Source organism: Brachyhypopomus gauderio, chromosome 16 (assembly GCF_052324685.1).
Source record: "Brachyhypopomus gauderio isolate BG-103 chromosome 16, BGAUD_0.2, whole genome shotgun sequence".
Taxonomy (NCBI): domain Eukaryota; kingdom Metazoa; phylum Chordata; class Actinopteri; order Gymnotiformes; family Hypopomidae; genus Brachyhypopomus; species Brachyhypopomus gauderio.
In genome coordinates, this window is record NC_135226.1 from 13,426,224 (window position 1) to 13,570,402 (window position 144,179).

Here is a 144,179-nt window from a genome sequence, read left to right on the forward strand (position 1 = left end):
TTTTAGCAAAATGTGATTAATTGATTTTGCTGTTTATTATGTATAACTACAAAATTTTATCAGTAGTAGTCTCAGTTTCATCTACTAAAGATCGCCATGAAACAATCAAGTCTTAAAGAACTAAATAATAATGTTAACCTAAAAGGAAACATTAATGCAAAAATGTAATAAACTACTTAGTGCATGACACCAAATGATCCGCATAGTTATCCACACAGCTAAATATCAATGCAGCTTTTGATGAGTTGAGGAGAAGGAAATATATTGATATAACTGGGAAAGGGAGAGGGGGAGGGAGGGATAGAGAGACTGAAGATAGAGAGATAGAGGGGAGGGAGAATGAGAGAGGGGCAAGGAAGGAGGGGAAGAGAGGGAGTGATAGGGAGATGGAGAGAGATATAGCAGGAGAGATAGGGAGATAGAGGAACAGAAAGAGGCAAAGAGAGAAAATGGATAATGTAATGGAGGTGATGAAACAGGTGGGGAGGTAAAGATAATGAATGAGAAGGATAAATCCTTCCAGGAGAGGGAGCATCAGAGAGAAAGGACAGAGCAATAAGAATGTGTTAGGAGGAGAAGTATTTCTACAGTGGTTCGTGTCTGATATTCCAGCAATGCCTCTGGGACAAAAACTCGTGCGATGTGCTTTCTTCGGTTTTCTCTCTCTTTCATCAACACCCCTGCCCTCCATCGCCAAAGGAGGGTGGATGCTGAGACACAAAACCTCTCCACTGCAGGGTGCTCAGGGGAATTAAAGCAGCTACAATATCATACAAAGACACATACTACACCCATTTATACACACATCCACATCTACTCATAAATCTGCATCAACCTCTTTTAAGTCACATGTTTTTCTTCTCAGTCATTCAAAACCATTCATACACACACACGCGCACACACACACACACACACACACACACACACACACACACATAGACACAAAACCACTTTTATTAAATCTTATCACAGTGTTAGGAATATTTGCGTGTACACACACACACCCTCACTGCCTAACCTTAATGTCAGGAAAAAAGGCCCTTTCTTAGTGCAAGCTTCATTTCTGGCATGTAAGTAAATAAACAGATAAGTAAATAAATCAGTTTAGTCCAGAGGCGCAGCAAGCTGTCCCCACATTGTCAGACTATTTATTTATTTGTTTGTTTATTTATTTATTTGCTTATTTTTGTCTTATGTTCTTGACAAAAAAGAGATTAAGTGAGTGCATAGACAAAAACACATGCATATAAAGTTGCACACATGCACACATACACACACACACACACACACACACACACACACACACACACACACCAGAAGCATCTCTGTTTAAGCTACACACACCACAGCTTTTGTTCTTGTTTTTTTTAGTATTGACATACACAGAGCAAGACAGATAGATAGAGTATCCGTCCCTGACACAGCCATGTCTCACCCTTACCCTCCATTCATCTGCTGTCCTGCAGGAACACTCGGATCAAGACACAACAACAAACAGCATTTAACTAATTAAACTGGAGACACAGTTTACAGATAATAATAGGTAAAGACCACTGCCTAAACCCATCCATGGATAAGTGATTGAATAATTATCGCCTCAGAATTACTGACATTAAAATTAATCCCCAACTAAAAAAAGTATATGCTTATTTTAATTATACGAAAGTCAAATTACCAAGGAGTGAATCACTCTGAGTGTGGCGCTGAAGATGAGCTGTTCACTGATTTATTTATGCTCCCTGAGCTCTGATGTGATTTCATGCCATTAAGAGGTCGGACTGTGCAGGCCTGGAGAGTGCTGGTGTCTCGTTCTGTATGGGCAGAGAGGAAGGTAGAAGGGGAGATTAATGTCTGCGTAGACACGGCCTGCTACAGCCGAGCGTGGCTGGACTGCGCAGGAGTGGGTCACATGAATCCTCCTCCCGATTTGCACGCTGGCTGCATGAGGCATCTTGGGCTGCTCGTCCACAACTCCCCCCCTCCACGCCGCACAGATCGGCACAGGGTGCAGGTGTTATAGTGCCGCGCTTGGAAAGGAAAACATGTTAATGTGCTGGCACACTAAGGCAGAGAGCGTTCCTCACAGGCGTGTGCTCAGCGATCGCTCAACAAGCATGAAAAATACGGATGATGTTGATTTTGGAAGGATGATGATTTTTGAGGTAAAGCTCCAGGTGGACTATGGTTAAATAATACGCTATGTCACAGTATTGTTCTAGGTATGATCAGTATTGTTCTAGGTACGCCCAGTGCTGTTCTAGATATGTTCTGTCTACTTGGCATTCTTTGCTTTAGAATGCCCTCCAGAACTACTGGCATTTTTAACGAAACTCTCTAAAAGAATAGAACTTTCAACTTTTACCTTAAACACAAACTAAAAAAAAAAACAACATATATATTCAAGACATGCAACATACAAGAACATTCAGGTGTTTCATGTTTAGTATGGTGCATATACAGTATAGCCTGTGTTTTATCTATTGTGTTGCTGATCATTGTTTAACTTACAGCCCATGTACTTTCACATTTGCGTATCTGTGTTGTATTACGGATTGTGCTTGTTTGTTCTTTGTGTTCTAGTATATCGTTGTGCATTTTGTTTTGTTAATATTAGGGACTCGCTAATGGATTTGACCCAAGCCTGTCTTTACCACCCTTCCTGTGGTATATGCCCTTTAATAAATCTCACTCCTCTCACCGTTTGTGTCTGCCTCTTTGCTCCACAACACCCCAGACATTACAGTTTCTATGTTGGACCAATACTGTGCAAATGGGCAAGCTAGTTCCAGTAACACAAAGAGGAATATACAACACAAGCATGATGCTCAGATATGTAAGGTCAAAGAAAGGTCAAAAAACATCTGAATTAAATGTCTGAATTAAAGCCAGAAAAACATTCCACAAAGTGAGCAAATCAAAGACGAAAATGTACAGATCCAGAAGCATAACACACGTTGCAAATGTGCAAAATGGAAACACTTTGCATGCTCATGTTAACAGAGACAGTACTGCTCAGAACATACATGAAGATCTTAGAAGTGAGGAACATGAGGAGCTGGTGGACCTGATCAGACTGGGGTTTCCATAAACCTGGAGAGGAGGCATAACAACATGGAAGAACAACAACAAGATGATAATCATCATCATCATCATCATCATCATCATCATCATCATCATGAATATTATGGAAAATAGATGGAGGAATAGTGGGAAATTAGAAGTGGAAGACCTGTGGGTGTAAGTTGATTCATAGAGGAAGAGGAGGCAGGAAAGATCAGATGGTACAAGGTCACTGAGTGCTTTGCAAGGGAGCAGGAAAAAAAAATTGAAATTGATGTGTTGCTTTATAGGTAGCCAGGGAAGGTCATGAACATCCTGGAGTTTATGGAGATACTTGCCACGTATACCACTAAGAAGGAAGTTGCAGAGTCCAGACAGGAAAAAAAAGACAGTATCCGTGTTTTGTGATGTGTCAAACGTGAAAAATTGGGTTTTCATTATGAGACCACCATGGGAATAAAAGTGTGTGTAGAGTCAAAGATGACTCAGACGTTACGAACACTAATATTAACATGGGAGTCAAAAGAGTCTCATGATTATATAGTGGCAAACAGCGTTTTGGCTAGCTGACATTTTGGGTAGTTGTATGCCCTCCGGACCACTGCACTTTCTCACAAACACAGTTTGATTTATGTTGTACCTAGAAGCTTTCTGCCATGTTGCTTCCCCGTGCGCCATGCTAACCGGTACGTCTGGGATGTGAAAATCCCCTCCCTTAGCAAAGGTCGACTAATGGTTCTGGTGTGGCTGTTTGGCCTGTGGGATTGGTGATACTGCCAAGTGTTTCCTGTTGGAATTCTTGCTTGTAATCTTTCAATCATGGAACTTCGATATACACCAACAAACGTGTATGTACACCACCATGTACTCCACCCTAGCAGGATCAACTGGACTACACTGCAGCCTCAGAATTAGCCATTGCTAAGGTCATTTACCCCACACCCTCTAGCCTGGACCAATGTAGGTGCCACAGTTGCGATCCTACACTTCTGTGTCCACTGTGCAAAGTTGATCACAGTCAAGAAACAGAAACATGTCGCAAGGTTACAAGGTTCTACTGAACTGCTGCTTGCTATCAGGCAGATCCCTACGGAATAAGCCGGATATCTTTTTTCACCCAAACGTGGCAGACACCAAATAACGTTTTGCACCTGAATTCACTTGCCTCCTCATCTTTAACTATTTATCCATACCTCGATTTATGAGTTGCATTGGGGACTTTTATGGCTGACTCCGCTACTTATCCTCTATCATCTCCATCATCCTTCTCCTGTGCAGACTACCTGTCTATCAGATCTGGATGAAGAACGCCCCTTGTCATCTGCTTCTACAATATGTTGTTGATATATACTGTCAATATATTCTTCCATTTTGATCCAAGATGGTGCCACAAATGGTTGCCACAGTGGTTTGGTGTGCATTGCTTTTAATTGTTTTGCTTGTTAATTGAATATGCTGTTATTGTAGCAGGAAGTCTTACACCAGAGAACTCACAAATACAACCTTTTCAGCCCAGCTGTGGAATTTCTGGACCTTTTGGTCATAGGACAGGAAAATGAGGTAGCATCATGCATCTCTGCAGACATGGTCTACGCATTGTAACCAGGAATATTTCTCTCGGACGTAGAACAAGAATAAATAAGAAGTTTAGTTGCTAGTGTGCAGGAACGTTTCTTTATATTTGTTTCATGCTTCACCGATACGTGGCTGTGATGGTTCATACCGGGTTCTCTTCTACATGTGTCAGCCTTTCAGCTGTTTGGATTGGATCATGACTCAGAGCTATACAGCAAAACAAAGGGCAGAGGTGTCTGGTTTACACAAACAGCAGCTGGTGTGATGGTGTGGCAGCGATTCTGCAACACTGTTCTCCAATCACAGAAACATTAATCATCCAACGTCAACCCTTCTATTCTCTCTTCTGCTTCCTCATTCTGATTGGATTCCTCTGCATGCCGAAATGCAACACAGCAGAAGCTCAGTGGCCACTCACCGAGCAGATAATAGGGGTCGAATTGGTAAACCCAGACTTCTTTGTCAGTATTATTGGTGATTTTAACAAAGGTAAAATGAGTCACGATCTCCCCAAATACAGCCAGCAGAATAAGTGACTGATCAGAGAGAGAAACACTCTAGACCACTGTTAAACAATGCATGCTCCATATCCAAGGCCGGACTACGTTACTCTGCCCTCATCATGGTCCACCTTATCCCTGCATACAAGCAGAAATTAAGCCTCTCTAAACCTTGAAGACACCTAAGTGGAACAGTGGAGCTACAGACCATCTTGAGACTGTATGGATTTAAATAGTTTAAGACTGGATGAATAAGAAGCTCTGTCATAGATCAGCTTCTATGAGGACAGCTATGCAGCATCACACTTTAGGGAGAGTTACAACAATGACAAACCCTGTTTTATAGCTAATCTCAGGCAGTTAAAGATGGAACAGGAAGAGGTGTTTAAGAGTATGGACAGGAACCAGTTTAAGTAGGCTAAACACAGGTTTAGCAAGGAGGTGAGACATGCTAAATGACTGTAGTCTGAGAAACTTAAACAGCGATTCTCAGGAAATGACTCAGCATTTATCTGGAAGGGTTTCAGACAGATTGCTAGCTCCCCACACAACAAATGATTCATGCCTGGCTAATGAATAGAATGAGTTTTACTGTAAATTTGAAAGACTAAAGGACAGTCCTGACATATCCCCCTGAGCCCAGCTCCCATCTCTAACTCTACCACCTCAGTAGAGTGTGGGGTTTCCACTAGCCACCTCAAACCCCCTCCTCCCCACAAACCACAACTCTCTCCATTTTGCAGTGGGATGTTAACAGACTATTCAAAAGATAGCAGCCACACAAGGCAGCAGAACTTGGTTCTGTTTCTCCCTCTACCCAGAAGCATTGTGCTGACCAACTGCCTTCAGTGTTTAAAGACATTTTTAACACTTCCCTAGAGATATGTCATGATCTACCTCAAAAACACCCCATTTCCAGACCTCCTGCAGTTCACCACAGGAGTCCTTTCTCCCCGTACACAAACACCTGTGTCTCCACCCACGAGTGAGTCAAACCACCGAGATTCACTGATGACACCACCCTCATTGCGCTTTTCTCTGAATGGGGTAGATTCCTCCTAGAGGTAGGAAATTGATCGACTAATCAACAGCCTGGTGTGGGCAAAAAAACAACGTGGAGCTCCAAGGGATGTAGTTGTTGACTTCAGAAAGCATGCAGCTCCACCCACCCCCATCACTCTGGGTGACCCCATACCCCCCCCCCCCCCCATCAACACTCTGGAATCTTTCTATTTCCCTGGTAACATCATCATCATGACCTAAATCCAGAACGTCAAACAACACCAGAATGTCAGCTCCGTCACTAAGAAGGCACAGCAAAGGATATAGTTTGTGAGGCATGTACTGATATTCCTTACTTTTTTCAACATAAAATTGATTCGATCTGCAATCCCCTTACTTCTACATTCCTTTCCTCATCTTTTTTTTTTCTCTGATATTATCTGGCCACACTGAAGTTTCCATCTTATCTCCTCTGATTCTGTGATAGAGATCATTGAAAAATCACAATCCTGCTTTAACCTTCCTTATTCATGGATGTGTGTCAGACTTAGCAAATCCTATCACACACCTTATTAACAGATGTGTTAGCTGTGTTTGTACATTTAAAATCTGCTACTGGTACCTCATCACTGAAAAAGTCAGGTGTGGACTCCACTGACTTTATTATTAGCCCAAATGTTTAACCTTCCATTTACAGCTTACCTACTGGAAAGGTACCTGTTATAAAAGTGCAGTCCCACCTTGATGGTAACAATTTAGAACAGCCATTTTAATCCCGTTTTCACCACTTGCATGGTGTGAAAACCTTGTTACAGTTCCCAGTGATCTTTTCTGTGCAGATATATATATATATATATATATATATATATATTCTAGATATATCAATGCTTCTTCATGTTGACTCAAAATCTCTTTGATACCAGATCTCATTATTGCCGTTTTTTGCAGACGCTAAGACCCAATTTCTGAAAGTATGTCTCTTTATGTCAAAAACGTAATACAAAGCAGCCAATGCCACACACACAACAGGCAAAGCACTTTTGGAAAAAGCAATCAAAACTCTTGCAACTCTTGCCAAAATCATATTATGGCCTCTAAACTCTACACACAAATATCAGATGATTAGCCTTTGACAATTACACACTGAAGTGACAAATGGAAAACACTACTACCGTGTGTTTGAGTGTTCAGTTTGTAGTCTGCTGTAAAGGTCTGCCGTACAACAAATTGTAGCTATTCTGTGAACCAGTTTGAACTGGGTGAGTATGTTGTGATCTGTATTGAGGAAAGTGTTGTAGGGGCCAAGAGTGGCATGATGATGAACACCACCATTCTGGCAAATGACTACACACATTGTGCCATGCTGCCAGGGACTGACAATGGCACAGTGTCCTATGATGTTCATTACAGTATTGTACAACAGTATGAAATGCGCATAATGTTGTCAATGCTGTGGCACGGGACACTGGACTACAGTATCAGTGAGTGGATAGCAGAGCTTGCGTAAATTCATAGCGCAGTTGTTTCACACTCTCACTGGCCCAGTCTGGACAGACTCACTGAATGGATGTTGCTGATGGTGAAGTTGTCAGTAATGATGTGCTGTTGTAGTTGTAGGAAACATGTGCTCTTGGTTGCTCTGACCATATTGATGATGGTCTTTTTCTGTTCTGAGGTGGATAGCCATCTTCGTTCCCCAGCAAGGAGTAGTCAAAGTAGTAAAAAAACATGACGTAGTATGTAACATGTAACATGACGTAGTTCTCATTTTGAAATGACTGGATGATGCTACAGTGTGTGGTTCTGTAATAATCTGTAGCAGCACAGATTAGGTTGGATCCTTTGTCTCCAGAAAACCCAACACATGGTCAACCAGAGTGGCTCTGATCTCACCCATTATGGTTGCTCTTCCTCTTCCTCATTTTCGTCCTCTTCATCTTTATCTCTATGCAGTATTTGACTCCACTGACTCCATCTGTATTTGTATAGCACCTTTCATACATACAGTACATGCAACTCAAAATGCTTTACAGAATAAATTAAAAAGCAAAGATAAAAACATTAAAAGAAATTAAAGATAAAAAGGAAACAGACATAGTAAAATAATGTCGTAAAATGACAAATTATTAAAATAATAGACAAAATAATGTAATAAATTAAATAAGATGGCAAAACCATTAAAATAATTTGAACAGACATAACGTAACTAAATAAAATAATGTAATAAAGTAAATAAGATGGAAAAGTATTTAAAATAATACAGAACAAAACAGAAATCCACTACTGTGTCTGTTACTAGGAGGGATCCATGGGGGATCTGAGTTAGATCCATTGCTATTTACATGCGGATACTTGGCCATATACTACACAGTCATGTCTTATATTTGTACTGTTACACAGGTGATTATTTTTATGTCAGCATTAGCCATGATTAGACAACACCTGTCTTATGTAACTGTACTCATGATATAAAGTCATGGATGAGTAGGAACGTTTTGAAACCGAATACCATAAAATCCGAATTGCTTATAACTGGTTACAAAGTTCTGAAATTTCACTAATCTAGTCTAGGCATTGGTATTTATGGGATATGTATAAAAGCTTCTCCATATATCTATAATCCTATGTTTGACCTCACACTCCCTTTTGACATTCATATTCATTCTGTGTTAAAATTTAAATGTCTGCGTTGTTTCCATCTTCGGAACATAGTTCGTCTTCAACAATCTCTACACACACACACACACACACACACACATATATATATATATATATATATATATATATATATATATATAATGGAATTATGACATATTTTTTCCAAAGTCTATTCATGCCACTTGTCTTCCTACATTTAAATCTCTGTTAAAAACATTTGTTTTTGTTATACTGTCAGTGCTCCTCATGTCTGTGTTATGCATGTTATGTACTTGTTATGTACTCTTTCTGTTTATGTTTGATTGCAAAGCATCAGTAAATGAGAGCCGTATAATTAAAGTGACGATACTGAAGATGATTGTGTAGTGTAAACATGCCGTATTAATAAAGTGGTAATACCGATGATGGTTGTAAAATGTAAATGTGCCATATTTTGTCAATTGTGATTTTTACACCCCAATCGAAATTTGTCTTCCACTTTTAACCCATCTGTGCAGTCAGAACACACACACACACTAGTGATTACTAGGGGGCTGTGGATCACACGTGCCCAGAGCGGTGGGCAGCCCTAGCCCTGGCGCCCGGGGAGCAGTTGGGGTTAGGTGCCTTGCTCAAGGGCACCTCAGTCATGGCCTCAGGTCTGGGAATCGAACCCACGACCCTCCGGTCACAAGACCAGTTCCCTACCACCAGGCCATGACTGCCCCATGTAGTGTAGTGTAAAAGTATGGTAAAATGATGGTACCAATGATGATTGTGTAGTGTAAAACCCTCTACATATAACACAAGCTTTACAAAATGGTTAGCAAATAGTTAAGTAGAAATATAATTAAATGCAATAAAATAAGAGAAAAAGAATACCCAAAAAATACATTATAAAATGTCGGTGTAATACATTAAAAGATTCCACACATTAAAAGATTCCACAACCAAAAGGCTATATTCTCCCTTTTCAAGCTAGCTGTTATTGTAGATATATTATTGTTATTAAAGATAGGGCTTACAGATGTAAAAACATCCCACGAGGGTGGCCAGAGTACAAACTGTCAGTTCATTGGAACGTTTCATTGATGCAAATGCTGTGAACATTACTGTCCAGAAGAGAACATGTGTTTAAGAGAGCAGCAGATGTGAAACTGCAAGCTAGATTGAGTTGGCAAAGATTTCACAGAGTTCCCATCATGTGCATGGTGGGCACAGAAGGGTGGTAGCTGAACCAAAGTGCATAGGTGTTGATGTCCTTGAGGCAGCATTTAGTCCAGATATGCCATGATCCGCAATGGATATAGTGATGTTGACATAAAATAGCATCTCTTCAAGCAGCTGTTAGGATTCCAGGACATATGACACAATTTAAACACAATAAGATGCAGTTTGACAGCGGTGTAGGTGCAGCGGTGGGGACGAAACTGAGATGGGGCGTCTAACAAGAAATGAAGGAGCTGAAATGTGCAGTAATTTAGTAAATTAGCAAACAGAAGCGCAGCCTGATTGGGTGTTGCACTGTAAATTAAAATGTGTAGCATATAAACTCAGAGGCAGCCCAGATCAAGACGTTACACTAACTACCCCACAAGAAGAAAATATAGCTGCCAGAGAGAGAACCCCGCTGACAGACAAGGTAACAGCAAGTAGAAAGAAGCGTTTTCTCCGCTGACTGAGGGAGAGCGATCCAGCCTGGTGACAGAATAAAAGTTAGTTCACAAGACAAGGATCCGATGAGGTGCAGGCTGTGACAGTGGGCAACTTTGACAAGGGAGGCACAGGATTGGTGTTACTTAAAACAAGGTGTTCACTCCAGCCTAAGTGACCCTGAATTTCAGTGATGGAGTGGAGCCTTCTTAGCCACTTGGAATGTTTAAAAGAACACCACAAAGGAGTCTGTAAACCCTGATTTAAAAACCCTACTGCACAAAGTATTGCATATAAAACTGAGCTTTGCATTGTCAGAGGTTCTTAATATCTCTTGTGTAAATGATAAATAATTTGTAGACAAGTGAGTTCCCAGGCTGTAGGGATAGATGCTGTGTCCCACAAGGTCGATGCAGGAATGATTTATAGACTATAAACTTTGTAGTGCTTTCATGGTAATTACTGGGAGTAAGGGCTGTGTGTGTGTATGTGTGTGTGTGTGTGTGTGTGTGTGTGTGTGTGTGTGTGTGTGTGTGTGTGTGTGTGTGTGTGTGTGTGTGTGTGTGTGTGTGCACGTGCAATATTACAGCACTTGAGGGCCTTTGGTGTTTTAGCACTCAATAAATAGACTAAGAGTGGATTTAAATAAAGTGCATACTTATTTTCATATAAAAAAATCATGCTTCCCTTGGTTTGACACCAGAAATATGTCTGCTGACAGCAGTCAGAGAATAAATGCGACGTAATTATTATGATTATTTATTTCAACAGGGGAAATCCCACTGATATTCTGTGTATGAGTTTGTGTGTTGTGACAGAGTGAATGTCTGCCTGCCAGTCTATCTGATGTCCTCTCATTAAGAATATAAGCTATAAAGTGAATAATCTAATAAGACTGAGCAGGGTAGTTGGGCAAGAGTCTGTCAGCAAGGTTCATCTCAGGCGTCCCGTCTCTCTCTGTCACACCTGCAGAACGTGTACGGGATGGGCGGAAGTAAAGAGTACTCTCCATCTGAACAAAACAAACAAAACAAACGAAAAATGAGGAAATTAAAACAGAGACCATGTGCAACAAAAAACAAAAACATCAAAAAGCCACATGCAATGACACCACCTAACAGAGGTTACGGCCGGAGGCGGACACCATCTCTAGAATGATTTATCCTCAAACGGCTTCACCAAGCGTATTCGGAATTGTTACAAGAAGATGAACTGAAGCAGAAGCAACATAGGGAGCAAAATTTATCCATCACAACGGGAACATGGGACATTACAACAGGGACATGGGGCAGTTATAATGAGACATGTAACTGGGACATTTTAAGGTAATATACATTAGGCTACAATTAAACCAAAAAAAACTTTCATGTTAGGGTTTGAATTAAAGAGCACATAAATTTTAAAGAAATTAACCAAATTGTGTGAAACGGGATAATCAGTTTTACCTCAACTGAATACAATTTTGTGTTAGTTTTGTATAAATTATGACATCAAAACATTTTGGGGGACAAGCTGGTAACATTTACGGTTAACTTATAGTGAATTAAACTGCACTGCACTCAATAAGTACTTCGCCATCCGAGCTCAACTCTGAGGTAATATTCTCAACTTCAGCTCCACTACACTCTGGTTCTCTCTCTCCGCACAATTTTTTAGATATGTGCCAGAAAGAAAAGTACTTGTTTGATACCCCTGTGGAAGACTCCATTATGTACTGTGTTGCAGCAGATATAATATGACAATCCACGCCACAGTCCTTAGGTATAACAGAGATGTATCTCGTCCTATGCGTGTGTGACATCCTTTTGAGTGAGTTTGAGTCACCTGAAATAGAAGCCACAGTATTTGTACACTTGCTTTGGAGGAAGTACGTATGGACCCGAGTCTGTTGCCGGTAGGGGGAAGTGGGTTTGAGCAGAAGTGTACCGTTTATATTTTGCATCAGATAACTACAGAGGAACAACCTAAAACACACAAGGTCGGAGAACTGAGGGTCTCACAGGGGTTTTGAGGAGACTAATCCAATTTTAGTTTATCGCTTTCCATGATGATAAAGTTGATTCCCCAATGAAAAATTCCAGTTTCCCAGAGCCACTCCTGACAAACCACGAATGTTTGGACAGTTCCATAATCTGCCTATTCAACCTATCATTAAGCATCTCATGAGCTGTGCCAGGTCTGTCACTGCAAATATAAATGTGCACTGGGTATACAGCCACACTGTCCCATACTCACACTGTCCCATACTCACACTGTCCCATACCCACACTGTCCCATACCCACACTGTCCCATACTCACACTGTCCCATACTCACACTGTCCCATACTCCCTCTGTCCCATACCCACACTGTCCTATTCCCACACTGTCCCATACTCACTCTGTCCCATACCCACACTGGTCCAGACCCACACTGTCCCATACCCACACTGTCCCATACTCATTCTGTCCCATACTCACACTGTCCCATACTCACTCTGTCCCATACCCACACTGGTCCAGACCCACACTGTCCCATACCCACACTGTCCCATACTCATTCTGTCCCATACTCACACTGTCCCATACCCACACTGTCCTATTTGCACACTGTCCCATACTCATACTGTCCCATAATCACACTGTCCCATACACACACTGTCCCATACCCACACAGTCCCATACTCACACTGTCCCAAGCTCACACTGTCCCATAATCACACTGTCCCATACCCACACTGGTCCAGACCCACACTGTCCCATACCCACACTGTCCCATACTCATTCTGTCCCATACTCACACTGTCCCATACCCACACTGTCCTATTTGCACACTGTCCCATACTCATACTGTCCCATAATCACACTGTCCCATACACACACTGTCCCATACCCACACAGTCCCATACTCACACTGTCCCAAGCTCACACTGTCCCATAATCACACTGTCCCATACCCACACTGTCCTATCTCCACACTGTCCCATACTCACTCTGTCCCATACCCACACTGTCCCGTACTCACTCTGTCCCATACTCACACTGTCCCATACTCACTCTGTCCCATACTCACTCTGTCCCATACCCACACTGTCCCATACTCACACTGCCCCATACTGACACTGGCCCATACTGTACAATGTCAATATTGTCCCAAATTTCAAATGGCCAAAATGCTTTTCAGTTTGCTGTGCAATATGTGTAATTATTTTTTAGAGGCTGTTTTGTCTTTGATTTGGAAGACCCTTCGATGGTCACAGAACTAGGGCCATTCGTGTGTTTATGTAAGACATTTGATTTCCCATTTGAGGAACTACAGTGTTCAACTGAATGAGAAACAGAATGTTAATTTCATGCAGCAGGTCTGCACAGTATAATATTATTTCTTATTGCAGTATTGACCAGAGCAAAATGCTATGTAAAATTATATTCTAGTGGAAGGACAATTAGGTGTATGATCTGTAATTTATGTTCATTAAAGACTCATTAATAACATTAATGAAGATTACTGATAATAGACTGAAAGTATTTTTCATCTTTAATGTATATGTAGGTAAACAAAAGGGAAAATGTGCTAGTCACAGAGGTGCCTTGTAGTCATATTAATGTTAATATATGCAAGTAGAAAATGGATTTTAAGAACATGCCGCAACAGAAGGGGAGAATGTAGGAGGAGAGCACACAGTATCAAATGTACAACACACCTGAAGTATACACAGGCACACAACACTCATCCTCCTCCACCTACCATGAGTAATTATGAGGTCTCTGTGTGTGTGTGTGTGTGTGTGTGTGTGTGTGTGTGTGTGTGTGTGTGTGTGTGTGTGTGTGTGTGTGTGTGTGTGTGTGTGTGTGTGTGTGTGTGTGCATGTGTGTGGGTGTGCATGTGTGTGTGTGTGTGTGTGTGTGTGTGTGTGTGTGTGTGTGTGTGTGTGTGTGTGTGCCTGAGTGCATCCACAAGTGAGGGAGAAGGGAGAAGGAGACCTCACTCAATTAAAACTGCCTTCTGCTCTAAGGACTGATTTATTCCTCAGCTATAAGGGAGTGAGGAAGCATGTGTGTGTGTGTGTGTGTGTGTGTGTGTGTGTGTGTGTGTGTGTGTGTGTGTGTGTGTGTGTGTGTGTGTGTGTGTGTGTGTGTGTGTGTGTGCATACGTGAGAGAGAAGCACTGTCACAACTAAACAAATTCACAAATTCAGGCATGGTTTCTCTCTTAAACCTCAGTTACCGACTCCATTAATTGCAACGTATACATGATGTGAAGTTAATATAAGAGTGCCTCTTATAAATGGGTGAAAACACGAATTTTTATTTATCAGATAAATGTGGGGAATTATCAACCTTGAATTTAAGTTGTTTTTCCTGTGTACACTCAAAGATCTTTTAATTAATGCTATGCATGAATATGAATTAGATGGCCCTGAACAACCATCTTAAAATGGAATCAAATAAAATTGTTTTGAATATGAAACACCATGTATGGAGCCATTCATTGATGTATGAAATGTACATGCTAGTTCCATATCTCTGATAGGATTTACAGGATTCTTATAGGGTTTTTCAGACCTTTTCCATATGAGCAGTTCAAATCTTGCCAAGTGAAGACAATTATTCAACTAATCTCAGACAAACTTCAAGGAAGGGACACAGAGATGGATTTAAAGAGGTAAATCAGCCAATGCAACATACACCCACTTCATTTAGCTGAGACTCCGATTCCACCATCTAGTGCAGGAGAGAGCATGTGCAAGAAAGAGAGAGAGAGAGAGAGAGAGAGAGAGAGAGAATGCAGGGAAGAGAGAGAGAATGCAGGGAAGAGAGAGAGAGAGATACAGACAGAGAGAGAGGGAGAGATAGAGAGTGCAGGGAAGAGAGAGAGAGAGAGAGAGAGTAAGTGAGTGGGTGCAGGGGGAGAGAGCACAGAAGAGAGACAGAAAGAGAGATGTGTAGCTGTGATTAACCTTGCTGAGAACCTCCCTCTTTTACCAATACCCTCACAAAAAAAAGGATTCTAATTAGTGAAACCAAGTGCTTTTCTCTGCAAGGCTGGTCCATAAAACTCAGTAGACACCAGCCCCTCAGATGAACCTCTCCAGTTCTGTGTCTGAGTTTGCTGTAGTAGCCTGGCTTTGGGCCAGACCTCAGATTTTCACAGCTCTGTTTCCTAATCCTAGTGGCCCTTCACTGCAGGGTTAGTCTTCTGCCTGGTCCCAGCACACCTGCCTTAACTCAGCTAATTAAAAAGCCTTTCATGAGGTTAGAGTGGATGTGTAAGAACCCTAAAAACCCTCTCCAGGCCCAGGACTAATGGACACTGACGGAGAGCACAGATGTATAGTGTTGTATGGGGCTATATGGGGCTGTATCAGGGTATGGAGCTGAATGGTGCTGTATGGGGCTGTATAGTGTTGTATGGGGCAGTATAGTGTTGGATAGTGTTGTATTGTGCTGTATGGGGCTGCATTGTGTTGTATAGTGTTGTAATGTATTGCATGGGGCTGTATGGGGCTGTATAGTGTTGTATGGGGCTGTATGGTGTTGTATAGCGTTGTATTGTATTGCATGGGGCTGTATGGTGTTGTATAGTGTTGTATTGTGTTGTATAGGGCTGCATGGTGTTGTGTGTGGCTGTATGGTGTTCATACCCTCCAGAAAGTCGCGATGTTGCGATTTGCAACTTCAACGCAACTTCAAGCAAACCCCGCAAATTCAGGGCGGTGTTGCAACTTCAGCCAATCACTGCAACTTTCCCACAAATTTGACCAATCACTGATGTCGTCTTAATGTGATGTCGACAAACTCCCGCCTGACTTCTGTATATACGTTCAAGAGGAGCGGACTGAAAGCAGCATGAGCGAAAATAACGGCAAAAAGATCGGGAAAAGCAGTATCCCAGTACATCACATGAAAGCGGGGATAAACTGTTTTTTTTTGTTTTCAGTGTTTTATTGTTTCACAACGATGGGTTCATACATGTATTTCCAACAAGTTTAACATTTCTAGCACCAGCCCATCCACTCCAAGTGATTTTTCATTGTCTTTAAGGGAAAGTCCATTTCTGCCACCGAGCTGTTGCACTTCGAGGGATCATTTCAAGAAAGTGAGAGGGATCATTGTGCATTCTCTGTCCCAACACCTGTGTTTCAGGGGACGGGGCATACAAAATCTTGAGAGGGATCATTCCTGCCCAAAGTTTTGCACGCACAAACACTACATTCCCCACAATGCAACGGTAGCCCGCGAAGTCACTGCAGCGCACGCAAGAGATAATTTATCTCTGATCCATATCTATGAGTTAGTAGTTCGCTCTGGCGCCAACCACTGGCGATCGATCTCGATATAATACTTAATTTGTGTCCATTTTACAGGCCGCCCGGTAACAACTTACGTTCGCCACCCCCTCCAGGTTCAAATCTCACTCCAAGCGATCTTGAAAAGTTGGCAACCCTGAATAAATAGGTAAATAGATAATTAAAATGGACTACTAAATAGAGGAATCCATACAACATTTACTGCCTATTGAAATGTACTCACAAAAAAGCAAAAACACACCGCTTCCATCGCAATTTTTTTTAAAAACACCCGCAACATCAAACATTTCAGCCTGCAACAATCACATAAAAGGCCCGCAAAATCTTGGTGGGACTGGGTGTTGTATAGTGTTGTATTATGTTGTATAGGGCCATATGGTGTTGTATGGTGTTGTATAGTATATAGTATACTGTTTGTATAATAAGTTTAGATTATACAACAAGTTCTTGAATGCTATGGAATACTATGTGTGTGTGTGTGTATTGCTGGATATTGTGTAAGATACTGTGGGGTCTTCTGGAGAGTGGTATGGATCTGCTGTAAAGTACTTTGGAGGTATGGGGTGTAGGACTTTAGCAGTTCCGTTGAGTATATTGTTTAGACATTTCACAGATTATTGTGTCACTGATTATTGATTGTGGTTTATGTTATTGGAGTTTAGCAAAATAATATGGGATGTGTTATGAGTTACAGAACTATAATTATAGTGAAATAAATGTAATATTAATATTTAAATATAAATTTCACAAAGTAATATGGGTTATGTTATATGGCATAGAAACAGAACATTTCTTTATTTCTTTATTTCTTGTGTGAAGTGTGTGAAGACGGTTACAGTCCAACTCCTAATCACATGCACACATGCATATCCACTGCTCTGCTCAGGTTTCACATACACCTTTGTCCCCAGAGCTAGGGCAACTTCTATGGCAGTTACCAGCCTGTAACACACACACACACACACACACACACACACACACACACACACACACACACACACACTTTGGTCTGATGGTATTTGAAGCTCTCTGGAGCCATCTGCTGTACAGAAATACGCTGCCCCATGTGTTAATGTCCATCCTCTATGTAACTGTGGTTTTCTGCTTCTCGCTCTGTCCAAACCAGAACTCAAGACTCATGATGCTGAAGCTAATAGGAACCTTCTGCCATGTTCTATGCGTTTTCGTTTGATGTTTTCTTTGGCGCTGGACGTCTGTTGTGTCTCCTGGATTCCTCGCTTCTTTTCTGCTTGCTGGATCTCAGGTGTTAACCAGAGAAGGATGGAGGATAGAGGATGGCTTCACGCATTCACTCTTCCTCCTTTCAAGGTTACTTTCTTGAGCACACAGGGAGTTTTTCCTTTGCTACCTTTGCTGTGCTCAGCTGGGCTTTAAGCCAGATGTCTATAAAGGTGATTTGTGACAACACCTCTCATTAAAAGTGCAATATAAATACAGTTTGATTGATTGATAAAATGATAACTAGCTTCTCACTTGACAAAAACAACTATATTACAGCAATACAATATAACATCAATAGAATGAAACATCAACAGAACAGGCTAATTAAACACAATAAACACAAATGTCATGAAAGACAAATGCGTGTCGCTGTGGTATTAGGGATGCTTCAGGGACTTGAATGAGACTCTGGTGGAGCTATATGAGATCAGATTCAGACAGACATGCCTCCTGGGTACACAGTACCTATTTGTCTGTTTATTCAGACACGGAAAAGAAATCAGACCTGTAAGAAAAGACATCTGAGCAGATGAAAATCCACACCAGCTGGTTCAGATTTCCACATGATTGTGTGAGGTTCACCAAGCTGACAAAATATGTGGGCTATGATTATCTTAATTTTAGTAATAAATAAACAATGATCACCATACACCTTAGAAATGTCTTCATTACATGTATATAACCAGTTAACATGACAAATAAATGTATTTTCAGATTTTGTCAGTTTGAAAATTAATAGGTAAGCAAATTTCAATTGGGGTAACTCCTATGGACATTCTAGTGGAGGTCTGGGAATTCTTGTGTTTATATGATGACTAAAATGTTTTTCGATTGGAATAAAAAGTAAAACTTTCAAATTTCATTCTGATGTGAAACACCATGCTGATAACATCATGTGTTCTGCGGCACTGCGGATGGTCCCAGCAGGACACCCACCTGCACTGCTTCTCTGCAGGTGTCAGAGCTTCAAATGTTCAACAATGGGTTTGTCAGTCAAGAGGCAACCAGCCAGATGTGAATTGAAATATATCCGTTTGAATGATTTCATCTGATTGATTTCACTGATTTCATGTCCTAATATGCCTAACTACCATGCCAAACGTCCTCTGTAGAAGGTACAGAATATGTTTCACATGACCAACAAATCTGTTGTCAGCCATGTGAGAAGAAGCTATTTTATAATGCTGATAGAAAATGTTCCTTGTTTTTAGAATAAAAACTTTCAGTGACGTTTAAAATGTTCATTTAGACATGATTCTGTAACCTCCATCAAATCCTGTTTTTATTCGTTACAGCATTATGGTTGAATGCAAAGCCAAATATAAGCTAAGCCCTCTATATCAGTAATAAAGTGTGTTTTAAATCACCAACAGAACATTTACCAGAAAAAGCAATAAACAGCTAAATAAAATACAAACTAAACAGAAATTTAGAGCTAGAGATTTGATTTCATCTATGTCCAGCTACCAAATATAGGCCGACCAATTTGCAGAAAGTATAACACGCATAATGGAGGCTTCGAACGATCAACAATAATTTTGTCAGCCAAGTGATAACCTGCAATTTTAAAATGTGGAGAGAAATATTTCCTGATTTTGAGTATAATAGATATGTCAAGGAGCTCCTTAAAATGTTCATTCTGACATAACCCTCTGGGCTCTTTCAATGCCTGTTTTCATCTACTCTCAGTTAGGGTTGGGTTTAGAGATACAACTGAACCAATTCTATTTCAAAGGAATGCATCAGATTTCAAACATGTTCTTATTTGCCTGTCTGGTAACAACCATATCCAGCGATAGGCCCACCACTGAGTAGAGGACATAGAGTAAACTTCACAAGATCAACAACAGCCAAGCAAAAAACCTGATTCAGTTCTAGGTTTAGGATTAGGGTAGAGTTTAGACTTAAATCCTTAAAAAGTTGTCAAGTTCACATATACCCAGAACCATTTCAAATGTATGTGTGCTGAAATACATGTACAGCTGCCATAATCAAAGGCAAGTCCACCTATCGGTAAAGCTCAGAGAGAAAGTGTTAGAGAGTAAGTGTGAAACAGAAGTGCCAGAAGTGCCAGTGACAATCAGCAAGTTAAAAATATGCTCGGAAATATTTTCCATTTAGAATGCTTCTACTTAATAGTCACTCCACCTGTTTTCACCTATTGTAGGGTTAGGATTAGGTGTGTACTTTGAGCTGGAGTTCGGATATATTTAGGTCACTTTGTTATGGAAGGTTGTATAGAACTCTCAAGAACTATGAATTTATATATATATATATATATTATATATATATATATTCTGATTGGGAGAATTCCTGATTGGGAGAAGTCTTTAATTCTCTCCTGACATACTGTAATGGTGACTCCTCCCCCTTATGTGTCAACTGTTCCATGTGTCTTTATGTATGTGTGTAGGGATGTGCGTGTCTGCCACACCCCCCTCATTGTATATGTGAGCGTGTCTCCCACACCCCCTCGATGCGTGTGGTTAGTGTTCAGTGTTCATAGTTGGTGTCTCTGTGTGTGTGTCACACCCCTCCTGTTACATGTTGTACTTGTGTCTTTTCTCCCTCGTTAACATGTACCTTTAAATCATAGTGTTGGTCTGGTCCCTTGTCAGTTGTTGACCTACCCTCAGTGTGATGCTCTCACTGTGTGGGTTTTGTCGTTAATAAATGGCATATTTGTGATGGACATCGTCTGTGCGACCTGCTTCCTCCCCAACGTGACACTACTTTACACCAAAGCCTCTTTTCATCTGTCAGGGTTATGGCGGCGTTCAGAGATACATCCACACTGCTGGCAAACAGCAAGCTTCAAATTAACACAGACAACGTTTTTTCGTTTTAAGCAGCAAATTGCTTTAATAGCTTTGACAAAATTAACCACCATTGTCTACTGATCTGTGATGTATTATATTGGTACCTATGTTAGTCTGATATTGTTATCAAATTATTACTGTTATTATAATTGTTATAACAGTAATTATTATTATTAGTAGTAGTAGTAGTAGTAGTAGTAGTAGTATTAAAAATTGTTTTGTTATTGTTATTATTATGTTTTGCACCTTTTTACCTCAAATGTTCACAACAGTAATTTTGGCCATGTGCATTCTGAATAGTGTCTTGTCTCCCAGTTGTTTTCCTGCTATTGTAGCACATCTGTTATTACTTTAGCAAGGTGGCTGCTGTTTGACTCAAAAATCATCTGATGAAAAACTGACAGCTTCCGATTTACCAAATAAAATTATGTCAACGTTATCAGAACATACTAAACGAAAACTAATAGGATAAAACTGAAATATTATCACAAAAAAAGATAAATGACTACCGCTGAGGTGTTAGTAACGCTTCGGAGCCTTGTCATGGGTAAATGTGATAGAGGTGGAGTGTGTTCAGATTTCTCCTGGGTTAACGCTAGCTCTTTGTCTGACTACCCCAAAAATAAGAATGATTCAGACATTTTGCCTCTATAAAGTAATTCATCAGAATGCATCAACTGCTACACCACCTGGTCCAGGTGTTCCTGACACCTGTGGTGGGTTGAGCCAGGTGGCCGAATAAGCAGGCTACATTTACCATAATTTTATCGATAAATAGTAATCGAAACATAAAACTACCATTTGTCTTTCTGACATTTTTATGATTCATTTAGTTTTTAATGTTTATTTTGTGTTATAAATAAGCATGCAAATTTATAAGGGTTCCTATGGTCATTTTTGTAATCATTGAGTCCTGGGCTATTCAGTGTGAAAAGCATTTGTGTTCTTGCATTGTGCAGAGAAGAGATTCATCCTAAGATCTGTTCAACCCCTCTCAGACATTCTGATCAATTCCCCTCACAGAACATGGTTAAGCCGTGCTGCTCAATCATTAAACACACACATGATGCTTCATAAACCAGCTTAGCAATCCGATCAATACATTCTGTTCTGACTTACAAATGCATAAACATTGTAATAAACAATAAAATGTGGTACCAAAGTGAAGGGCACTGAAGTGCAGAGATTGATATAAACCCCACTGACCTCTTAAAATAAAAGGGTTACCACTGTAAAACCAACAGTGCCTTTTTCTTACATCTAATAATGCAAGAAGGCCTCATCCCTCACCTCATCATCTCACCTCATCATCTCACCTCATCACCTCACCTCATCATCTCACCTCATCACCTCACCTCATCATCTCACCTCATCCCTCACCTCATCATCTCACCTCATCACCTCACCTCATCATCTCACCTCATCATCTCACCTCATCACCTCACCTCATCATCTCACCTCATCACCTCACTTCATCACCTCACCTCATCACCTCACCTCATCACTTCATCACCTCACCTCATCACCTCACCTCATCACTTCATCACCTCACCTCATCACCTCACCTCATCACTTCATCACTTCACCTCATCACCTCACCTCATCACCTCACCTCATCACCTCACCTCATCACTTCATCACCTCACCTCATCACCTCACCTCATCACCTCATCACTTCACCTCATCACCTCACCTCATCACTTCATCACCTCACCTCATCACCTCACCTCATCACCTTACCTCATCACTTCATCACCTCACCTCATCACCTCATCACTTCATCACCTCACCTCATCACCTCACTTCATCACCTCACCTCATCACTTCACCTCATCACCTCACCTCATCACTTCATCACCTCACCTCATCACCTCACCTCATCACCTCACCTCATCACTTCATCACCTCACCTCATCACCTCACCTCATCACTTCACCTCATCACCTCACCTCATCACCTCACCTCATCACTTCATCACCTCACCTCATCACCTCACCTCATCACCTTACCTCATCACTTCATCACCTCACCTCATCACCTCATCACCTCACCTCATCACCTCACTTCATCACCTCATCACTTCACCTCATCACCTCACCTCATCACTTCATCACCTCACCTCATCACCTCACCTCATCACTTCATCACCTCACCTCATCACCTCACCTCATCACTTCACCTCATCACCTCATCACCTCACCTCATCACTTCACCTCATCACCTCACCTCATCATCTCACCTCATCACCTCACCTCATCACTTCATCACCTCACCTCATCACCTCACTTCATCACCTCACCTCATCACCTCACCTCATCACTTCATCACCTCACCTCATCACCTCACCTCATCACTTCATCACCTCACCTCATCACCTCACTTCATCACCTCACCTCATCACTTCACCTCATCACCTCACCTCATCACTTCATCACCTCATCACATCACCTCATCACCTCACCTCATCACCTCACCTCATCACCTCACCTCATCACTTCATCACCTCACCTCATCACCTCACTTCATCACCTCACCTCATCACCTCATCACTTCACCTCATCACCTCACCTCATCACCTCACCTCATCACTTCATCACCTCACCTCATCACCTCACTTCATCACCTCACCTCATCACCTCATCACTTCACCTCATCACCTCACCTCATCACCTCACCTCATCACTTCATCACCTCACCTCATCACGTCACCTCATCACCTAACCTCATCACCTCACTTCATCACCTCACCTCATCCCCTCACTTTATCACCTCACCTCATCACCTCACCTCATCACCTCACCTCATCACATCATCACTTCACCTCATCACCTCACCTCATCACCTCACCTCACCTCATCACCTCACCACCTCACCTCATCACTTCACCTCATCACCTCACCTCATCACCTCACCTCATCACTTCATCACCTCACCTCATCACCTCACCTCATCACCTCACCTCATCACTTCATCACCTCACCTCATCACCTCACCTCATCACCTTACCTCATCACTTCATCACCTCACCTCATCACCTCACCTCATCACCTCACCTCATCACATCATCACCTCACCTCATCACCTCACCTCATCACCTCACCTCACCTCATCACCTCACCTCATCACCTCACCTCATCACTTCATCACCTCACCTCATCACCTCACCTCATCACTTCATCACCTCACCTCATCACTTCATCACCTCACCTCATCAATTCATCACCTCATCACCTCATCACCTCATCTCATCACCTCACCTCATCACTTCACCTCATCACCTCATCTCATCACCTCACCTCATCACCTCATCAGGGCCACCAATGAGGCCCAACGTCCATAACTAATGTTAGTTAATTATGATGTAATCATGTAGCAAAATAGTATAAGATCCATGGTCTTTGGGGGGGCAGGGGGAAGGGGGGGTCAGCTCTCTCCTACAGAGATGTAACAGATGTAACTGAGATCTCTAGATTGATCCATCTTTCTGTCTTTAATAAACTTCGTACAGTATTTTACATTGATACATTACCCAAATGCTTTTGACTGTTCTTACTCACCATTAAGGGTCAGATTTTCAATGACAACATGCATTTTGCTCCTGTTGTGTGGCAGTGTTTAGAGGCCATAAACTTCTCTTATTTTAGTAAGAACAAGAGACCATAGACCTCTCCTATATTAGTATGATTAGTTAATTAGTTAATACAAACAGTCTCCATTCAGGCTTGGATTACAAACAGACACACACACACACACACACACACACGCACAAACACACACACACACGTACACACACACACACGCGCAAACACACACACACGCACGCAGGCACGCACACACACACACGCACACACACACGTACGCAGACATCTGTGTTTTAAAATATATGAGCACTGTATTCAAAATATTATACATGAAGAACATTTCAGAACACCTCAAGGCAAGAGAGTCAAGGCTGTTTTAAAAAAATTACAAATCCTTAGAATTAATCCATCAATTTTTATTTATGAACTGTGGGACAGCTAGGCCTATTTTGCTTATAGCTACCACTATATATAGAGTGAGCTTCCCTAAATGTATGATGGGCTTACACACACACACACACACACACACACACACACACACACACACACACACACACACACACACACACACTATCAGGGAGTGATTTTATATATGCTTTTCACATGTAATGTGAATTCATGTTGTATGTCCAGGCGATTCAATTCCTCCTGAAGCTTGAGAGACACAGAAGGAGAGACAGAATGAAGACAGGATGAAAATCTATCACTTCACTCATTCTGGTTCTGGATATCAACAGCTCTAGATAATTTCATAAATACAAGATCATTTATAATCTAGATAGTAATCTAGATAATTTAATAATAAATACAGCTCTAGATAATTCAAACTTATTTGATTCAAACTTAAAGATATTCAAACTTAAAGATTCCAAATGGCAAGAATGAGGGTATAAATATGATATGGTTCAAACGGAGACCCTCCTCACCCTCTCCAGGACCACTTCCTCTATATAAGTTGTTGATAGATCTTTCTGAGCATTGACCTTGACATTCAGGATGACCACATGACCTGTAAGCAGTAAAAAAGGCTGTATGTTGGAAGCTTTATAATTAAATTTTCTATTTTCATTTATATTAATATATGTATATACAGTATATACTGTATTTAAAGTATACTAAGACACTAATTTCTTATACAGGTGTTAACAGCAATAAAACTGTTAATATCAGTGCATGTATCACCATTTTAAATGGTTTTACTCTATAGGGTGGGTGGGGTTTTGGCTTTCACCTTAAAAAGTCCATTAATGTATATTTATTGCAGTCTTTATCTATTATTAACTGAGTCATGAATATTTAATATGAGGCAATATGGTGAGCATTACTATACCCAGACATTTCTAATGTCACATATACTACTACCAAACTACAGACCATTAGTTGACCGTTAGTTGTTAGTTGATTATCTACATCTACAGTAAGAGAAAGCTGTATGAATTTGATTGTGGCATGTATTAGACTCTAAGTAAAAAAGCACCAATGAATGGCTGACTGAATGAATGAATGAATGAACACATGACATAACAGATGAATGAAAGAATGAATAAATGAAAGAATGAATGAACAAATGAATGAGTGAATAAATTAATGAGTGAATGAATGAATGAATAAATTAATGTTCACATTGCCTAAAAGAAAATGTTGTCCATAGTTTGTTGTCATCGTTCACACCAATGGTGGTAACTAAACTGTAGTAAGTAAATGTTTGTCTTATCCATCTTATATAATTATAGAAAATTACATAGTCAAATGAATATTAACATGAGTTTCCATTCAAATAGTAAATACCTGGTGGTTTGAGGTCACTGTATGTGGTGGAAGTCGGTGGGTCAGGATTAATCACTAATAAAGAAATGAATTAAGGAGTAATGAAATAAACATTTCAATCAATAAATGTAAAAAAATTATTAAAGGAATAAAAGCCCAATAAAGTACACCCAGATTTGTCAGTATTGATATATACCATAACCTGCCCAATCACACTTTGGCTGATGGCCTATGTCTATGGTAAAGGAAAGCTGTGTGAATTTGATTTCTCACCTTACTTTTGTTCAGAAAGCACGTACCTTCTGGACTGGTTTCAGTGTTTGGAGTAGCATGAGGTCTGGTGGTGTTAATCACTGTGCAAAAAAATAGATTCGTTGTTGAATTAAAAAATGGATGAATAAGCATTCATGTCATATATGTATTATGAATCCATTCACATCATCACACAGTTTGGACCAGATAATATGTACCTTCTCTTGTAAGTTCACTGGCTGAAGTGGGTAATGGTTTAACAGTGGCACCTGCTGTGTAGGAATCTTGGGTGATGAGTAAAGTAAATGAGGAAATGAATAAACAAAGAAATGATGCAGTTATTGTCATGTATATTGCCGCCTCAACCTGTCAATCATGGCTTTTGTTGTCTTCTCCCTCGTGTTTTCATGTCAGTTTGTTCCCTCCTGCTCAGTTGTAACCCCCACCTCTTGTGTTACCATCAGCTGTTCCCGGGTTGTTTACTCATTCACTGTGTTTACCTCAGTACATTACTGGTTATTGTTACTATGCCTGTTGCTATCACTGTGGAACTTATTGCTACTGTTGCTGTGTCTGTTCTTTACTACTCTAGCCTAGGCAAGTCATGTTTGTCTCTAGTTTACGTCTCGGCTATGTTTCGTACTGCTCAAATGTTATGGCTTGCCTGAACTACTCTGATATTTCATTTGTCCATAATAAATATTGCTCCCCTCAACGAATGCGTCCACCTTGTTCAGGCTCGCACGCAAAGCATCACAGTTATTGTTTCCATTTTATATAATTTACAATTATATCTAATATAATGTAATATAAGGGCAAAACTGTTTCATGTGATATAGTGATACAAATAGTTATAGTAAGAGAGTTTTTGCCAGTAGTTGAGTTGTAGCGAAAAATATACTATTACATATCATTATTCATCTCATATTTATATCAATTATAATAATACAACTTAATTAATCAAAAGCAACTTGAATGCTTTTGTGATGTTTAACGTTTTATAGGGTACATTATCCAACTAATATTAAAAAACTTCATCCTTTGCAGCCTGCAACCCCTCACTGACCACCAATAGCAAATAAACCAATATTCTCGATTTAGAACTCCTTGTACTTTTGGGGGTCATATTTTCATTATTTGATGATGGTCTAAGGAAACATCAAACTGACACTGAAGAACTAAGGGCAACATGAAGGTGACTGATTATCACCACCCATCAGTGCACTATTGTGTCCTATCACCTGTGTGTTGTGTGCACCGAAACACACTAGACAGCCAATAACCACTACAGATATACGTTCACAAAAGAGAACAGCTCAAAAGGAACCCGCTGCTTCCTGAAGGTATGAGCTTCATAATGAGTGTGTCACAGTGTCGTGAATGACTTCCACTTCTTCTTGAGCTCCTTCCACAGAGGTGCGTAATGTCAATACAGTAGCAAAAGCTTCACTTGTTCACTAAACACTTATAGCCAAACAAAACTACTCTAGCAAAACATAATTTTAGCCTAGCACACTGCCACGGCAAATCAAGCCACGATGTGACAAACATGTATGCAGTTTATGTCTATATTATCTTGTTTGAATTTAAATCAGTATGGATGCTGAATCGACCAATACAGCTCTAACAAGGACTGACTAGAGCCATCGGTGCAGAACACACTGCACTGAGAACAGTCAGTGGTCAGTTCCCAACACCTTCTGATGGTCTGACACCATCCAGCCAGTAGTTGAGTCCATATGTCCTTAGCTGTACATTTGTGGTTTGATACTGATCCACATATGCATATTCACATAACTGACATTCTCATAATGAATTCTGTATTGGTGATAATAATCTTTATTTGTAAGCACCTTTCATACATATATGTAACTCGAATTGCAATGACATGTGGTGTAAGCTCTGAACTCACAGCTGTAGCAGATGAAAGGAAGAGCCGTTAAGCAGTTCTCATCTGTCCATTCCCCAGATTTACCGAAGGAGACGGCTGTACAGTGCTGATCCAGGAAGTCTAACACAGAATCTTTTCCATTGTCTGGCTCTCCAGGTTTCCAGAAAGTGAAAGATGACTTGCTCTGGTCTGACCATGTAAGGTTTCTATATATTCCAATCCAAACTCCCCAAATGCCATGCCATAATTTTATCTGTATACTTTCCGATGTTCTTTGGAAGATCTCCTTGTTCTCCTCAGGGTTTCTCACACTGGCCAAGTCTAAATAATGTTCTCTGCAATAACTTTGAGCATCTGTCCAGTTTTTCGGCTCAGACACTGGAACGTATGTTGCAGTGGCATTTTTTCTACCTGTAATTAGAAAGTCAGACGACTTGGTGAAATCTCTTCAAAAGTGAAACTTATGAGGAACGTGGGACAAGATTTTCTTACCATCGTAGCAAACAAATGGCCGTTCTTCTGAACAAGGTCTATCCACCCATTTTTCATTGTACATTGACTGGCTTTCATACAACATTAGTCCACAATAGTCATTTCCTTCTTCGTTACGAGGGTACTCCAACCATTTCCTGAAGTCTCTCTCTCCCTCCTTGTAGAACTGCGGGTCTTCCAGGGACCATCTCCAGCTGTTCTTCACATCATCATGCAGTCCGATCCATGCGGATCCAGTATAATTGCTGTTGCTGGACTCCAGCAGTCTGTTCATGTCCTCCATGTTGTCCACTGTGGCCAGGTCAGTGTGAGTGTGTCTGCAGAAGCTCTGGGCCTCAGACCACGTCATAGACTCATTCACAAAGTGGTAGTGATGAAGGAAAGCCGTTGGCTTTACTGACGAGAGAGTAAGATGATTTGTGCTACTAACAATCTCAACTTATAATTATACAATTGGGCTGAAAATATTTTATTTTGTATTCATGGTCATGTGCTTTTCCAGCCCAGGAATTAAACCTAGACATGGCCTTAATTGCAGTAAGGGTGAAGCATATTATATACTGTATATCAGGGGTGGCCAACCCGCGGCTCGCGAGCCGCATGCGGCTCTTTGCCTGGTTTCATGCGGCCCCCCAGCCGGTCCGCGGGCTCACCTGCACAAACGGGGCGACACACTGCTACATTTTCGTGGTGCGCGTTTAGTTTACAAGCCTAGCGAGAGGCTAATACTTTTAAAACCGGCGTAGTGGAAAACACGCATTTGACTGTCTTCACAGCTAATAATTTACACTCGATTTATTTAGCTCTAATAAATAAGATGCGTTACCTGAGTAGCAGATGAACGGGAGAGTAATGTTACAGCTCTCATCAGTCCACATGCCATCATCTCCGAGGCTCACAGCAGTGCAGGACGGACCCAGATCCTCTAACTCTGAGTATACGTCTTCTGTTTTCCAGTACCTGAAAGATGAGTTGCTATGATCTGACCATGTTCTGGTCCTGTACAGCCCGATCCATACAAAACTCGCTCCCACTATGCTGGCGATTCTGGAGTTCTCGTCCTGGTTCCTGATGCTTGCCAGGTCGGTGTGATGTTCTCTGCAGTAATTCTGAGCTTCCGTCCAGTTTTTTTCATCAGATATAAGAATCAAACTCTCACTGGGCTTTTCGCTTCCTAACAAGAACAACAAACATACTTTTACATGCAGTACCATTTTAGGTCCATTTGAAAAAGATCTGTTGCATATTAGAATAAGTCGTATTTCTACATTTCCTTTTAAAGTGTATATTTTCTAAACATGGTTCCAAACAGAATCTACAGTTTGAGATGTCATATATATTTTTAAAAATGGAAAGTACATTGCAACAAGCTAGAAAGGGCCTGAAATACATAATGCCGTCAAAAACACGTTATAGATCGATTTTGTGAGGAATGTTCATTTAAACAAAGTGAGAATGAGGAGGAACTGCTCACCATCAAAGCAAACAAATGAGACGGTGTTATCACAGGGGAAAATGTACCATGTACTACTGTAAAACAGCACACAGAAAGGCTCTCTTCCAGAAAGACCCGACATCGCTGTGATCCATTTCCTGAAGTCTCTCTCTCCCTCCTTGTAGAACTGCGGGTCTTCCAGGGACCATCTCCAGCTGTTCTTCACATCATCATGCAGTCCGATCCATGCGGATCCAGTATAATTGCTGTTGCTGGACTCCAGCAGTCTGTTCATGTCCTCCGTGTTGTCCACTGTGGCCAGGTCAGTGTGAGTGTGTCTGCAGAAGCTCTGGGCCTCAGACCACGTCATAGACTGATTCACAAAGTGGTAGTGGCGAGGAAGGCAGGCAGAGAGAAGCCAGAGCCCTGCGGTCCAGGTCAAACACTAGATATGTTATATGTTCAAACTTTCCAAGTTAAAATTTCTAATTGAATACGAAAATGGTCACTATAAAAACTATAGGAATAAGGATAGGAAACATTATTTTGCAATGGCAAGCTGACCTGATAATAGTAGGATGGAAAACATGACTGTTAGGAAGAAAAATTCAAATGCATTTTACATATAAAAACATATAAACATTATATATGTAATATGCACAATACATATATGTATATTCATCACTCTTTCTCGCGCTCTCTATATTTTGTTTCGCATCAAACATTTGTTTGACCAAAAACAAAAAAATTTATAAAAATTAAAGAATTAAAGAAAATAAACTGTTTAAAAAAACAAAAAAAAAAAAAACAATAAAGGTCTTACCAGTATGATCCAGCCTTATCAGAAGGTAAATTTGATATAAAATCACCTCAGTTTAACAGTACAAGAAGGAACCTTTCTCTGTGTGTGGACTCCAGCATGAATAAGTCTTTGTAACTTCAGTGTGTGAGTTAAGTAATGAATAACCAAAGGGATGATGCACTGGTATCAGTCCATGCACAATACAGTAACATGAGCACAGACTGACCTATATACAACAACATGTCCTTTTAATACAGAGCAGCTCCCACCAAAACCTGAAAAACAAAAGATACAGTGACTGGAGCCTATGGCTAAAGTGTTAGGGGAGGGAACAAACACTACACTAAATAAACAGCACCCACAGTATGAAAATACAATAAGGTCAGTCAGCTTTGAAAATAGTGAAGTATATGTGAATACAGTAATTAAATATAAATATTAACTCTAATCACAATGCCTAATCACAATTCATACAGACACAATGCATACATACATCACAGATCCATAGAGAAACTATTAACAGTACAATGTTACTGATACATCAACAATATATATTGCAGGAGTTGGGAGCTGTAAAATTATGCATAATAATGTGCATGTAAATTGGTGCATCTGGTTACACTTTACTTTCTTCATTGGTATTCTTCACACCATTAGGTAGAAGCCATATACGTCAGTATTAATAAACTGTAGGTAATGTTAACAAAGTGACTGATCCACTTACATTTCCATGCTGCCACTGCGGTTAATGCTTAGATATTATTAGCAAGAAGAAAATGGGTATTATTATTATTCAAATGTTCCAGGTCATATTGTTACAAGAAGACAAAAACATGGGTGTCTCTTAATTTTGGGTATTGATGAGGATTTTAATTGCTGTTTACATTACTTTAGGTTTGATCATGCTTGAGTTAATAGTTTGTTAATGTTTACTAGGGCAGTAAAGCATATTACCAATTATTTTACACTTTTTAAGACAAACATTGAAGGTGATAAGTTTTTTACACCAATATACTGCACAACTCAAAGCAAACAGAAGGTTATGAAAGTTATGTATAAAAAAGAGATTAAATGTCGGCATCTAATGACCTACATTTTAGTCATTTAGTGGCTAAATTTATTTTTTATGGTTTTCATTTGAACACTGTGTCCATCAGTTCTGATGATCTGAATATGATAATGTTTCAAGGTGAAGCATTCATTGGAGCCTTACCTGGTGCTTTAGAACTGCTGTTCTTTAGAACTCTTGTTCTTTAGAACTGCTGTTCTTTAGACCCAGAGATGCCTTTCAGACCCTGTCCATTTTCACTAAACAGCCTGATTTAAACTGAAACATGTGTTTCCCCTTAACTGACACCCGAGATGCTGGTTCAAGCCTCCTGGGTTACTGTATTATTAGAAAAAAATGGGATAGAAAACATTGACAAGATAGCCAGTGTCACAAGTGTCCGGTAACTCACCCGTGGAAAAACATCAATCAGAAAAAAAATCAATGAATGTTCTCTCCAAAATCAGAAACATTTAATACACCTGAGAAAAACCTCTGACTTGAAGAATGTTGTTTTGTTTTGTTCATTGTATCGTTGACCCTGATGTTTTAAACAAGCCCGAGAACAAAGACTGTGATAATCTGGCAGTACAAAGGTAGAGTTACAGGCCCTTTGTAAAAGTGAAGATGGGCAAAACATCACAGTCCTTCAGGGGGGTGTGACCCTGTGATTCAGGTTCTGTTCCATACAGTATCACTGCCTAATGCTTCCAGATAAAACAAAATAAAAGACAACATTTGCGTTGGCATCTGTAAAATGCCAGCCTGCATTTTCAAAGTGAAACTTCTAAGCCAATTAGTCTGATTAGTAGTTTATATTTTTACAGCATTTTTGTGCTGATAAAATACAACTGTAATCTTGAAATAAAAATGTTCTGATTAACAGAACTATCAGAGATTGTAGTGTAATAATGCTGTGACATATCAGGTTAAACTGCTGGCCACAGAGCTCAAGAAACAATGTGTGGGCTATATTTGTAATTAATTTAAATGTGGTCAACTGGTCTTTTCAGTGAAGACAGTAAATGCTCCTCACACAGAACTAATGGATTATCATAATACAAGTTAATACAATAATGTAATTTCTTAAGGTTCATAAGATATTTTATAGCAACTTAGTCAAAAGAAAAAAAATATTCTTTATGTGTTTTATGTTTGCAGTCTGGCGAGCCTTGATTCAGCTCAAGGTTTCTTCCTCTCGCTCTCAGTGGTCTTTTCCTGCCTCGGCTAGCTCATTAGGAGACGGGACCCAGATTTTCTGCATATATGATTTCTGGATAGTTGTGTTGTATAAAATAATTATACAAATACATTTGAATTTCATTTCATTGATCTGTTTTGTTTTTCTACTCTTCACATCATGACAGCATGTTCCATGTTTAATTAATCTAACTCACCAATTTAAACCCCCTGGCCACACTTCCTGGAAGTCAGTAAACAATGCCAAAACAAACATTGCACCTACCAGTACTTGTATGTACATAATATGCCATGTGTCATAATTGGTGAACTCATATCCTTCTGGGATTGGCCAATAGTCCTCAGAGTGTCAGTGAGAGATTTTTAACACTTAATTTAAGCTCTTGTTAGTCATGGCTACTGGCTAATTCACAGCTAATCATCCCATAGGAAAATCTGACATTTTTGCAAGCTAAGGCACAAATTTACACACTAATGTGTTGAACCCATGCTAAAGAAACCACGTTCCAGGTCCACAGAAGAGCTCTTTATCAATGTTAGCAACTAATTTGTTTGTCTAATGATGCAATTTGCATACTCTGTGCTCGTTGTGAGCTGTCTCTCATACTTTTGAGCTGTCTCGCATATTTTTGAGCTGTCTCTCTGGCAATCCTATCATCGTTTCATGCTGAAGTCAAAATTACACTACAGGTTCTCTTTCTCACCAGGACTACATAGTCAGTGTAGTCAATGTAGTTGATCTTGTAGTTGTAGTTGTAGTTGATCAATGTAGTTGATCTTGTAGTTGTAGTTGATCAATGTAGTTGCTCTTGTAGTTGTAGTTGATCAATGTAGATTATCTTGTAGTTGTAGTTGTAGTTGATCAATGTATTTGATCTTGTAGTTGTAGTTGTAGTTGATCAATGTAGTTGATCAGTGTAGTTGTTGTTGATCAATGTAGTTGATCTTGTAGTTGTAGTTGATCAATGTAGATTATCTTGTAGTTGTAGTTCTAGTTGATCAATGTAGTTGATCTTGTAGTTGTAGTTGTAGTTGATCTATGTAGTTGATCTTTTAGTTGTAGTAGTAGTTGATCAATGTAGTTGATCTTGTAGTTGTAGTTGTAGTTGATCAATGTAGTTAATCAATGTAGTTGATCTTGTAGTTGTAGTTGTAGTTGATCGATGTAGTTGATCAACATAGTTGATCTTGTAGTTGTAGTTGATCAATGTAGTTGATCTTGTGGTTGTAGTTGAACGGTGTAGTTGATCTTGTAGTTGTAGTTGGTCAATGTAGTTGATCTTGTAGTTGTAGTTGATCAATGTAGTTGATCTTGTAGTTGTAGTTGTAGCTGATCAATTTAGTTGTAGTTGATCAATGTAGTTGATCTTGTAGTTGTAGTTGTAGTTGATCAATGTAGTTGATCTTGTAGTTGTAGTTGATCCTGTAGTTGTGGTTGTAGTTGATCAATGTAGTTGATCTTGTTGTAGTTGTAGTTGATCAATGTAATTGATCAATGTAGTTGTAATTCTAGTTGATCAATGTATCTGATCTTGTAGTTGTAGTTGTAGTTGATCAATGTAGTTGATTTTGTAGTTGTAGTTGATCAATGTAGATTATCTTGTAGTTGTAGTTGTAGTTGATCAATGTAGTTGATATTGTAGTTGTAGTTGATCAATGTAGTTGATCTTGTAGTTGTAGTAGAAGTTGATCAATGTAGTTGATCTTGTAGTTGTAGCTGATCAATTTAGTTGTAGTTGATCAATGTAGTCGATCTTGTAGTTGTAGTTGATCCTGTAGTTGTGGTTGTAGTTGATCAATGTAGTTGATCTTGTTGTAGTTGTAGTTGATCAATGTAGTTGTAGTTGTAGTTGATCAATGTAGTTGATCTTGTAGTTGTAGTTGATCAATGTAGTTGATCTTGTAGTTGTAGTTGATCAATGTAGTTGATCTTGTAGTTGTAGTTGTAGTTTATCAATGTAGTTGATCAATGTAGTTGTAGTTGTAGTTGATCAATGTAGTTGATCTTGTAGTTGTAGTTGATCGATGTAGTTGATCAATGTAGTTGATCTTGTAGTTGTAGTTGATCAATGTAGTTGATCTTGTAGTTGTAGTTGATCAATGTAGTTGATCTTGTAGTTGATCAATGTAGTGCAGTGCAGATCTATGCCGATGCTTATGAGGAATACACAATCCAAAATGGCGTACTTAAGCAGTAGGCACTAGATTTCAGTGCAGTATGTTCTGCTCAACTGTACGTTCTTTCAGCAGGCAGCTGGGCAGTATGCATACAACCTCATACATACTATGTATGATGTCAACAAATCATGGGATAGGTTGAATCATGGGATAGGACAGTGTGCTGCAATCACATACTTCAAAATGTCTCCTTCAGTAAGCCATCCGAGTACTTTTCGCTTGCTGTTTAATGCTTACTATGAATTCAGACATACTACCTTTTATCGTGTACTGCTTTGGCATACTATATATGTGGGAAGTACAGCATTTTGGACGGAGCCAAAGAGAATGTTTAGCCTGTCTGAATAGGAATCTGAATCCTTTATAAATTTTTGACAAATTATAGAATAGAATGGAGTGTACATTTTAACTGCACTGTTCAAATGTGAAATACCATCTCAGCCCGTGGGCCAGGCATCCCACTCGCTCTAATGTCACGCTTCAGCACACACAGGGATTGCCAAGAACCCGAGCACTGGGGAACTATTTCAATTAAACTCAGAGAAGACAAAGGCAGCGTGCAGGAATCAAAAGATAACGATATAAGAAATTAGTAAGGTGTGCAGTTCCCTTCTTACTACATAGTCTCAGACGTCAGGGTTCACAAGGTCAGAATGTGAAAAGTTTTTTATCTTCTGCAGGATTTTGATAGTGTATCAGTATGTTTCTCATCTGATTGTCAGTTTCATGATACCAGATAAAGTGTATAGGGTTTAATTTGGTCACATATACATAGTCTCAGACAGCAAGTTTACTGGGTCAGTAGGCTATTACATAACTGATCACCAGATTTTCTTCAAATTCTCTATCAAACAAACTTTCGTTAGAAACATTCTGAATTATATTCCAATGGAGCCTGTAAAACATGTATTTGGAAGCTTAACATTATGGATCAGGCATTTTGATAAGCTGAGAATAAACTATATTTATTGAACACTAAAGTTTACAACATTCAATAAAGATAATGTATTCTCAGCGTATCAAAATGGACCATCTACATGCACCTTAAAATAACTGATGGAGGGGTGGGGGGTATTATTTCAACTGACACGGAAAACTTGCGCATAAGACGACATCTAAAACGAGGTTTTTGCTCATTCATTCTTACTTAATTAGTTTTGTTCATTTTATGTTCATGAAATAATGTATTAAAATAACTGTATTTCTAAATAATTTGTAATTTCTAAATAATTCATTAGTGCCGAAGCTCAGAAGAATGTCTTTTTGGACTGGTGGGTGTGTGTGTGTGTCCCATCGCTCCATCACCACACCTGCTGCCACAGCCTCAGCAACACAAGCCCTTATGTTGCAGTCTTGCCATGCCGCCCTTGTGTGGTTTCAACATGAACTACCTTCACCTGTTGGCTCTTCCATTTTGTTCTATTTACTTTGAACTTGTTTCTTACTGAGTTGTTTCTTACTGAGGACTAGCGTCATTCCACTTCGTGCCATGAACGGGGCTCACTGAGCAACATTCATCAGTTTGTCTCTTATTAGCGAATGCTTGAAGCTTATATAAAATGTCTGAGCCTTGGCCCATTGACTGATTCACAAAGTTGTACTGAGGATGCAGGTATGCGGACAGCAGCCAACGCCCTGTAACAAAACCCAGAACGCAAGTACTCTGCATGCGCCACAAGCGGTGCTGTATCAAATATATACGGCGTGTCTCCGGTGTTTTATGCAAACGTTATAATTTTTATGCATCTCTTCAAATACGCTGAACCAGCAATTAAGAAAGTGAACTGTATAAACTAATTTATGTCAGTTCCCGCTCTGTTCAGACCTCGCAGACATACAAGACGCTCCTCCTTTCTAAAATATCCCAGCTCCTAATACAACTGGGCCGCCCCCCTTTTAAGTAAACAGTCCTGTTGAATGGTATCCTTATGTCCCAGACGTTTATTCTAAAGCGATGATGAAAGTTATTGAGAAACCTTTTTGCTGAGAAACTGAAAATGATTTATAATGTTTTACATGTCCACGAATGCTGAGGGTGTTATGAAATTAATGCTGAATTATATGTAATTGTCAGTAAGACTAAGGCAGTAGATCACTCTTAGGCAGAGATTGGTATGACACTGATATTGTTCATGTTAATTTAATTTTAAATACTGGCAAACTGGAACTGACTGCAGAGATTTATTTTGCCACTGGGTAATAAAGAAAATATGTTGTCACTGGCTGAGAGATCAAGTGACTCTGTCTGCCTGCACTGAGACACACTATCTCACCACACACACACTTTCATCACCACACACACGTTCTCAACACACACATGTTCTCAACACACACACACACACTTTCTCGCCACACAGCCATACTTTCAGTGGTCTCAGTTGCTTGGTTTAGATGTGTCTGGAGCTGCAATAGTGCAATGCTAAATTTAGCATGCATGTACTTGTAGGTTGCAGACGTCATGACATATTAGAGCAATCTGCCTCTCAGTAGAGGTGTGCTTTAACCCTGATCTTGCACAAGAATTAGTGAATTCTGCAAAAATTCTAAAGAGCTCAATCAGGTGTTGTAGATAATGCTTGGGTCAGTGGTCTTAAGGAAGTTAGGTCAGGGGCAGGGCTGATCACAATTTAGTTATGCTGTTCTACACGATTCTCTTTTGACTGTGAATTTAGATTTCTTTTTTTTAGCTTACGGCCACTAGATTAGCCATGGATACTGAAAAGCTTTAGCTTTAAAGTAAATAAAATATTATTACATCAAAAAAATTATATAAATCTAGAATTACAATTTTACAGTAATTTTATAAATCCCCATAACGCCACTACTCCATATCTCCACTACTTCTACAGAAATAAAACGCTACTTCTACAGAAAGCTATAGCCCGAAAGAACATATGTTGGAATGTGTTACTTGTTCTCACTCCAAAACTACATTTCAAGAACTGATTTCTTCTTTTGGCACGGTGGTGTGGTGGTTAGCACTGTCGCCTCACAGCGAGGCGATCTGGGTTCGATTCTCGGTCTGGGCTGCTCTGTGTGGAGTTTGCATGTTCTCCCTGTGCCTGCATGGGTTTCCTCCGGGTACTCCGGTTTCCTCCCACAGTCCAAAGACATGCGTGTTAGGTTGATTGATCATGCTAAATTGCCCGTAGGTGTGAGTGCGTGCGTGTGTGTTGGCCATGCGGTGGACTGGCGACCTGCCCATGGTGTACCCTGCCTTCGCCCGGAGGTGTTGGGATTGGCTCCAGCCCCCCCGTGACCCCGACTAGCAGGATTAAGCGGTTCAGATAATGGATGGATGGATGGATGGATTTCTTCTTTTCTTCTTTCTTATAAATAAATTAGAGTTTGATCAAATTAGAGTTGATTTAGAGGCAATAGAGTTGTTCTTGCTTTAATTAAACCTTTATTGAACCTGAACAGAGTCATGAAAAAAGGTCCCATATCCAGGAATTTAAGAACCAGGGTAGACTACACTTTTACTCCCAAGAACTACTGTGACCTGAGATGCTTTAGGTACGACTTGCTACCTGCAGAAACAGTGGTATGATCAAAACACACCCCTTTCCACTATAAACTTTTTCAAACCACATACACCAGTTACCCTTTGCGTTGTGTCATCTGTCTCCCCATCACCCGTTTGCTTAGAATCTCACTAGTCATTTACTCCTTGGCCCACTTCACACTCACTGATTCACAGTCTGGCCCAGTACTCAGTTCTAAATCTAGTCCTTCTAATCCTGCCAGTGCAATTCTGCTCTATTCTCTTCTATCAGGATCTGCTCATCCGCTAGCTCATGCCCCTTGAGATTTGTTCTGTTCCTCCCCTTCTTGAAATCGCTGTGGTTACACTAATTCTTAAGGAAGCTGGACCTGATTCTTCTGGTTTCTTTAATTATAGACCTTTCTGACCTTCTCTTTCTCTCAAACCTGCTGGAATGAGTGGTAGCCAGTGAACTATTAAACTGCCTTGGCATTAAACACCTGTTCAAGTCATACATGTCTAGTTCCTGTGCTGTGTGTGGTACTAAGACAGCTTGTGTAACGACCTAAGACAGCCCTAATGACCCCCTCCTGTCTGCTGACTCTGGTGCTCTCGGTATGCTTATTCCAGACATTTGCACGCCGTTTGACACTACAAACTAGACTTTTCTTCTTTCTCCAGTGTAGGTTGGTTTACTTATGTGCAAAGTTAGTCCCTCAGTTTGGGTTTCAGTCCACTCCTCTGAGGAAAAAAAGGCTAACAGGATTTTTGATTATACTAGCTTGTACTTCGTGATGCCTGTCACATTTACCTGTCAGCATTTAATCAAAACAAAAATTGATACAATTATATTATAGCCTATAAAATGTAAAATATGTTCATCGGATTGCATAATCATAAAGGTGTTTTCAGTTATTACCAGAATAAAGATAAAGAATGAAGGTTATATTAATACAACCTTCCTAGTCAAGTTACGAGTCTCGCAGTTAAGTAAATACTTATGTCGTGTCGTTACTTTTTTAATTTCGCTGCGCAATTATAGTGCCATCCCGGTAATGTATAATTATCTTTCCGGCATGTACTTTACATGTACTACTCAATGTGGCCGCTTGAGGGCGAGCGAGGCGTTAGTGTACGACAAATCCGCCAACATCTTTAGTAGAAGAACACGAAACAACCGGCTGCTCAGTTTTGTGGATTGACATAGAGACGAACCGTTCGTGCAACGATGGAGGAGCCGAAAAATAAAGAGAAGAAACAGCCCGAAAAGACAGAGGAGAAGGACAAACAGCCCACGGGAAAAGACAAAGAAAAGAAAGAGGAGCAGGAGTTGGTGAGTACGGAGCGAGTCCTGCTGAAGCAGCTTCGTCCCGGGGAGCGAAGCGGGGCTAATTTACCTGAGTCACCGCCTCATAGGCCGGAGCGCCCGCTCCTTCACTTGTTTATTCCCCACAGAACCGCCGCCACAAACATCCCCCCCGTGACCCAGTCTTCCTTCACGGCGTCGGCTACATCGACACACACGGATAATTCCGTGTACCGGGCATGTTTTTGCAACAAAACTCGACCGGTTTAGCTGTCTGGCTACTTAGCCGTGAGGCTAAAGCGAGTTAGCTGCGCGTGCAGCTGCGCGTGCCGCTGCTAGGGCGCTCGTGCCGCTCAGCTGGGTGATTGACAGCTGGAGTTTTATTTATTTGTATGAAACATGTTTAAGGTTGTTGAGCAGTGTACCTAGACTTGACCATCACCGACTCTGGTTAAAACTTAACACCTGTGTAGGTGACCTCTCTATAGCACGTTTTGGACAAACTAATGTATTTTAGTAACTTTGTTTGTTTTGCTAAGACCGAACTAACCTACTTTGTTTATTTCCTATAGTCAGAAGAGGACAAGCAGTTGCAAGAGGAGTTGGAATTGCTTGTTGACAGACTGAGTGTGAGTATGTTTAGCTACAGTCCTTAAAAAATAAATACATGGTATCATTGTTTGTATTAAATATATAAAATATAATATGTACATTTATGTATTGTATGTTGCAAAATACATTGCTGCTTGTTTGTTTGTTTATCACCTGAAATAAGCTGGTAGTCTTTGAATATGTGATGTAGTAAACGTATTCTGCTTCTGACTCACATTCTCTCTGTGTTCCTCCCTATCGCAGGAGAAGGATTCTTCTCTTCACCGTAATGCTCTGGAGGAGTTACGGCGGCAGATTCGCTCCTCCACAACGTCCATGACCTCCGTCCCAAAGCCGCTGAAGTTCTTGCGACCACACTACGGCAAGCTTAAGGAGATCTACGAAGGCATGGCTCCTGGGGAACACAAGGTGTGTGTGTGCGCAGACACGTGTAAATGTCAGTTTTTTGTTTACTGCTCCTCAAATTCAGACCTCGAGCACCAGTTACCTTTGGTGTGACTGCGTCTTCAAAAGCAACTGCCAGTGATACTAATGTAGGATTGGTTATATTGTCACAAGTTGTAGACATAATCAGTTGTCACAGGAAATGTAGAAGAAATTAAAACCATGAACACACTTGTTCAAATTAAAACCATGAACAAACCCTTGAATATGAAAGTGCATGTGTGGGATATCTGGTTTAGACACTAGTGCTGTATTGTGGTAGTTTAGACACAAGGCGTCCTTATGCCCTTTATTGAAGAAACATTCTCTTCCTTCATTCTCCTCTCAGCGATTCTGTGCTGATGTGGTGTCTGTCCTCGCCATGACGATGAGCGGTGAGCGGGAATGTCTGAAGTACCGCCTACTGGGTTCACAGGAAGAGCTGGCATCCTGGGGCCACGAATACGTCAGGTAAACCTCGCTATCCAGCAGATAAACACTGCTAACAGTCAGACATGCACCAGGCCAGTGCCGCTAATAACCAGAAATATGTCAGGTGAACATGGCTAATAACTAGAAATGTGATCAGCACTGCTAACAGTCAGACATACGCCAAACATCCAGAAATGCATCATTTCATCATTAAATGCATCAACCATTTAATGTTAACGGTGTGTCCGTCTGTCCGTGTGTGTGTGTGTGTTCGCTCGTGCGTAGGCATCTGGCGGGCGAGGTGGCCAAAGAGTGGCAGGAGATCGAGGAGGGTGACAAGGATCAGCAGGAGACGCTACTGAAGCTGGTGAAGGAGATTGTGCCCTACAACATGGCCCACAATGCCGAGCACGAGGCCTGTGACCTGCTCATGGAGATTGAGCGCCTGGACATGCTGGAGATATACATCGACGAAAACGCCTACGCAAAAGTCTGCCTGTACCTGACCAGGTAACCTCCCTTCCACGTCGCCCCCAACAGGTCATCGCTGTCATCGCAGCATGTGTGTTACTTGGGATTAACATTTACCACATAAATAGAACCGTTCGGCTTTCAATTTCTCATGTTCTCTTGCTTTCTATCTGTTCATCCTCTTCTCTTTCTTTTATTCTCTACCTCCTCTCTCTCCCCATCTCTACTTCTCTTTCTCATCTGTCTTTCTGTCTTTATTTTACTCCATTGTGTCTCTACCCCCTCTCCCTCCCTTTCTCTCCCCCTCCCTGCTCTCCTCTCTCTCTCTCTCTCTCTCTCTCTCTCTCTCTCCTTTCTCCTTCCCTTTTAAAGGATTGTTTTAATATTTGAATGTAAACATTTCAGGCAATAAACAGTCATGGTCCAGATTATATTTATACATATTTATATTTATACATTGAGGTCCTCTAGTCAAGGGCGTCTGGTAGTCCATAGGACAAAACACAAGCGCTGTGCCTCTGCAGTGCATTTTTCTTCACTGTTTATTGTTTGTGAAGCACTTTGTAGCCTTGCTTAGAGAAGTGCTATATAAACGAATGTGTGGTTTTTTTTTTACTGCTCTCTCCTCTCTCTAGCTGTGTGAGCTATGTTCCCGAGCCGGAGAACTCTGCTCTCCTGAAGTGTGCACTGAATATCTTCCGCAAGTTTAACCGTTACCCAGAAGCCCTCAGGCTGGCTCTGATGCTCAACGACGTGGAGCTGGTGGAGAACATCTTCACCTCCTGCAAAGACATGTGAGACGGCAGCGTCTTTACAGACCTCGTGTAGAGAGAGCGCTGCACAAGTGACAGACATGCTCACAAGAGAAACGTATGGATGACACTGCCACTTTGAAATTAATGTGTGTGTGTAGTGTTGTTCAGAAGGAGATGGCCTTCATGCTGGGGAGACATGGCATGTTTCTGGAGCTCAATGAAGATGTGGAGGATTACGAGGACCTGACTGAGATCATGTCTAATGTACAGCTCAACAGCAACTTCCTCGCTCTCGCCCGTGAGGTAGGCAAGCTCTGTGTGTCTGTCTGTCTGTGTCTGTCTGTCTGTGTGTGTCGGTCTGTGTGTCGGTCTGTGTGTCGGTCTGTGTGTCGGTCTGTGTGTCGGTCTGTGTGTCGGTCTGTGTGTCGGTCGGTGTGTCGGTCGGTGTGTCGGTCGGTGTGTCGGTCGGTCGGTCTGTGTGTTGGTCGGTCGGTCTGTGTGTCTGTGCGTGTCGGTCGGTCTGTGTGTGTGTGTGTGTGTGTCGGTCGGTCTGTGTGTGTGTGTGTGTGTGTGTCGGTCGGTCTGTGTGTGTGTCGGTCGGTCTGTGTGTGTGTCGGTCGGTCTGTGTGTGTGTCGGTCGGTCTGTGTGTCAGTGTGTGCATGCATGTTTCTCTATGTGATGTGTTAGTGATGGTGGTGTTGTGGTCGATGTAGTTCTGAGCCCATTCTGTGCTGTAAGTGTTCTGTAAGTGTATGTATGGGTTCATTAACTGGGCCAGGCAGTGAGGAGCTTCTTGGTCCTCTCACAGCTGTTTCCTTCATTCTGCACAGGGAGTTTTTCTTTGCTACTGTTGCCACAGACTTGCTCATGTGGGATCTGGACCCAAAGATTTATAAGTCTTTTTCAGGACATGCTGAACAAGCTTAACGACTCATGTTGTCTTGACTGAGTGTGACTAACACAATCTTAAACTAATACTCTAACTGAAGGAACTACCAGTTTAGAGTGTGTGACCACCTGGCTGAGGTGTGCTTTATTCTGTATTATGAAAGCAGTGTGTGGCGGGGTTTTATGTTTGTGTGGAGTTTTTGTGTTGGAGTTTCTGAGCGCTCTCTGAGTGGTGGTGGTGGTGGTGTTTCTGATGTGTGCTCTTCCCTCCACAGTTGGACATTATGGAACCCAAAGTTCCAGATGACATTTACAAAACACATCTGGAGAACAACAGTAAGGCTGTTCATAATTTTCTTTCTTGTACTCACCACCCTCTCCCTCTCTTTTACATGTCTTGCTTGTTTTTCTTGATAACTTGACACAATCTTCTCTCTCAGGGTTCGGGGGCAGCGGTTCTCAGGTAGACTCTGCTCGTATGAATCTGGCCTCCTCCTTCGTTAACGGCTTTGTCAACGCAGCATTTGGTCAGGACAAACTCCTTACGGAGGACGGCAATAAATGGCTGTATAAGAACAAGGACCACGGTGAGACACCTACACGCAGGGGGGACAAGATGGAGGAGATGTTGATGTTCCTTCATTATTGGCTTCATGGTTTTTCCGTGCCTCCCCGTGTGTGTGTGTGTGTGTGTGCTTGTGTGCGTGTGTGTGCAGGAATGCTGAGCGCAGCGGCGTCTCTGGGCATGATTCTGCTCTGGGACGTAGATGGAGGTCTCACTCAGATCGACAAATACCTCTACTCCTCTGAGGACTACATCAAGGTACAGGCGCCCTGCTGCATGCGTGTTGAAGCTACTGATTCTGTGGTTCTGAGTTTAAATATCAATACAAGTTTCTCTTCCGTTCTCCGTCACCCTCTCTCTGTGCAGTCCGGGGCCCTGTTGGCGTGTGGCATCGTGAACTCTGGCGTGCGTAACGAGTGCGATCCTGCTCTGGCCCTCCTTTCCGACTATGTTCTCCACAACAGCAACGTCATGAGGATAGGCGCCATCTTTGGGTAAAGCTCGTTATTGTTGAGATGTTTCCTGATTGGTTAATGCCGTGTTGGAGTTCTTGTTAAGATTAACCATTGCCCTTTGTGTTGACCTAGGTTGGGTCTGGCTTATGCAGGATCCAACAGGGAGGACGTCTTGTCTCTGCTGCTGCCTGTAATGGGGGACTCCAAGTCCAGTATGGAGGTACATCTGCTTTGACATCTTTTCTTCTTTCCTCTTTTTGGACATGGAAGTCAGAAATATATTGTTTTTTACATTAATAATAAGTAATCAATTAAAGATGTGATCGTTTAACCGGTTAAAGAACCTGCTGTCCTTCCAGCAGTGTTTGTGGAGGCGCGTTACCTTAAGTGCGGTGTGTGTACAGGTGGCAGGTGTAACTGCGCTGGCTTGCGGGATGATCGCGGTGGGCTCCTGTAACGGGGACGTCACCTCCACCGTCCTGCAGACCATCATGGAGAAGAGTGAGCAGGAGCTGAAGGACACGTACGCACGATGGCTCCCGCTGGGGCTGGGACTCAACCACCTCGGTACGGGACCCGCAGGAACGCGCGCACACACCGCAGGAACGCGCGCACACACCGCAGGAACGCGCGCACACACCGCAGGAACGCGCGCACGCCCCGCAGGAACGCGCGCACGCCCCGCAGGAACGCGCGCACGCCCCGCAGGAACGCGCGCACGCCCCGCAGGAACGCGCGCACGCCCCGCAGGAACGCGCGCACGCCCCGCAGGAACGCGCGCACGCCCCGCAGGAACGCGCGCACGCCCCGCAGGAACGCGCGCACACCGCCACACACCCCGCAGGAACGCGCGCACACCGCCACACACCCGCAGGAACGCACACACCCGCAGGAACGCACACACCGCCACACACCCCGCAGGAACGCACACACCGCCACACACCTGCAGGAACACAGACCCCACAGGAACGCACACCGCTTCCGTTCTGACAAACACAGCTCACCTCAGCCAGCTGGTCACGTACTACAGTGTTAGTTCCTTCACGTGGAGTATTAGTTTAAGCTTGTGTTGAGAGATAAACACAGTAGTCTGTGGACTGGTTGAGTATTCATACTAGATGGTGAGTTCCTGGAGTTTATAATTGCTGGTGTTTTATGAAATGTATGTGGACACCTGACCAGTAGAGGGCAGTAGAGAGCCCTGTCCCTGATGTTGGGTGAGAACCTCTGGCTCACAGTCAAGAGTTCTAATTGTCCCAAAGGAGTTCAGTTAGACCTGGTGTTTGCACAGTGGTGCAGTCATGCTTGTTTAAATTCGTCATTCCTCAGACTATTGCCTCCAAGTATATAATAGTCTAAAATGGTTTCCGTGCTGTAGCATTAATATTCAGTTGAACTAAGGGGCCGAACCCTGGAAGCTGACCCGGACCATTATACCTCCTGCACAGAATCATTCCTGTTGGCACCATGTGTCTCGTAGCGTGGGCCAAACCGGGCTTGTCTGGCAGAGTGCTGGGTAGTGATGCGTGGTTCATCCCTGCAGAGAACACGTTTGCACCGCTCCACAGTGCAGTGATGGGGGCTTCACGCCCCTCCGTCCAGAGCCTGTCGTGGAGGAGAGTGGACTCACCACAGGCGGTGTGGAGCGATGCAGCCCAGAACCAATGATCTCGCCACGCTACACGCCTCCGCGCGAGTGGGGCGGGTCTGAGTGTTCTCCTGAGGTCCATTGAAGTCCTGAAGTTCGTTGAAGTTCTATTGAAGTCCAAAGTTGCTGCAGAATAAGCTAAAATGTGAATGGGAGGTCCTAAACTGAAGGTCCTTTTGTGGGGTTTAATCTGTGCATTAGTGTGTGTGGATGTAGAAGGTTTTGGGCTCATCGGTCTCAATGGTTAGACCTACACCAACCAGCAGATGCAAATGTGATATGCTGTCCTGAAGTGTGTGTGTGTGTGTGTGTGTGTGTGTGTGCAGGGAAAGGAGAAGCTATCGAGACCACATTGGCAGCTCTGCAGGTTGTTCCAGAACCCTTCCGCAGCTTTGCAAACACACTCGTGGACATCTGTGCTTATGCAGGTAAGAGTGCGCACACACACACACTCTGCTTGAGGCCCGTACAGGTTCATATGGACAGGACCGTTCTTACATGCACCAATACAGACGTCTGCTCTCCCAGGCTGTTCTCCTCAGAGACCGTGTCTCTCTCTCAGGTTCAGGGAATGTTCTGAAGGTGCAGCAGTTGCTGCATATCTGTAGTGAACACTATGACACAAAGGACAAAGAAGAGGACAAGGACAAGAAGGACAAGAAAGACAAAGAGAAGAAGGACGCTGCAGCAGACATGGGCTCCCACCAGGTGCGTGTGCTGATGTCCCACGGTCCTGAAGGCCACGCCACCTTCACACACCCGCACACCGCCACGCCGGCTTCAGCTGTTGGTCAGCAGAGGATTTTACAATATGTCTGCCCAGTGGAAATGGGCATTTCAGTGATTTGAAAGGTGATTTGGTTTTAGATGAAAATATGTGGAGCTAGGGCTGAACGATTAATTGCATTTGCGATAATTTCGCGATTTTTTAAAACGCGATTGTCTAATCGCACAGGCTGCGATTTAAACTGGTCACGTGACTTGGGAGCGAGCCGAGGACGAACGGAGCAAACCCGAGCAGGAGGCAGGGAGGTGGAGAAGTGAAGTTAACACAGCGCACTTTAACTTGTTGCACAATGGCTTCAGGCTCGACAGAAGCTGACACAACTGAAAGTCTAATACCAAAGAGGGGCAGCACATAAGTTGTGTGAAATTACTTTGGCTTTTAAAAAGATGCTGCTCAACGTCAGGTACCCTGCAAAACATGCCTTGCTACTGTTGCTACGACGCGAGGTAACACTACAAACCTTCAGCATTAAAAAAACACCACAAAGCCTCGTATGATATTTGTAAGGCAAAAATGCCAACGACCAGTGCTGCATCTTCAAATACGCCAAAGTGTTTCTCTGCGCTTATACAGCTTTAGTATGCGGTGAGCAGCGAAATACCGTAAAATCACGCATATAGGCGCAATAAGATTTAAAGCGCGGATAGCTTGACCGCGGTCCAGCAGACAGGGTTCACTGACCGAACCGTTTGAAAGTGTAACTCCTTATGGATGTAATTCGAAGCGGCACGCTGAAATAACTCTGGCAGTAACGAAGTTCATAGTGAAAGACATGATGCCCGTTAATATAGTGAACAAGCCCGGCTTCATGGCTTTGTTAAACACACTGGATATGCGCTACCAAACGCCCTCACGCACATATTTTACATATTTTAGCCAAGTTGCTATACCTGCAGGGCTGCCAACTCTCACGCATTGAGCGTCTTAGACTAAAAAATTAGTAGTTCGCTCTGGCGCCAACCACAGGCGATCGATCGATCACGATATAATAATAATACTTACATTTAGTCCATTTTACACCCAGTGGCGGACTTAGCAATTTGGAGGCTCAAGGCGAATTTAGCTAGGGGGCCCATCAACATTAATATGCGAGAAATAAGTTCAGGTTCACACTACAAGATTTTAGGCTGGTTTTTCAGTCGCCGACAGAAACTGTGGTCGGACGCAAATCGGGGATCATTCAGCAGTTCACACTACACGACTGAGCGAGCACCGAAAGACGCTCGCCGAGTGGTCGCCAACTCATCGCAGACGACCGGCAGATATCTAGCATGTTTAATATCTAGCATGTTTAATATCTAGCCCAACAAGATATATGTTGTGAGTCAACAGCAGCGTCTAACTTCATACAACTTTACTACAAGACTGTGTTTAAGTTATTGTGACAGCACTGGAGAAATAGTGCGATTGACTATATCTATGTTGAGACTATGGAGTGGTTAAACGGTAAAAAAAATAATAATAACGAAAATGTGGAGTACATGTACGTTGTTTTTATTTTCTTCACCGATCAGTCATGTAGTGTGAAAGCCACAACTGAAAGACTCGCGATTACAGCACAACCAGTTGTGTAGTGCGAACGGCACAAAAACCTGACGACTGAAAAGTCGTGTAGTGTGAACCTGGCTTTAGCTAGACAAGGGGGCCCTACAGTGGGAGGGGCCCAAGGCAATTGCCTAGCAACGCCTCTATGCAAAGACCGCCTCTGTTTACACCCCCCCCCCGAAACAGAGTTTCCTGAAGTGGAACAATGGGGAAAAATCGCGATTTTAAATCGCAATCGCAATTTATAGATAAAAAATTGCAATTAGATTATTTTCCAAAATCGTTCAGCCCTATGTGGAGCTCAGCACAAAACGTGGGTTGAGTCACGTTCTAGACCCCCGACAGGACTCTCACATTGGGGGCTAGAAAGGGAAACCAAATGTGAACGGCTTGTTTAATCTCGTGTTATATAACATATCTTGTGAGTTGGTATGCCCTGAAGATACCCTAATACATCTGCATAAGCTCTGCAAAGGTGAATTGTTCATATCATCTCCTCTTTTGTACTTAATAACCATTGATAAAAATGATCAGCATTCTCCCTAACTGTAGTGCTGTCCTTGAAGAAAAAAACACCCAGAATTATTTTTGGACTCAAGCCCCAAGTTCTAGCATCGCCCCTGGATCCAGTGTATTTCGTTTGGTTTGCTTGACCTTTCTTGCTCTGTGGCGCCTCCTTACAGGGAGTGGCAGTGCTTGGTATTGCACTCATCGCTATGGGAGAGGAGATCGGATCTGAGATGGCACTACGCACCTTTGGCCACCTGGTTAGTCAACAACTAAACTAAATCTACACACTTCACTGCCTTTCGTTTGAACACGCCCCTTATCTGCGTTCGTTTGAACACGCCCCTTATCTGCGTTCGTTTGAACACGCCCCTTATCTGCGTTCGTTTGAATACAGCCTTTACCTTTTTTTCTTTCCAACTCTTCTAATATTCTCTCTGTTTTCTCTCTGCTCCCTGTTCTATTTTTCTTCTAATGCTTTCATTATTTCTTGCGCTCCCTTAATGTTCTTTAATTGATCCTTTGACAGTGTTGTTTCTTCTATGTACTCTCCTAACTCTCTCATCATCTCTCCCCACCTCCTGCTCCACCCTCCCTCCACCTCCCAGCTGCGGTACGGCGAGCCCACCTTGCGCAGGGCGGTCCCGTTAGCTTTAGCACTCATCTCCGTCTCCAACCCGAGGCTTAACATCTTGGACACGCTGAGTAAGTTCTCCCACGACGCCGACCCAGAGGTCTCCCACAACTCCATCTTCGCCATGGGCATGGTGGGCAGCGGTGAGTCAATGGTGCATACGCTGTGTGTGAGAGCGTGTGTGTGAGCGTGTGGCCCAAATAAGATGGCCCAAATGTTTCTCCACAAGACTCCCATGTTCCTATTGATGCAAGAAGTAGGTCTGACGATATTTAGAGGGAGCTACCAGTTGCAACTTAGATTCAACTACCCGGAAATCGGCAGAAACGGTGTCAAATACTGTCTTTGAAGCAATATCACTTTAACCAGCTGTCCTATTCTTACAGCAAATAATTAGAGGCAGTTGTTAGTCAGTTTAACCTCAGCCTGAACACTGTGACAGTTATTCCATGCACTCTATGCAGTTGACATGTGTTGTCTTCAGCCCACAGGGCAACTGGCTTGGCAATAAATGCCTGAGCTTTTTCCTGACCGTCTGTGTTTTAGAGGTCAAACGGCTTCAAAGACCTGCTGGTCACATGTTCTTCATGAGGAGTGGGTGCAGGTCTTGTCCAAACACCTGCAGATTTTTGGATTCGGTGGATTAGAGAAGTTACTGACCATTGCTGTCTTTGTTTCGTCACGCACATGATCGACAGATAGTGAAATGTCCCAGGTGGTGTGAGCGTTTCTCCTGCAGCTACTCTGGTGGTGGAGACTGGAATCAAAGCAGTAGACCAAAGTCTTGTCCAGGTCCCATAATGTGTGCTTGGCATTCCCAACACTCAAACTTGGGGTGAGCGCAGGGTCAATGACATCGCAGTTGATTCTTGGGGCCAATCCATAAATAACAGTGCAAAAATATGGGATGGGTAAACAATTAAAGTTTTTAAATACAGTACACCATCAATGATGACATCAGAACAGCTCGTAGTTCATTGCCAAGTGAAAACCTGATTGGTGTTGTGTAAATAAGCATTAAGCTATTTGAACTGGTTGTAGTTGGGGCAGTAGGTGTTGAAGCGTGGATATTTGATTGATTTTACAGGACACACAACAGATTAAATTTGTATATTATATAGAACTCATTAATAGTCGCAACAAACAGATAATAAAAGCGTTATTACCCGGTATATATGTGCAGAGTCTTATATAATATACTAATTTAATCTGTTGTGTGTCCTGTAAAATCAATCAGACAAATATCCACAGGTTGGATTAAGCAAGTTGAAGAAAAGCAGCAGTGTATATGGTCTGTACCATACCATACTGCTATATTACAGCACACACCATACCATACTGCTATATTACAGCACACACCATACCATACTGCTATATTACAGCACACACCGTACCATACTGCTATATTACAGCACACACCGTACCATACTGCTATATTACAGCACACACCGTACCATACTGCTATATTACAGCACACACCATACCGTACTGCTATATTACAGCACACACCATACCGTACTGCTATATTACAGCACACACCATACCGTACTGCTATATTACAGCACACACCATACCGTACTGCTATATTACAGCACACACCATACCGTACTGCTATATTACAGCACACACCATACCGTACTGCTATATTACAGCACACACCATACCGTACTGCTATATTACAGCACACACCATACCATACTGCTATATTACAGCACATACCATACCATACTGCTACATTACAGCACATACCATACTGCTATATTACAGCACACACCATACCATACTGCTACATTACAGCACACACCATACCATACTGCTATATTACAGATGATAACTGTGAATTCACCAGTGCCCAGTAAGCCAGTAATAAGTGGCTTCTGGTAGCAACCTCTACATATGCACCGATATGTAAAACATCTTGTACACACAATCTAATTGAACGAGGGCAGCCCTGTGGAAAGCCTCAATGTTTTTTTTTATTTTTGGCCTGTGTGTTTGTGTGCCAGCACGTGCAGTTTTGTATGTATGAGTAATGGTGTGTGTCAGAGTAGAAGCTCTTCTTCACCATTACCTAGTTACACACATCTCTCCCTACACTGGCAGGATTTGATACAACTATAAGTTGCTAAAGTGTTTGGTCAGAAGTCCTTGCTGTGTGTCGGTGTTTGGGTACAGCAGTGTTGGTGTAGAGTGGAAAGATCATGTTTCCAGTGCATCACTCCTTTGTGACTGATGTGTGCGCCGACTTTTCCTGACACACAGGGCAGCGACACACCGAGTCTCTGCGTCCTGTGAGCATTGGGGTAACTGTGCATTTCCTGTTTCCAGGTACCAATAATGCGCGTCTGGCGGCCATGCTCCGACAGCTGGCCCAGTATCACGCCAAGGATCCCAACAACCTGTTCATGGTGCGGCTCGCACAGGTGAGGAGTGTGTGTGCGCTCGCGCGCGCGTGTGTGTGTATATACACGGGTATGTCGAGCACAAGTCCTTCATCAGTTATGCAGTCCTCCTTCTGAAGGTGTAGGAGGTGAACTGCATGGTTCACCATGGTCACCATATGCCTGTGTGTGTGTGTGTGTGTGTGTGTGTGTGTGTGTGTGTGTGTGTGTGTGTGTGCGTGTGCGTGTGCGTGTGTACACTCCTCCAGGGTCTGACTCACCTGGGTAAGGGGACCCTGACTCTGTGTCCGTACCACAGTGACAGGCAGCTGATGAGTCAGGTGGCGGTGGCTGGCCTCCTCACCGTCCTCGTGTCCTTCCTTGACGTCAAGAACAGTAAGAGCTTCCCCTCCACCTGCTGGCTCAGACACTGGGCTCTGGGCTTTCATAGCAACAGCACAAAAGCACTAGTGAGAAATAGCATAAAGCATATAAAAGAAGTAGTAATAATAATAATAGAATTTTGTTTCTAAGCCCGTTTCGATCCAAGATCTCCGTCCTAAAGCTTTAAGAAAGCAACAAGAACGATGATGGAAAGTGCACCACAAAATTAGAATCCAGCCCAGTTAAAAGACAAAAAAACACTGTGAATGAATAATTATGAATGAAAATATGCAGCCATGGAGCTGCAGTAACCGCGTCACTGAGATGGGGCACTGAAAGAGAAGAACCTTCATTCACACACTGACTCATACAACAGCAGAGATCATGGGAAATGTCAGTGACAGTCACCCCCTCTTCTGTCATCCTCCTCCTCCTCCTGTAGTAATCTTGGGGAAGTCTCACTACGTGCTCTATGGCCTGGTAGCAGCCATGCAGCCGCGCATGCTCGTCACCTTCGACGAAGAGCTCCGCCCTCTGCCCGTGTCTGTCCGGGTCGGCCAGGTACGTGTGTGACTCAGAACATTGTAGCGTTGGCTCATGTTAGGATCCAGAAAAGGAATGTGTCAGTGACCCTTGTGCTGATGTAAACTAATGTAAATAAACAATAAATATGCAAATCAGTTTCAATACCAGTGTGCCAAATGCACACTGTAAACAAATGTTTTATATATATTTTTAGTTTTTTTTTAGTCCGTTATCTGTAACTCTGTCTTAACTTTCTTCTACCTCATTTAAGTATAATCATCATTTGTGCTATGGTCACTTAACATTCAAACAACAATTGACTGATGGAAGTCCCAGTGAATATTGGTGTGTGTGTGTGTGTGTGTGTGTGTCTCCGTAGGCCGTGGACGTAGTAGGGCAGGCAGGCAAGCCCAAAGCCATCACGGGCTTTCAGACACACACCACCCCGGTGCTGCTGGCACACGGGGAGAGGGCGGAGCTAGCCACGGAGGAGTATCTCCCGGTCACGCCCATCTTGGAGGGCTTCGTCATCCTGCGCAAGAACCCCAACTATGACGCCTAGACACACGTGCGCAGTGCTGCGTGTTCCCTTCTACTCATCCTGGGACCTGTATTACTCATCAGATATCTAGGGAGACTTGTTCTCCTCCTCGCTCCCTACCTCCCTCTCCCTCTCTCTCCATCTCTCTCTCTCCCTGTCTCTCCATCTCTCTCCCTGTCTCTCCATCTCTCCCTCTCTCTCCATCCCTTTCTCCCCCCCTCTCTCTCTCTGTTTCTGTTTTGTACGTAGGGCTTGAAGCATATTTGCTTAAGCCCGTCTGATTATTTCATTTTGTTGGTTTTGTTATATTGTTCTGTAAAATGTTGAGATATAAAAAAGAATAAATGACAGAAAATGTGGTCAGTTTGATTGTTTTAACTTCATTATGATGGGTTCACCTTATTGCATTGTGGACACTTGACGTCCAACAATCTGTGATACTCCCGTTCTAAAGCCACAGGTATGAATACCAAGTTGCCAACCCTCTACGGTTGTAATAGCACCCTGCAAAATGTCTGAGCGAGTTTGTGGGAGTCTGTGAGGTCAGGCATCGATTTTTGACACGTCTTGGATCATAATCAACATTCTAGTTCATCCTAAAGGTGTTCAGTAGGTCAGAGGTCAAGGCTGTGTTCAGGAATCCTCCACGCCTCATCTCTACAGATCATGCTTCCTGCACACAGTCATGCTGGAACAGAAAAGGGCTTTCCCCATAGTATTGCTAGAACTGTAAGTTGTAGTATTAACATTGCCTTTCATGAAAGGGCCAAGCCTGAAAACCCCCCAGCCCATTATTCCTCCTCCACAGTAAACTTTCAGGTTCAGATTCGTCACTCCAGAGAATACGTTTCCACTGTGTTTTAGACCACTACAGCTGATGCCTGTCATTGTGCAGCGTGATCTCAGACTTGTGCTGTAGCTTGGCCATGGAAGCACGTTTCTGGGAGCTCCTGACGTACAGCCCTGTGCTCACGTTGCTTCCAGAGGCACTTAGGAGCCAGCGGAGTATAAGCAATATTTATGTACTACTCACTCCAGCATGCTGCGGTTCCGCTCTGAGTTTTGCATGGTATTTCATGGCTAAGCTGCTGTTGTCAGTAGATGCTTCCATTAAAAAAGCAATTGCAGTTGACTGGAGCAAATCCAGCGGGACAGAATTTAATTAACCTGAACAGAACTTTGGCCATGTAGTGGCCATAAGGAGAAGAGAGATTTCAGGCAGATTCTACCCACTTTGGTGTGGCATTTAGCTGACACTCCTGTCCCGAGTGACTTACAAAGTGATTTGTTATCTTTCCATAGACTGCATCCTGGTCAGTGCGATAGGTTAGAGTCCAAGATACAGTTAAACCAAGACACTGACAGATAGAAAAGTTATTGCTGACTTAGAAGGAATTAGAAGATCTGCATGTCAGTGCAATACCAAATAAAAAGCACTAAGAGGGTTCAACAAAATGATGGAATGGTGTTCATTTAAATGGTGTCATTTATGGTGGTCATCTAAAAGCCTGCACAAATATGTCAGACTTCAGTCTGCGATTGTAAACAGCAAGGGACTCTGCTGTTGAGGAAGTGTGTGGAAGTTCATTCCACCATAAGGGGACCAGGATAAAGGAAGGTTGTAATGCTTATCTTTTTTGAGACTTGAAGGATGATGTTTCAAACCATTCTTGAAGTTCAAGTGTTAATGCCACAGATTGGGCTTTGACCACTGCCACCTTATAGGGAAAAACCGGTCCATTATTAACTATAGATGAGCATCAGGGTGTCCAGTCTGATGCAAGCAGCAAGAGAAGGGAATACAGCAGTGGAGTGACATGAGTGAACTTCGGACAACTGGAGATCAGTCATGCTGTTGTGCTAGATCACCCCCATGGCCTATAGAGGAAGACCAGCAAGTAGTAAGTTGCAGTAGTCAAGCAGCAGATGACACCAGACTCAACGAGCAACTGCATTGCTTATTGAGAGAGAAAGTTCAGATATTTTTGAAAGGGGAAACCTGCATTACTGGGTCAGTCAATGTTACAGCAAGGCTGCATGCAGCTTCATAGCGAGAGTGACCAGGTAGTAGAAGGTTCCTCATGGTGAGGATCGGGAGTTCCCAAGTTATACATAAACTTGATCTTGCTGGGGTTGAGCTTAAGATGGTGAGCCATCATCCCTGAAGTAATGTCAGCTAGACTTGTAGAGATACGACTGGAAAACCGAGTGCAGCGAGGTGTGAAGGTTTAATCGTGTCGTCAGCATAGCGGCGGTGGAAGAAACCTTGAGTAGATGTTACATCACCAAGCACTGGATCCTGAGGCACAGGACTGGCGAGTCTGCATGAAGTGGATGAGTATCCTCTTCGTGTGGCCTGATGGGACTGAGATCTGGGATCATTTCCATCAGGTGATTCTGAACTTGGAGAGAATGGACAAGTGGAGGTTGTGGTTTACTGTGACAAAAGCTGCAGAAAGATCCATAAGAATGAGTACAGATGAGGTTAGTTTGGTTGCTCTGGCAACATGAAGCTGGGAGTGATGGTAGTGGTAGTGGTGAATGGAAACAAATCTCTCAAAACAGAGGAAAGGAATCCAGAGGGCAGGTGGTTGTGCTGCTGGTTGTCAGGACTTGAAGGATCTTTTCTGTGGAGAGAGGAGAAAAACATGTCAGAGAGGCTCATGTAGGAGTTTGGAATACCGGTGGGAGGAGTGTGAACAGAGGGAAAGGACAGGACAGTTCTTACAACCTTGTTCCTCAGAAAGGTGATGAAATCCTCCAAGGCAAGAGAGCAGTGAAGAAGAAGAGGGTTGAGGAAGAGGAGAAAATAGTGATGAACTATTTCCTTCCTGATGTTAAGATTAAAAGTTCAATAGGATTGATTGATCAATTATTAGTCAACATACAGTAATTTAAACATCATAGTAACAAAACATATTTTACTGATAAACCATGTTTCAGAGGCAAAATTGACCTTAATCACCAAGTTTTCACCTATCCTTGAAAACACATCCTCAACTCAGATTAAATCCATATAAATGGTGATTCATCAACATCTTATTATGGTGCAAAGGTTTTGTGTGGTCTTACTTCCAACAGTCAACAGTCAACAGCTCCATCTCAACCTTTCACACAGCTGCAAAACACAATATCAACGTTCTGCTCTAGTGGAGCCACAAGGCAGAAATGTCATAACCAGGAAAGGCACAGGCGCACACACACACACACACACACACACACACACACACACGCACACACACACACACACACACACACACGCACACACACACACACACGCACACACACACACACACACACACACACACACACGCGCACACACACACACACACACACACACACGCACACATGCACGCACGCACGCACGCACGCACGCACGCACGCACACGCACACACACACACACACACACACACACACACACACACACACACACACACACACACACAGGGCTGTGGTGCACACGTGCCCAGAGCGGTGGGCAGCCCTAGCCCGGCACCCGGGGAGCATAACCCTAACCCTAGCCTTGCTCAAGGGCACCTCAGTCATGGGAGTCGAACCCACAGCCCTCTGGTCACAGTGCTTTATCACATACTACTACCACTACTATTACTACTAATCTACTACTTCTACTACTACGATTACTAATAATAATAATAATGTTATTATTAGTATTATCGTATATTTATATTATATACACACATATATATAACAACAACAATAATAATAATAATAATAATAATAATAATAATAATAATAATTTACTAGATTCAATTTCCAACCTAAAAGGTACATATTTTGATGAAAATGTCCATTTTGTGTCTTGAAGTAAAAATTATAGAATGCCTTTCAACAGTACAAATGTTAAACAGACTTGCACTTATTTACACACCTTCGCAATTCCTATGCAAAACATTTAATCGGAAGCGTTTCGTCACGCTCTTTTCCCGGTCACGTGACAGGGAATTCCTATTGTCATCATGCCGGAAATCGTCCTGCAGGCTTCCGGAAGGATTCCGTCCGGTCCTACGGACTGAAGGAGAAAGGTAACGCCATAGGTCCTCTGCTCGTTCCTATTTGGAAAAAACACCCGTTAGAAACGCAACACGGCGCTTTTCTGCGTGTTTTGGTGCTGTTGAAAGACTCTTCCTGTCGGAGGAGCTCCCGCGGGGCCACGGTGTGTGTGTTTTAGTGTGTGAACTCGCACGTCTCCCTCTTGTTTTGCTGCGTTTCGCGGGGATCGTTCACTCTTCCTCCCCAAACGACCTCGACACCGACACTCTCATGTCGGATCTTGAGAATACGCGCTCGGGTCTGTAACACACACGCACACGCACACACACACGCACACACACACGCACACGCACACACACAAAAAAGGGGGCAGCCATCTCTGGAAGGACCCCCTCTGTCCCCGGCGGAGCTGCTCCACCACCAAACTTCACTTCTTTCTGGTGAGTGACCATTAAACTTCGCAGAACCACCGAACCAGCCGCTGTCCGTATTCGTGGAGCCGACGGTAATATTTAGACAAAACTATCCAGCTGTCATTTGCCAAATTAGGGTATGGCGAACGTGTCACTGGTGTAGGGCTTAGTAGTGAGTAAGCAATAATACAACCTGGTGCTGCACAGCTCGACAAGCGCCGGTAGATCACCCGCGATTATTCGCAGATTGTTCGATTATTCCCTAGACCCGGTGAAATGAGATTAAAACACATCGTCGTGGTTAGATTTGTGTCAGCGTGCTGATCGGTGGGACGGAGGTCCGAGTGACCAACCCTGCATGAACTTCGCCGGTCAGTCAGTCTCAGGTTGTGCAGTTGTAGCTCCACTGGATGAATGATCCTCCTGACCAAACGTGTGGGACATATCTGAGGAACATCTGAGGGTTTTATCGGGATGCAGGGTCTGCCTAGCAGCCCAGGCCAGTGTCGCGGCGGGGATGACACAAATAATAATGGTTTGCTAAGCCCACTAAACCAGAGAGGCGACGTTGTCCGGAATCAAAATGTGCTTTAATGTGCGACCAACATCTCGACGTGTGAGCAGGAGCTGGACCACAGCCGGTGTCACACGTCTACACTCATCCAGCCCACTACGCCCATGACACCGGGACCGTGTCGGGTGTTTTAGGTCTGCACGGGCGGCCCTGTTAACTCCGTGTGGTGTTATTTGTGACCCGGTCCAGTCGGACGGTTATGTGGGGGTGTTCGGGGGACTCGGTGGGGGCGGTTCTGTCGGTTCTTCTCGGTGATTAGTGACCGTGTCGGACGGGAGTGTCCACGTTTACACACTCCCAGCGCTGCCCCGAGTTCTCGTGCCCGTGCCCGGTCCACATGTGAGCCGGTTCGGCTCTGTGGACGCCGGTGTTACTGGTGTTACTGGGCTGACACGTCAACCGCACTGGAACTCAAGCCCCCGCCCGTGGAATAAACGGGCTAGCACGCTAAGCTAGCTTGACATGGCCGTCCGTTAAAGTCCCGTGGTCGCTGCCGGTTAACGGTCTTCCTCACGGGACCGTAGTTGGGCCTTTTTTTTTTTAACTGGTGTTTGTGGGTTTTTTTTTGTTGTTAAACACGGCGGGTTTTGTTCTGGGCTCCTGACGGTACGGACCGTTGAGGGAAGCGCCGGCGTAGAGCGCGCGCCGAAGCCCAGACCCGCTCACGTGCTCGCTCGGCGCTCGCGACGGAGACGCGGCGCGACCAAACATGGCGACTCGCCGCGCTCGCGCACCCGCGCGCACATCTCGCGGTACTGCACCGCGAATATAGACGCTGCACCCGTGGACGGGGACGTGTACAGCAGTGTCTGCACTGTCTCTCTGGTGTTTTTCTTTTGTAAGATGTGCAGCGGTGGTCATTAAGGACATTTAGACTGGCCAGCTGGTTTATCGTGATGGAGGGCCACTTGGATCAGACTGATCCTCCATATGCGTGGACCACGGACGTAATTGGGGGGGGGGGGGGGGGGGGGGGGCTTTTTTCAAAAGCCGGTTTTGGTCCCCCCCAGTTTTTACGGTTAAAACCAAATATTTAAATAGCGACGAATCCATGTCCCCCCCCCCCCCCCCCCCATGGCGTGGACACACTTTTGGGGAGTGAATAAAGTGTCCCTTTGTGACTCATTGATGCAACACTCATAATTCACAATGTGCAACACTCACAATGTCCAAAGTACTATCTGAGCATATAATGGGAGAGAGATGGTCATTTTATTTATTTTAAATTGTTGCAGCTGGCGAAATGACCTTTTGTTCCTGTCGTTTCAATAGTATCCCTAAGCTGAGACTGTAGACTGTGTGAGGTCAGTGTTTTTGTCCAGTGTCTGCCCGCCCAGAGGAGTACAGGAACATGTTTGTATGTGAATGCCTGCACCAGTACCCCCCCCCCCCCTTTGCTGACCCCCCATGACTCTCTGAACTGCCACCCAGTCAAAGTTCATTTAAATAGACTTATCTGTTAGCAAAATAGACCAAACCTCACTTGATCTATTTTGCTGGAATCGTCTGCATGTGTGCGTGCGTGTTTGCAGTTGTTGGGTTTTGTTAGTCATTGTCGCATGGTCGATACACAACTGAGCACCGTCTCAAATTGCAGACAAGGTCTCAGATGCACTTTATTTATTTTTTTTGACCTGAAAAAGGGCACAGATGGGATTACAGCTGTATGTTTGAAACTTGCATGTGTCTGTATGTGTGTTTCTGTCTGTCAGTGCTAGATGTGTGTTTGGGGGGGGGGGGGGGGTGCTCTTGGGTATATTTGGAGATTATGCAACACGCCCCATCCCCCAAGTGTGCAGAGGGATCGTTTGGGAGCTGAACCCACCTACCCCCAGGCCGTAAAACATTGCTGCCTTGTGTTTACTGGATGCTTTCTTTGATCACTTAATGGTTGTATTAGCCACCACTCTGAATATCAGCAATACTGTAGTGACTCTACAGGAGACACTGAAACTGAACACTGAAACTTGAAGCGTGGATGTGTTAACAGTTTCCTTGATTATGCTGTGTACAGATTATGAATCATTTCAGTTCCTGGTTGAATGACATTTGCTTTTGGAAATGGCAGGTTTGTTTTCATTAGAATCTCTTCTAGAATATACGCTCTTTACCAGAATAAATTACAAATGCAATAATGTTTACTAGACGTATTTTAGACCTTAATATGGAACATGCTGATCACTTTAATTAATTGTGAAATGTTATATTATTGTTATAGGCTATTATTGTTCTTAACATTGTAATTGGATACTTGTAAGGAAACACCAAAGGACACTGAAGACCTGTACACTGGAGTTGAGGCCAGCTCAAGGTGTTTGAGATCACTGTAGTGTGCAGGTTTTACATGTGTTGATTCCACTGGTTTCATGACTCACTCGGTCCTGCACAGGAAAACGTTTCACTCCTTTAGTCACTAATGTCTGTAACTCGTTCCTTCGTAGTTATTTCAATCGAAATTAAGTAGAACTAAAGCAAAATTTGGTATTCGTGTCGGACTGGTTAGGCCTACATGTCGAACTGGTTAGGCCTACATGTCGGACTGGTTAGGCCTACGTGTCGGGCTGGTTAGGCCTACGTGTCGGACTGGTTAGGCCTACGTGTCGGACTGGTTAGGCCTACGTGTCGGGCTGGTTAGGCCTACGTGTCGGACTGGTTAGGCCTACGTGTCGGACTGGTTAGGCCTACGTGTCGGGCTGGTTAGGCCTACGTGTCGGACTGGTTAGGCCTACGTGTCGGACTGGTTAGGCCTACGTGTCGGACTGGTTAGGCCTACATGTCGGACTGGTTAGGCCTACATGTCGGACTGGTTAGGCCTACATGTCGGACTGGTTAGGCCTACATGTCGGACTGGTTAGGCCTACATGTCGGACTGGTTAGGCCTACATGTCGGACTGGTTAGGCCTACATGTCGGACTGGTTAGGCCTACATGTCGGACTGGTTAGGCCTACATGTCGGACTGGTTAGGCCTACATGTCGGACTGGTTAGGCCTACATGTCGGACTGGTTAGGCCTACATGTCGGGCTGGTTAGGCCTACATGTCGGGCTGGTTAGGCCTACATGTCGGGCTGGTTAGGCCTACATGTCGGATCAGCCATTGCTCTCACAGAACACACAATGGAACCATTTAAGTTTGTTAGAATTGCACACTTCAATATTGTGACCATTTTGCACTATTATAGTCAAGAATGCCATGCACCTCAACCTGAAATGACTGCTAACTGCACAGCAGTACTGATGCATGTGTGGACGTTCAGGGACCCCACACTGTTTTCCCAACACTAACCCTCTGACCAGGCTTTGACCACGCAGACCGGTTGGTACTAGATTGATGTTGGTGTTAAGTTCTTCCTTCCTAACCAGGGTTAGTCCAAGTCACTCAGGCTCTTGTGAGATGCCACTGACCGCTGGTTTAAACTGTGATGAGTCAGAAATGCCTTCTTAGTGATGTCCAGTGCTCATGGATCACTGTGCTTGTATCCGTCATCAGCTCCCAGCACACCTGAAGCAGACGGTGGAAATCCAACAGCTCTTGATTACGTAGCTTTGTTTTTTTTTGGTTTGTTAATTGGTCTTGCAATACTGGTTTCTGTAATATTGACTTTGCCAAAGTTTTAACATGCAAGCCAGCCCTCTAAGGAATCCCAAAGTCGATGTCCTGGTAATATCCCAATGGATTGCTCCCTATGAGTATGTTATGGGAGTTTGGATGAATTATGGTATTATCATGATCCAACTACAAAAAAGTGGCACAAAACCGATAAGAAAAAGAAATCAGGCTAGTAATGCCACATCGTCACTCATGAAGGTGTTTGTTATAGGCTGAAGTTGCAGTAGCAGGGTAATCCACACTTCTGTCCATGCTGTATCTGTAACATAGACTCGGCCCATATGATGGCAGTGACGACCCTGACCTGCTGCCATGGTTACCTACTGATCTGCCTCCTCAAGCTTCAGTTTGCTGCACAATGTACCAACTCACTGCCACTCCCTCAGACCCTGATGACTCACTGTGACTGGCACTCTCTCTCTCTCTCTCTCTCTCTCTTGCCTCTTTTCCTTCTTCCTACTTCCTGGTTGTGACTCATGCTTTCTCCACGTCGTCCCCTATTGGTCATGATTCATACAGGAACCCCCCCCCCCCCCCCCCACCCACACACACACACACACACACACACACACACACACACACAGTGTATGGTGCTTCCCTATAGCTGCTAATGTAACAGACAGTACCATGTCTGTCTCATGTCCGTGAACTCTTGAGGTTTTGGTCATCTCTGGAGCTTTAACATGATTTTTGAGTTGTGAATGCACGTGGCCGCTCTAATTGGCCGCTCTAATTGGCCACTATCATGAATGCAGGATGTGATGAACCTTCTCTCGCTTGCAAGGTCGCGATTTGTCCCCGTCTGCCAAGCCCAGAATCCGAATAGGAGACTAAAGCCCAGATGGGCTGAGCGATATATCGACTGGTACTCGATACTGAGCGATATATCGACTGGTACTCGATATTGTGAAATTGGCCTTTGCAATGTTGATATTTCATCAACAGCTTTGCCAGGGTATTTTGTGAGTGAGCATTGAAGAATCGCAATATTTACATAATTCAAGGGTGGTTCTTGTTTTTTGTTATCTCATCAAACTGAAGCTGGTCAGCGTTTTACTTATGACACAAAGGGATCAGTAATGCTCTTTTAGAATATTTAAAGTTACACTACAATTGCAAAATGTAGCATTATGAATCATAATTTATCCATACCATGCAGTCCCTCATCTTATTCTAGCTTATTCCATAACTGCACGGACTCATGCAGGTCATGTCAGTTCAAATGCCATTTCAGATTTACTTCTGTAATGCTTTTACGCCAGTTGTCGTCACAAGGCAACTGTACAGACGCCTGGTCAAAGCCCCCAGCGAGAGCCCAAGTTGACAGTAGTAAGAAAAAGCTCAGCAGGAACAAAATGAGCAATAAAGAATAAAATATTAATTAAGCCTTCATTAAATACAATGTAAACATCATCTGTGAGCTCATGTGTCACACAAGAGTGGGTAGCGCTGAGCTTGTTAATCCTCTCTGATGTCACGTGAGTCAGAGCAGGAACAGACATGGTGATTGGCTGCATGTGCCTCGGAGGAAACACATGACAGCAATCGTCCTCCGTGATTGGACGCTGTCATGTGACAGCTTACCTGGGATGGGGGTTGGGTTTGGGGTGTGGGTTGAGAACTGTTGCCTGTTATTCAGCCTAGCAGATTCCTGTCAGCTTACAGCCTTCCTGATGTCCAGGGAACCATGGCGGCTAGTTCAGGTCTAGGCAGTTACCTGTGCTAAATATGTACAAAGTAGGGCTGCACGATGAATCGTATTTTTATCGTTATCGCGATGTGAAGTTTCACGATAAACACATCGAAAGAGCCACGATAACTCCTTGAATAACAGCAAACTCAAATTGCATTATCCTCGTCCAGCAATAGAGGGAGCTATTCGCGCTGCAGACTATGATCACGTGACGTAAGTAGGCAAGAGGCAGAGTGAGGTGAACACGCTCATCAGACACGCGATTTGGTTTAAGCCTGGTTTACACTTGACGCAGCGCGAGGGTCCGCAAGGTGAAAATAACGTAATCACGGTGGCTTCGCCCGTGCGCGAAGGTCTCGCGCGCTGTCGATTCGCGAGGTCGTGCACCTCTCGAATTTTGTAAGTTCGCGCGCGCCGCGTCTCAGCGCAATGAGAACAGTCATGTTTGCCGGGTTCATACACCTATACAAAGTGGAATTAAAGCACTTGTACGTCACTTTCAAGGTCCATTTCAATAATTTCCAGCTCGTTAAACTTAATTGAGTTAAATATTTATACATATACTCTAAATGATTCGAAATAATTCGCTTTTTTATCACATTATTTAATGGTTGTTTATTTTCAAAACGCCCAATCTTAACGTCTTCATGTTCTTTCATGTTTCGTCCTGGAATTACAAGAGGCTCGTATTTGTTAATGTAATTACAAGAGAACTGTTCAGTCAGACAGATATTTGTTGTGAAACGAAGTAGTTACAATTTCAAGTACTTTAGCCTAAATTCCAGCAAATTGATAAAAAAAAAATGATACACAAAGCAACATTAAAATTGGTCAGGTAAATGTTCATTCCCCTGTATTTGAGGGGTGTTTTTTCTATACTACTAGGCCTACATATCGTTTCGGACCACACTGCAAAGAATGTGACACGGCAAGATTAAACGCTTCCGTCGTTACGCGAGGTGTGCGGAGTCGCGCTACGGTCACTCGTGAAAGTATAAACCTAGATTGAATCTATTGTTGAATAAACCTGCAAAATATTTGGAATTATTCTGGATTCATTACACAGTAAAAAAAAAAAAAACTAATTAACGTGCTGCTGTTCAGAGAGACACTACATCTCTGTATTTTAATCTTAATTTATCGTGGTTCACATCGATATCGGGATATCCAACAATGTTATCGCACATCGTAATTCTAGTCCATATCGTGCACCCCTAGTACAAAGGTTTTCACATTCAGTGATGAAGCAGCTGTTTGGATGTCTTATCACACAAACATGCACCGTTCTCAGTGTTCAAAAGTGAGATTATGCTGTTTGTGCCATTTTTCTGACCTTTACCCCCTCCGCACATCTGACAGGCTGACGGACCGACAGCCGCAGTAAGACAACAAAGTCCTTCCAAAGTGTCCAACACGCTTAACAACAGTGAGTGGCGTACGTGCGTGCGTGTGTGTGCGTGCGTGCGTGTGTGTGCGTGCGTGCGTGCGTGCGTGCGTGCGCGTGCGTGCGTGTGCGTGTGCGTGCGTGTGTGTGCGTGCGTGTGCGTGTGTGTGCGTGTGCGTGTGTGTGTGCGTGTGTGTGCGTGTGTGTGCGTGTGTGTGCGTGTGTGTGTGCGTGTGTGTGCGTGTGTGTGTGTGTGTGTGTGTGTGTGTTTGGGCTTGTTATTGTTCAAATTTGCATTTTTCCTGTGCTTTTCTGTGTGTCTCCTAGCCATTCCAGTCCTCTCTCTCACTCTCTCTCCCTCCCTCGCTCCCTCCCTCTCTCCCCACAGCTCTCCTCAGTAGATGGGTGGGGCTCGATGCAGACCCAGATGAAATGAATAAAGCACCACAGTCTCTGACAGGACCCCCTTCCACCTCTCCCCACCCCCCTGTGCCCCTCCCTGCCCCCTCCCCAGGCCTGTCCCAGGTACCTCCATACACCCTCCACGCGCCACACACACCCTCCACGCGCCACACACACCCTCCACGCGCCACACACACCCTCCACGCGCCACACACACCCTCCACGCGCCACACACACCCTCCACGCGCCACACACACCCTCCACGCACCACACACACCCTCAACGCGCCGCACACACCCTCAACGCGCCGCACACACCCTCAACGCGCCACACACACCCTCCACGCGCCGCACACACCCTCCACGCGCCGCACACACTCTCAACGCGCCGCACACACCCTCAACGCGCCGCACACACCCTCCACGCGCCACACACACCCTCCACGCGCCACGCACACCCTCCACGCGCCACGCACACCCTCCACGCGCCACGCACACCCTCCACGCGCCACGCACACCCTCAACGCGCCACGCACACCCTCAACGCGCCACGCACACCCTCAACGCGCCACGCACACCCTCCACGCGCCACACACACCCTCCACGCGCCACACACACCCTCCACGCGCCACACACACCCTCCACGCGCCACACACACCCTCCACGCGCCACACACACCCTCCACGCGCCACACACACCCTCCACGCGTGCCACACACCCTCCACACACACCCTCCACGCGTGCCACACACCCTCCACACACACCCTCCACGCGCGCCACACACACACCCTCCACGCGCGCCACACACACCCTCCACGCGCGCCACACACACCCTCCACGCGCGCCACACACACCCTCCACGCGCGCCACACACACCCTCCACGCGCGCCACACACACACCCTCCACGCGCGCCACACACACACCCTCCACGCGCGCCACACACACACCCTCCACGCGCGCCACACACACACCCTCCACGCGCGCCACACACACCCTCCACGCGCGCCACACACACCCTCCACGCGCGCCACACACACACCCTCCACGCGCGCCACACACACACCCTCCACGCGCGCCACACACACACCCTCCACGCGCGCCACACACACACCCTCCACGCGCGCCACACACACACCCTCCACGCGCGCCACACACACCCTTCACACCCCTTATGCTTTACGTTTAGTTTTTAAATGATCCCTTACACACATTCACACGCCGTTATGTAGTCAGACACATTTATTGAGTTGTGGATTTGATTTTGAATATTTGATTTTGAATAGATGCAATTTAGGTCATTTATCCATATACACTTCGACATCTAGAATATCTGAACTTAATCATTTGTTGTGACAGGGAAACCATTTTGAAAAGTAATTCAAAATAAAATACTGAAATTTCCTTTTCACAAAAGCATTTAGGCCTTTTACTGTGGCAGTCCAGAGTGGTGTCAGGTGCATCCTGTTTGGTTTAACTATTCTTGACCTGCAGTTGGACCTGTGAAGGAATATCAAACCAAACCAAAGCATCAAAGGTGTGGAGTGGTCCCGGATCATAGTGACCTTTATCGTTTTGAAAAGGAATAAACTCTGTGTAAATTTGAACTTCCCGAGACTTCAGTGTTCAGGCAAATTGGGTAAACAGGCTGGAAGGGGCTCGGCCCGTGAGGTGAGAGGCCCTGGACTCTTGAAGATGGCCTGTTGGACGCATCGCCGTCTCTGGACAGACCATAAATGGCTGACTGGCAAGACGGAAGCCTCTGAGTAAAAGACACACGAAAGCATTTATAGGACTCTGGCAGTTCGTGGAGAAAGATCCTCTGCTCTGATGAGATGAAAATTGAACACTTTGGAGAGGAACAGTGTGCTCCATGTCTGATGTGAAACACGCACTGCACATCAATAGCCTAATATCACCATGATGAACCCTAGCGCGGTGGTCTTCAGCGTTGTACACGGTCTTCTCAGCAGGGAGATTGGTAACAATTGAGAGATGGGAGAATGCGGTCAAATGCAGGAATATCCTTGAAGAAAACTCGAGAGCTCACACAAACTCAGACTGGGCTGACAGTTCGCCTTTCAACACAGTAATGACTTGAGGTATACAACCAAAAGATCACTGGAGTGTCTTCAGGGCAAGTCTCCAAACGTCCTTGTGAACCCCAGCAAAAGCCCAGACAGATGTATCTAAAACAGGGTCTGCTTTGAAAAATGGGACAAACCGCCCACATCTTGGCGTGTAGACATGTCCACGACGACTGGCAACTATAATGACTGTCTGAGATGCTTCCACACTGTGTTGAATGAAGAGGTCTGAATACTTTTGTGAATAGGTGCTTTGAGGTTTTGAATGAATGCATTTTCAAAATATCTTCAAGTATTTTTTCAATATGTAATTAGTGAATGTGTAATATCCACTCAGAACGGTGTAGAACATGTAAAAGGGTCTTGACACTTCTTGAATCCAACCTACATATTATAGTATATTATAGTGTAGTAGAATGTATAGGCACCTCCTAGTTATTAATTGGTGTGTATGTATGTGGGATTGTTGTCTCGGTAACGGGGTGCTTCCTGTCTGTCTCCAGCCCAGCTTCCCGCCCACCCAGCCTGTGGTGTTTGCCACCCAGTCTCCCCAAATGAACCCCAGTGCCCAGCCCAGACAGGTAGGACCCGTGTTAGAGGTCCTTCACGGTAACACGTCCCTGTTGGGGGGAGGGGGGGCACTTTGTTACAAAACCAGAAGCTGTAAGCAGTTGTCGGATTATAAAAAATATATATTTCACAGGAAATTCTATGAAGGGGGGGGGGGGGGGGGGGGGGGGGGGCATGCAGGGAGAAACGTAGAAAAAGTGGGCGGTTGCCTGAATCCTCCTAGCGGTGTGTGGGTGTGTGTGTGTTCAGTTGTATGCAGGAGTGTCTTCATTTTTCCCACCTCTGGCTTCTGTTGCTTGAACACTGATGCGTGTGTGTGTCTGGCTTTCTTTCCTCTAGTTTGCACCAGGTCCTAGAGCTTTACACCAACAGGTACTAACATCACACACACACACACACATGTAATCACACACCCACACACGTGCACACACAGACACACACGCGCGCGCATGCACGCACACACCCACGCATGCACGCACACACACACACATGTAATCACACACCCACACATACACACACGTGCACACACAGACACACACACGCGCGCGCATGTAATCACACACCCACGCATGCACGCACACACACACACACACACACATACGACCTCAGCCCCTCATGTAATCTCACACACACACACACACACACATGTAATCACACACACACACAGTTTCAGGCTTTCTGTGCACGCTGCAGATATTAAACTAACTCTGCTTGTGGATAATGTGCATTCTCTCTGTTTTGTCCTTCTTTTTCTCTCTCCGTGTGTGTGCGTGTGTGCGTGCGCGCGTGTGCGTGCGCGCGTGTGTGTGCGCGCGTGTGTGTGCGCGCGTGTGTGTGTGTGTGTGTGTGTGTGTGTGTGTGCGCGCGTGCGCGTGTGTGTATGCGTGCGTGCGCGTGTGTGCGCGCGTGTGCATGTGTGTGTGCTGCTGAAGGGAGGCTTCAGGTCACTGCAGGTAACCCTCTCTCATCTCCTTCCCAGCTCAGATGTAAGGTGGGAGTGTTTGGTCCAGACCACAGTCACAGTTCCCCTCCATCACTCAGAGATGCTACAACACACCTGACTGCCAGCCAAGCCTCATGTTTCATCAGCCATTTTGCAGCTGTAAACAAACTCGGTTGAAAATAAACATAAAAATATGCAAGCTAAAATCTCCAAATAAACCATGCTAGTGGTCCGTTGTAATTTGTTCACGCAAAAACATTTTTATATTCAAAACCTAAGGCTATAAACAGATGCCACATAATGGTTTTGAATATGAAATCTTTATTGAAGTAAATTTACCTAAGCTAAGGGTTGTACTTAAAACTGCTCTTAGCAATCTTATAGAGAACACAGCATAAAACATCCTTACATCATTATATCACTGAAAGACTTGCTCTAATAACAAAACACCTGTGTCTGCCTTGAGCTCTCTGAGAAGAAGTTAAATATTTATGCACAGTTCAGCTGTATTAACCAATCAGGAACCCTCTCTACAGGCAACCGATCGTCCTTGCTGGTTAATTACTTTGCACGTGCAGGCACTGATCTTTAAGCACTAAGGATGCATGTCTTTGGGAATGGGCTTTGGAGAAAGGTTTGGCCATTTAGGGACCCTAATTCCAGTACAGAAAGAGGACTCAAAAAATTGCAGTCTAGTGGTGATCAGATGGAAACAAAAAGTGGAAGGAAATAACAGCGTTTTTCTTCACTGTCTGTCTCATAAATTCTTATCTAATTCTTTAAAAATGTAAAACACTTCAACTGTAGCTTAAGTATTTATTTGTTTTTCCTTTAAGTGTTGAGTGGGGTAAAATGTGACGGTCCCCGGATGTTCCTACTGTTTTTAATGCTTGGTAGAAGGTGTGATCCCTGATCTCATTCATCATTCATCACTCCTCTGTCTCTCTTTTTGTGTCTCCTCAGCCGTACTATGCTAGTCGGCCCACTCTACCCACAAGCTCCGCTCGTGTGCAGCCTAGCTCTGCCCCCCGGACCATCCCCCCTCCCCATGGAACACACCCCCCTCACGTTTTCCAGCCCGGGTCCCAGATGATGATGATCCCACAGCAGCCAATCAGCTTTCCCAACTCGCAGGGCCCTGCCTACTACATACATGGACAAGTAAGGCCAAAGTCGTCTCACATAGCACCACGTCTGTGGTGGTGTTGGATAGATGGTGGTGTTAGTAATGCACTCTCTGCGGAAGCCCACATTAAAAAGTCTTTAAAACTAGATTAGACAGTTATGTGTTTAGCCAGCTCTATTTGGAGTGTATTAGGGGTTTTCATTTCTTTGTTTAGGTCATTGGTTTAAAATCTCACACTTCCTTCAGTGAATCTGAAGAGTTGCAGACACAAGCAGCTGGAGGGACACAAGTCCTGACACAGGCCTGTTATCATGTTCAGTGTGACCGTGTGGATCAGGGTTGCCCCTCCTGCCTCAGCATTAACCCCATAAACATGGTTCTGTAGAAATGCATCATGGGGTTTGTGGTTCCCTGGTTACATACAGGGGCTTGTAAGGAAAGGTCGACACCCGTGTGGCCAGTTTCTGGGAATTGTGATGATTGTTAACGCCTCACGTTCTCATTAAATTTTTTCTATTGAGAAACCTCTTTTTCTTTCCCATTAATTCATTCTGTAATTGATACCAGGAACCACGGAGGGGCCTCCAGAGAGCCCTCAGCTCATTCCTCTCCTCTCCCCTCCTATGAGACTTCGTTTCGCGTTATCCCGCGCTCGGTTTAGCACCGGAGGGTCCGGAGAGGTGGCTGACGACCCGAGGCAGGTGTTCCCGAGCTAGGGTTGCACGCTGACCCGCGGCCCGTCGGACGTGCGCGCAAAGCTCCTGCCACACGCGCTAGATGTGCGTGGCCAGCGTTTCGGGTCACATGACCTCGCGCTGACCAGTAAGGCGGTGTTGGGCGGGGGCACGCGTGATCAGAAATAGCAGGTAGAGGGGTGGACGGAGCTGGGATTTCGCACCACGTGAGGCTGCGTGAGGGTTTGTCTGCACGTGTATCGCACAATGAAGGCGCGCGAGCCACGTTGGCACGTGTGCCGGGTACTGCTGGCATTCCCACGTTGCCTTTCAAAGTGGGGCAGACCAGCCAGCTGTTTCTTGTTATTGGATGGACACTGCAGTGTGTGTGTGTGTGTGTGTGTGTGTGTGTGTGTGTGTGTGTGTGTGTGTGTGTGTGTGTGTGCGTGCGTGCGTGCGTGCGTGCGTGCGCGAGTGCGTTCCTCTGAGTGAGAGGCATTCATTGTGGGCCATTCTTATGTGTATAAATACAGTTTGTCTCCTCTCCTGTGGTTTCTCAGTACCGCCCTTCCTATGTGACGCCCCAGCAGTACCAGGTGGCTGGTTCTCCAGGGTTCTACGCTGGATCCAGCCCAGCTGAGTATGGTACGTATGGCTACAACACGTGCTGATCTGGCTACAGCTACAACTGATCACGTTGTGTCTGTCTGTGATGATCAAAGTAATTAGAGAGCGGTTGTCGTGCAGACAATGCAGTGTCCATTTTTAATGGGTTCTCACTGTGAATAGTGACCGGCCGTGTCTGAAGCGTTAATCCTCACTGCTCCCACTTCTGTGCTCCTCACATGACCCCCTACCCCAGCAGCGCAATAACCGACCCAGTGACCCCCAGACCCAGTAACCCCCGAACCTCGTGACCCCAGAACCCTCTGTGTTTTGTGTTGCTTCCACCGCTTAGGATCACTTTCTCTAATGCTGCAAGCACACTGGCACCATGAGGTCAGATGCTGCTGTAAAGTGTTGGTGTGGTTTTATTACCGGATGAGTACACAGGTGAGAGTACAACATGTAGCCCCTCTGCTCTAGTACAGTCAGAATTACCCAGGTATTCACAGCAGTATTCACTGGATCTCCAGACATTTTGTAGACATTTGACTAAAATAGAAATAAATGTGTGTGTTTTGGGAATGTTTTGTGGACACGAGCTTTTATTTGTTATGTTTTATTTATGTTATTGTATTTTTTGTATTTTTTTTTTTTACCTCGAGTAATTTCCATATTATTTATATTACCTTGTGACCACAGACTTCACAACAGACCATCTTTATAAAAATCTGGGTCCAGTCCACTGAAGTTCAAGCCAGAGGTCACGGTGGTGAGGAGAAGAGCTTCTGAGGAGTCTGGTAGTGAGAGTCTGAGAGGACGAGACTAAAACTAAGCAGGAGTGCTCGGGCGAAGCTCGGCTAGTGTCCAGTACTCGGGGGAAGCTAGGCTAGTGTCCAGTACTCGGGCGATGCTAGGCTAGTGTCCAGTACTCGGGCGAAGCTAGGCTAGTGTCCAGTACTCGGGCGATGCTAGGCTAGTGTCCAGTACTCGGGCGAAGCTAGGCTAGTGTCCAGTACTCGGGCGAAGCTAGGCTAGTGTCCAGTACTCGGGCGATGCTAGGCTAGTGTTCAGTACTCGGGCGATGCTAGGCTAGTGTCCAGTACTCTGGCGATGCTAGGCTAGTGTCCAGTACTCGGGCGATGCTAGGCTAGTGTCCAGTACTCGGACGATGCTAGGCTAGTGTCCAGTACTCGGGCGAAGCTAGGCTAGTGTCCAGTACTCGGGCGAAGCTAGGCTAGTGTCCAGTACTCGGGCGATGCTAGGCTAGTGTCCAGTACTCGGGCGATGCTAGGCTAGTGTCCAGTACTCGGGCGATGCTAGGCTAGCGTCCAGTACTGTGAGCCTAATGAAGACCTGGAGACCTGCTGGCTGTGCTCTGCTGGAGATCCGTGTTGGCGTAAGGCATGTTGAAGGTGCTGGAACAGCCGGATCCATGCAGGACTCCAGCTGCTTCTGAGCAAGGACAGATGTTTCAAGCCATTGTGCAAGCCAGCAGGAGGTGAAGCGGATCTGAAATGTAGTAAAACATCTGATTGGCTTTACGTGGTCCTAATAGTCCAATGAGGAAGTTTGATTGACGTCCTGCTGTCACAGCGTCTCCGCCCACCACGCTGGTCTAAAGGAGCTGAATATAATGGTGCAATCAGAGAGAACCACACATGCTAGCACCTACCAACGAGTATTTAGCAGATGATCGTGAAGTTCAGGCACCAGCCTGTTTTTAGGGTGCTGATGGTTTTTGAGGTTTCTGTCAGGATGAAAAAGAAAGGGAGGACTTGATGGGGAGGTTTTCTCCAACATCATCAAGGTTTGGACGCATGTTCAGGTACCATCAACAGGACAGTTGAGGACAGTGTGGGGTTGTAGAGGCATTTTGAAACCAGTTCAGGATTTTGCAGCTCACTGGTTTCAGTAAAATACGGACAATGCGTCTAAATGATCTGGCGGTGATGAGGCTGTACTAACCTCTAATATTATAGTTATTATAGAATTGTGTTGTATTGAGGTGATTAAACGAGTAAATTGATAAATGAGTCAGCCTTTAGACTGGCCATGGAAGAGATGCTAATGGAGTAAGAGGGTGTGTGTGTGTGTGTGTGTGTGTGTGTGTGTGTGTGTGTGTGTGTGTGTGTGTGTGTGTGTGTGTGTGTTCTCAGGTCTTTTGTGTAAACATGTGACTCAGCATCTGTGCTTCTCTGCCTCCCTCCTTCCATCTCCTTCCCTCTTTCTCCTTCTCCCCCCATCTCTCTCTCCTCCTTCTTCCCCCTCCCCCTCTCTCCATCTCTCTCTCCTCCTTCTTCCCCCTCCCTCTTTCTCCTTCTCCCCCCATCTCTCTCTCCTCCTTCTTCCCCCTCCCTCTTTCTCCTTCTCCCCCCATCTCTCTCTCCCCCTTCTTCCCCCTCCCCCTCTCTCCTTCTCTCTCTCTCCCTTCTTCCCCCTCCCCCTCTCTCCTTCTCTCTCTCTCCTCCTTCTTCCCCCTCCCCCTCTCTCCTTCTCTCTCTCTCCCTTCTTCCCCCTCCCCCTCTCTCCTTCTCTCTCTCTCCTCCTTCTTCCCCCTCCCCCTCTCTCCTTCTCTCTCCTTCTCTCTAATGCATCAGTCTATATGTGAGAAATTCCTACTGGCTCCTATAGGTCAGGATCTGTCTGGTTGGGTTTCAAGCGCTTACTATGATCCACACTGGCACTCGATTGCCTGTGGCCTCCTGGCCACAAGGGGGCGCTGTGACCATGTTCCTCATGGGTAAAGCCCTGTTCTTCCATGAGGATCTGGTTCAGGACAAGTTATGCCCTTTATACTGACTAAACAAATTCTGTCAAGTGGGAGTGACTTTCATACAGTTGTTGGTATGATTAGTATGCACTAACCTCATGGAAACGCCCTGTGCACACACACGCACAAGGCACACTTTCTTGCGAAGGTAGCCATGTGGGACGGGGTTATTTTTATCGTATTGCTGAGTGATTTAGCCCCCCCCCCTTGACTCCAAAACTGTCATCACGTCTTCCCTAAAGGATCAAATCACTTGTTAAAAAAAAAAAAAAAAAACACCCGCCTGCTGTCATACACACGTACAGGCACACATACGCACACACACGCACACACACACTCCCTCACAGACGAATGCCGCCCTGCCTTCATACGGTCATGACACTCGTAGGACTAGCCAGTCTTCTCCTACAGAGAAAGAGAAGCGAGAGAGAGAGGGAGAGAGGGAAAGGGTCTGAGCGCGACAGAGTCAGAAAAGTGGAAAGAGTACAACAGGTCTGTCGTTCGCTGGAGGAGCTGACAGGAGTGAGAAGAGGAGTGTTGGGAAGGAGAGAGGGAGAAGAGGAGTGTTGTGAAGGAGAGAGGGAGAAGAGGAGTGTTGTGAAGGAGAGAGGGAGAAGAGTAGTGTTGTGAAGGAGAGAGAGAGAAGAGGAGTGTTGTGAAGGAGAGAGGGAGAAGAGGAGTGTTGTGAAGGAGAGAGGGAGAAGAGGAGTGTTGGGAAGGAGAGAGAGAGAAGAGTAGTGTTGTGAAGGAGAGAGGGAGAAGAGGAGTGTTGTGAAGGAGAGAGGGAGAAGAGGAGTGTTGGGAAGGAGAGAGAGAGAAGAGGAGTGTTGGGAAGGAGAGAGGGAGAAGAGGAGTGTTGTGAAGGAGAGAGGGAGAAGAGGAGTGTTGTGAAGGAGAGAGGGAGAAGAGGAGTGTTGTGAAGGAGAGAGGGAGAAGAGGAGTGTTGTGAAGGAGAGAGGGAGAAGAGTAGTGTTGTGAAGGAGAGAGGGAGAAGAGGAGTGTTGTGAAGGAGAGAGAGAGAAGAGGAGTGTTGTGAAGGAGAGAGGGAGAAGAGGAGTGTTGTGAAGGAGAGAGGGAGAAGAGTAGTGTTGTGAAGGAGAGAGGGAGAAGAGGAGTGTTGTGAAGGAGAGAGGGAGAAGAGGAGTGTTGGGAAGGAGAGAGGGAGAAGAGGAGTGTTGGGAAGGAGAGAGGGAGAAGAGGAGTGTTGTGAAGGAGAGAGAGAGATGGGGAACAGGGAGTCCAGCAGGAGTCCCCAGGGTACGTGTGAGTGTCAGCCACCTTGTGTGAGTGAGGGGAGCTGTGACGTTTCTACTCGTTCTCCTATTACATGCTCTCCCTCCCTCTCTCTTTCTCCCTCCTTTTCTGTGATTCACATCTTAGGTTCTTGTTTGCAGTTGTGGAATTCCCTCCAAGACCCCCCACCCCTTCACTGTCTGTCTGTCGGACTGTCTCTCCTCTTGCCCCCATGTCTCACTACCCTCTCCTTCTCTGCCTGTCTTTCTGCCCCCCCCTCCTTCATTCTCCCACTCCCCCATGTTGGATTATGTCTATATTTAGCCTCCTGGCCTCCCTTATTAACAGTGCTGTCTGAGTAGTTCCAGTTATTATGTGTGTGTGAGAGACATGGAGAACCGATAGCAGGTAGTGAGGAGGTGAGAGGGTGACTGTGTGTGTGTGTGTGTGTGTGTGTGTGTGTGTGTGTGTGTGTGTGTGTGTGTGTGTGTGTGTGTGTGTGTGTGTGTGTGTGTGTGTGTGTGTGTGTGTGTGTGTGTGTGCTGACTCATACGTGAATCTTTCAGACCTTATTCATGGTCACAGAGGTTGGAACTCAACACTGAATTAATGAACTTGAAAGAATTTTGAGAGTATTTTTAATTGTTAATATTTCTATATTTCTAATCTCCATTTTGATCTTCTTTGTATGTGTGTTCCTCCTGCTCTGCTCTGTCAGTCTTTAACTGCAGTTCTCATCTTTCCGCCGTCATCGTCATAACTTCCTGCGTTCGAGGTTCTGTTGACATTTCACAAGCTGTGAAGTTTTTAAACGCAGCATTGCTTTGGCTTATGTCTCTGAATGTCTAATTGTGTCTATGTAGTTACTCATGTATGAAGGTATCTGGCGCTGTCATTGTGTCCACAAGCCTTTGTGTCTTTCTGTTAATAGCACCATCTCAAGTCAAAAGTGTGTTTGTGTCGACGCACGTGCACACGTGTGCTAACTTTCGGTTCTCAACGTGTCCCGCAGCTGGAGCGTACTACCCCGCCCAGCCCCAGTTCACGCCCTCCGTACCCACTGCACCCGTCATCATGAACCCTGCCCCCCAGCAACAGCAGGCTCCGCCCCCACAGCAACCGGCCGCCCCGACCAAACGGGAACGCAAACAGGTAACTCGCTCGCCGCCGCCTCCCGTCTCCACGGCGACAGACGCATCGCATCCTAAACGTGTCGTCTGATGCTCAGCAAAAGGTCGGACGTTACGATTCTGCAGAACCTGCCGAGTCTGGTAGGACGACGTTGGCAGGTGGTCTTGTGTAGAACGTTAGATGCTGGAGTTTTCTGTAGCTCCAGTGATGCTCTCTGTCACTTAGTTGTACCATGACTGTCACACTGAAGCGCTCCCAGTACTGACTGGACCGGTTCCACTAGAACAGCAAACGCCCAGTCAGGCCCTCTGCACAAGCACTTCCGTCTCCTGCCCTGTCTTATGCGCTAGGCTGGGCCAGTTCCACGCCACCAGCAGGTCCCGTGGCCTCCAGCAGGTCCCGTGGCCTCCAGCTTCCTGGGGCTTCACGTATGCTTCCCTCCGTCCCACCAGGATATGGAGGTGGAGGGGAGGCGGATACTGGGCTTCTCCTGTGACTTGTGTTGCCACTAATGAATGTCCTGATGGGCGCCGTCACGGGTCATGAAGTTCTGTGTGGTGGCGTAGTGGGATGTGTGTGGTGGCCAGTGTTGGGAATGTTACTTTAAAAAAGTAATATAGTTACTCACGACTTGTTCAAAAAAGTAACTGAGTTAGTAACTGAATTACTCTATAATAAAAGTAACTCGTTACCAGTGAAAGTAACTATTTGCATTACAGTTTGAATAAGGATGTTTTGAAAAAGCAGTTTTCACAGTCAGTTGAAATGAGTAGATCAGAAAGGTGTTTAACTTTCGATATTTATTGCACATCCACACACCAGTGCAGGAAAAAATCCTTTATACACTATATAAAGTGCATTTACATCTATCAAATTAAATTACATTCTCTCAACCTGAGACAACTGGTTTGTTCACAACAGAAGTAAACTTAACAATAAAACCTCTATTCTTAATTAAATAAATCAAATACCCAGTCTGGTAGACATTCAGGAACTTCAAGTATTTTCTTAAATAATGTTTATATCGCCACCTTGAAAATGCTAATTTTTCTTTGGCTTGCTCCTGACTCGCCATTTCCGCCTCTTCTCCGTTTGTGTCGTGAGTCACTGGTGTGCTTTGGCACGCGTGTAAAAACACTGGCTCTGATTGGCTACCATAACGGTGCCTTAGCCAATCGCTTACTGACTTGTTAAGTACACCGTAACACCGAGAACTGTGACCTATTGAGATCTGTTACTCCTCACTAGCCTGGGCAGTGGTCCGCTTGCATTACTGTTAGTATATCAATATATAGTAACGCACCGCTTTTAATGACCAGTAACGTCAACAGCGTTGTAACGACAGGAAAAGTAATTAATTATATTATCCCGTTACTGACAAAATGACGCTGTTATTCGCAACACTGGTGGTACAGTAGTGGGATGTGTGTGGTACAGTAGTGGGATGTGTGGTACAGTAGTGGGGTGTGTGTGTGGTGGTACAGTAGTGGGGTGTGTGGTGGTACAGTAGTGTGGTGTGTGTGTGGTGGTACAGTAGTGGGGTGTGTGTGTGGTGGTACAGTAGTGGGGTGTGTGTGTGGTGGTACAGTAGTGGGGTGTGTGTGTGGTGGTACAGTAGTGGGGTGTGTGTGTGGTGGTACAGTAGTGGGGTGTGTGGTACAGTAGTGGGGTGTGTGGTACAGTAGTGGGGTGTGCGGGTGTGTGGTACAGTAGTGGGGGGTGTGGTACAGTAGTGGGGGGTGTGGTACAGTAGTGGGGGGTGTCTGGTACAGTAGTGGGGGGTGTGTGGTACAGTAGTGGGGTGTGTGGTACAGTAGTGGGGTGTGTGTGTGTGTGTGGTGGTACAGTAGGGGTGTGTGTGTGTGTGTGGTGGTACAGTAGGGGTGTGTGTGTGTGTGTGGTGGTACAGTAGGGGTGTGTGTGTGTGTGGTGGTACAGTAGGGGTGTGTGTGTGTGTGTGGTGGTACAGTAGGGGGGTGTGTGTGTGTGTGGTGGTACAGTAGCGGGGTGTGTGTGTGTGTGGTGGTACAGTAGCGGGGTGTGTGTTTGTGTGGTGGTACAGTAGCCGGGTGTGTGTTTGTGTGGTGGTACAGTAGCCGGGTGTGTGTTTGTGTGGTGGTACAGTAGCGGGGTGTGTGTGTGGTGGTACAGTAGCGGGATGTGTGTGTGGTGGTACAGTAGCGGGATGTGTGTGTGGTGGTACAGTAGCGGGATGTGTGTGGGTGGTACAGTAGTGGGATGTGTGTGGGTGGTACAGTAGTGGGGTGTGTGTGTGGGTGGTACAGTAGTGGGGTGTGTGTGTGTGTGGTACAGTAGTGGGGTGTGTGTGTGTGTGTGGTACAGTAGTGGGGTGTGTGTGTGTGTGGTACAGTAGTGGGGTGTGTGTGTGGTGGTACAGTAGTGGGGTGTGTGTGTGGTGGTACAGTAGTGGGGTGTGTGTGTGGTGGTACAGTAGTGGGGTGTGTGTGGTGGTGGGGTGTGTGTGGTGGTGGGGTGTGTGTGTGTGGTGGGGTGTGTGGTACAGTAGTGGGGTGTGTGGTACAGTAGTGGGGTGTGTGGTACAGTAGTGGGGTGTGGGTGTGTGGTACAGTAGTGGGGTGTGGGTGTGTGGTACAGTAGTGGGGTGTGTGTGTGGTGGTACAGTAGTGGGGTGTGTGTGTGGTGGTACAGTAGTGGGGTGTGTGTGTGGTGGTACAGTAGTGGGGTGTGTGTGTGTGGTGGTACAGTAGTGGGGTGTGTGTGTGGTGGTACAGTAGTGGGGTGTGTGTGTGTGTGTGTGTGTGTGTGTGGTACAGTAGTGGGGTGTGTGTGTGGTGGTACAGTAGTGGGGTGTGTGTGTGGTGGTACAGTAGTGGGGTGTGCGTGTGTGGTGGTACAGTAGTGGGGTGTGCGTGTGTGGTGGTACAGTAGTCGGGTGTGTGTGTGTGTGGTGGTACAGTAGTGGGGTGTGTGTGTGTGGTGGTACAGTAGTGGGGTGTGTGTGTGTGGTGGTACAGTAGTGGGGTGTGTTTGTGTGGTGGTACAGTAGTGGGGTGTGTGTGTGTGGTACAGTAGTGGGGTGTGTGTGTGTGTGGTACAGTAGTGGGTGTGTGTGTGTGGTGGTACAGTAGTGGGGTGTGTGTGTGTGGTGGTACAGTAGTGGGGTGTGTGTGTGTGGTGGTACAGTAGTGGGGTGTGTGTGTGTGTGTGTGTGGTGGTACAGTAGTGGGGTGTGTGTGTGTGTGTGTGTGGTGGTACAGTAGTGGGGTGTGCTGCCTTGTGTCTTTTGTCTGCTTTTTCAACATAAATCCCTTTGTAACTAATATAATCATCTCTATGGTCATTTGTTGCACTGATGCTGTAAAAACAGTGCTGCTTGAATTGAGGTGGTCTTGAATATTTAATTTGATTTGTAGGTGGGTCGCAGGATTATTTGTAGGATTAATTCGTTGGATTATTATTGACAATATCCAGTAACTGAAATAATTTTAAGGACATTTTCTAAGTAGTAATGCAACATTACTGGTTGGGTTTGTGAACTTTGACCCTCTGGCGTGAACCTGTTTCCCCTCGCTGCACTGATACTGATATACACGCGCGCATCTCTCTCTCTCTCTCTCTCTCTCTCTCTCTCTCTCTCTCTCTCTCTCTCTCTCTCTCAGACTGGTACTGGGTTGGTTTGTGCGAACTGCATTCTTTCTGATATGCTAGATTCCTCTTTTCTATTGCGAAGGTTGCTGGGTGTTTTGCTGAAATGATAAAATAATGCATCTATAGAACGTGACCAGCAATTTCATGTTATTTGGAACAGGACGTCTAATTATGTCCAGGCCTCTGTCTTTAGGAGATTTTGGTTTGGTAGTTTTTGTCATGGTGATAAAACCGTGTCAGTAATACTTCAAAAATGTGTCTGTCAATATGTTGTCTCTGAAAAGTGTTATTTAAAGTATGCTTAACGTGTGTGTGTGTGTGTGGGTGTGTGTGTGTGTGTGTTGGTTAGATCAAGAGTGCACGTTTCTGGCGTTTGTAATGGTGTGTGTTGGTTAGATCAATGTTTCTGATGGTTGTAATGGTGTGTGTTGGTTAGATCAACGTTTCTGACGTTTGTAATGGTGTGTGTTGGTTAGATCAACGTTTCTGGCGTTTGTAATGGTGTGTGTTGGTTAGATCAATGTTTCTGACGGTTGTAATGGTGTGTGTTGGTTAGATCAACGTTTCTGACGTTTGTAATGGTGTGTGTTGGTTAGATCAACGTTTCTGACGTTTGTAATGGTGTGTGTTGGTTAGATCAACGTTTCTGACGTTTGTAATGGTGTGTGTTGGTTAGATCAACGTTTCTGGCGTTTGTAATGGTGTGTGTTGGTTAGATCAACGTTTCTGACGTTTGTAATGGTGTGTGTTGGTTAGATCAACGTTTCTGACGTTTGTAATGGTGTGTGTTGGTTAGATCAACGTTTCTGACGTTTGTAATGGTGTGTGTTGGTTAGATCAACGTTTCTGGCGTTTGTAATGGTGTGTGTTCTGGGTAGTGGTGAGCAGCACTGATATTGTGTTGCAGTGGTATTTTGCAATTGCTCTGCAGCAATGTGGCTGTGCAGTCCTGGGTTTTACCCACTGTGGTAAAAAGTGTGTGTGTGTGTGTGTGTGTGTGTGTGTGTGTGTGTGTGTGTGTGTGTGTGTGTGTGTGTGTGTGTTTAGTGAAGGGGTGGGGGAGTGAAGGACAAGTCAGCACAGTTCTGCTGCTCCACGTGGCTCTGACACCCCCCCAACCCAACCCCTCCCCCCAAACGTTTCTGTTCCAGAGGAGAAAATTCACTCCCCTTATTCACTCCCTCACTCTCTCTGCCTTCACGCCCCTTATCTGTCTCAGTTGTTGCAGGCTTCGTGGCACCTCACTCTTTAGAGATACACATAAAACTTACTGACACAAAAGACCTGAGTAGAGCTACTTGGACATTATTTCCCTTCTCTGCCTGTGTGTCTCCCCCTCCCTCCCCACTCTGCTAGCCTAGTGTGTGTGTGTGTGTGTGTGTGTGTGTGTGCTTGCTGTTTGGTGGGTGGGTGCACATTCCAATACACTCATTTCACAAGGCCTCTAGCAGGCTCCCTCTCTCTCTCCCTCCCTCTTTCTCCCTCCCTCTCTCTCTCCCCCTCTCTCTCTCTCTCTCTGGCTCCCCCTCCTTCTCTCTCTCTCGTCCTCTTCACTTCTCCGTACGTGTGTTCGTGTGAGTGCTGGGAGGCCCAGCCCACAGTGTGAGTGCGCTGCCCAGCGGAGAGGAGCAGAGCTGGGTCAGGTCTGAACTCCGGCCCCAGGACGGCACGGGCCTGCTGGCCTTTAGCTGGCCGCCGCGCGCGCAGGTAGGAAATGTGCCGTGTCATTCCTCTTCTGCTGACGACGCGCAACACTGTTGACGCGCACACGCGCACACACACACACACACACACACACACACACACGTCTGAGGGGAGAGGCTGTTGAGAGCGTGTGTAAACTTCATCGCAGAAAACTTTTTCACGCACTCTGGTTAGGCAAGATGGACGAACAGTCGGCATTTTTCAGCATGTGTTGTGAGAGGATTTGCATTTTTTGGTGTTTTCTGGAGTTTTTTTGACAGGAATTTTTTATTTTTTTGGTGAGACTGAGTAAGGTCTTGGGGAGTGTGTGTACGTGTTTGCGCCAGTGAAAGTCATATTTGTGGTATGTTTCTGGGTGTTGGAATGTATGAATGCACAAACTCATTCTGTAACTTTTCAAGCTTGTCTCTCTCTCTCTCTCTCTCTCTCTCTCTCTGTGTGCAAGCTGCTTTTGGACTTCTTCCTTCTTATCCTGAAAACCTGATCCCTTTCTTTTCCTCTCCCTCCTCTCTCTCCTACTAATCCCTCACTCTTTGTTTCCCTCCATCCATAGATAAGGATTCGAGACCCTAATCAGGGGGGGCGTGACATCACGGAGGAGATCATGTCCGGGGGTCACACTGCCTCTACGCCCCCACAGGTACCACTGGAGTGTACCGGTGTTGGGACCGGTAGAACACCGCTCTCTCAGGCACACACCTCATTCTGAACCGGGCTGAACCAAGGCTACTGTTTCATACGCTTCTGCCTTCTCCTTGCTTTCTGGTTGCTCAAAAAAGATTTCTATTTTGGCACACCCATCTATGCCTGTTGAGCTCTCTCTTACCACACACACACACACACACACACACACACACACACACACGGCCTTACTCTTCTCTTTTCCTCCTCTTCCTCAGGTGGCAGAGGTCGGAGTCTTGTCCCAGTCTAACGGCGAGAACGCCACCCCCCCCGGCCATGGCAGTCAGGATGGGTAAGTTGGTGTGAGTCCTCGTGTGGGGGTGATGGGAAAGTCCAGCTGCTGGAGACATGTCAGCCAGACCTCTGTGAATGTTGATGTCTGCTGTTCTTCCGTTTGCATTTCTGTTTGCTTTTTCGCATTTCTCTCCTTCCTTTCTTGCTTTGTGTTTCATGTTACTTTTTAAAAACACTGTGTTCTCTCTCTGTCCCTGTTTCTCTGTAGAAGAGAGGGTGAAGCCGGTAGTGTCTCTGGAGTTCCCCATTCCTCCTGGAGAAAGTCCTGTACCTGATGCTCCGCCCACCCCTCCCCCCACCAGTCCAATCAGTGATGTGGCCGACGCCACGCCCCCTGGCCCCGTGACCGGCCACGTGATCACCGGCACCGTGGAGATGGTTGCTCCACAGCCTAAAGACGTGATAAAACAGGACGTGAATTCGCTGCCAGTAACGATCCCCTCCAGCACTAACGGCTCGGTGTCCTCCAAAGAGACAGGGGAGGGGCCTGTAGCGCCGCGCCTCCCTGGCTCCGCCCCACAGGCGGAGTCTCCCATAGCGCAGCCGGAGGAGCTGCAGCTGCTGAACGGCGTCACGGCGACTGAAGTGGGAAAGGGCGTGGCCCCCGAGCCCCCCATCGACAGGGACGTCAGCCCCCTCGCTGAGCCTGAGGTTACCAAGGAAGCGCCCCCTGTTGCCGAGAAAATCTCTGCTAGGACTATCAAAGCCGCTACACCCCATGGCAACGACTCCCCTGTTCAGGTTGTCAAGGAGACGCCGGTACCGGTTGTGGAAGAGTCTAACGTTCTGGGTGTCAAAGATCCTCCCACTTTAGTAGTTAAGGAGACGTGTGTACCACTTGTCAAGGAGACTCCCGGTGTAGTTGTTAAGGAGATTGACACTTTTCTGAAGGAAACTCCACCTGTGGTTGCCAAGGAAATCTCTGCACCAGTCACAAAGGAGACCTCTACACCAGTTGCCAAGGAGACCTCAGCACCTGTTATCAAGGAAACTCCCGATCTCAAAGAAACTCCTGTTGTAAAGGAGATGCTTCCTCCGGTTGCTAAGCAAACCAGTGAACCTGTTGTTAAAGCAACTCCTGCCCCTGTTGTCAAGGAGCTTTGTCCTGTTGCTAAGGAGACCCCCGAACCAGTTGTCAAGGAAACCCCTGCCCCCTCAGAAGCTTTGAGCGAGGCCTCTACAACCACAGAGGAACAGGCAGATACACCCCAACCACACACAACTGCCCTGGAGAGTACTATGCAAGGTATGTGTGCGTGTGTGTGTGTGTGTGTGTGTGTGTGCGTATAAAGTAAGCATGCTTTAGGTACCTATATGTTGAACCTATAGCAGTGCAGTGGCGGCCAGCCGTGTGTTTGGGCCTGTCCTGTCTCTGTGGGCGTGATGTCCCAGTGTGCTCTAGTAATGAGCCGTCGCCCGCAGGACCAAGGCCCATATTTACTTTATCAGCTTTAAGTTATTTATATTTTTCAATTGTTTTAAGCTTTATTTAAGAGCTATAAATACAATAATAAAAGATGAGGCTTCTTTTCCCAGGTGTTTCTGAGGAGTGACGTGTGTGTGTGTGTGTGTGTGTGTGTGCGCACGCACGCCTACATATGTGTGTGCGCGTGTGTGTACGTTCACGTGTGTGTGTGTGTGTGTGTGTGTGTGCACGCCTACATATGTGTGTGTACGTTCACGTGTGTGTGTGTGTGTGAGTGCATGCGCCTGCCTGTGGTGTCCTTTGCTGTGGCATTACCGGTCTCAGTGAGGGTTCATGTCCGCCCTTTCACCTGCGTTCTGCAGCTGTTTCTGTGCCAAAGAAGAAGAGGAAGATGAAGGATCTGAACAAGAAGGAGGCAGGCGATGTCCTCGATGCCTTTAAAGAGGTGGGCGGCGTCATGCCTGCGTTTCAACACTTCCATCTGAAATATGAAGCCTGCAGATGTTTTATTTATACTGGTGCATTTTCTTCTGGTGGGCTGGTTGTGTGTGTGTGATTATCGTACTGCAGGTAAAAGGGAACACACACGTGTTCTCCTTCCTGGTGTGTTGTGGACTTATTTTGTGATGACAAGCAAAAATAAAACACGCTATAATTGTTTATAGGGCTTATAAATCAACATTATGGTAACAATATTATACAGTTATAGGAAACGTTTCCTGCTTTACCCAGACAGCTAAGATTTCATCACGTTGTAATGTATTAAATATGTCTCCTCTCCTGCCTGGTCTTTTTTAACCATTAAACTATTAACACTGCCAACAACAGCATATTAGTCCAAGTTGGTCAAGCAACTTAGGGATGGAACATTGGTATTGCTGATAATAATAATAATAATAATAGATTTTATTTGTAACACACTTTTCATTTTATAAACTCTCAAAGTGATGGATGGGCAAGGCATGTTTTAAAACAACCCCATGAATATTCATGAACCAGCACCTTCGCAGTGGGTGGAGCATAATTCTTATTGGTGCGTGGGAATCGGAGTTATGTATTAAAACTTGACACACCGAAAAGAAGAACCTGAAATCTGATTTTCAGTGAGAGATCATTCAGTTAAGTGTAGCCAGAAGTGTAAAACCAAGATCATATTAGACGGTGTCCAGAGTTTCCCTTGATCGTGCTGCGTTAATATCGAGGCACTTAGGGAGGTTCACCTTTGCCTATAGACATCTGTGTAGGCATTGGCTTTGACCCAGGGTTGACCTTCTCCCTCCTCCCCTCTGAACTAGCCATCGCCCCCACAGCCAGAAGCCACGCCCCCAGCAAAGGCGGAGCGAGAAGACCCCGCCCCAGTGGCTCAGACTCCCGTAGAGGAAGTGGACGAGACGTGGGAAGAGAAAGAAGACAAACTTGATGCTGAAAACATCCAACCACAGAGCCCCACACAAGCCACGCCCACAGAGCAGAAATACCAGTACAAAGAGGGTAGGAGGGAAAAAAGAACGTTGCATTTAGTCGTATGAGGAAAAATACGTTTTACAATAATTACAAAGCAGGAATGTTTGATACTCTCCTGCCACATGATACGCGAGTTGGCTAATTCTAGATGATGCTGTCGGGGAGATTATTTCCTGGTTTCAGTGCCATAAAAATATACTTCTCAACATGCAAAAGTTGCCAATTTAAATTCATTAAATGTGAAGTGTTAATAATGATGTCACATTATTAAGTAAGAGAATGTTTGCAGTGTGTGTGTAGCGTGCGACCGAGCCTGTCCTGATCCCCACAGAGCAGTGGAAGCCCCTCAACCCAGAGGAGAAAAAGAAATACGACCGAGAGTTCCTGCTGGGGTTCCAGTTCATCAGTGCCAGCATGAACAAACCAGAGGGGCTGCCACACATCAGCGATGTGGTCCTGGATAAGGTACACACACACACACACACTATGGCCAGAAGTATGTGGACATCTCTCTACCGATTGAGTTCAGATGTTTCAGACTCACTCTCACAGATACGCTGGTAAAATATCAGCGTCACTGGATCCACCCAGTAATTGGAACTGGAAGCGTCTGAGCACCAACGGGTCAGTCTCGAACCTGCAGAGCCGGATAACTCCGGGAGCCAAACTCGAGCGCTGAGGTGCGTAGCGAGTAGAGATGGTCTGTTGTCGGTTGCATCACTCACTCCAGCGCTCCACACCGCCCCCAGAAACGGCGTCGGTGCCAGAGTCGTGTGGAGAGCTTCGTGAGACGGCTCGCCGGGGCCGAGCGGCTCCACACAAGCCCAAGATCACTAAGTGTGGTGCCAGGCGTGGGTTGGAGCGGTGTCACTGCAGCAGTGGAAACGTGTTCTCCGGAGTGGTACATCTCGCAGCCCAGTCTGATGGACGTCTCCGGGTTTGAGGGACACCAGGAGAACGCTACCTAGCAGAAGCCGCAGTCCCTCTAGTGTGGTGGAGTAATTATGGTCTGGAGGTGTTCTCCAGGGTTTGGACCGGGCCCCTTAGTTTCATCCTAATAACATAACTTGGATGTCCTGTCCACCAAGGTCATACACGTGTGAAGGTCAGGTGTGCGCATACGTTTGCTAACGTGTCCTTGGTCTGTGAGTGTCCCGGTCAAACCCTGGTGTTGGTGTTCTGCCTAGGCCAATAAGACGCCTCTGCGAGTTCTGGACCCCAGCCGGCTGCCGGGGATGAACTGCGGGCCAGACTTCACACCCTCCTTCGCCAACCTGGGCAGGCAGCCTGTGGGCGGCCGCGGCCCGGTCAGTGTCTCCTACAAGCCCCGCCCACACACATCCCACATGCATGCTGATTGGACAAACCAAGTGGCTCTCAGTCTCATCTATCTACGTCTCTGAACTATATATATTGTGTGTGTGTGTGTGTGTGTGTTCATATCTACCCCCCCCACCTCCCTCTCTAGCCGGTGGGTATGGGTGGCCCACGACGTTCTGGCCAGGGTCCCCGTAAGGAGCCTCGCAAGATCATCGCCAGCGTGTCCCTGAGCGACGACGTGCAGCTGAACCGGGCGGAGAAGGCGTGGCGGCCGGGCGGGAGGCGGGGCTCGCGCTCCGAGGAGGACGACCAGGAGGCGCTGAAGACCCAGGAGCTGTTCCGCAGGGTCCGCAGCGTCCTGAACAAGCTCACGCCACAGATGTTCCAGCCGCTGATGAAGCAGGTGACGGAGCTGACCATCGACACGGAGGAGCGGCTCAAGGGTGTCATCGACCTCATCTTCGAGAAGGCCATCTCAGAGCCCAACTTCTCCGTCGCCTACGCCAACATGTGCCGATGCCTGATGGGGGTGAGTGGGGAAGAGTGTGGATTCACACGCATTCTGGGGGGGGGGGGTCGTACAGGTGGGTGTGTGTGTGTGTGTGTGTGTGTGTGTGTGTGTGTGTGTGTGTGTGTGTGTGTGTGTGTACTGTGATATTGGTGTAGGTGTATGAGTCTCTTGAATAATTGCATAAAAGCATCAGAGTCCTGCTATGACTCTGTTCTCTGTGTAGGTGGACTTTTGTAATCTCTCTCTCTGTCTGTCTCTCTCTCTCTCTCTCTCTCTCTCTGTCTCTGTCTGTCTCTCTCTCTCTCTCCAGCTGAAAGTGCCTACTTCCGATAAACCAGGAGTGACAGTGAATTTCAGGAAGTTGCTGTTGAATCGCTGTCAGAAGGAGTTTGAGAAGGACAAAGATGATGATGAGACTTTTGAAGCTAAACAACAGGAGCTGGACGCTGCAACTGTTGTAGGAATACACACACACACACGTATACACACACACACACACACACACGTACATACGTATACACACTCACACACTAATGTACACACGCACGCACGCACACATACACACACACACATGCATACACACACACACACACACACACAGCTTATGCCACAGAAACACCATAGGCCATGATTTTCAAAGGGTTCAGATCACTGTACTGTTCACATTACATGACGTTCTTGCAATCGGGAATCTTGAAGTTTGAACACTACATGATTTATTGGTGACAGGAAATCACAAAGTCAGATTTATTTATATACGGTAGTACATTTTACAACACATGTTGTCACAAAGCATCTTTACAATCGTATGGGTCCAGACCCCTAATGAGCAAGCCAGAGGAAAAAGTCCCTAAGATGGTGGGGATTAGGAAGAAACCTCGGGACGACCAGCAACAGAATCACCATAACCAAGAATCACACACAAAAGACCTTTCACCATCCGACGACTGTGTGGTCCGCAAACCACATTTGATCTGGTCTCCAAACTACAGACAACAGTGTTATACGTATAGGTGTAACATCAGTGTTATACGTATAGGTGTAACATCAGTGTAGAATAAGAGTGAGTGTAATGCGTCTTGGTGCTCTAGCGCTCCTCGGCGTCTCCCCTCACTCTGTTTCTCGTGTTCTCATTGGCCGTAGCTCAGCGCTCACTGCCGCTCATATCCTGGACACAACACTTCTCACACTGCAGGATGTGGTCTCGTCCAGGTCCAGATAGTTCGCATGCTAGATATATTTCAGGACTCTGTGCGCCTCTCGGATTGCATCTGAGCAACTCGCACGTAGCGACCCAGAGCCGATTTGTCGTGAAGCCCAGATCGACTGTGACCGGAGTTTGTACTCTATAACCTCAGAAACCTGCCGCTGAGCAGACGATCAGGACTGAAGTCGTGTTATCGTGAAAACACTGCGTGTTTTGTATGTCCATCGTCAGTAAATAGAACTTTACTAAACGTCTTACTTAAAATGAAGACATAAACCGAGTAGCATCTTTAGAACCTGGCACGCACACTACACACATCCCCTCTTCGCTATATAACAGGGGTACTCAACTGGCGGACCGCGGTCCGGATCCGGACCCGAACGCAGTCCTGTCCGGACCCAATCTCATTCCTGATTAACTGGATACGGACCAAAACAAAACCGTAACATTTATTTCAGGGCTATTGAAAAAACACTCCGTCACGAGTGTTATGTTTGCCACCCCCCGCCCCGGGCTACAAGCCTGGTTGACGCTTCGCGAGCGGCGCGAGGGTACGCGCGGCGAAAATAACGTAATCGCTTAGGCTCCGCGCTGTCGGTTCGCGAGGTCGTGCACCTGTAACTTCGCGCGCGCCGCGCTTCAGCGCAATGAACAAAGTCACGTTTTCAGGGTTCATACACCTTTACAAGGTGGAATTCAAGCACTTGTACGTCACTTTCAAGGTCCATTTCAATATTTCCCAGCATGTTAAACATAATTAAGTTAAATATTTATACATATACTCGAAATAATTCGCTTTTTATCACATTATTTAATGGTTGTTTATTTTAAAAACGCCCAATCTTCACGTCTTCACGTTCTCATGTTTCGTCCTGGAATTACAAGAGGCTCGTATTTGTTAACCTAATACAAGAGAACTATTCAGTCAGACAGATATTTGTTGTGAAACCAAGTAGTTACAATTTCAAGCATTTTAAAGTACTTTAACCTAAATTCCAGCACTTTTCAAACCTGAAACACATAGCAACATTAAAATTGGTCAGGTAAATGTTCATTGTTTTGAGGGGTGTATCGTTTCGGACAAAACACCACAACACCCCTCAGCCCCCCCCCCCCCCCCCCCCCCCCCCCCCCCCGCCCCCGGACCTCAGGTCACAGGTATCTGCCAAAATTGGACCGCGGACAAATTTAGTTGAGTACGCCTGCTATATAAGAAGTCACTGCTCAGCGTCTGACCACACTTCCTGTTTTCTGTCTCCGCCCAGGAAGAGGAAAGGCAGAGGCTGAAGGAGGAGCTGGACGAGGCTAAGGACAAGGCGCGTCGCCGTTCCCTCGGCAACATCAAGTTCATCGGGGAGCTCTTCAAGCTGAAGATGCTGACGGAGCCCATCATGCACGACTGCGTGGTGAAGCTCTTGAAGAACCACGACGAGGAGAGCCTGGAGTGCCTGTGCCGCCTGCTCTCCACCATCGGCAAGGACCTGGACTTCGAGAAGGCCAAGGTAGCCTCGGTAGTTACACGCACACACCATTACATTCCGCTTGAGGTGCACGACTGGCCTCCAGGCTCATGACACGTTTCAGGTTCTGCTCGAAGTTCACCACACCCAGGTCGTAATGAGCAGGGAGTCATGATCCAGTTAGACTGGATACGTACAGGGTTTTATCATGTTTCTGTTTGTTGTTAGGACAGAATGCTTTAAACAGGCGTTTCTTTTAGTATCGTGCTTTTTAATATGTGTTCTATGAACTTTGAATTTTTCATGGTTAACCACGGTATAGCATTAATTCAGGTTTAATGTTTGCAGGTTATTTGTTGTGTGTTTTGTCTGGAGTTCCAGAATGATGGTAAACTGCTAATCCATCATCCGTAATCTCATCCTTCCTGTCCATCTCTGTCCAGCCACGAATGGATCAGTATTTCAACCAGATGGAGAAGATCATTAAGGAGAGGAAGACTTCGTCCAGAATCCGTTTCATGCTGCAGGACGTCATCGACCTACGTCGGGTAATCGGCTCTGCCAGCCAGCACCCCCCCCCCGCCTCCCGTTGTTCCACAGTCGGCCACGCCCCCTGAGTGAGGGATGTAGGCGGAGCCTCCTGGACAACCCCAGCCTGGGTGGAGTTAGCAGGGGCCAATCGCAGTTCGGCTCCTTAATGCAGGGCGGCTCCTTAAATGGAGCCGCTCCATGTCATAGGCTGATACGTCTGTCCGTGGAGTTAGAGGGGGCGGGAGAGTGAGTGTGGTAATGTCCTCGTGGGAGGAGGGAGACTAGGGTGGTGTTTGCAGTCCTGCTGTGTTTGCTTTATCATTGCCAAAGACCTTACCCTGTTTGGCCAGTCCAGATAGTGTCCGTGTGCGCGGGTGTGTGTGCTTTGATCTGCTGCACATACACACTCGCCCACACACACGCCCATACCTTACTGGAAACAGCCAAAGTTTTGTTTCTGTGGAATAGGGAGAGAACGTGCTGTTTGTGTTTGTGTTTGTGTGTGTGTGTGTGTGTGTGTGTGTGTGTGTGTGTGTGTGTGTGTGTGTGTGTGTGTGTGTGTGTGTGTGTGTGTGTGTGTGACCATGCGTGTGCTGACCTGCTGATCTCGTCGTCCTTTGATCGTGATTGCTTATTTGCTCTGTCCCCTCTGTCCTCCTCCCCTCTAGTGCTCACTCTCTCTCACCCTGTCCCCTCTGTCCTCCTCCCCTCTAGTGCTCACTCTCTCTCACCCTGTCCCCTCTGTCCTCCTCCCCTCTAGTGCTCACACTCTCACCATGTCCCCTCTGTCCTCTGTCCTCCTCCCCTCTAGTGCTCACTCTCTCTCACCCTGTCCCCTCTGTCCTCCTCCCCAGTAGTGCTCACACACTCTCACCCTGTCCCCTCTGTCCTCCTCCTCACCTCTAGTGCTCACACACTCTCACCCTGTCCCCTCTGTCCTCCTCCTCCCCTCTAGTGCTCACACTCTCACCCTGTCCCCTCTGTCCTCCTCCCCAGTAGTGCTCACACACTCTCACCCTGTCCCCTCTGTCCTCTGTCCTCCTCACCTCTAGTGCTCACTCTCTCTCACCCTGTCCCCTCTGTCCCCTTCAGAATACCTGGGTTCCCAGGCGTGGGGACCAGGGTCCTAAGACAATCGAGCAGATCCATAAGGACGCTGAGATGGAAGAACACAGAGAGCATATTAAAGTCCAGCAGCAGCTCCTCTCTAAGAAGGAGCCCCGCGGGGGCGTGGGTCTGGGCCCCCGCACCGGACCACATACGCCAGGCTCCCGCGGCAACCAGGCCCCCGATGAGGGTTGGAACACCGTCCCTATTTCCACCAAGACTCGACCCATTGACACCACTCGCCTCAGCAAGATCACCAAGGTACAGTCACTACAATCAGAACCTGCCTTAACTAGATCACTAATGTACAGTCACTACAATCAGAACCTGCCTTAACTAGATCACCAAGGTACAGTCACTACAATCAGAACCTGCCTTAACTAGATCACCAAGGTACAGTCACTACAATCAGAACCTGCCTTAACTAGATCACCAATGTACAGTCACTACAATCAGAACCTGCCTCAGTAAGATCACCAAGGTACAGTCACTACAATCAGAACCTGCCTTAACTAGATCACCAAGGTACCACACTACAATCAGAACCTGCCTTAACTAGATCACCAAGGTACCACACTACAATCAGAACCTGCCTTAACTAGATCACCAAGGTACAGTCACTACAATCAAAACCTGCCTTAACTAGATCACCAAGGTACAGTCACTACAATCAGAACCTGCCTTAACTAGATCACCAAGGTACAACACTACAATCAGAACCTGCCTTAACTACATCACCAAGGTACAACACTACAATCAGAACCTGCCTTAACTAGATCACCAAGGTACAGTCACTACAATCAGAACCTGCCTTAACTAGATCACCAAGGTACAGTCACTACAATCAGAACCTGCCTTAACTAGATCACCAAGGTACAACACTACAATCAGAACCTGCCTTAACTAGATCACCAAGGTACAACACTACAATCAGAACCTGTCTTAACTAGATCACCAAGGTACAGTCACTACAATCAGAACCTGTCTTAACTAGATCACCAAGGTACAGTCACTACAATCAGAACCTGCATTAACTAGATCACCAAGGTACAGTCACTACAATCAGAACCTGCATTAACTAGATCACCAAGGTACAGTCACTACAATCAGAACCTGCCTTAACTAGATCACCAAGGTACAACACTACAATCAGAACCTGCCTTAACTACATCACCAATGTACAATCCAAGGTTTTGATGGTCAGAATCTGCCTTCTGACTGGATCACCGTACTCTTGTGCCCTGAGGCACAGTCAGTAATCAAACCAATATCCTAATCCACAGCAAAATCACCAAAAAAAAAAATCTTGTAGCTCACCAAGGTACAAGCAGTAGTCTAAGAATCTGTACTGTCCAAGGTAGTGTGATCCGATTTGCTGAGGCATCCTTTTAAGGGATTTGACCAGTATCTGTATATGACTGTGTGTATGAATGTGTGTGTATGAATGTGAGTGTACAGTTTGAATCCACCAATACGTGTATAATCCAGTATGAATCCACCAACAAAGTTCATGGCTTTTTTTATTTTCCAGCCAGGAGCGTTAGACTTCAGCAACCAGCTTCTTGCCCCGGGGGGTAAAGGAACATGGGGCAGCTGGGGTAAAGGAAGCAGTGGTGGTTCTGGAGCCAAACCCAGTGACCCTGGTGAGCTGCACACATGTCTTTGTCTGTGTTCTCTTTATTCTAGTGATGGTTGTTGATGCACAATCATCACTCCAGACGCAGTTCCAGTGATTATGCAGTTTGGTGCACTACTTTGAAATGCACATATATCCATTAAACCTCTGCAGCCCCTGCACAACGACTTCAAACATTTAAACGTCAGTTGCATTTGTCAAGTGGTGTCCGTGTTCATTGTTGACGGAGGTCTTTCTACACATCTGTTTCTCCAGAGTCCGGCCGACCCAGCACCTTGAACCGCTTCTCTGCTCTTCAGCAGCCGCCATCCTCCTCTTCCTCCTCCAGCCTGGATGCAGACAGGAGAGTGCCTCAAAGGTCTGTGCCCCGCTGTGTCTGTGCCCCGCTGTGTCTGTGCCCCGCTGTGTCTGTGCCTCGCTGTGTCTGTGCCTCGCTGTGTCTGTGCCTCGCTGTGTCTGTGCCTCGCTGTGTCTGTGCCTCGCTGCGTCTGTGCCTCGCTGCGTCTGTGCCTTGCTGCGTCTGTGCCTCGCTGTGTCCGTGCCTCGCTGTGTCCGTGCCTCGCTGTGTCCGTGCCTCGCTGCGTCTGTGCCTCGCTGCGTCTGTGCCTCGCTGCGTCTGTGCCTCGCTGCGTCTGTGCCTCGCTGCGTCCGTGCCTCGCTGCGTCCGTGCCTCGCTGCGTCCGTGCCTCGCTGCGTCCGTGCCTCGCTGCGTCCGTGCCTCGCTGCGTCCGTGCCTCGCTGCGTCCGTGCCTCGCTGCGTCCGTGCCTCGCTGCGTCCGTGCCTCGCTGTGTCCGTACCTCGCTGTGTCCGTACCTCGCTGTGTCCGTACCTCGCTGTGTCTGTACCTCGCTGTGTCTGTACCTCGCTGTGTCTGTACCTCGCTGTGTCTGTACCTCGCTGTGTCTGTACCTCGCTGTGTCTGTACCTCACTGTGTCTGTACCTCACTGTGTCTGTACCCTTCAGACGATAGTTGGTTTTGTTCACTGCTGCTTCACTGTGACTGTGTTCACTCCACTGTTTAAAGATCTGTATGTTCAGTCTCGGCTAGGTATTTTTTTTATTTATTTGACGTTCTCTCTCTCTCTCTCTCTCTCTCTCTCTCTCTCTCTCTCTCTCTCTCTCTCTCTCTCTCTCTCTCTCTCTGCCCATCTCTCACACGCAGGAACAGCTCTAGCCGGGAGCGCGGTTTCGAGCGCGTGGGCGGCGGCGAGCGCTCGGATCGTCGAGACGAGCGTGTGGCCGACCGTAGCCGCGCCCTCGCGGGCAAACGTAGCTTCAGCCGCGAGGCGGAGGATCGCGGTCCCACCGAGGCGGTGCGGCGTGTGGCCAGCATGACCGACGAGCGGGACCGGGCCATCCGCGAGCGAGCCCCCAGCAAGGAGACAGGTGAGCAGGACACTCGCCATGAACACAGGGCGCTGGGGGAGGGAGTAGGACCCTCACACCTCAAACTCTACGGTGCCTTTGGAAACACAGGTTTCTTTCTTGCCACCTTCTGAAGTTGAAAGGCTGCCATTTTGTTTGGAGTAACTTGACTTCAGGATACATTGTAAGAGTCTAAGAACAGTGCTACACAGTGTCCAACAAGATCATCTAAAGTACTGATCAATCAGGGCGGGGCTTATCCTCACGCTGCAATGATAGCTCTGTTCAGCCACGCCTATTTAAGAACACGACTCTTCCGAATTTTGTCTTTCCATTTCCTGCTTACTTCAGCCACTACTAAAAAAACAAGAGTTTTCAATCGAATGGAATCAGTGTGGGCACATTCACAATGTTCTCCACAGTGACGGCGTCTGTCTGCCATGTCCAGCGGGACAGACGGCATGAGAAAGTCTGTGCTGATTTTGTGTGTGTGTGTGTGTGTGTGTGTGTAGTAAGGAGAGAGACTGCCTCCATGCCCCCACCAGCCCCTTCAAAACCTGCTTTGAGCACCGAGGAGCTTGAGAAGAAGTCCACTGCCATCATAGAGGAGTACCTTCACATTAACGACCTGAAGGTACACACACATGCACACACACACACACACACACACACACACACTGCTAAAGTTACACGTGAGGGGGAAAAATGAGTGCGGCATGAATCCAACCCGCTGGGCTCCTGGTGTCTCTCCCCGTCCTGCAGGAGGCGCTGCAGTGCGTGAGTGAGCTGAACTGCGCCGCCCTGCTGGCCGTGTTCGTGCGCACGGGCGTGGAGTCCACGCTGGAGCGTAGCGCCATCACCAGGCAGCACATGGGCCTCCTCCTGCAGCAGCTGGTGAAGGCAGGAACGCTGCCCACCTCGCAGTACTACAAAGGGTACGGCCGCCTGATCCAGGATCAGCCCTGCAGTCGGCCCTGCAGTCGCCATTAGCTGCTTAACTTTGTGTGTAAACACTCATTTTCCTGTGTGTGTGTGTGTAGGTTGTTGGAGGTTCTGGAGGTGGCTGAGGACATGGCCATTGATATTCCTCACATCTGGGCGTACCTGGCCGAGCTCATCAGCCCCATGCTGCACGAGGGGGGGATTCCCATGGGGCCGCTCTTCAGGTGAGCCACGCCCTGCCACCTCAGCCAGGAGTCATACCCATACGTCTGATCATCTCGCTCGTGAATCAGGAATTTGACTCATAAAGAAAAAACAGAAACATAACTTCATGCTTAGGGTGCAGCGTGTACAATGCAGCCCATGAATTGCTGCTAGTCTTGTGTAGTTCCAAAACCGCAACTTATTTAACACTTTTTAAGTCAATGTTAAGTATACAAATCATTATGGAAGTCCAGTTTGTTTTTTTGTTTTTTTTAAAAAAGCATAACCTTTTTTTTAATTAAATGAATATCTTTATCATTTTATGAATTATACACTCACCGGCCACTTTATTAGGTACACACTGGGTTGCCTTCAGAATTGCCTTAATGTATAGATTCAACAAAGTCCTGCAAACATTCCTGAGAGAGTCCACTGTGGTCATAAAGGGATGAATGTGGTCAGCAACAATACTCAGGTAGGCTGTGGTGTTGACATGATGCTTAATTGGTACTAATGGGCTCAAAGTGTGCCAGGAAAATATCCTTCACACCATTGCACCACTACCACCAACCAGAACCGTTGATACAGGGCAGGATGGATCCATGCTTTCATGTTGTTGATGCCAAATTCTGACCCTACCATCCGAATGTCGCAGCAGAAATCGAGATTCCTCAGACCAGGCAACATCTTTCCAATATTCTGTTGTCCAATTTTGGTGAGCCTGTGTGAATTGTAGCCTCAGTTTCCTGTTCTTAGCTGAGAGGAGTGTCACCCGGTGTGGTCTTCTGCTGCTGTAGCCCATCCACCTCAAGGTTTGATGTGTTGTGCGTTCAGAGATACTTTTCTGCATGCCTCAGTTGTAACGACTGGATATTTGAGTTACTGTTGCCGTTCTATCAGCTCAAACCAGTCTGGCCATTCTCCTCTGACCTCTGGCATCAACAAGGCATTTGTGCCCACAGAACTGCTGCTCACTGGATATTTTCTCTTTTTCGGACCATTCTCTGTAAACCATAGAGATGGTTGTGTGTGAACATTTCAGTAGATAAGCAGTTCGTGAAATACCCGTCTGGCACCAACAACCATGCCATGTCCAAAGTCATTTAAATTATCTTTCTTCTCCCATTCTGATGCTCGGTTTGAACTGCAGTAGATCGTCTTGGCCATGTCTACATGTCTAAATGCATTGAGTTGCTGCCATATGATTGGCTGATTTGACATTTACGTTAATGAGCAGTTGGACAGGTGTACTTAATAAAGTGGCTGGTGAGTGTATATTATAGCTATGTGCAATTCAATTGTAATACAGTAAGTCATTTTCTGTGTTAATTGTAATGCCACAACCCCAAGTTTGACCTCTGACCCGCAGGGAAATATCTAAGCCGTTGGTTCCCATCGGTAAAGCTGGAGATCTTCTGGCCCAGGTCCTCACGCTGCTCTCTGGAGAAATGGTACGAATGTACATGAACCTGTTCCCCTCCCCTGGGGGTCCATCGTTTGTGGGGGGTGTGGCACGGGCACGAGTAGGGACTCTGTAAAGTCTTTGTCAAACTCGGCCCCCTCTAGAGCCATAAGAAGGTGGGAGCCATGTGGAGAGAGTCGGGGCTAAGCTGGAAGAGCTTCCTACCAGAGGGCGAAGACGTCAAGAAGTTTGTGACTGAAAAGGTATGATCAGTGGTTAGTCTTAACTCACCAAATCGTTTAATTATCTGAGTCTTCTTAGACCAGGACTGAACAGCCAGCACTAGGAATGGTGGTGATCGGAGTTCTTAGAGTGTGTGTGTGTGTGTGTGTGTGTGTGTGTGTGTTTAGGAAGTGGAGTACACACTGGGTGAGGAGTCTGTGAAGACCATCTGCAGTAAGAAGGCCCAGAGCCCAGAGCAGCTCTCCAAACAGCTCGATCAGCTGCTGGAAGACAAAGCTGACAACGAGCGCATATACAACTGGGTGGAGGTACTGCGGCACCGTGTGTCTGTCTGCACACCTGTCTGTCTCTCCGTGCTCATGCCGATATTAAGCACTGTCCCCTTCAGAATGACCTCATTACTGTCTGTCAGTAGAAATTAAAGTCCAGAATATTAACCTTTGACTGTCCTTTGCTACTAGTGACAGTGACAAAAAATCTGGTGTGGTAGCATTCACTGACTAGGTAGTACATTTCATGTATGTCTCATCACTGACCTTATGTTGACCTTTGACCTTTGTGCCTCGGGCAGGCGAACCTGGATGAACACCAGGCGACATCCGACGCTTTTGTGAGAGTGCTGATGACCTCCGTCTGCCGGTCGGCCATTATCTGTGAGTTACCTTTGACCTTTAACCTGTGAAACACTGGACAAATTGCAGTAAGGTTCAGCAGGTCATCTGACGACAGACTCCAGCGTCGGTGTGGTGGTCTCCTAGTTATACACGTGTGGTTCCATATCAAACACCACTAACGTTTCCAAACTCGAGACGGTCTCCAAAAATGGCCTTAAACCTGCAAAAGACTTTATGTATGCAAGTTCTGAACATTTTAGTCAGCTTTTGACATAAGGAGGCATTACCACTTTAATTCTACTCTTCTTATATGGCAATTAGTCATGACTTTGTCATTTATTTTTATGATTTATATGAATGATTTATAATAAATTATGATTTTCTACAGGCCTCCTGTGATTCCAAACACACTCTTGACTACTTGTAATTGTGTGAAAGAGAGTGAATGGCCATGTGGGTTACAGTCACACACACACTCTGAAGCATGTGTGTAGGAGCGTATATGTTAAAGTGTGTGTGTGTCTGTGTGTCTGTGTGTCTGTGTGTCTGTGTGTCTGTGTGTCTGTGTGTGTGTGTGTGTGTGTGTGTGTGTGTGTGTGTGCTCACGTGCAGGTGAGAACCCGTATAAGATGGACTCTAAGGAGATTTCCCAGAGGGCCAAGCTGCTGCAGCGCTATATTAAGGATGAACACAAGGAGCTCCAGGCTCTTTATGCCCTTCAGAGCGTAATGGTGCAAATGGAGCAGCCACCCAGTAAGTGTGTGTGTGTGTGTGTGTGTGTGTGTGTGTGTGTGTGTGTGTGTGTACGCTCCTGTTAAAGGTTGTTTGTCTTACTTTATTGTTTCAGTGAAAAGCAGAATTTGTCTTAATAAGGATGCTTTTTGTTAAATGTATAAATGTACTTTATACAATATAAATGTATTTTATGTTAATTGCATTCTTGGGTTTATGAAACCTACTATAAAAATTCTTCTTATTATTAAATGTCTCTGCCTATCTCCTGTCGCACCCCACCCCCCACCCCCGCGTGTAGATTTACTGCGGATGTTTTTTGACGTACTCTATGATGAAGATGTCATTAAGGAGGAGGGCTTCTATAAGTGGGAGTCTAGCAAAGACCCAGCAGAACAACAGGGCAAGGGTGTCGCTCTGAAGTCAGTCACCGCCTTCTTCACCTGGCTACGGGAGGCTGAGGACGAATCAGACAACAGCTAGATTTCTATCGACGCCCACCAGAGGGAATTTAAATCTCTCAATTGGAAAGCGAATCCTCCTGAGGGGAAAAGTATTTGAAAAGAGGATAAAAGAGCGATTATTCTATGGATCACAATATCAACTGTCTTGTTTTGTTTTGTTTAATGCTACAGAATGTTTTTTGAACTGAAACAATAACACAATTTCAACATGGAGGATAAGAAGCCTTATATGCTGCAGGAGGCCTCGTTCCATTTAGCTGCTTTTCTACATGAACTTCCTTCGGTTGCCATGGGGACACCTTTGACATCGCCCTGACGTCACTTAGTGGAATGCTTTCTTTATGATGTCACAATGGTGGTGAAGAACTTCCTGTCCACTCTGGCTGTGGAAAGCTGCTCAGTTATTTTTTTTTTTTGTTGTTGTTTCTGTTTGTTTTTAAATCCTTCATGCGTTACGTTGGACACTCATGGTTGAATGGGTGGTGTGTGGTACACAAAAACACTTTACACAGGGGAGCAGTAGCTGGTCTGGTTTTGCAGTTTCTCCTCTGCTTCCCTTCCCCAGTGTTAAGAGAAAAGAAATGGTGTGAAGTTATTCCCCACTCTCCACTTTTTTGGTCTTTTGTTTGACTACCCAGTAAAAAAAAAAAAGGCCATCTGTTGTGCATTCTGGAGCTACAGTTGGACAGTTCATACCTGTAGGCAGGGGGAGAACTGCTTCCTGTGAGCTTAGTGTTGCAGAAGGGGATGGTTGGGACATGACCTTATGACCTTTGACTCCTATGCTGCTGCTGAGGGCGCAGGCTTACACTGCCGCTACCCCCAAAACTGGTTTCACCTCCACTTAAGAAAAAAGACAAAAAAAAGAGACATGACTGAATGAAGGCTAGAGGGGAAAAAAGGGTTGCTCATCCCACTCTGTCGTGCATTTTATAAAGAGAAATCATTATTAAAACTTGAAAATATTTAGAGATCAACTAAAAAAAATGACAAAAGTGTTAAAATAATTCAAGCCAAAAGAAAATTGAAAGAATGAAGCAGTAGGAATCCTAAAGGCCTTTTCTGCTACCTGCAGTAGAAATGCATTTCAGGATAGTCCTGTAAATAAAGTTAAGCTTTTTGTTTTTGTTTATTTTTGTTTCATTTTTCAATAATAAAGTGCTAACTTTCAACGCCGTGTCCTCTCCCCCTCCCCCTCCCCTCTGATGGTCTCCTGTATTTCTGTTCTGTTGAGTCCCTGTGGTTTCGCTGTGTGGCTTGGATCTTCCTCCTGAAGTTTACTGACTTAAAACTTTTGTAAATAGATTTTGTTTTCTTTTTCTTTTTTTTTTGCTTTACTTTATTAAATATTTAATTAAGAGAAATTAATTCCTCTTTTCACATCTGAAACTGGAAAAGATAATAAAGAATGTTACCAAAAAATCAAACAACAAAAAGCAGGTGTTCATAATGGTACTGAGATGAGATGTTAAGAGAATGGAGAGATGCTAAGGTCTCCCCACCTTCTCCTCCCTCTCTACATGTTCCGTTACCTCTGCCCTTTTCTTTTACACACACTTTCCCTCTCTCGCACGCACACACACACACAAACACACACACCCTGAAAACCGCAGATGCAGGTATGCATAGCCATGGACTACTGAAGCACCAGAGACAAACCCCAGGCTCGAATCTTTGCATGTGTGTGTCTGCATAAAGTAAAACTGATGGATTTGTATTTATATTTTCAAAGCACAAATGGACCCAGGCAACTTGGGTGTTTAATGTATTTTTTTTATTTCCTAATGAAGTCTACTGATTTCAGTAAAAAATACTTGATAATACAAATAAAACAGTATACAAATCAGGGGGAAAAAAGACAAACAAACAAAAAAAACCTAGATCATTAGTTGTATGTTTTTGATCTGAAATGTAAATCAGACAATACCAAATAGTATAATAACTAGTGGTAAACTCATGAGATTTTAGGTACTTGCTGCTCTGATGTCCCAAACCAATGGTACATGAACTTAGAAAGCCTTATAATAATTTTTTAGTAATAACATTATTTAATTATAACGAATTGCAGTATAAAAAACATTAAATTGTGCCCAATTCCCATGCATCCCCTTTCATCCTTTACCGCCCTAACCTTCCATGACATCCCACCATGATCTCTATGGCAACATCAACACTCCCATCCCCTCCAGTGGTAACACGTCCGTTCCTCCTTCCTTCCGTCACTGGTCGTCAGGCTCGGCGCGGTGGCTCGGGCCGCTCTCGTCCCCCAGCAGGTGGGTGAGCTCCGTGGCCTCTGGCGTGTCCGTAACCCTGCGACTGCCCCGGTTGTCTCGGAAGGAGGTCAGTGGGGGGTGTGTTGTGATCTCATGCACCTTCACCACTCCTTCTATGGCCTTGTACAGCTACAAGATAACACAATGGACCCCGTGAGGCCAGACCGTGGTACAGTCCTATAGCTGCTTTTTAAGGTTTTAAGTGCAGATGTTCAGTTCGGTTGGGCTAAAAGTTGTTGCTAGTCTACAGGATGTTCTAGTTAAAAAATATAACTTCGTAAAACACCTTAACCAAAACTAATGTGTCTTTATAAGTACAGACAGGTGATGCAACTTTTCACATCACATACAAAATGGCTCCCATATATTTTTTTAACTAGTAAATCATTACAGTGCATTAAAAGGGACCAGGGATTGGCAAACCATTCTAGGGAGAATGATTGTCTTGTCTTATAACAGCGTTTCTTCTATTAAGTTTTGATTATTACCCACACCCATGCATGTGTAGTTGACTTCTGAAATCTCACCTCTTGACGAGTCACAAGTCCAACAAGTTGCCCAACACTGGTGACATAAGCCTGATCCAAACCCATCATGGAGAAGATATTGATCACCTGAACATCAGAAGGATTAGAGGGATGAAGAAAGTGTATGAGAGAGATAAAGCAACATGGTGTAAGTTGTAAAAAGGAACCATCATTTTATTACACCAATATATACACACCTTCGGCAATGACGTGTGTTCCATAAGTTGAATGGAGGCGGGGTCTATCTTGCAGTTGTTGAAGTTGATCTGCTCATCGAGTTGTTGCTCCTCCCACTCAACGGTTTGCACCTAGTGACAGAGTGACGGGAGGCGTGGTCAACAAAACAAAATGGTGTTCCTGTATGATCACTGTTGGGTTTTTATTTTTGTCACTCTCAAGAAAAACTGGATCTTGTTTTGTGGTATGGCTGTGTGTGCCTTCTATCGTGCAAAGTGTGTGTGTGCCCGCGCACTCATGTTTATTGGTTCCTTCAGTTCTTTGCACCAGACAGATCAATGTGTGTATACAGTTTGCATTGTGCTGTTACCCCTTTAGTAGTCAAGGTGTCTTTCTCATCGATGTCAACCTAGACAAAGATAAAAAACAGACCAACATTTACACTGAAGTCTAAAACAACATCTATAACAACTATGGCCTGGGAACAAAGGCTGGGACTGTGGGAGGTGAACATTTGCACAGTGAAGACTCTAGGCCATGCCAACGCGGTGCCTTTACCTCTACGACTGCTGCAGAATCAGCACAGGCCAGGCTCTTCAGGGGCACCTGGGAATCTTGGGAACCTGGGGGTGAAGGTTGAAGAACAGAGGTGAAGTGTTTTGTAAACGAGTTACGTTAGCTACAGGACGGCCATTATCCAGAGGCATCTTAGATGGACCCACAATCCAGCTAAGATATGATTTCTCAACCCACACCTTGGTACCCAATAGACAGTCCAATCTTCTCATTTTTGTTTTGTTCATCTATTCTATCTCCCTCCATTAACCAACAGATTAAAAACACCTGCTGCACTCATGTACTCCTGAGGGTTGGGTTGGGAAACCCTGTGCTAGCAGACTATAGTTCAGTGCTAGCAGAGTTCCTCTATGCAAAGCAGACCATAAATAAGCACATGTAGAAAGGAAGTTGTATAAAATTATGATTATCTTCCACACGATCCTTGCTGCCGAGATCCCATGCCCTCCTGCTTGAGATCTGCATTCCTGCGAACTCCGATCTAAAACTCTTGGCCCAGCTAGGCAAGGTGTGCACGAGCACCACAGTAGATCGTTAATTCAGCAAGTGTAACACAGCAGATCTCCAGGAACAGGACCTCGAACTGTGGATGTCGTACAGGGAGAAACCTCGGATAGACGGGGGAAGCCATGGGCCTCGGGGAAACACCAGGGGGACTGTAAAAGTGATCGGAAAAGAGGCTTACCAACAGGGTGAAGAGCACACCAGCCACCCCAGCTACAAGCCCATATCCACCTTTCAGTGGAGACTGTGGATCTGACATCTGCCATCTGTAGCCGTCTGGAGATCCATCAGGACAAGCATGCTCAACCTCGACAGTGCTGAGCAATGTTGTCTTTTCATTTAGTCTGTCGGTAGCAGTGATCATTAAATCACCTGACACTCATTCTGGTGAGGAGTACTGCGTAAATTGAAGGTGTAGATAGTTATCTAAGAAGCCAATTTACCTAAAATGGACTGATTTAAACTAAGAATATTCTGAAAATTCTATCAGCAGGATCAAAGTTCAGTGATGTGTTTGTGTGCATGTGTGCGCGTGCAGTCGTGTTTGTATTTGATGCTATCTCTCAATCTCTACCTCTTTCCTTTTTGTGTGGTTTGGTACTAAATGAGGGTTTGTCTGAAGAATCCTGAAAAACACACATACACATGCTTTTTGGGAGTGTTGGGGATTAGGGATCGAGCTGAAGGAGTTCAGTTTACCAACAGCACCATTTTGCCTTCGGTCTGAAACACCAGTAAGAACAGCGTCTCTATGGCGCAGAGTAGCTCAGACTTTGACAACAAATGGATGTTTCTCTACGATTGTAAGGGATCAGTACATAAAGTACATTAGATGCAGGACTGTAGATCTTTCTCGTTGGATAAGTACTGTCCTGCATGGACACAGGATAAGCATTGGTTCAGTTATTGTCTATTTAAGTGAAAAAATCGACCTGAAAAAAACCACAGAGAAATGTTAGTTGCATACTCATTTGTACGATGGGTATATTCATTGCATTGTGATATGAATATCAAATGCTCAAAAATAAATAGGCGACTTAAAATGCAGTCTCCCAGGCATACGGATTTGCATATTGGTACAGTCACTTGTCCATCACAAAGCCCCTCCCCTTGACCCAGGCCTGACCTCTTGACTGACTTTTTGGCTCTCATCTTCACCGCTGTCTGTGCTTGTCTGCTTTCCGAGCTCCTTCACCCGTGGGTGGCTGAGCTGTTGGGCCAGCAGCGACTCCAACTGGGGACGCTCGACCGAGCCCAGCAAGATCATGGACTCTGAAGACGACAGGGAGACACAGAGGCTGAACGTTGGGAGTAAACCAAGTCAGCCACCAATACCCCCCACACTGCTATGCTTCAGCTGTGAGCACAGACCATGCCTTTGATGCTGGTTGGAGAAGAGGATTGTGGAACTGTAGGAGGGGGAGGGGCTGGAGTTGTGGGCGGGCTCTGTGGATGTGAGAGGAGGGGGAGGGGCTGGAGTTGTGGGCGGGCTCTGGGTGTGAGAGGAGGGGGAGGGGCTGGAGTTGTGGGCGGGCTCTGTGGATGTGAGAGGTGGGGGAGGGGCTGGAGTTGTGGGCGGGCTCTGTGGATGTGAGAGGAGGGGGAGGGGCTGGAGTTGTGTGCGGGCTCTGTGGATGTGAGAGGAGGGGGAGGGGCTGGAGTTGTGGGCGGGCTCTGTGGATGTGAGAGGAGGGGGAGGGGGCGGAGTTGTAGGCGGACTCTGTGGATGTGATAATTGAGGCAGGGTGGAAAATTGATCACAGAAAAAATTTCTCATCTCAGTTTGAGGGGTTTAAATGAGGAGGAGAAAGCGCTTCAGGTGTAGTTTTTCTCTCCAGTGTTTTATATTCATGATTCCCATGTGTACCTGTGGACTTCACCAGAGGGAATGTTTTGAGGTTGTCTGTGAGCAGCAGATCGCGCAGGTATCTGTAAGTGGATCTTAGATTCAGGTATCTCAGGTCTTTCAACATGAAGTCCTTAACCTGGACATTTGACTTCCTACAGAGGAACACAGTGAGAGACAGAATGTTATGAAAAAGTAAAAGAGGCAAATTATACTTGTGTAAGAGTTTGAGTGTGTGTCACACAACATCCATCACACCAAACACACAAATGTTGTCTGCCATGATTTGACACAGTTCCTTGCCCAATACACACATTGGAACACATTCAGTTACTAGCTGTAGTGGTGTAGTTTACACTCTCGGTGTAGTGGTGTATCAGAGAGAGTGTGTGTAGGGCTGTAGGAGGGGCGTGTGGTGCTCACGGTGGGTGGTCCCAGCTCAGCTCTGACGGGTAAGGCAGTTTCCTGATGCGTATGAGGGTTTCATATAGCGATGGCTGGAGACTCTGGGACACCATGTTGGCCACAAAGACACAGAAGATTGTGGGGAAAATATAGCTGATCTGACCGGTCAGCTCAAACACAATCATAGCCGTGGAGATGGTGTGAGTGCTCGCCCCGGACATCGCGGCTGCGCCTACACACACACACACACACATACACACACACACACACACACACACACACACCAGCACAACAGGCAGAAAATGTGGTCATTTTTTGACTGATGTTTGGTTCTGTGCTTCTGAGATTAAGATGCACAAGTGGACATTGGAGGATATTTATGTATGTACCTTTATTTGTATGTATATTTATGTATCTTTAGAGGCTGAGAATGGTACTATTGTTTTAATAAATGTTTTATTATCATTTCAGTCCCAATATGTCACACTTGGCAGTAATATTCAGATGCTATAAACGACCTTGATTAACTGGATTGGGTGTGTTAGAGTTGGAAATGCACTGGAATACAATTGGCTTAGATGGTGATGTTTTTCATTACATTTTGATGAGTGCTGTGTTTCTAAAAAGCCCGCTGTGGTGACCAGCCAGGTAGTTCAGAGGCTGTTTTTATCTTACCTGCTACAGCATAGCTTCCTGGTACCACAGCGTAGGTGGTGGCATTCGCATGGACTCCAGGAGGTATGACAACAGCTGTGACTTCACCCACCAGCCGTCCCAGGCCGGCTCCTGATGACACAGTGACACACACCTATTTAGGTTTGGGTTTGTTAACTTCTCTTTCTCACTATTGCAGAAACACACACACACACACACACACACACACACACACACACACACACACACACACACACATTCATACTTACCGATGACGAAAGCCGGCACGAAAGCACCACAAGGCACAGGCATAGAGATTGCTACGGCTGACATGAAGAACTAGAAGAAAGTGAGACACAGTGTTGATAAGACAGGTGTGTGTGTCCGTGTCCTGACATTAACATGGCTGACAATAGGTATGATGATGATGATGATGATAATGATGATGATGATGATGATGATAAAGAGGTGGGGGGTTAGGCTGACCTTCATGACAACGGAGATGGTGAGGGTGACGAAGACGCTAACGTAAGGGTGTTTCCAGGCAACGGAGTGGTCTGAGTGGTCAAAATGATCTTCTGTGAGGTGTGTGGACCATGTGTAGTTGTCAAAGAAAGCCTCTAATGTCTCCCTCTGTGTCAGCTGTGCAGACACAACGTGACATGAGATGGAGACTAAAATACAGGGTGTGTTTATACTGTCTCTTAAAACAACCTGAAAAGCAGGTTGTTTACATCACTAGAGTTGTGTACAGGTATGTGTGTGTGTGTGTGTGTGTGTGTGTGTGTTTGTATGTGTGTTTTACCTCGCCTGCCATGAACTGTCCAAATCCAGGAGGAAATGTCAGAGTGGCAATCACAAATGTAACTAAAGCAGGATACACCAAACGCCTACACACACACACACACACACACACACACACACACACACACACACACACACACACACACACACACACACACACACACACACACATTCCAGAACAGATTATATGCATTCAGGAAAGACATCCAATCACATTCTCTTGCTTTCTCTATCCTACCTTCTTTTTTGTCTTCTTATCATTTTATCACTGTTTCAGACACACACTCTCATCCTGTCACTCATTCTGCACACCCACACACACATACACACACACACACACACGTGCGCACAACAGAAGATGGCCTGTAACATTTTAGATCACACACATAAATGAAGTACAACACTCACGTCTTGGCGAGGAATTTGGCAAACCGCGATTGGCCTCTTATGAAGCGAACCATGGTGCCAGTGAGGAAGACGAGGAACGCACTCGCAAGTCCACTCAGTACCCTACAGATAGAGAGGGAGGAAGAAGAGAGGGAACAGAGAGGGAGGAAGAAGAGAGGGAATAGAGGGAAGATGGGAAGAGGAGGCAGGAGTGCCGGAGGAGGTATGAAGCAGAGTGGGGGGGGCAACTCAGTGTTTCTTTCAAAGATAAACCGTATTTAAACGTCCTCAGTTCTGACGAACCACACTCCAACCACACTCCAACCACACTCCAACCACACACCAACCACACTCCAACAAAACAGGAAGATCACAAAGCTCGATTATCCATCTGACACTTGTAAACAATCCCACTTTACAGGAAATGGACCAACACGTGATTCAAGAAGCAGAGTCTTCAGAGCATTTTCAGCACTGCAAACTTCAACGTAAAGACTCAGAGCTCATACCCGAGGATGCAGAAGGAGAGCAGTTCTGAGAGCTCGTAGGGGAATTCCAAACGGTAATTCGTGTGGAACAGAGGAGTGATGGTTTCTGTGGAGAAGAATGAAGTTATTATTATTATATATAATAATATAAATAAATAAATATTAATAATAATATTTATTACTATATTATTACTTATTCAGCCCTTCGTCTTATTATTGTTTTTTTTGTCGTTGTTATTGAATGCATTATAGGAAAGGGCATCCCATGACATCTCAATATATCTGATCATTTTACTTCAAGTCTTGTGATGAATGTGAGCAGAAAAGTCCTGGGCGCTGCTTCGGGAAGGGGGGGGGGCTGCTAACAAGCTCTTTGGACTTGACACCATACAACTCTCAATATACAGTTCTCTCTCCCTGCACCATCTTTCTCTCTCTCTCTCTCTCTCTCTCTCTCTCTCTCTCTCTCTCTCTCTCTCTCTCACACACACACACACACACCCACCAAATTGTCCACTCCACACTGGTAGTAGTCTGAAGACGAAGGCACTGATGGTAGCAGCAAAGTATCCTTTCCAGTAGTTTTTCACCATTAAGAAAGACGAGGCGACCTCGATACTGTAGAGCAGACCTGAAACATACACACACACACACACACACACACACACACATTGTAAAGAAGGTTAGGAACAGCAGCCTCACCCAGTTTCACACATAAGCTCTCTGCCCTCTCCCTCTCCCTGGTGGTGTGTACCCTGTATTCCACACCTTTTATATGCCCCTCACACATCCACCTGGGCCACTCAGCAGGGGTTCATCCCGGCCTCCACCGGCCTCCACCCCATCCTGACAGGCACACTCTCCATGCCCGTAATGTCACTTCTGACACCATTTGTAGCGATACACACGTTCACATTCAAGCGCTACACCCCACTCCACGAACCGCAGCACAGGTCAGCACTTCTCTGTTCTAACCGGCTTTATTCACACATGTGGCTCTGTGAATGTCAGGTGTGTTGGAGCAGGACACACGCTAATGTGAGCAGGGCAAGGGGCCCATCACAAGGTCCATCTCCTCACCTCCCACAGGGGAGCCGAAGCAGGCGGCGATACCCACAGCACTGCCGATCACCAGTAACTCTGGAGTCAGAGAATCACGCTGGAACACAAACGTGACCAAGGTTATCAACCTGACACGTCAGACAACACGCCGGACCAGAAGAGGTCAGTCGTTCTGTATCTTAATCAGATGCCATGAGTCAGTAAACCCCGAAGCAACTGTTACACTGGGACAGTAAATAAGGGTTATGGATAAATGAGGATTAGACATATATAATATACATAAATGATATATAACATATAGTACAAGCTTAAATGAAAGGTTTTACAGGTGTATTTGTGGCTGATTGTTTTGTTTATTGTTGTGATTTAAAGGTACCTCCTTCACACCACCGAGGAATGTGGCAAGTCGGTTCAGCTGGACGGCACAAATACCTCCGATGTGCACGAAGGGACTCTGGGAAGAGACAAACAAACAATAAATATTCAAAGTGATAGAGCAGGGGTTAACGGAGGAACCAAAGAGAGTCTCTGTGTCAGTGTGTGTGTGTGTGTGTGTGTGTGTGTGTGTGTGTGTGTGTGTGTGTGTCTACCTCCTTCCCTAGTGGCATCCCACTGCCTAAGGCACAGGTGAGACCAACTAGTTTGGCTACTAGGGTGTTCAGGCTGAGATGATCTTTGACCATGCCTCCTTTTACGATCGTCTTTATCTCTGGGATTCCAGATCCTGTCAGGGTTGGATCACAGCTCATTAAGATCCGATATACGCAGTTCACTCATATTTAGTGTGTGTGTATGTGTCTGTGTGTGAGTATGTGTGTGAGTTCACCTGCAGCCTGTGGTCCTACGAGGTAGGTGAATCCTGCCGAGAAGCAGATGAGTAGCACAGGGATGGACACCCAGGCCAGGTACTGCAGGAACACGTTACTGTGTGCTACCTCAAACAGCCACAAGGTCGCTAGAGACAGAGAGAGACATTTCATTCATTAGGAACAGTGGTTTTCACCTTAGGGCTCATGGGCCCCCAGTGGGCTGCAGTGGTACCACTAGGGCAGGGGTGGCCAACCCGTCATAGACCAAGAGCCACTTTTCTTACTGTGTTACGGCAAAGAGCCACATCGTACATGGGCGAGTGTAATCTGTTGAGCGGGGGGGGGGGGGGGGATTGGGGGGGGGGCCAACTCGCGAGCCGCGGGTTGGCCACCCCTGCACTAGGGGGATGTGGGTCAAAAGTTTCTTTCTTTTTTAATTTTGCAAAGTAAAAATCCTTCCACTATATATATATTTCAACAAACTTAATTTTGGATGTTACAGATATTATGTTAATTATTTGTAAAAAATAAAACACTATTTGTAAGCTGGTCCTGTGTATTAGCATAGTAATATGTTAATGTTATGTTAATTACTGCAAGTCTGGGTGAAAGAGAGAGAGAGAGAGAGAGGGGGGGGGTGATAAAAAGATTCCAAGGTTTTTTGATTCTGTGGATGGAGAAGATGGGAGGCAATTGGTTTCACTCACACACACACACACACACACACACACACACACTCACTATGCAGGCCCAGCTCAATGCCGTACTCCATGGCCCAGCTGAGGAAGGCTGTGATGACGGCCAGCAGAACGAGGATCATCCAGTCCTCCATTACATGCAGCGCCAGGAACTTCTCTCCTTGTGGGCTGAGGACTGAGGTGATGAATACACACACACACACACACACACACACACACGCACGCACGCACACACACACACACACAACCATGATGTTAAACGTGAGTGATGTCATAACCCTAACAGACTGCAGAGAAACCATCAATCATGGATTTCAATTTACTTTCAATTTTGAAAGTGTATTGCAAGTTTTAGAGGATCTTTCCCATCGTTGTTTCTTCATCTAGAGACGCTGCACTACTAAACATACAAACAATGAAGCAGAAATGAACCACAATGAAGAGTTTGTAAAAAGAAACAATAAAGTCATAGCAATATCAGTGACTATGCAACCATCTGGCCAGGAAGTATGCACAGTAACACACACACACACACACACATGGATTCATTCACTAAACATATACACAGATGCACACATACATACATAACAAGACACATGCATACACCAATATCAGTGCATACACAGATACACAGATTTACACATTTAGAAAGACATACACACAAAAATACAAACTGATAGTTGTTGACAACAACAGTGGGATTTACAGACAGTGTCCTGCTGCTAATCTCTTATATGCCTCCCCTGGCCCCAAAACAGTCACAGATCCTGAGAGAGTTCAGAGCCGCGTGTGAGAGCATGTACGTGAGACCACAATGTGAGACCAGCCCGACGCCCTGAGCAGCTGTCTGAGACCACGGACGTGTCACTATAGAAACACTCTGAAATATCAAACAAGCTCATAAGCCGTCATGTTCTCTGTGCCTACAACTGCTTTTTGCGATTGCAGCTTTTGTCAAAGTGTCAAATTTTCCAACTGCAAAAAGTCTAGCATGTCTGACGACCAATCCTGATTGAAATAACAGGATTCGGGAACCTTTCCAGCTCCCTGCAGGTGCACAGGGAATATCACACTTCTGCAACACGGTCGTTTATGGACTAGGGTAGAAATGATTATCCAGAGGATCTTACTCCAGAGCTGCCGGACAACCAAGCCTTGATGATACCAGCACCACGATCTACCTGCTCCTACAGGTGAAATACAGGTGTGACACAGCACCGTAGCAACAGGAGGAGTGTCCACAGGAACTCATCACTCATTGACAAACAAGACGAGCATGCGCACACTGCAGCATAAGCCTTAATCTTAATCTGGATTTAGGTGTGGGAGCACTGTCGGCTGGCCCTGGTACTGGGGTGTTGTGTAGTGAGTAGTGCAAGGTGTTAAGAATCTGTGACATCTGAGGAAATAATGCCACTGTTCAGGAAATAATGCCACTGTTCAGGAAATAATGCCACTGCTCAGGACGTTTAGGATCTGATTTTCATGGATGCCTATGATAATCTGGAATAAGGATTAAGAAAAGTACATTTCCACAGCAGTAATTATCAGTTGGATCTGGTCAAAGTCAGCACAGCACTGACATTCTGAAGCTTCTGCGATTACTCACATCTGAACTTGTTCCTGCCGAACCTGCCGGGGGGGGATTTGTTCTGTTCTGTTCCAACCTTTTTGAGTTGGCCCTCATCCTCTGGGTCATCCGTGTAACACACAGACATCTGTTGAACAGCAAGAAGGTTAGAATCCATGGAAACACGTGCACACACACACACACACACACACACACACACGTCTGCCACACAAATCACATATCCACATGCAAATGCATACACACTGTGCACTCTGCTACTGTAGCTAAATATTACAGTAACCAGAAGAAGGTCATTATGCATCTTGTTTTTTTTTCTTTGTTTCATTGATTCCTTCATTCTTCTTCTTTGTGCATGACGTGCACAATTCTTAGTAGGAAGTGAATATTAAGTCCACTGATCTTCCTTTCACTCCTGTTCCTTGAACTGTTAGTGGTGACAGCAAGTGGAGTTTCTATATGAGTTTCTATATATATATATATATATATATATATATATATATATATATATATATATATATATATATATATATATATATATATATATTGCTGCCTAAAGTCTGTTCTGTTCAGAACCACAACACAGGAAAGAAAAATAGTCTTTACAGTACGATAGCCACTGGAGCACCAGTTATCTATTCTAATGCATCTTAACAGGTGTAATGTTCAGTTGACAGTTTGAGAGCACTGAAAATAAGTCGATAAACACCAAACTAGGTATTCAGAGCAGAAATTAGGATCCACCAGAGATTACAGATTAGGCAGATAGATGCTTCTCTAAAAAGTCTGTATGGACATTTAAATCTCCATACCTGCACTTCCACAAACACACACACATACACACACACACACACACACACACACACACACACACACACACACACACACACACACACACACACACACAAACCTCGTGAGAAAATGTTTACAATCAACACAGTACTTGATGGGTAGTGGAATAGGTGGAAGATATACAGGACAGGCAATTCAAGGCAATGCATTTTTTATTTTAACTGATTAATATATGGAAAGGTTTTTTACTTGTATATATTACATGGTGCTGTAACATAATGTAGCTGAGAAAACCTTTCACAAATTCCAACAAATATTGAGCAGGCAACAGGTTATTAGTTTGAACAATGATTTAAAAAACCTATTAAAAATGTAAACAAATAAATAAAATTTACATTTAGTATATAATCAATCACACATCACATTACCACCTTGAAAAAAAAAACTTTAAATAAAAATGAATAATTATAAATGATCAATTGTAATCTCCCCTCATCCCATAACTGCACAATATCTACAACCCTGTGGTGTTAGGACCGAGCACGGAGATGGAGGCAGTGACTCACCAGGGGTTGACACTGCTGCGCGCCTTTATCTCCCGCCTCTCCGGTCATGGCTGCGGAAGCGTCTCACCTCCCACTGCGACCGCGGTGTGTGAGCGGTCAGTGGTGGTGCGGCATTTTATACGGCCACATTCATTTGGTCCAGCGCGACCGAGGCGGGACTACAAACACAGCACAAGACTCGCCCTATTTTTCCACTACGATGAACTTTGACTTCTCCAAGAAAAAGAGTGACTGTGTGATTTGAAGGTTTTGAAGCCTCCGGCGCCACTTCTGTGTCTGTAAGTTACACTTTAAAATACTCTGCTTTGCTTTGTAAGTTTAATTAGTATAGAATGAGTATAGAATATAATAGAAACGGCGGATAGAAACACCGTCTTGAGTTGTTTAGCTGACATTTTCCCTCCAATAATTAAATATAAAAGTAGTTTGTTGTTTGATTATTTTAATGAGAGCTTCTATAGGCACGTCGTGACTGTGAAGACAGTAATGCAGATTAGGAGCGTGATTTAATTCCAAATAGCTGAGGTTTAGAATAGGTGAGATTTAAAGTTATGTGTTATAGATCCAAATAACCCAGGACATCTCAGCAGAGCACCTGCAACCTTCAGTAAAACTGAACGCTTGCGATTAAAGTTGTCTTTTATGCCTAGAAAACAAACTAACAAATAAATAAGCAGGCAGACAGGCAACCAGTCACTAATTAACCAACGGGGAGTGTTTAAATTCAAATGACAAAGTTTCATCCTACATTTTAATACAATGACCCAATATGAACAATCTCTTTTTGGACTAGGACACAGCTGGACTTGGACATGGACATAGCAGCATAGTCTTCCATTGTCTTCAGCCTACCCGTCCATCATGGCAGGACAGAGGTGTTTCTGTCTCCGTCCCCTCTGTCCCCTCTCAGTGTGCTGCATCACATTGTTCAGACAGCAGCTCATAAAATACACTAATACATATTACACCATTCAGACATCAGTAACATAGTCCACACATTCATGGTTTGGTAGCTGTTTGTAAGTTAGACAATTAACACTTTAATCAACTTTGAATGTTATAAGCACAGGCCTGAATTAGCCTGATAGCCTGCAGTGTGTACGTTATGCATTTTAATAACCTATAAAGCATTCTTGCTTGCTTTGTGCGTAATAAAAAAAGAAAGTGACACTTAACTACAGATTCACCAATTACACTATGAAGAGCTTTTAACACCGTGTCAAATCTGTTGCAGAGAACCCACGTGTTAGATGTGTAGAACACAGTTTTCTTCACAGCCAGAAACTGGTGGATTTTAGCATCCTTGCTCCTTAAGTTTAGGCTAAAGCTAAAGCTTATTGTGAGTGGATGTAAAAGGTTGTGTCTGTGTTAACTGCAAAGCGACCTTGGGTATATTGAAAGGCGCTATATATAATAATAATATGTAAATTCAGTCCTTCATTCCTAAAGATACCATTTGAAGCATACATAAAAAATACAACTAAGCCATTAAAAACAGACGCTAAAGCAATCTTGCAAAAATGTTGTGTAATGTTGTGAAATGATTGTGCTGACAACATAGCCAGGTCATAAATGACCATATTATATTTCATCATATATACGTTCATCAGAGGAATAAGTACATTCTGTTCTACCAGCATTTACGTTCTCCTGACTGATTGGTTAAAAGTCATGTTTTGTGTGAGCCCATGTATAAGAGCTTTTCTGCTAGGACAAGTTCTGGTAAATAAATTCTTAGTAAAATTTTGCATTAATTAAATGATTACACTGGACACAGTTGCCAAAATCTAACTTTTCAGCATTCTTTTGATACTATAATCGTGATCCACTTTATTATAAACAATTTGTAGAGTTTGGAATGGTAAAAATAGCACAAACTGGCATCCTTTAAAATCCTTTTAACACTAGCTGTCCCAGCATTTTATTTCCAAACTTTTTTTTGACTACTGTGCTGTGACAGGCTGGGTATTTTTAAGTGACAAGCCAATTTCAAACCAGCAGATTTACTGGACCCTGTAATTTCACACAAACACATTTGTCACGCAAACCTGATTCACGTGCACAACACCCACTACCACGCTACTACCACGCTACTACTACCACACCCACTACCACGCTACTACCACACCCACTACCACACTACTACCACACCCACTACCACGCTACTACCACTCTATTACCACACCTACTACTGCACTACCACCACACCCACTACTACCACACCCACTACCACGCTACTACCACTCTATTACCACACCTACTACTGCACTACCACCACACCCACTACTACCACACCCACTACCACGCTACTACCACTCTATTACCACACCTACTACTGCACTACCACCACACCCACTACTACCACACCCACTACCACACTACTACCACTCTATTACCACACCTACTACTGCACTACCACCACACCCACTACTACCACACTACTACTACCACACCCACTACCACGCTACTACCACTCTATTACCACACCTACTACTGCACTACCACCACACCCACTACTACCACACTACTACTACCACACCCACTACCACGCTACTACCACACCTACTACTGCACTACCACCACACCCTCTACTACCACACCCACCACCACACTACTACAACACTAGTGCCTGTGGTTGGAGACCGAGATAGAGGGTGACTGGTAAATGAAGCGTAGCAACACATGGGCATTAGTCTGTAGACATCCACCAATAAAATGCACATTACAGTAATGTAGGCCAGAGAGTGTTGGTGCAGCTAATGTATGGTGGCCAGGGACTGCACGTTTAGGGAAGAGCCAGATTTCTACGCCTTCTAAGCCCTACTGACGTCAGCATGCCCTGAAAACCCTAGATTCTAAGATATATATATATATCAATATAGCAATATTTTGCTTAGATTTGAAATGCTAATATAAGCAAAAGAAAAAGGTTTAACATAAAATTGAGAGAATTATTAATAGAACTTGGGTGCTTTGGAAACACTTATTTACACAACAGTATGCATTGTTCGCACTTCAGCACTCCTTGATAACAGTGCAGGGAATGATCAGACTATAAATACTCAAGACTGCTGGACAATGTCTCAAATATTACAGTACCACCAGGATCAGGAGTGGGACCCAGACAGCAAGTGTACACATCACAGAACTTTCTGCGGAAAAAGAATTCAGCTTCTGTGTATGTGAATTACTGGGAAGCTTTGGAAGTATTCTCTATTTCTAAGAACAACTCAGACAGCGACTGCTGAGTTAGGGCAAAACTGAACATGCCCACTGAAATATGAAGTATTTATATGACCTGAAAGTCTATATGAAGTGTAAGCTTTGAAAGATTGTTAAATGCTAATATCGCTCTTTTTCAGTATAGGTCTGTGTTTTTCCAGGGTTGAGAAGTTTGAAGCAGTTACACTTTAAGTCAGTGTCTATACGGATCCATGACAAAGAATGCAAAGTGTGTTCCTTATATCTCCTTATTTCAAGTAAAAATATAACTTGGCACAAGTAAATATATATAACTTTGCATATAAAAATTAAAAAAATGTAAATGTGCCATATTTTGTCAATTGTGATTTTCACCCCAATCGAAATTTGTTCTCCACATTTACCCATCTGTACAGTTAGAACACACACACACACACACACTAGGGGGCTGTGGTGCACACGTGCCCAGAACGGTGTGCACCAGAACCACTAGACCACCAGGGAGAATTAAAAAAGTTCTGGATGTGGGATTCGAACCTTAGAAGTCTTCATGTTTTGTTTGCAATAGGGAGCATGTGGCTCAACACGTTGAGCTAATGGAGATAACATAGGACATGTAAAACAGCAGCTATTACTGTGGTCTGTGTGAGTATAGTGCAGATCTCAAGTACAACTCAGATAAGCGTGTCTGCTGTGTGTGTAATAAATGCAGGTTTTTAAACTGGGAGAGTTTTCATTTAAACTGGTAGAGTGTGTATGTGTCCCAGGAAGAAATAAAAGACTCCCATAAAACACAGACACAATTAACACTGTACATACACACCTCAAAGTCATAGTCCAGGGTCACACACAGCTTCTAGCTTTATTAGCCTGCAGCTAATGCTTATGCAGCTAATGCTTATGCAGGTAATGCTTATGCAGGTAAAGCTTATGCAGGTAATGGTGATGCCATACCGTATCAACAGAGGCCATGGTTGGCCAAGGCTGTGTGTTCACACTCCTCCACAGTGCTCCGGGACACCTCTGCAGATGCCAGCCAAAGGGTTATAACTGCTGTTTGCTGTTTTTGATTAAAACATTTCCACTGTTTTCTGTTACTGTTTTCTTTGCCCGCACTATAACATTAGCTTTGGATTTAAGTTTAGGGGAATCCGCAGAGATAGAGAAAAGCATTACTTCCAAGGTTCATCTCCAAATGATCGCTTCTTGGTAGGAGCACTGGGTTACTTGAGAACTATGAATTACATTCTGAGGTAGGTAGAACTGAATCGCCAATTGAATGACCGAGATCACAGAATAAACAGAACAATCGGTTTCCCTCAGCAACTGAATCATCCTTTATTTTGGTCCAATTTACCTTGGTTACTTCCAGCTGGCAACCCTTTTGTTGCTGTTGCTGCTAAACCATTTCAGAGAAAAACTGGAAATGCATTCTGCTGAGAGATACCACAGAGGGACTAAACAGAGACACTGAGGAGAGACGACTTTTTTGGTAATATTTCACATCCAGAGAGACTTACATACACAGTGCTGCTTGAACATCTGTGAAACACCAAAACATGGTCATTGTTTTCTAAAACAAAAAAATGAACAACTAAATCCCAATTTGTAAGGCCAACCTTCCAAATAAGGGACATGCAGAAAAGATACATTTTCATTATTTAATCAACAAAAGTAATTTCTGAAAATCTGCCAAGTGTAAAGTTAAGTGAAATCGTAGTAGATGTGGCACCTGCTTTTACAGCCATTACTTCAACCAAACATCTTCTATAACCACAAATGAGTCTCACGTCTGCTTTTGGGGATTGTTGCCCGTTCCTCCTAGCGGAACTCCGCCAGTTGAGGAACATCTGGTTGGAGGAACATCTGGTTAGTGGAACATCTGGTTGGAGGAACATCTAGCATGTACTGCCTGCTTCAGATCTTGACACAACATTTCTATGGGAGCAAGGTCTGGACTTTGACTGGGCCAAACCAGAGGGCTAATCTTCCTTCTCTTAAGCCATTCCTTGGTAGTTTTGTTAGAGTCCTTTGGGTTGTTGTCTTGCATAATCCATTTCCATCCCAACTTCAACTCCCAGGCTCATGGCATGACATGAGGTTCTGGTTAAGAATTTACTCATAGGCCTGGGAACTGATGATTCCCTGGTCCAGGCCCAGAGGCAGAAAAGCAGGCCCAGACCTTCACATCTCCACCACCATCTCAAAAACTAGTCACCTGTGATTGCGGCCAAATAATTCGATTTTGGATTCATCTGTCCAGAGAATGGACTTCCAGAAGGCAACTCTCCCATGAATGCCATGTCTGTTGATTTTTCACCTGATTGTAGACACATGTACATTTGTCCCAGATGGTGCTGCATCTATCTGGAGGTGATGTGTGTGTTTGGCCTTTACCTGAATTATTATTTTTCTGGTACTTCTTGGTGTAAGTTTTGATGGCTGTCCACTTCTGGGCAGAGTTGTGATGATGCTGAGTGTCCTCCATTTGTGAATAATTTGTCTTACAGTGGAGAGGTGAAGCTGGAATCTTTTGGAGATGGTCTTGTGGCTTTCCCCAGACTGATGGGCTGTCACCACCTTCTTCCTCAGATGTCTACTTTCCTCTCAGCATCGTTGATCTGTGTGTTTTACGCCTTGGCACAACTTTGGTTTGGTAGGTTTCCTGTCTCTTTTATTCAGTGTGGCTCAAATCTTTTTCCAAGGATTGGTCTGCTTAATTGATTACCTGAGCACTCACATGTATTTCACCTCAGTCTTTTACCTAACTGACTTTACCAGTGCAGCTGTGGTTCATTTAGTTTTTTTTACATTTACTGATTCCATGTTCCATGTAGTCTGCTGGCAACTCACATTTCCCTGAACACAAACCTGACATTTCATATACAAAAACTGGTGATGATAGAATAAGAACATCATGGTAAAACAAAAGAAAAATCTAAACTAGTCAAGGAGTTCACAAACATTCAAGCAGCACTTTATATCTCAGTATTATACAATGTGATGTGTGCTACAAGGTGAGCTACAAGAACACACCCCTAGTGGTATAAAGTACAAATCATTTGAATGAGGGGAAATGTGTAATACAGTGACATTCTGTACTCACAGTGCCCCATCTGAAATCCTGAATTTGTGAATATTTTTGGATAAAAAAAATGTATTTGATTTTTAAATTAATTTTATAGTAGCTACTTACCTGGCAGGGGTGAGACCATGATCAGGAAGGTGGTTCACCCAAGGTGAGGCTCAGCCATTGCACTCAGGCTGTGCTGACCCTTGCGATTTCCCTAAATATCGACTGCATAATTTCTGGTAGTGGGGGACTGCGTTCACACTCTCCCCTGATACATTTTTTATGGGGCAGTCATGGCCTGGTGGTGGGGAACTGGTCTGGTGACCGGAGGGTCGTGGGTTCGATTCCCAGACCTGAGGCCATGACTGAGGTACCCTTGAGCAAGGCACCTAACCCCAACTGCTCCCCGGGCACCGGGCTAGGGCTGCCCACCGCTCTGGGCATGTGTGATCCACAGCCCCCTAGTAATCACTAGTGTGTGTGTGTGTTCTAACTGCACAGATGTGTAAAAAGCGGAGGACAAATTTCAATTGCAGTGAAAAATCAAAATTGACAAAATATGGCACATTTACATTTTTAGATTGTTGTGGTGAAGGAATTTGGGAAAACTTAAACAACATTTTGGTTTTTCATGACTTTGGTATGTAAGGTAAGAACTATCCAACTTAATGATGTGAATAGGTGCTTGCTGAATAATGCAAACAAAATACAAATTAAAAAAAATCCATTAGGATCAGTGACCAGTGTGAGTGCTTCAGTTATCGGTCACCCCTGATTGAGCCCAGCACTGTCCAATCAAAATCTTACTATGGGCCTTTAAATCAGGTCAGAGAAGAGAGATTCCTGAAGATCTCATAAAAAGGCCATGTCCATAAAAATGTCCAAGTAAGTCTACCTCACAATGATTAAAAATAATACATTTCTACTTTTGGGATGGCCTGATCTAAGTCTACACCTAACCCCTGTTGAAATGTTCTGGCACCTTAAATGCACAGTTCATATTTGAAGACCTACACGTCAGCTGAAGCAGAATTAAGAACTACAGAACAAGTTTGGGTCCTGTTGTTGATGCTAAGGGAGGTATAACCCTCTATTAGATGGAATGGGGCATCTTTCTTCACAGAATGATTGGGTGTTTATGTATCATTTCATAATACATACATAACATGTCTACCCCATTCATGTATTTCCCCTAAAGTGAATATGCTCTGTGGATGGATATGCTGAGGATATTTGTGTTTGATACTTTGTGTGTTGTTTTCTGTGTGTATGAGAGAAAGAGTGTTTATGTGATATTTCTGTGTGTATGTGTTTGTGTTTGACACAACACATTTGTCTGTGTAAGGAGTGTGAAAATAAAATATTTTTTTCTGTGGGGTTAATAATTCTTTTAATTTGTGTTTTAAGTGAAGGGCTAATTCACATTTAAATTTTCACCCTTCAATAACAGTAGAGCCTGTGTTTGTGCCGCTTGCTCATAGGAGGGATAAAAAGTTTGAGGATGATTAAGTGCGACCTGTTGCACCACTAGATGGCGATCTAACCCCAGCAATTTACCAGACGTTCAAAAAACATTTTGAGGTATTGTGTGTAGTTAAAAACTATATTCCTTTTTACAATGTATGAAATATATAAATTGTTTACAAAAAAATACATAAGCAGATAAAATGCTGAATTGTTCATGCATGTTTGAGTCTGTGTCCATGCATGTGTGAGTTATGACACACTGCAGTAGAGACTCTAAACACTGTAGCCATTAGCCTGCAGCATGGCTGAGAGAGTGAGACTTAATCATTAGTGTAGCCTTGTGTGTTAGTGTGTGTGTGTGTGTGTGTGTGTGTGTGTGTGTGTGTGTGTGTGTGTGTGTGTGTGTGTGTGTGTGTGTGTGTGTGTGCGTGTGTGTGCGTGCGTGTGTGATAAATATATATATATATATATATATATATATATATATATATATATATATATAAATATATAGGTTATTGTATGTATTAGAATGAAATGTGACCGTCTTAAATCCAAATCAATTGTGCTGTACTACAAAACCAGAACATCAAACACTCTGCCAAATGCGTTAATGTTTGTACTTTATTATGCCCATATTTTGTGTGTGTGTGTATGTGTGTGTGTGTGTGTGTTAAGCTCCCCCTTTATCCGTTTACCTCTGCTTTCCACTCCTCCTTTTTAATAATCACACTCTCTGGAAATGTGTGTCATTCTTCTTGGCGAAGGATTGAGTGCTAAGGTGCTATGCTGTGCTGGGCTAACTGACAACCAGTAAGGTCACAAAAGTTACATTGATAATTAAACTGCATTTATTCACTTATTAATAATATTGCATAGTACTGTATATATTTAATATGAAGCAATAAGTGAGACCTTGAGCAACCCTGAAGTCAAGGGTTCAACTTTGAAATTTACAAGCACTTACAATTGTGTGGTTCTTTGGTTAGATTATATATATATATATATATTCTTGTTTAAGCAGTATTTCTGACCAAGTGAGCAATGATTCTTTTGTTAGATGAGAGTATTCCTAATTGTCTAAGTAGTGATTCTTTGGTCAGATATGCAATGAAGTGATTTTAAAACATCTTGTTTGTTTTTCACACTGGGCTCCATCTTAAACTTATCTGTGTGAAAGACTGGGAGTTGCGTGTGTGGGAAGCATGTGGGAGTGTGTGTGGGGAGTGTGTGTGGGGAGTGTGTGGTACTGTGTGTGGTAGTATGTCTGGGAGCTTGTGTGGAGAGCGTGTGTGGTAGTGTGTGGGAGTGTGTGTGATAGTGTGTCAGACCCTCCTGGTGACCTAGCAGCCTGCATTAATTCTACCGAGACAGAGCTCTGTATGTATATAGAAAAATTGGACATACTATTTTATTATTAATAATTATTCTACTATTACTTAAAAAATCTAATTGAATGTAAAATAAGGAAGGTGATCTGATTAATATAGTTAATATAGAGTTATTATTGATACAGTTTGAGTTGCTAATGGATTTGTGCTTAGTGGGTTTGTTCCTTGCTTTTTAAAATTCTGTTATTCATTCGTTGGTTATTTATTTGAGTCTGAACTTCATAATGGTTCTGAAAACAGATATACAGCATGATACTGGTCATAATGCAGAATCTAGTTGTTATGATTCTCTTCCCGAGAACAGCAACATAAGCCCATTATACTCTTATTTGCAGATGAGGTCAGGGGTCACTGCTACTCATGTTTGGTTGGTTGGGGGGGGGGGGGGGGGATGGACTGTCTGTGGTTGGACCATGTTGTTCTCCATGGTAACAGCCTGGAGCAACATTCATTGTACAGTCAACAAAAGAGTCTGTCTTATGTGTCTGTGTTCCCGTGTTTTACTTGTCTGTACCTGTCTCTGTGTCATATCAGTACTCACCGGTGTCTCTTCACTGTCTTACGCTCAAAGGGCCTGCCCTTGTGCTTTATATGTAAAGGTATTGTGACAGATCTGGTATACCTGAATGGTGGGGAACTGTCTGGGGTTTTAAACCTCTGTGGGCTTCAGGTGAGCAGAAAAATGTCTTCAAGATGGTACCACAAGTGGTTCGGAAGCATGAGAGAATGATGCGAAAAGCTCAGGCTAGTCTTGTTTTTGTGTCATAAATAGCTTTAGAAACAAGATTAAGACTTTTTTGTTATATAAAATATCAGGCAGAGATGGAATGAATTCAAGATAAAATCAAATCATTAGTGATAGTAACCTGAATGAAATTAAAAGTTCTGTGAAGAAAGTTCCTAAAGACCGTCAAGGAAAGGACGAGAATCACTTCAGAGTGATTTTAAAGCTGCCATCATGGATCTCCACAAACATAACATGGATATTAAGTCATAGGCTATGAAAAAACTAAATGAATGTGCTGATACATAGAGTTGATGATCTGGAGAAGCTTGGCTCCCTTCCCTGAGGGAGTCAAGAGGAAAGGTGCATCATTCCTGGAAAAGTGGCTATCTACCTCAAATCCACTACTAAGAATCAGACTTTCCATCCGAAATAGAGCACAAATTGTGCAGTTCTACAGTGGTAAAGAGAGTTGTAGAGATGTATGGAATAAATGTTAATAATTTTATTTGTTGAATAGAACCCACGAAGAAGTTACATGCAACAATGGAAAGCTAAACTAAGCAAAAAACAATATTCTAGAATATTCTTTAAAGTAACATTAGAAGTAGAGTATGTAATTTATTGTTGAAGCATTTCTTGCTATATTTTTATAATACTCTTTACATCCCGATATTTAATCAATTCGGTCCGATGAAATTATTCAATGGTGTACCTGTCTGCCTACCTACCTGCCTATCAAAGAACCTGCCTGCATGCACGTGCACTACAGTTTGCAAGCGCACACATTTGCTCGTGTGCGGACAACATACACATTGCCAAAAGCTAGCGGGCTAGTTCCCAAAGAATGGTGCCATGGACACCTACAACAGCCTGTACTGCTGAACAGAGGAAGAAGAAACATGAAAGAGGCTGGGGAAGAAAAAGGGTCAAATAGTTTTTGTCCATACCTAGCACAAACCTATCTTCGACATCATTAATATTTTCAAATATTAATCATGACTAATTAATAAAAATATAATAAAGTTTACATGTGTTAGAACTACTTCATGCTTTGTGTGTATGGCGGCAAGCCTAGTGAGTGGTTGTGATTTAATGAAGGAAATGAAGGAAACCTGGAAAGGACACTATCATATGTGGTTCCTAAAGAGCTGTCTTACCTCAGACTATATCTTTACAAAGTTAGTGCCTCAAGGCATGAATGGGTTGTACCATAACTAATACATATGGACCAAACAGGCTATATTCAGGACACTTCTCCTTTTGATAACATTTGCAGACTTGCAAAACAAGTTCTGTTACCTTTGTATTTATTCACGGTACCTCAATGAGTGCATTTTAGTCCACGATTCCTTAATCAGATTGAAAGGTTTTATCATGACTCTAGGGCAATGGTAGAAGCTAATAATGAAATATCCCCACAGTTGCTCCTAACATGGGGAGTCAGGCAATGCTACTGTTTGTTCCCTCTTTCATTTACTTTGGAAGATCGAGCCGTTAGCTAAAGCAATTAGATCTCATCCCTCTATCCCTCATTTCACTCTGTGCTGTATCTTGCATCAGACTCTCCTCCACTAGCCCTAATTACTTTGCTAGAAGTCTGATATGGTTATAAAATAAACATGAGCAAGATTCAAAAACTTGCCAAAGCAATATCCCCTGCTCTTGGAGCGCTAACACGTTTATTTATCAAAGCTTGCAAATGACCAATGGCTTTATTTGTACAATTCAACTGATGCTTCTTCACTCAAAAGTGTTGAAACGTTTAGAGATGGAAACCACTACACAGTTCATTAAGTAGTGGTCTAAATTGCATTAAAAGTAATGTACTACCAAAGTTGTACCAAAACATCCATTTTCAAATTCTCCCTGCGGTTTTCTCCAAGAAAATCTGCAGTAGGCAGGTTTGTGTGAAAAAAAATACCTAGAATTAAGTTTAACTTTGCTTAAACCATAAAGAAGAGTTGCAACTCCCAGAATTCTATTTGTTTGATGGTGCACCCAAACCAGAGCCTTGTGGGTATGGAAAACAGGCCCTGGTCCTGGCATGAAGGAACAGTGAGGATCTCCACAGTGCTGAAACTCCTCTAATGTCTTTTATTACACCATTTTACCTGCTGACTCACATACAGAAACCAATTTCCAAATAATTTGTTTCTGTAAATTTACCTCTAAGTTCTGGACAATAATCTGAAAAAAAATCTGCAAACCTTTTATAGCTCGGTGCCATTTTATCATAACACAGGTTATCCACACCTTCAGTCATCTATATGAGGAAGGTGCACTAATGTCCTTTAACAGCTATGGGAGAGGATCCTTCTTTCTACTATACATTTCTTAAAGTGCTTGCAAATGTTGAGTTATATGACAACACAGCAAAGTGGTACCTGCTCTCTCAGTGCTCTGCCCTTAGATGATAGAATAAAATGCAAGCAAGATTGTTCAGCTGTTATCTGTGGCAAACTATCTGAGTTATATGGCAAGCTATCCATGGTGATCCTATTTGCTAAAGATTTGTAATGTACAATCCAACATGATGTGTGGGCAATAATCAGTGAAAATTCACAAACTCTATCCTACAACAGTCAACATAAATTAATCCAATTTAATATCATTAATTTATAGCTCATTTCTGAAAGGTTGCTCAGAACTAATACCAACTTTTCAGTGTACTGTCTGAGACGCAAGGTGGGAATTGGAACTTTGTTAAATAAGGTCTGGTCTTGCTCTGACCTGTAGAGATATTGAAAAATAGTATTAGTCACTATCAGAGAAGACTCCAATATAGACACACTCCTGTGACCAGGGCTCACTTTGTTAGGTGATGTATCCTTAATCCACACCCCTCTACCTCTGCAAGAAAATGCTATTTAATGAAAAAGAAAAAAAAAACTTTGTGATATATACTTACACACAGAATCCAGGACAAAAGTCCCATGTTACCAGTGTAACTTTCTGAATGTTCTCATTTTCTAGTAATAATTAGTCATAATTAAAGTAATTACAATTTTAATTTTTCCATGATTATTTAACCGTTATTTTATTTTCTCACTGACATTAATATCTCTTCACTGTAAATCAGCTTTTTAAATGTATAAATAAACATTACTGTCATTATTACTAAAAACATCTTGGACTTGGAAATCATGGACTATGGGCTTCATCAATATCTTACTCTTGCCGTCTTGCAATCACTCCATTGTCTTCTCTGTCCTCTGTCCCCTGTTATTTATGTTCTCTGTCCTCTTTGTTCTCTGTCCTCTCCAACTGTCCACACTGGTCTAGATCTTGTACTCACCTGGTCCCTGCTGTCTCGTGTCCCCACAGGTCCAGAGCTGCACCATGCTATCGTCCCACTGAGCGATGAGCCAGGCATTGGGTCTGATTTGCTACGTCAGAAAGGTGCGGGTACGGGAGCATGAGTCTGCGCTCGCTCTCCATCTAAAGCGTCTAGATATGTGCACTGAATACATTTCACAGCTCTCTTGTTGCACGGAGAATAGGGCCCGGTCAGTGGTCAGATTCGCTAAACCACTTTCTATAAGTATAGCTCACCTCCTCCCCTTTAATGTGATTCACATCATTAAATTTCACTTCTCAAATCCAATTCCCACACTGCTGATGTGACATCACTGTTCCCACACGGTGTGCCAGCTTGCAGACTAATGATTCCAGGCCAGTTGTAAAGCAGATCTCCCATTACACTTTGGCTTCTGGATTGGATTAAAGTGCTCAAAAATGAAATATCCATATTTTATGAGACAAAAAAAATAAAACAGCGTGATGACTATGGAGAAAATGGACGTGGCGATGAAGGCAGGAGTTCCCAGTGTCATTTCTCGCTCTTCCTAACCCAGGCTGGACATCACTGCATCACTACCTTCTGAGCTTCAGCTCACAGACTAAGTTGAACTGTACATAATAAGACATGGCTTGCAAGGCCAATCTTTGGAACAACGTTTCAGACGCCTGAGACCGCACAGTTGCTTCTGTCCCAGTTGATGTCTTGCATAACAAGCTAAACAAACAGACACGAGTGGACTTGATTCAGACTTTTTCTCTTCTAAAGAGAACTAGCACAGTGTTCTGAGAAACGTGTGGAGACTGTTTATTAATAATAACAGACACATTTATATTTCTGCATATCCCTCAGATGTTTGGACACCTGAGGAATTTGGAGGCCAAGTCAACACCTTGAACTGTTTATCATGTAAAAGTAACATCCACAAGAATTTCAGGACCCAAGGATTTCAAGCGGAATGTTCCCCAGAGCATCACACTGTCTCCTACAACGTACCTTCTTACCAAAGAGCATCCTGATGCCACCTCTTCCCATGAACCTGGCAATCACTTGCTGTGAAAGAAAATGTGATTCATCAGATCAGGCCAAATTCTTCCATTATGCCATGGGAGTGGATACCGGTGAGTATGGACACTCTGGCTGGCACACACAACAGTGCCCTGTGTGTCCTGGCCAGTGATGTTCAAAAGTCTCAAAATACAAGTCCAAGTTAAGCCATGAGCTTTTAGATTAGAGTACACTCCAGGGGTGTGCGACTTTGCACGTCACAGACGGTAACGGGCGGTATGCAGACGACTGTAGTAATGATAATTGATGGATTGTAAGAGTGGAAAGGGCTGGGCTTGTCATAACTGGGACGATCGGTGTTTGTAGTAAAGGGCAGCGGAACTGTTTGGTGTGTGACTGTTGCTGTGGGCAGAGAGAGAGAGGTGAATGGTGTTGAGAATATTCTTTAAAAACAAAAGTAAGTTTCGTCTTGGATTGAAAAACTTTATTTTAGCAAAATCACACCTGAAAACGATTTAAATATCACTAACTGTGTAATTTTGCATGCTCAAACGTGTCACTCATTTTCATTCCGCGATGGTTATTTGTCTCTTGTCGTATAACGACCGTAAAGTGGTGGACGATATTGGACGAACATGTGTCCTCCAGATACTAGTGTCAAAGTAAAACAAGGTTACTCATTAAGTCATTAAGTCTTGAACATTTATTTACACACGTATTACCCTTGTGAAGCAATAATTGTGGAGAGAAAAATACAATTTATTTACTGTTAAAATTACAGTTGAAACTAAACAAACCTATCTCAGGTGCCTTATGAAGTTTGATTGTTCCAGTGTCTTTAATGTTGTGGCTGTGTGTATATATATCATATTTTCTGAAATCTTTTAGCCTGTGTGTCATGACTCGGATCTTTCCATAAGCATATTAATGTACAGGTACAGAGGCCTGTTCCTACCTTACTGCATCTCACACTAATGGGTCATTCTGAGCAGTGCATCTAAAAAGTACTGATGGACCAAGCAAGATTTCAAGGAGGAAAAACATTACAAGCTTAAACAAACATATTTCAATGCAGATATGCTTTTTTTCGGTTTTTTCTGGCTTTCTTAAGTTAAGAGGTCAGACTACTGAATGATTTTTCAATATGGAACTTGACACCAATGTAAAGCCATATTTATCCTGGAAGTCAGGATTAAAATTTTTGAATCTCTGCATCTACATTACTACAGTACTACAGTACATCTGGATTATTCTTTATACATATATACATACACACTCATCTGCCACGTTATTAGGTACACCTGTCCAACTGCTCATTAACGCAGTGTTGAATCAGCCAATCACATGGCAGCAAGTCAAAGCATTTAGGCATGTAGACATGGCCAAGACGATCTGCTTGAGGTGGATGGGCTACAGCAGCAGAAGACCACACCGGGTGCCACTCCTGTCAGCTAAGAACAGGAAACTGAGGCTACAATTCACACAGGCTCACCAAAATAGGACAACAGAATATTGGAAAAACATTGTCTGGTCTGATGAGTGTCGATTTCTGCTGCAACATTCAGATGGTAGGGTCAAAATTTGGCATCAACAATATGAAAGCAAGGATCCATCCTGCCTTGTATCAACGGTTCAGGCTGCTGGTGGTGGTGGTGCAGTGGTGTGGGGGATATTTTCCTGGCACACTTTGGGCCCATTGGTAGCAATTGAGCATCGTGTCAACACCACAGCCTGCCTGAGTATTGTTGCTGACCATGTCCATCCCTTTATATCCCTTCATAGTGTACTCATCTTCTGATGGCTAATTCCAGCAGGATAATGCACCATGTCATAAAGTGTGAATCATCTCAGACTGGTTTCTTGAACACAACAATGAGTTCTATGTACTCTAATGGCCTCCACAGTCACCAGATCTCAATCCAATGGAGCACCTTTGGGATGTGGTGGAACGGGAGATTCACATCATGGATGTGCAGCTGACAAATCTGCAGCAACTGTGTGATGTTATCATGTCAATATGGACCAGACTGAGAAATGTTTCCACTACCTTGGTGTGTGTGTGTGTGTGTGTGTATGTATGTATATATATAACTGCAGTACAGTACGCAAGCTTCCCAGAGACTTTGTGTATTACACTGCAATTTTTACTACCTCTGTATCTTTTACCACAGCACTTTTGGAATGTTTGAGTTAAGTTTAAATACAATCCCTCTCTCTATTATAAGCCACAGACTATCATTCTTATTTACAGCACAACTCTTCATATTCCAAGACCTGCAAAACTCCTTCCCTTACTCCCAGGTATTAAGACTTAAGTGCATTTGTAATGAGAACAAAGCCTTCCTCTAGAAAAGTAAGGAAATGTGTGAAAATGTTCAAAGCTGTAGATTTTCTAATGTTCTAGGCGCTGTCTCTGCCGACCTGTAAACAACAATTGAATCTCTTACAAATAAAACAATGGCTAATTTTCTAAATACTTCTGAATCCTCCAGGGTGATCTGCATCTCTTTGTGATGAGCCTTCATTAATTCCTACAGATGATCGGTTTAGATGTGTTACAAGTAGATGCATCAACACATCTATTAAAATTACCAGGACAAAAACATTGATCATGGTCCTTTCCTCCACAAGCATTACTGCTGGAGTTTATTATATTTCTTGCTAGAGATGTAATCAGATTTATATTGAAGAGAACAAGAGAACACTGAAGAGAAGCTGATTGTTTCATTAAACACCTTCAGACCATCACAATTAAGGATTCATTGTAAATTTTAAAATTAAGAAATTAATTTTAAATTAAGTACATTTACAGGGACAAGGCATGTTAATGTTCCATTCCATTAATGGCACATCTGTTTGCGTTGCCTGTTGTTGCTATGGCAGCAGTGAAGTTAGGGAGCTCGAACATGAACCATTTCACCACCCTGAATTTCAGGAGTGCTTGGCTTGCACAGCTGATGAACTTCTGTCGGAAACATCCTGCTTCTCCGGCTTCCCAAGGCATTTGGTCACATCCGCATTTTCTGGGAAGGCACTGGAGGCAGCGTGGAAAGATGTGCTTACTGGGATCACGTGTGTAGCAGGAAGTGCTCACTCTCTAGGGCTGCTGGCCGCCCTCACTCAATAGCCAGTGGGTAGGAACCGGCAATGACTAAACCTGTTGGGTGTCATCATCAGCATTCTGAAAGGTCAACTGCAGAAGTGTCTGGGCAAGAGAACCTCGTCTGGGCGAGAGAACCGTTATGACCGTGGACACGTTCCCTTACGTGGGCCTTGTTAAGATGCAGAAACAGACACACATGTAATACTGTACTTGTGAGGTCTTTCTGCCGTGACTCGATAACAAATGAACCATATTCATAGTCTTCTAATGTCAGGGACAGAAACAACAGTAGAGACGGGGACTGAAATAGAGCCAGATATGGGAGACAGGAGGAACATGGAAGGTATGGTGTAAAAGCAGTGTGATTCTGGGCACAGGGCACGGTGGAGGTGGTATTGTTCTGGGCACAGGGCACGGTGGAGGTGGTATCATTCTGGGCACAGGACGTGGTGGAGGTGTTATTGTTCTGGGCACAGGGCACGGTGGAGGTGGTATTGTTCTGGGCACAGGGCACGGTGGAGGTGGTATTGTTCTGGGCACAGGGCGTGGTGGAGGTGTTATCGTTCTGGGCACAGGGCACGGTGGAGGTGGTATCATTCTGGGCACAGGGTGTGGTGGAGGTGTTATTGTTCTGGGCACAGGGCGTGGTGGAGGTGATATTGTTCTGGGCACAGGGCACGGTGGAGGTGGTATTGTTCTGGGCACAGGGCGTGGTGGAGGTGGTATTGTTCTGGGCACAGGGCGTGGTGGAGGTGGTATCATTCTGGGCACAGGGTGTGGTGGAGGTGTTATTGTTCTGGGCACAGGGCACGGTGGAGGTGGTATCATTCTGGGCACAGGGCACGGTGGAGGTGGTATTGTTCTGGGCACAGGGCGTGGTGGAGGTGGTATTGTTCTGGGCACAGGGCACAGTGAAGCAGAGATGGCACCAGAGAGTAGGGTGTGGTAGGTGGCATCTTCTACACCAAAGACAATAGGCAGAGTGCTGGCAGATATGGAGATACATACAGACTGAGAGACCCCTGGGCAATAGACACCTAGTTCCTCTTACATAAGGTACTGGGGAGTCCTGGTGGTTGGCCAACATGGAGGTATCAGGACCCAAAAGCGATGAGACACCAGGGTGTACCTAGAGCAACCCTCCTCTGTGCCGGTAGTCTTCTGCTTCCTCAGGAAGCACGGCGAAGTCCACCTGCTGCATGGTGGGTGGTCAGTTATTCTCTCGCAATGACATCTAGGCAGGAAGCAAATGCAGGAAGTGGAAACAAAGGTATCAATACATAAACATGCACAGTAAATGGATGAGATTATACATACACGTCATACGTAGGAATCAAAGGTATGCAGGTGACGACAACAGTGATGAACCAGACTAACAAGGGTAACCAGGGTAACCAGGGTAACCAGGGTAACGCCTGGGAGCGATAGAAGGTGGGTAAGAATATGACAACGTGAGTTGAAAGCAGAACAAAATTAAAATGTAATGCACAGATGTCGCCGTGGGAACCACGATGCCAGTGGAGGGGCAACCGTGACACACACACACACACACACACACACAAAAGATCTGAGAGGTTACAAATATTGCAAACAAATATGTTTTGTCCTTGCAAAAAGAACAAAACACATGCACACAAACACACAATGACCAAAACATTGTCCTTACAACATTCATCATTCATGTTGTTTATTTATTTATTTATTTATATTGGTTTTGATTACTTTTAGTTTCTTTTGGCTTAAGAGAGAACAGAACATGCTGTGTGTATGGATGTGTGTGTGTGTGTGTGTGTGTGTGTGTGTGTGTGTGTGTGTGTGTGTGTGTGTGTGTGTGTGTGTGTGTGTGTGTGTGTGTGTGTGTGTGTGTGTGTGTGAGACTGTGAGCATGCTTGCGCACCCGTGTGTGTGAATGTGTGAGGTCAGAGTGTTTTTGTTTTGCAACATGCATAAGTACAAATGTAACTGATGCTTTTAAAAAGCACTAAAAGTGCGGAGACTGAAAACAGGATGTGAAGAGCAGGAAACGAAAGAAATAAACATGTGAATCAGTGAGAAGAGAGAGAGAGAGTGATGGAATGATAGATGTAGGAGGATGACATGTGAACGGAGAGAGAGGAGCTCAGGTGTAGGAGTGTGTGGGTGAGGAAGACAGACTAGCAGAGAGAGAGAGAGAGAGAGAGAGAGAGTACTGGAGAGAGAGAGTGGGAGAGTGAACGAAGGGAGATGGGAAGAGAATGGGAGAGGTGATAGAATTAGAGTGGCACAGAGAGAAAGAGAAGCAGATGGGGAGAGAGAGAGAGAGAGAGAGAGAGGGGGAGAGAGAGAGATGCTCTTGTGCCTGCCGAGTTGCTGTGTGGTACATCACAATGCTGGTGAGTGCCTAATGCTGTTTATTTCATATAGAACAGAATGTGGATGCAGAAAAATTGTAACATGTGGGAAAGAGGCCACTATAATAAAAGAGGCCACTATAATAAAACACATTGTGTTTACCTCTCTATCTATCTCTCTCTATCTCTATCTATCTCTCTCTATCTATCTATCTATCTCTCTCTCGCTCTCACACACACACGTTGCCATCTAGTAGCTAACTACAGAAGTTGCTTATTTCAGATGCACTCGTCTGCTCATAAATACTGATATCAATGTTTGTGTGCATGTGTGTGTCTCTTTACAACAGCCTCTCCTCAGTTTTTTCTGTATCACTTTTGTGTTTTTGACCTCAGTGACGTGCACTGCTCTGAACGCCCTGACAAACAGGCACTTTATACACTGAGTGAGGCTATAAACAGCTATAACTGTTTGACTGGCCCTCTGTAGACTGAGTGACCCTATAAACAGTAGTAACAGTACTATAAGGTCTGCACCTCATGAATAATCTCAGATGGGCTAATCCCAGCAGCACTAGGCCTTTCTTACTGTGCCACTGTCTCTGTTCAGACATGCTTGGACCTGGACCAATATGAGCCTCGAGGTGAAGAGTCACCATGGAGACCTCCATAATAAGCACCAATGAGAACGGCATTCTCATACTGCAAATGAACCCCAATGAGGGTAATCAGTTAATCAGCCTGGCAAGCAGCCAGTAAAATTAAAAAAACATGTGCAAATTAATCAATCAGACAACTGATTAAAATGAAACAATCAAGACATCAATAAATCAATCAGTTAAAGTGTCAATAAAACAACCAATCAAACGTTAGTCTGTACACACTTAACTCAACAATTTAGGATTTAATTTGTCTTGCTGAGATTAGATTTAATCTGTGGATCAGTGATGTGTATGTTGTGGATAGACGTGGGCATTATAATCAGGGTCACATGACGTTGCACAAAGCTACTGCCCTTGATAATGCTATTGGCCAGGAGCTGGAACTGACCAATGAGGAACAGATTTTGTTGTAGAGGAATGTTCACCTTCTCCCACGTACATTCGAGAATAAGCAAAATGACAAATATTTAAAAACAAAATGAAATGTATCATCAAGAATAACTCTAAGTAACACGTTCGTGTAGAGAGGGAACAGAGGCTGATGATGGTGCATCTTTAAATACCCAATAGGGTTCTTTAAAAGTGTGAAATCCTTGTCTTTGTTGATTGGTTTGCTCTAATTTTCCTAACTTACTTTAATTCTCTATTTTACCACTAGGCGTCCTGCCATCTTTTTGGATAACTCATTTGCCCTTGGAGAACTCAAATAATGTAATTTACCAGAGTCAGCTGGTCAGCTAGCTAATGCGAAAACAACAATGCCACAGCAGATAAGACCCACGTGTCGGGTCAGACTAATTTCAGCGATGTCTTCCCTTTCTTCCCTTGTCAGCATGGACGCATTTAGCTCTTAAATATGTACAGAGAGTTCGGTACGGCCTGGTATGAGCTATATCTATTAGTCAGATTTACTGGCCTTTTCTTGGGTTTTGGAATATGTTTACCTCATCTCTTCCTGAGAGCGATGGGTACAGTTCAGCACACTGCTGGTGCCCAGGAACATCTCTACTCACACACACACAGCTCAATTCAGCCTCTACTCACACACACACACAGCTCAATTCAGCCTCTACTCACACACACACAGCTCAATTCAGTGCTTCAGCACAATAACATAGAAATGGATTGTGCACAGTAGTATAAAAGTAGAAAATGTATATTCTAAATATTATTCCACATTCTCCCCCTTTTGAACATCGATCACAATCTTTTTTTTGATGATGGAAGTATTTTCCAATAGTCATCTATCAGTATGCTCAATAACTAGAATAATCAGTTAAACATTGATTATTATACATAGAACAAATTTGCTAACCAAATAAATCAGTTAAGGCTTCATATCCAGTCTTTCCCTAGAGATGGATGAATGTCTCTCTTCACTTTTCCAATCAAAATAAGAAAATTCCTGTCTTACTGGCTCACACGGTAGTGAATTCATCACATGAAATCAGTAATGGAACTTGAAGGTCCTTCTGAAATACAATAAATATTATGAGGCACTATAATCTTATGAAGGATCGTTATACTCAAGTAAGAATCTTCCACACATTTGTTTCCAATGCTGTAGTCATTTGCATTGATATTCCAAGATCAGTAAGTAGAAAGATACTGTCACTCAGAAGACCACCATGAAACTGTAATTTTTTTTCATCTGATTTGTGTTACACTTTATTGTAAGTCATGCAATTGGACTGCAGCTCCAAATGTTGTGGTTTCATCATCACCTTTCAGTGACCTAATGTCCCCACAGTCTAGGGGCCCAACTGTTTGGTATCACATATTCTCTTGATACGAGCCCTGATTCTTTTCTTAACTTCTTCTACCTCTTGGGGTTTCACACCGGTCAGAGCGTCTCTCTGGAGGTCAGAGTAGAGTAGTACCACTTCACTCTGTCCACAGTTGGATGTGTCTTTAGATCTTCAATGACCTACTGGGTTCTTCAAATGGATTGCAGTGCCTAATGCTACCTTTGAAGCGTCTTCAACTACCACTACCATTTTCCCTTTCTTTTCTGTCATATCAATACTGTCTATGTAGATGAGTTCAATTGGACCTGAGGGACCTGTGTGTCCAATTTGGGGATGAAATGTTTATATACACAATGTTTCCTATAGGTTTCACAGTTAGAAACTATATGGTAAATTGTTGGTGAAAGGCTGGTGAAGGTGAAAACCAATGTTGTTCATTATAATTTACAGGATTGGTCACTTCTCATTGTCGATGTCTTTTCTGTTGTGTCTTCTTCTTTGTTGCCCTTTCATGTAGTTGCTTTTGGTCACGGTATGTTTCTTTTCTTCTTGTAGTGGTCCTCCTACATCTGACGTCTTGGTGTTCCTAATGGTAAGAGGAGGCTGATGGTAGGCAGCCATTATTCTCCTTTTGGTCTTCTGGTGCTTGCGCATTTCTACATGAAGAGATTTATTTTAGGCCATGTGAAGCTTCACCCTCTGCCCCACCATTGGTTGTCCAATCTCAGGAAGTTCTCACCATGCCTTCAAATATCATGTCTCCTTCTATTGCTGCCTCTTCTTCTTTTATTAGTAGACAGGTGCCTGTATAAGGTGAGCGTGAGGTGAGCGTGTGGGAGTTGCTCCCACGTGGTGAGTGTGAGGTGATTGTGTGGGAGTTGTTCTCACGTGGTGAGTGTGAGGTGAGCGTGTGGAAGTTGTTCTCACGTGGTGAGTGTGAGGTGAGCGTGTGGAAGTTGCTCCCACATGGTGAGCGTGAGGTGAGCGTGTGGGAGTTGCTCTCACGTGGTGAGTGTGAGGTGATTGTGTGGGAGTTGCTCTCACGTGTGAGTGTGAAGTGAGCGTGTGGGAGTTGCTCTCACGTGTGAGTGTGAGGTGATTGTGTGGGAGTTGCTCTCACGTGGTGAGTGTGAGGTGATTGTGTGGGAGTTGCTCTCACGTGGTGAGTGTGAGGTGAGCGTGTGGGAGTTGCTCTCACGTGGTGAGTGTGAGGTGATTGTGTGGGAGTTGCTCTCACGTGGTGAGTGTGAGGTGATTGTGTGGGAGTTGCTCTCACGTGTGAGTGTGAGGTGAGCGTGTGGGAGTTGCTCTCACGTGGTAAGTGTGAGGTGATTGTGTGAGAGTTGCTCTCACGTGTGAGTGTGAGGTGAGCGTGTGGGAGTTGCTCTCACGTGGTGAGTGTGAGGTGATTGTGTGGGAGTTGCTCTCACGTGTGAGTGTGAGGTGAGCGTGTGGGAGTTGCTCTCACGTGGTGAGTGTGAGGTGATTGTGTGGGAGTTGCTCTCACGTGTGAGTGTGAGGTGAGCGTGTGGGAGTTGCTCTCACGTGTGAGTGTGAGGTGAGCGTATGGGAGTTTCTCTCACGTGGTGAGGGTGAGGTGATTGTGTGGGAGTTGCTCTCACGTGTGAGTGTGAGGTGAGCGTGTGGGAGTTGCTCCTGAGATGTCCAGCTGTTGCGTCTGGTTCTGAAGATTCCACTTCTTTTGCCTTTTCTTCCACTCTCTTTTTCGTCTTGATCAGTCAGCGTTTCTTCTTTATGCTCTTTCTCCTCTCATTTTACCTCTTTCTCAACTTTTCTGGATCTATTGGGGTTTTGTTTTATTTGCCGTTCAGTTTCTAAGGGGTCACAAATGCCAGCTTTCAGCCACTTAAAGTCAGTCAGCCTTACGTTTTTTGTTTTGCCTAATGATGTCATTCATTTCTGACGGATGGCCGTGGATGGATATGGAGAGGAGCCTAACAAGGAGCCATACAGGAGCCTAACAAGGAGCCATACAGTTGCCTAATTTCTCTTATTTTTTCCACTAGGTTCACCATCTTAATGAACTGTGTCACTGTTATCAATATGCAGATTACAATCATTCCAAACATGTCAGCCACTAATTCTCTTGAATTGCTGCCAAAGTCTCCACATACATCCCCTGTATGAATCTCCTCCGCTCCGTCATCTGAACAGGGCGTTTCAAACCAAAATACTCCATCATGCAGCAACACAATGCAGTGACAAATATTACGATACAAACAATACAATGACAAACACTCAATGGACGCAACACAAAATCACAAGGCCTATTACTCATAAAACATTAATTCTACCCACTAAGAGAAACCTGAATAAACCAGAATTGGAATAGACACTATGAACTGCCTACAGGTTCACCAAAATAGACATTTTAACCACCTGCATCCGTGTGCTTTTCTTAACTCTGCTCCACAGCAGGAATTCCAGCCACCAATTTCAGGCAGTGAGGCTAAATTTCACACTCCCGCTCCATGTGTCTGCCCACAGACTATAAGCTTATTTGTACATCGGTTGCTCACCTTTGTCTCACACCAACATCAAGTCTTTGCTCCTCCAGGAGGTCTTCGCTGTCAGTGGGCTGTCTACACAGGCAGGAGAATCACTGCTACTTACACTGAATTTCAAAACTCACCTTTTCGCTGTAGTGTGCGGCGATTCCTCTCCCACCCAGACAGCCTATGACATGAGGCAAGGAAGAGGTGGACACATTCACTGGGTAGAGTGAGATTTCTGAAGTGCACATCCAGTATCGTAGTCATCAGAACAGTCCAGGGTCAATCCGTCAACATGTATAACAGACCGAGACACAGTGAGCAACACATATAACAAGCAGACTAACAAAAAGACAAGCTAAAGATAACAACAGCGATATGAAGGACACAAACAACGAACGTGCCATTGAGGCAGCAGAACAAGCCTACGCACTGTAACCAAGAGAAAACACAGGTTATAAATGCACAAGGCTAACGAGGAGCTAAACTAAACAAACGTGTAACTAATTACCAGAGGTGGAGGACTAAACCAGGAGCCATGACAACTCAAATGAAAACACTGAGGACATGGAGGATGAACATGGAGAATGAGAGAAGACGTGAATCAAAGAATGAGTTGACAAAGGAGGTCAGTCTCGAGAGCAAACCTGACTGGCGTATATACCTTACAGGATCTTCTAAAGGTGAGGCATCCAGTTCTTCTATTGGCTTCCTCTAATTTTCCAAACTCCATTTAATTGTCTTCTTTATTTCCCAGAAGATGTCCAAGGATGCTTTAACTCAGTTATGTAGCCTATATCTCAGTACACTGTTCCATCTCAAACACACACTAACCTTAGCTTACAGTATTCTCTCATGCTTCGATAAATGTCAAACTTATTAAAAGTCAGTATGGTGTATCTGTGTTCTTCTCTCTCTCTCTCTCTCTCTCTCTCTTTCTGGTACTCCTGGACTCAGAGACTCACACAGGAGAGTATAGGATTGTGTTGGCCTCAGCCCCAAGGCAAACATTCAGGTGGTAAGTGAGCAGAGTTCACACTACAGCCTGACCTGAATGGCTACACGTACTGCAACATAGTGCAACACAGCACGAACACCTGGTCCAGCCCAGGAGGATGTGAGTTCCCTCGAGTCTCAGTCCTACGGTTTCTTCCTTAATCCGCCCAGGGAGTTTTGACTTGTCACTGCCACATCTGGCCGGCTCATTAGGGACCTGGACCAAAACATCCTGCCATGTGTCAATGCATGTCATAAAAAGCTATAGGTAAATGAATTTGACTTGACTTGGCCTACGTGGCGTAGAGGGGGACCAGTCAGCAACACTGTGCTAACATGCCGGCATTGCCCGCAAATGGAACTCTACCCCTAACCTGCCTCTAGCATCACTACTGGGTGTGCTACTGGGTACAGTGATGGCTGTGTTTCTGTACTGAAGGAGAATAACCGAGAGAGGGAGAGGGAAGACTTAGGAATTAAAGGTGGAGGAGTTTAGAACTTAATGTGAATCTCAGAACTTTAACATCTTGCTCTTGAACAGCTAGATCCACTACACTTGATCCCATGCACTGTTGTTTATCATTATTCTCACTCTTATCCCCTGCAATAGGTCCCAATGGTAATTAGGAAGCTGTGTGTGTAGGATGTGTCATACCGATAAATAATGCACCATGTTAAAAGATCAGTTATTTTTAACATACTGCAAGTGATTAAAGTGTGTGTGTGTGTGTGTGTGCGCTCGTGAGTTTGTGTGAGCATGTGTGTGTGTGTGTGTGTGTGTGTGTGTGTGTGTGTGTGTGTGTGTGTGAGTGTGTGTGTGTGTCTGTGTGTGTGCGAGTGTGTACGCGCCAATATATTCTGGTGTGTCAAAGGTACCTAATAGGGGGGGTCACACCTTTGGTATATTTGACACTAGCTCGGACTCCACAGTGTAAAACACAAAACATACTGGATTAACTGAGGAGTTTCTTTCAGTGTAGTGCTGCAGTGCATCAGAGGATATGGGCAAATACCATTTCAGTCATCTGAGGATATAGGGAGATACCATGCCATTTAATATGATTATTTTGTTATCTATTGTGTTAACACGTTAAAAAAGAAATGAAAGAGGACTCTAGATCACATCATAACATCAACATTATAGAAATGCATAGATAAAATTGTTTAAAAACATTTAGATAGAATTATCCAGTGTTTAGGAAAGCGAGAAGATAAGAGTATGCAAACATGTGATATTCTGCTGTGCTCGATCCCAAACCCAAAGATGCCGAATTTTCTTGCGGCTACTGAGAAGAAAAAAAAAACGAGATGCGTTTCATTGTCCTGCCTGCAGGTGGAGCTGTAACACTGCGGAACTAATGAACCGCAGCAGCATGTGAACAGGGCAGAGGGGGACGGGAGAGATGGAGGTGATGAGTGGTTGGAGCAGGTGGTGGGGACGGAGCAAAAAGAAGACAAAAAGCGAGGGGGCATTAAAGATAAAAAATGAGAGAGAGAGAGAGAGAGAGAGAGAGAGAGAGAGAGAGAGAGAGAGAGAGAGCAAAGAGTCCAAAAAGGCATCAAACTGCATTAAAATGGCGAGCTGTCATTAAACCGGTGTGTGTCATCCTTTTTTGAGAGTCTGGTTTGTCGGGCCGTGCAGTGACTGCAGTCCCCCCGTCTGGCCCCTGGTCCTGCATCACTAACGGATGTTTCACGCCGCACTGCCGAGTGCAGCGCTGTGCGCTTCAGATATGCACGTCAACGCCTTCATTACTGCTCGAATATTCACAGCTTTAGGTTAGCAAATATTCAGATCGTCAGCTCTTCTGCAGAAGAGAAGACCACGTGCGTGTAGCACGTTTCTACAGCTAGTGCACAGGAACGTGAAGATCTTGCAGGGTTATTTAACGATAAACAAATAATAATGCCGTAAGCAAAATAATAACACGTGTTCTATTGTAGTTCATTCTGTTGTATTATGTGCTGTTCTATTCTTAGCAATCACTGCACCGCCACTGTTCAAATGGTCAGCGATGCAGCTGGGTCATTCCGGTGGACGGATTGTCCTGTTAACGGCTCAAGCTTTTCTGCTGATGCTGGTATAAAGGTATTCGATATAAGTAATAATCAATGTGTCTCTGTGTGTGTTTTACCATTATCCCTTTTTAGTGCTTTTGACAAATAGGTAGCACAGAATAAGTACGAATCCACAGAAAAGACTGGTGGGGCCACAGTGGACATCAAGACAGGAAATGAATTCATGAAGTCATCTGTAACACACTGCGGTTATGATAGTGTTCTCTCTTTCACTTTATATATCTGTACTGCTCAACAATGACAAGTTATGAATAAAACTTGCGTTGATTTACGTTCTCCAAATCACAAATCTATCAGGTTACTTTATCAGGTTACTCAGGAACACAAGAATTACGGACGCGTCGACAGATATCAGCCCTCAAACGGAACTCTCGTTGAGAGAATCCCTACAGCTATTTTGCTGTGTTGGGGTGATTACTGAAGTTCTACTCGTTTGCTCCAACTCCAGCGATGTTCAGTAGATCCTGCTCGCATCCCACTAGCGAGCTGTGGAGAAGGAAAGAACGCGCCAGGGCGGAGGCGCGCAGGTCATCACTATGTTTAGTGTGCGGGTGGGCGGTCGATGGGCGCATGGTTATACAACTCACTTGCAGCAAGCCGCTCTCGTGTATACGTCGTATGTAAGTTGTGTCTGCAAAACCAACTCCGCAAGAAAAAAAAACAGTAAAAAAAGCTTTCTTTCTGAAGAGCAGGGGGAATTCTGCACGTGTCACGTGTCTGCGTATTTGATATAAGATTAGGATGCATTAATGCACTTTTATATCAAAACGGTCTGATGAATGTACAGTGTGCAGAGCAGCATGTAACCCATGGTACATGCCCAAGGGTGCGGAACATACGCCTAAACTCTGTTCAAGACGTTTCCCCATGTTCGACGTTGTGATCCTCCTAACGTACTCTCTCTCTCTCTCTCTCTCTCTCTCTCTCTCTCTCTCTCTCTCTCTCTCTCTCTCTCTTCTCTCTCTCTCTCTCTCTCTCTCTCTCTCTCTCTCTCTCTCTCTCTCTCACACACACACACACACACACACACACACACACACACACACACACACACACACACACACACACACACACAATTAATTGAATACCGCCATCACCTAAAATGTTTTGGGCGGAGTCATTCCAAGTTTGACCAATCAGACTTCGTTCCGCCTCCGATAGAGTATTGGAGGTGGTGGAATCTGAGCCCGATTTATAAAGGCAGTTTTCGCGTGCAGGATTTTCGGTCCGGCTACCCATACCCTTTAAGCCAAGACGGGCGACACTACCTCATACGCAAAACGCGAAGCTCGTCGGTATCGGAGAGCCCCTGTTGGCGTGTGGACTTCCAGTGAGTCTGAACAGAACCGAGCCGCGTGCGACGCCAATGCGCTGCACACAAGCGCTGTCCAGCCGCCAAGGTGCTGAAACGCACGCGTCGACTCTTCCCTGCGTGACGTAGTGGTGAGTAAAAAACCCAGGAATTCCTGCTTAGACCGCACATAGCGACTTTTTAATGTACGTTATTGCAGTAAGACAATATAAAGTTAAATGCAGATTAGCTGCCTAACGCGATGTGGTGACGTGAGATTTTAAACGAAGGAGGAGTCAGAGAAAGAGACCAGTAGGGCGTGTTAATCGCAGCTTTCGATTTGAGGAACATGGAAAGTGGAGTTCTCTCCGCCCCTTGCAGCGCAGAACTTGGCTTGCTGAATAAATGGAGTGGTAGTCTGAGAGAGAGAGAGAGAGAGAGAGAGAGAGAGAGAGAGAGAGAGAGAGAGAGAGAGAGAGAGAGGTGAGCAAGTTTAAGATTTCTACACTGCAGGTTAGTGGCGGGCGGTGAGCATGGGCTGTATCGGCTCCAAAACCCCAGTAGGTAAGACGCGGTCTTTAATTTCTGCTCCTCGTTTCTGAGCACGAAGAATGCGCGAGAGAAGCTTCAGGTGCTGAGCACGTCTAAAAGCGTGAAACCTAAGCCTGTCTCTCCCTCACCCCCTGGAGCTTATGCTTATTGTTTAGAATGAAGGCTGCGCACGCGGATTCTGCAAGCTTTGAATGTGTGTGTGTGTGTGTGTGTGTGTGTGTGTGTGTGTGTGTGTGTGTGTGTGTGTGTGTGTGTGTGTGTGTGTGTGCGTGTGTGTGTGTGTGAATTGTGGCTGGAATGCAGATAATGTCTGTATGTGTGTGTGTGTGTGTGTGTGTGTGTGTGTAATGCTGTCAGACGGAAACGGGAGGATGCGAATTTATGCTGGTGCTGTGCTTGCAAGCGCACGTTGCATTGCAACACCTAATAAATGCCTCGGGAACACTGTTCTGCATTTCCAAACCACAAAAGCGTAACGACGCATGTTATCCGCATGTTCTAACCTCTTTTAAGTGTTGCTGAGGGACACAATTCGCCCTCTCACGGACTTATCGCCACCATCGTCCCAATGAAAGGAGATATTGTTTACTCTGTTTTCCTGTCAATTACCCTCCATTAATCCTGCGACAGTGCACGCCCTCTCATCCGCGTGCGGCC

General features: G+C 44.6%; 5 protein-coding genes, 1 long non-coding RNA gene and 1 other non-coding gene across 12 annotated transcripts in view; 4 read left to right on the top strand and 3 right to left on the bottom strand.

The window, feature by feature from the left end:
* Positions 1-24,767: 24,767 nt before the first annotated feature.
* On the bottom strand, positions 24,768-31,246 carry LOC143477539 (macrophage mannose receptor 1-like). Its single transcript, XM_076976193.1, has 11 exons — positions 31,019-31,246; positions 30,760-30,786; positions 30,235-30,621; positions 29,587-29,934; positions 28,761-29,156; positions 28,290-28,679; positions 26,596-26,661; positions 26,425-26,478; positions 26,147-26,200; positions 25,285-25,367; positions 24,768-25,012 (listed from the first exon to the last, which is right to left on the bottom strand). Exons 2-11 carry the CDS (start codon positions 30,782-30,784, stop codon positions 24,932-24,934), a joined length of 1,884 nt encoding a protein of 627 aa, XP_076832308.1. The 5' UTR covers positions 30,785-30,786; positions 31,019-31,246; the 3' UTR covers positions 24,768-24,931.
* An 8,811-nt stretch (positions 31,247-40,057) lies between these two features.
* psmd2 (proteasome 26S subunit ubiquitin receptor, non-ATPase 2) lies at positions 40,058-54,126 on the top strand. Its single transcript, XM_076976192.1, has 21 exons — positions 40,058-40,240; positions 40,786-40,842; positions 41,069-41,233; positions 41,598-41,719; positions 41,966-42,190; positions 42,787-42,945; positions 43,065-43,209; positions 44,071-44,131; positions 44,236-44,382; positions 44,512-44,618; positions 44,727-44,854; positions 44,948-45,035; positions 45,220-45,382; positions 46,790-46,891; positions 47,026-47,171; positions 49,479-49,562; positions 49,911-50,079; positions 52,265-52,359; positions 52,587-52,713; positions 53,144-53,262; positions 53,606-54,126. The coding sequence occupies exons 1-21, from the start codon at positions 40,136-40,138 to the stop codon at positions 53,786-53,788; spliced, it is 2,697 nt and encodes an 898-aa protein (XP_076832307.1). The 5' UTR covers positions 40,058-40,135; the 3' UTR covers positions 53,789-54,126.
* LOC143477540 (uncharacterized) lies at positions 44,483-45,297 on the bottom strand. The gene is made up of 2 exons (XR_013121585.1): positions 45,198-45,297; positions 44,483-45,068 (listed from the first exon to the last, which is right to left on the bottom strand). It is a non-coding gene; the product is annotated as an uncharacterized LOC143477540 (long non-coding RNA).
* A 3,671-nt stretch (positions 54,127-57,797) lies between the features above and the next one.
* On the top strand, positions 57,798-100,634 carry eif4g1b (eukaryotic translation initiation factor 4 gamma, 1b). Of its 3 annotated transcripts, XM_076976912.1 has the most exons (32): positions 57,798-58,219; positions 65,428-65,494; positions 65,841-65,977; positions 68,442-68,519; positions 68,848-68,880; positions 69,441-69,461; positions 70,415-70,612; positions 71,812-71,896; positions 76,873-77,012; positions 82,879-82,996; positions 83,509-84,546; positions 85,089-85,171; positions 86,022-86,217; positions 86,522-86,655; positions 87,378-87,497; positions 87,659-88,039; positions 88,332-88,478; positions 90,494-90,730; positions 91,132-91,236; positions 92,312-92,587; positions 93,858-93,969; positions 94,218-94,320; positions 95,127-95,350; positions 95,842-95,963; positions 96,092-96,264; positions 96,370-96,495; positions 97,845-97,926; positions 98,042-98,140; positions 98,288-98,428; positions 98,692-98,773; positions 99,347-99,487; positions 99,768-100,634. In XM_076976912.1, the coding sequence occupies exons 3-32, from the start codon at positions 65,885-65,887 to the stop codon at positions 99,947-99,949; spliced, it is 5,070 nt and encodes a 1,689-aa protein (XP_076833027.1). In that variant the 5' UTR covers positions 57,798-58,219; positions 65,428-65,494; positions 65,841-65,884; the 3' UTR covers positions 99,950-100,634. The 3 variants fall into 3 exon arrangements, with proteins under 3 accessions (XP_076833027.1, XP_076833025.1, XP_076833026.1); XM_076976910.1 differs by lacking the exons at positions 57,798-58,219; positions 65,428-65,494; positions 65,841-65,977; ... (4 more) ...; positions 71,812-71,896; positions 76,873-77,012 and adding exons at positions 81,700-82,328; positions 83,225-83,298 and having other exon boundaries at positions 82,879-82,965; XM_076976911.1 differs by lacking the exons at positions 57,798-58,219; positions 65,428-65,494; positions 65,841-65,977; ... (4 more) ...; positions 71,812-71,896; positions 76,873-77,012 and adding exons at positions 82,409-82,668; positions 83,225-83,298 and having other exon boundaries at positions 82,879-82,965.
* Positions 100,635-101,717: 1,083 nt separating this feature from the next.
* LOC143478001 (chloride channel protein 2-like) lies at positions 101,718-114,215 on the bottom strand. 2 transcript variants are annotated; one of them, XM_076976914.1, is made up of 23 exons: positions 114,087-114,215; positions 112,750-112,858; positions 111,184-111,315; positions 110,460-110,588; positions 110,224-110,357; positions 110,010-110,087; positions 109,652-109,730; positions 109,077-109,202; positions 108,593-108,677; positions 108,105-108,206; positions 107,698-107,782; positions 107,379-107,534; positions 107,162-107,231; positions 106,914-107,024; positions 106,257-106,470; positions 105,855-105,988; positions 105,126-105,259; positions 104,562-104,613; positions 103,466-103,530; positions 103,278-103,316; positions 102,928-103,038; positions 102,731-102,817; positions 101,718-102,332 (listed from the first exon to the last, which is right to left on the bottom strand). In XM_076976914.1, the coding sequence occupies exons 1-23, from the start codon at positions 114,132-114,134 to the stop codon at positions 102,150-102,152; spliced, it is 2,463 nt and encodes an 820-aa protein (XP_076833029.1). In that variant the 5' UTR covers positions 114,135-114,215; the 3' UTR covers positions 101,718-102,149. The 2 variants fall into 2 exon arrangements, with proteins under 2 accessions (XP_076833029.1, XP_076833028.1); XM_076976913.1 differs by having other exon boundaries at positions 101,720-102,332; positions 105,114-105,259.
* A 6,260-nt stretch (positions 114,216-120,475) lies between these two features.
* LOC143478498 (U1 spliceosomal RNA) lies at positions 120,476-120,631 on the top strand. Its single transcript, XR_013121763.1, has one exon. It is a non-coding gene; the product is annotated as a U1 spliceosomal RNA (small nuclear RNA).
* A 22,224-nt stretch (positions 120,632-142,855) lies between these two features.
* The window catches only part of fam131ab (family with sequence similarity 131 member Ab), a 12,293-nt gene continuing 10,969 nt past the window's right edge, over positions 142,856-144,179 (top strand). Inside the window, exons 1-2 of one of the 3 annotated variants that reach the window (XM_076976695.1) lie at positions 142,856-143,122; positions 143,484-143,534. In XM_076976695.1, coding sequence (XP_076832810.1) covers positions 143,504-143,534 — 31 coding nt within the window. In that variant the 5' untranslated portion in view covers positions 142,856-143,122; positions 143,484-143,503. Of the gene's footprint in view, positions 143,123-143,483; positions 143,535-144,179 lie in introns of those variants that run through there. The other 2 variants (XM_076976698.1, XM_076976699.1) reach the window with 2 other exon arrangements.

What these genes read in the sequence shown, in the direction of transcription:
- LOC143477539 (XM_076976193.1), bottom strand. Translation starts at nt 30,784, where the DNA reads ATGTTTTCCATCCTACTATTATCAG. An exon ending in TCCTTTCATCTGCTACAGCT is followed by an intron (nt 26,662 to 28,289) that starts GTGAGTTCAGAG and finishes TCATCACCCAAG; the next exon opens with ATTCCTACACAGCAGGTGCC. An exon ending in CAGTGACCTCAAACCACCAG is followed by an intron (nt 25,368 to 26,146) that starts GTATTTACTATT and finishes TACTGCTTACAG; the next exon opens with GTCATGTGGTCATCCTGAAT.
- psmd2 (XM_076976192.1), top strand. Translation starts at nt 40,136, where the DNA reads ATGGAGGAGCCGAAAAATAAAGAGAAGAAACAGCCCGAAAAGACAGAG. An exon ending in TGGGGCCACGAATACGTCAG is followed by an intron (nt 41,720 to 41,965) that starts GTAAACCTCGCT and finishes GCTCGTGCGTAG; the next exon opens with GCATCTGGCGGGCGAGGTGG. An exon ending in CAGACATGGGCTCCCACCAG is followed by an intron (nt 47,172 to 49,478) that starts GTGCGTGTGCTG and finishes GCCTCCTTACAG; the next exon opens with GGAGTGGCAGTGCTTGGTAT.
- eif4g1b (XM_076976912.1), top strand. Translation starts at nt 65,885, where the DNA reads ATGAATAAAGCACCACAGTCTCTGACAGGACCCCCTTCCACCTCTCCC. An exon ending in CCAAACGGGAACGCAAACAG is followed by an intron (nt 77,013 to 82,878) that starts GTAACTCGCTCG and finishes CTCCATCCATAG; the next exon opens with ATAAGGATTCGAGACCCTAA. An exon ending in TTCACATTAACGACCTGAAG is followed by an intron (nt 95,964 to 96,091) that starts GTACACACACAT and finishes CCCGTCCTGCAG; the next exon opens with GAGGCGCTGCAGTGCGTGAG.
- LOC143478001 (XM_076976913.1), bottom strand. Translation starts at nt 114,134, where the DNA reads ATGACCGGAGAGGCGGGAGATAAAGGCGCGCAGCAGTGTCAACCCCTG. An exon ending in CGGCAGGAACAAGTTCAGAT is followed by an intron (nt 111,316 to 112,749) that starts GTGAGTAATCGC and finishes TCATCACCTCAG; the next exon opens with TCCTCAGCCCACAAGGAGAG. An exon ending in CTCTCCTTCTGCATCCTCGG is followed by an intron (nt 108,207 to 108,592) that starts GTATGAGCTCTG and finishes CTCTATCTGTAG; the next exon opens with GGTACTGAGTGGACTTGCGA.